This window comes from Notamacropus eugenii, chromosome 4, assembly GCF_028372415.1.
Source record: "Notamacropus eugenii isolate mMacEug1 chromosome 4, mMacEug1.pri_v2, whole genome shotgun sequence".
In the NCBI taxonomy this organism is placed as follows: Eukaryota; Metazoa; Chordata; class Mammalia; order Diprotodontia; family Macropodidae; genus Notamacropus; species Notamacropus eugenii.
Window position 1 is genome coordinate 293,656,770 of NC_092875.1, and position 144,179 is coordinate 293,800,948.

The 144,179-nt window shown below is 37.7% G+C and overlaps 2 protein-coding genes and 1 pseudogene across 4 annotated transcripts; 1 reads left to right on the top strand and 2 right to left on the bottom strand.

Moving 5' to 3' along the window:
* Positions 1–14,941: 14,941 nt before the first annotated feature.
* Positions 14,942–63,040, top strand: TERF1 (telomeric repeat binding factor 1). 3 transcript variants are annotated; one of them, XM_072604865.1, is made up of 11 exons: positions 14,957–15,419; positions 23,745–23,840; positions 27,239–27,360; positions 28,592–28,678; positions 33,760–33,909; positions 38,406–38,491; positions 40,761–40,814; positions 48,280–48,377; positions 49,294–49,430; positions 59,430–59,621; positions 62,597–63,040. In XM_072604865.1, the coding sequence occupies exons 1-10, from the start codon at positions 14,972–14,974 to the stop codon at positions 59,604–59,606; spliced, it is 1,455 nt and encodes a 484-aa protein (XP_072460966.1). In that variant the 5' UTR covers positions 14,957–14,971; the 3' UTR covers positions 59,607–59,621; positions 62,597–63,040. The 3 variants fall into 3 exon arrangements, with proteins under 3 accessions (XP_072460964.1, XP_072460966.1, XP_072460965.1); XM_072604864.1 differs by having other exon boundaries at positions 62,685–63,040; XM_072604863.1 differs by lacking the exons at positions 59,430–59,621; positions 62,597–63,040 and adding an exon at positions 53,003–53,588 and having other exon boundaries at positions 14,942–15,419.
* Positions 63,041–65,072: 2,032 nt separating this feature from the next.
* SBSPON (somatomedin B and thrombospondin type 1 domain containing) lies at positions 65,073–115,120 on the bottom strand. Its single transcript, XM_072604866.1, has 5 exons — positions 114,484–115,120; positions 98,371–98,565; positions 86,710–86,797; positions 83,601–83,777; positions 65,073–66,029 (listed from the first exon to the last, which is right to left on the bottom strand). Exons 1-5 carry the CDS (start codon positions 114,908–114,910, stop codon positions 65,912–65,914), a joined length of 1,005 nt encoding a protein of 334 aa, XP_072460967.1. The 5' UTR covers positions 114,911–115,120; the 3' UTR covers positions 65,073–65,911.
* On the bottom strand, positions 90,018–91,145 carry LOC140501344 (dysbindin pseudogene; annotated as a pseudogene).
* Positions 115,121–144,179: the final 29,059 nt, after the last annotated feature.

Consider the following 144,179-nt stretch of genomic DNA (forward strand, 5'->3'; position numbering starts at 1 on the left):
ATTTGTAGTCTGGAAAATGCCTGATTTGCTTACATTCCTAAGGTATAAGTGCAGAAGACCGAGTGCTTCTTTCACTTTTCCTTGTCACTTGAACTCCAAACCTTGACAGATAGTGCCATCTACTGGTTACATTAGGAGTGGTTAGTGATTTTTTTTTTTCCAAAGTAAATACTAGAATGAGTGGGGTGTTTTAAAATAAAGCTATATGGAGTATAATAGTCATAGATGTTCAATCACAGAGTTTAACAACATGTTAGGATTCACAACAGAATTTACTTACCTAACTTTAGTCAATAGTGTCTTTATAGGGATTCTTGGGGGGAGGGAGGGAGAGGAGGAAGGAGACAGAGAATGACCTGTAGCCTAGTACAAGGATACTGCACTATATCACATTGAGGAAACAATAAAAGTGTATCACAGGGGATGTCCACTTCTTCTATCAGGAAATAACACAAAGTCAAAACGAAGGCCTCATTCTATAACCTGACTGTTCCCTGTAAGTCTCCTCCATCACTCTCGCCATGATCCCCACATACATCTCATTACACAGAATTACAGAATTGGAATCTAGTCTAGTCTAACCCACATGCTAAATGAATACTTACTATAACATGCCTCATTGTTTTCCTCTGAGTCTTCTCTTCTCCATATAAAACATTTTTAGTTCTTTCAACCAATCCTCATCTGACATGAATTCAAGGATTCGTCATCCTGGTATCCTCCCCTAGAAGCTCACCAGCTTAGCAATTTTCCCTCTTAAACTGTAGGACTAAGACCTGAATGAAATATTTGAATGAGACTTGATGAGGGCAGAATATAATGGAGTTATCACTTGCTTATTCTTGGAATCTATACATCTCCTAATGTAGACTGATGTAGGATGTCATCATCATCGTCATTATCATTGTTGTTTGCCTGCTGCAACAAACTGGATTTATATTAAGTGTTCAGCCCATTTAAACCCCAGCATATTTTTCAAACTAACTACAGTCTAACCATAGTTCCTTCTATCAAGTAGTATGGCATGGTAACAATCTTCAAAAAGCTATTAAAGAACGTTTCCAAAAAGTTACTTTAAACTTCTTAAAAACATTTTGAAAATCCAAATAAATGTATCCAGATACTTCTCTTTCCATAATACAAATGCAATTTACTTCTGAAGACTCCTTCACTCTGCATTGTATATGCTTTGATATAGTTGAGGCTCCCCCAATTTACCAACAAGAATAACTAAAGTTCAATGTACTATGAGGGTTCAATCCATTCAAAACCCTGGCTCATGAGCCCCTATCAATATGTTTACCTTCACTGGTGAACTGAAGGACAAAATTAGTTCAAAGTAAAGACATTCAATGCAATAGCACAGGAAGAAAAATAGTAGCAAAGCATTTCCCCCATAAATCTGGGAATTTTGTTCCCACAAATAGATGCCATCAGTGGAACAGTGGTCATACAGGTCTTCGGTGGAAAAAAGCAAACATGTAAGGAATACATGTGGCTTGGCCACACATATGAAGAGATAATTCATTTCTCTCATGTTAGAGGGCCTTTGGTGTTGTCACACTGCTCTTGCCAGGACTGTTCTTTGCTCTACCACCACCAGGCATGTTGTCTTTGTTGATCCAATGAGTGCTGCTGGCATCTATCTACAAGTGGCAACTCCACTGGTCATTTGGCTATAGAGTTTTTTTCTGCTTCCAGTTTCTAGCCTCATCTAAAGTGAAGCTTCTGGCTTCATCTGGATTCCTATATGAAGTGTTACCTCCTCCTTATGAGAACAGTGGGCTCTTCCTTGTTGTTCAGTAGCTTTTCAGTCATGTCCAACTCTTCATGAGCTTTTTGGGGGTTTTGTGGCAAAGATACTGAGTGGTTTGCCATTTCCTTGTCCAGCTCAGGACAAGGATGTTGCAGATGAGGAACTGAGGCAAACAGGGTTAAATTAAGGGGTCACACAGCTAGTAAGGGTTTGATGTCAGATTTGAACTCAGGAATATGAGTCTTCCTAACTCCAGGCCCAACACTCTAACCACTGCACCACCTAGTTGTCCTTCCTTGGAATTTCGCCTTAAAACCTGTAGGCTTTTTTAATTGCTACAGCCCTTTTAGAAAACGTCTGTGTTTGAAATACTCTACTTTCAGACTCGTGAAATTCCTTTCCTAGGAGGGTTGAGGTGGGGCAGGGGGAGGAGAATGATCTTCCCAATCACTCAAGGAATGATCTGTCTTTTCCTTTCAGAGTCTTGAGTAGAACAGCCTTCTTATCTCAATAGGAGATTGCAAAGCTCTTTCCAACACCGAGCAGAACCACTCCCAAATACCTATCAGCACCCGGACCAAGTATAAAATCCTTTGTTTGGAATTCAAAGCCCTTCATGACCTGCCCCCACAGACACACACCTTTCCAGTATTCTTACATCTTAATCCCCCTCAGTGTATTCTTCAATCCAGTGACACCTCCTTACTGTTCCATGAACAAGGCATTTCAACTCTTGCTCCAGGCATTTTCTCTGGTTATTCCCCATGCTGGCAATACCCTTCCTCCTCATCTCAGCCTCATGGTTTCCTTCAAGTCCCAACTAAAATCCCGTCTTATACAGGAAGGCTTTTCCAACCCTTTTTAATTCTAGTGCCTTCCCTCTTTTAGTGATTTCCTGTTTATTCTATATATAGTTTATATAAATTGTTAGTCTGCTGAACACCTCCCCCATCACACATACCCCCATTAGACTATGAGTTCTTTGAGAGCAGGGACTGTTTTTCACATCTTTTTTATCCCCAAAGCTTAGCATAATACCTGGCATATAGTAGACTCTTAATAAATGACCCTTTTTTAACTCAATTTTATTTTTAATCCTGGTTTTTCTCCTTCCCCACTGAGAAAGTAAGAAAAATAAGTAAAGAGCAAGCAAAATAAATCCTGCATTAGCCATGTCTATATTATCTGCATTGATAGGAGTTTCTTCATTCAGAAGTTCCCTGTGTCAGTGAAATCAGAAGTCCAGTTCGTATCATTATTCCTCATATGTTATATTTACTTATCTGTGAACATGTTGCATCTCCCTAAAAGAGAATAAACTCCTGTGATATGCTTTATCTACAAGAGAAAGCTTTCTTATTCCTGAAGATAAAGTAAGATGCACCACATTTTTATATCTTCAGTGTCTAGTACAGTTCCTGAAACATTGTAAGTGCCCAATAAATGTCCGCTGAGTGACTGATGGTTGCTTATGATATGTTGTAGGGGATAATCTTGTTGAGGCATAGGAAGGAGTAGATGGCCTCTGTCGATCCTTATGAATTAATATTCATTAATTAATGTAATTTTAGGTGGATGGGAATAAATGAAGAGCTAATTGATCTCTACTACCTATCTCACTTCCTACTGTTTAGCATCAAATGGTTATCTAAATGAATGATTTTAAATCAATATCCATAATAGGAAAGGAAAATGAGAGCCCACACATAAATTAGGTTATTTAATCAAGTTAGATTTATTGTAGGACATTCTGGAAGGCTGAAATAAGAGATGCTGAAAGTCTTTTAGCTTGCATCTTAGGATTGCCTCCGCTAGTTTCTTGCAGTATCAAATCAGCTTCTAGAAATAAATATGGTTCTCTGCCCATCCTTTTTATATACAGTGGACCCCAACTCTGATGTGCAGTAAGGATGTTACCTTGATTTTTTAATTTTCAGGGATTCTAAGGCAGTAATGTGTAGAGAAGGAAGAAGCTATCTGCTACTTCTACTCCCACAAGCAGATCTATGATTTAGTTTCTTTGAGTGTTGTGATTGTTTAAAGAAAATATGGGAGTAGCCATAGGATTTGGATTCTCATTTCCATTATTTCTGCTCCAAGTCCTTTAATGAGAAGATGGAATTTCTTTTATTTACAAATCTAGAAGATATAATTTCTATAAACACTCTTGCATTTGGGATTGAAATGGACATATTTATGAAGTCATAATTTTTAGAAATGGGAAAATATTTTTCTCTCCCATGTAAGGTTACAAGAGGCATGTGGTATGTTTTGCTCCTGTAGGTTATGTATATTCAAATGAGTCTGTCTAGATGTGACTCACAGGGAGGCATCAGCAAAAATTTCTAGAGTCTCTCCTGCCCATTTTTCTCCAGTGGAGATTTTGATTCCTCCTAAAATGGAAATATGAGATTAGGGCCAGAGACTGGCCACTCCATTCTCCTCAGAGAAAGGTACCAGGCTAGATCTATATAAATCCAGTCCTTTGAATATTGGTCATTTGGGGGAATGATTTTTAGGTTCAAGCTGAGCTCCTATTCACTGTCCCTTAATGGAGAAGGAGCACCCCTAACTATATATCCTAGGCTTGAAAGGCTATTATCACAAAAGAAGATGTACCACACAACAAACCAATTTACCCAAGCTGATAGCAAACTGGTATCAGAGAAAATATACAAATAAGAATGTATAACAAACAATATACAGCGTGAATATACTCTCCTACTGGGAGTGAGACATATTAGCTCAACCAAAAGAATGAATCCCAAATATTACTCAAATTTCCCAAATTCTCCAGTGAAGCAAACTGGGGCCAGAAGCATAATCAGGGTTGCGGCTCCTCCACATGTCATCTTCTTCCGAGTCTTTGTCTCTCTTCAGAGATCTGAAGAATCTGGATTTGTACATCTTCTCTCTTGAAGGCTGGAAGCTAAAAAACCAGAATCTGCCTTCTCCCAATCTCTCATCAACTCCACTCCTCACACAGCTACAGAATATTGACTAACCAATCTCTACCAATAAAGAGAATTCCACATAAATGAACTTTGAACTATGAGTTACAGTGGGAGGAGAAAAAAAAAACCTGTATTGTTCATAATGTCTTATTTCAATTCTTCATTGTTGCAAAGAAGTAATCCGAGGTTTTCAAAATCTAGAACAGAATTAAAAGCTAGATGGTTTCACAATGCTAGAAAAGCTTGACTGTGGTCCAAGTTACAGTCTTCTTTCTGAGGATCAATGTTTAATAAGGAGAAAGGATCTTCATCAGTAGACTAATGACTTGGTGATACATTCTTTAGCCACAGCTACCCAAGACACAAGGAAAAATGCAAAATACCCCTCAGTACTGACTGGCCTCTTTCACCATCTGCAGTAATAATAGTAGTTACAATAACAAAGAAGTGGCAAAATTCTATGAAGAACTCATTACTCTCTCTAAACTAAATCAACATATACTTTTAAAAATTATTTTGTTTTCAGTTTTCTATAATTACTTCCACATATCTTAGATTTTTTTCTTCTCCCTCCCCAAGATGGCATGCAATATTATATAGGTTCTACACATACGTTCTTATTAAACACTTTTTTCACCTTAGTCATGTTGCATAGAAGAATTAAAATGAATGGGAGAAACCATAAAACAAAACAAAACAGAAAAACATAACACAAGAGAAAATGGTCTGCTTCATTCTGCAGTCCAATTCCATAGTTCTTTCTCTGGATGTGGAAGGCATTTTGCCTCAAGTCCATTGGGAATTTTTTAAGTCCTTGCATACTGTGAAGGACTAAGTCTACCAGAAAAATTCCTCACACACTGTGGTTGTTGCTATGTACAAAGTTCTCCTGGGTCTGCTCCTTTCACTCAGCATCAGTTCATATAAGTCCTTCCAAGTATCTCTGAAGTCTTCCTGTTCATCATTTCTTATAGCACAATAGCATCCCATTGCATCATATACCACAACTTGATCAGCCATTTCTCAGTTGATGGGCATCCACTTAATTTCCAGTTTTTGGCCACCACAAAGAGAGCTGCTATAGATATTTTTGTACATGTAAGACCCTTTCCCATTTCTATGATCTCTTTGGGATACAGTCCTAGAAGCGATATGACTGGGTCAAAGGGTATGCATATTTTTGTAGCCCTTTGGGCATAGTTCCAAATTGCTCTCCAGAATGGTTGGATCAGCTCACAGCTCCACCAACAATGAATTAGTGTTCCAACTCTCCCTCATCTTCTGCAACATTTATCATCTTCCTGTTTTGTCATGTTAGCCAATCTGATAGGTGTGATGTGGTACCTCAGAGTTGTTTTGATTTGCATCTCTCTAATCAATAGTGATTTAGAGCATTTTTTCATATGACTATAGATAGCTTCAATTTCTTCCTCTGAAAACTGCCTGTTCATATGCTTTGATCATCTATCAATTGAGGAATAACTTGTATTCTTGTAAATTTGACTCTGTTCACTATATATTTTAGAAATGAGGCCTTTATCATAGACACCAGTTGCTAAAATTCTTTCCCAGTTTTCTGCTTCCCTCCTAATCTTGGTTGCATTGGGTTTGTTTGTGCAAAAACTTTTCAATTTAATGTAATAAAATGTTGTCTTGTTTGGTCAAAAATTTCTCCATTCTCCATAGATCTGACAAATACACTATTTCTTGCTCCCCTAATTTATTTATGGTATCAATCTTTATAGCTAGATTGTGTGTCCATTTGGATTTTATTCTTGTGTACAGTGTCAGACATAGGTCTATGCCCAGTTTCCACCACACCATTATCCAATTTTCCCAGCAGTTTTTGTCAAACAGTGAGTTCTTATTCCAGAAGCTGGAGTCTTTGGGTTGATCAAGCAGTAGATTGCTTTATTTATTGACTACTGAGTCTTGAGTACCTAACCTATTTCACTGATCTACCCCTCTATTTCTCAGCCAGTACAAAGTGGTTTTGATGATTGCTGCTTTATAATACAATTTGAGATCTGGTAGGGCTAGTCCACTTTCCCTAGCATTTCTTTTCATTAGTTCCCTTGATATTCTGAACCATTTGTTCTTCCAGATGAATTTTGACATTATTTTTTCTAGCTCTAGAAAATAATTATCTGGTAGTTTGATTGGTATGGCACTGAATAAGTAAATTAACTCAGAATTGTCATTTTTGTTATATTAGTTCAGCCTACCCATGAACAACTGATGTTTTTCTACTTACTTAGATCTGACTTTATTTGTGCAAATAGTGTTTTGTAACTGTTCATATAGTGCCTGGGTTTGTTTTGGCAGGAAGACTTCCAGGTATTTTATAGTGTCTACCATAGCTTTATATGGGATTTCTCTTTCTATCTCTGGCTGTTGGACTTTGTTAGTAATATATAGAAATGCAGATGATTTATATGGGTTTATTTTGTAACCTGCAACTTTGCCAAAGTTGTTTATTATTTCAAGTAGTTTTTTACTTGACTCTCTGGGATTCTCTAAATATATCATCATATCACCTGCCAAGAGTGATAACTTAGTTTCTTCTTTGCCTGTTCTGATTCCTTCAATTTGTTGTTCTTCTCTTCTTGCTATAGCTAACATTTCTAGTACCATATCAAATAACAGAGGTGATAATGGACATCCATATTTCACCCCTGATTTTATTGGAAATGCTTCTAGCTTATCCTCATTTCATATAATACTTGATGATGGTTTTAGGTAGATACTGCTTATTATTTTATGGAAAGTTCCATTTATTCCTATGCTCTCCAGTGTTTTCAATAGAAATGGGTGTTGTATTTTGTCAAAAGCTTTTTCTGCATCTATTGAGATAATCATGTGGTTTCTGTTAGTTTTGTTGTGGATATGATCAATAATGCTGACAGTTTTTCTAATGTTGAACCAGCCCTGCATTCCTGGTATAAATCCTACCTGATCATAATGTATTATTCTCATGATAAGTTGCTGTATTCTTTTTGCTAATATCTTATTTAAAATTTTCGCATGTATATTCATTAGAGAAATTAGTCTTTAATTTTCTTTTTCTATTTTGGCTTTTCCTGGTTTAGGAATCAAAACCATATTTGCATCATAAAAAGAATTTAGTAGGACTCCTTCTTCACCAATTTTCCCAAATAGTCTATATAGTACTGGAATTAATTGTTCTTTAAATGTTTGATAGAATTCACTTGTAAATCCATCTGACCCTGGAGATTTTTTCCTAGGGAGTTCATTGATGGCTTGTTCAATTTCTTTTTCTGCGATGGGGTTATTTAAGTATTCAACTTCCTCTTCTGTTAATTTGGCTCCTGAAAGTTCAAATAGGTGACTTACAGACATTTAATCAGCAAGCTGATAGTCTCAGGAGTCGCTGCTGCAGTTACCTGAGGTTCTATGAGTCTATCTCATTCAGTTCCACTGAACTCTCATCCTGGGCTGATAATGTTTGAAATTCCACAGTGCTGCTGCTGTTTCAGATCTCCAGGGGCTTCCTGCTCGGCTTTGCTCTGTCAGGGTCAGCGCTGGTACAACCTGTGCACTGGGCGATGTGCCAACATATACTTCTTGATGTGTATCTGGCTACTGGATCCAGAGGGCTCTGGAAGAGAAAGTGAAGTTAGTGACTTGGCACAGCCCTCTCTCATTTAAATCCAATTCAGTTGCATCTCATGGTATTGCCTCCATGATGTTATGGTCCTTGTCAAGAACAAAGGACAAACAACAACAACAATACATTAGCACAAGGACAGGAACAAGTATGTAAAGTGAGAAATACATTAGAAAATATGGGTCAGGAAAAAGAAGTGAAAGAGGCCAGTTTGGTTGGTCAGATGTCATGAATACTTTCTTCCAGAACTAAATTAATAGGCACTAGACATTGTGAGCACCAATAATGTCACAAAAAAGAAGAAAGTGAGCATGTTTTAATACATGGGAAATGATGTATTACTGACGTGAGAGTCATTTCTGAAATATCTGTCCCTTAGTCAAAGCACTGACTTGTTAAAACAAACTTCAAAATCAGTACAAAGCTAAAAGAAAACAATAAAAATGAGGGGAAAGACATGATATGCATTTGAAAGAATTCAATGCTGCCCCATCTATTTTTAATAATATCTTTCCAATTACAATTTTTAATATTCTTTTTTTCAATTGGGAGTTCTAAATTCTCTTCCTCTTTCCTTCCTTTCACCCCTTCCCTGAGATGGTAAGCAATTTGATATAGGTTATAAATCTGCAATTATGCAAAACACTACCATATTAGTCATGTTATGAAAAAAACACAGACTAAAAAAAAAATCTCACCACAAAAAGTATAAAGAAAGTGAAAAACAATATACCCTGATCTGCATTCAGACTCTATCAGTTCTTTCCCTGGAGGTGGATTGCACTTTTCTTCAAGAGTACTTTAGAATTGTCTTAGATCATTGTACTGCTCAAAATAACTAAGTCATTCACAGTTGATAATCATACAGTAGTGCTGTCACTCTATACAATATTCTCCTGGTTCTGCTCACTTTGCATCAGTTCATATAAGTCTTTCCAGATTTTTCTGAAATCAGCCTGCTCTTCATTTCTTATAGCACAATAATATTCTATTACAATAATATGCCACAATTTGTTCAGGCATTCCCCTATTGATGGACATCTCCTCAATGTCCAGTTCTTTGCACCACAAAAAGAGCTGCTATAATTATTTTTGTACAAATAGGTCCTTTTCCTTTTTAAAAAAAATCTCTTTGGAATATAAACTTAGTAGTGATATTTCTGTATCAAAAGGTATGCGCAGTTTTATAGCCCTTTGGGTATAGTTCCAAATGGCTTTCCAGAACAATTTGATCAGTTCACAACTCCACCAGTGGTTCAGTGGTGCTCCAATTTTCCCACATCCCCTCCAACACTTATCATTTTCACTATCTGTCATACTAGACAATCTGATAAGTGTGAGGTGGTACCTCAGGGTTGTTTTAATTTGCATTTCTCTCATCAATAATGATTTAGAGCATTTTTATATGACTACAGATAGCTTTGATTTCTTCATCTGAAAACTGCCTATTCATACCTTTGACTATCAATTGGCGACTGAAATGTATGCTTATAAATTTTACTCAGATCTCTAAATATTTGAGCAGAGACACTAGCTATAAATTCCTCCCCACCCCCTCCCTTCCCCCAGCTTTCTGCTTTCCATCTATTCTTGGTTGGCTTAGTTTTGTTTATACAAAAACTTTTAAAATTTAATATAATCAAAATTGTCCATTTTATATTTTTTAATGCTCTCTATTTCTTGTTTGGTCATAAGTTCTTCCCTTAACCATAGATCTGACAGGTAAACTATTTCATGCTCCCTTAATTTGCTTATGGTATCACTCTTTATGTCTAGATCATGTCCCCATTTTAACCTTATCTTATTATACAGTATAAGATGTTGGTCTATTCCTAGTTTCTGCCCTACTATTCTCCAGCTTTCCCAGAAGTGTTGGTCAAATAGTGAGCTCTTGGGTGACCCCAAAATAGTGACCCAAAAGCTTGGGTCTTCAGGTTTATAAAACAATAATTTACTGTGGTCATTGACTACTGTGTGTTGTATACCTAATCTATTCCATCAATTCATCACTGTTTTGTGGTTGTTTTGGTGATTACTGCTTTGTAATACAGGTTGGGACGAGGTACTTCACATTTTTTTTCATTCATTCATGACATCCTTGACCTTTTTGCTCTTCCAGATGAATTTTGTTATTATTTTTTCTACCTCTATGAAATAATTTTTGGTAGTTTGATTGGTATGGCATTGAATAAGTAAATTAATTTAGGTAGAATTGTCATTTTTATTATATTGGCTTAGCCTACCCATGAACCATTGATATTTTTCAAATTGTTTAGCTCTGACTTTATTTCAGTGACAAGTGTTTAAGCCTGACTCATGTAAATAAATTATTGATAAAAATGGATAATAGATAGAAACAAGGTCATAGATACTGATTATTATCATTTGATGCAAAGTTTGCTTGATAAAAATTAAGTGCTATAGTAAGAAAGAGTAAGTGCCTAAGTCAGTAAGGGGCCTCTTTCAGTAAGGGGTCTCTTTCAGTCTTTCATCCTCAAATGAAAATTATCCAAGACTCCTTGAAGGACAGAACAATGGAAATAACCTTGCTTTATGATCCTCTTAACATTAATATATAGTGAGGCATAGAATAGGGAGCCACATGGAAGAGATATAGAGCAAAATCCAAATTGAAAAGATTCACCATGGATAATGGGTTCTGTCAGATCTTCCTGTTTGCAGATGGTATAGTGCTAGTTGCATCAGAGGCTTGTAGAGCCAAAGGATTATGGAAGACACATGTTACTATCTACACAAAATAAACCAAGTGGATGAGGTACAGTTTCACCATATCACCACTTCCCTCCAACACCATTCGATAATCTCCAGTGGCTCCCTATCACCTTCAGAATAAAATACAAAATCTTCTGTCTTCTAAAGTCCTTTATATACTGTACCTTTAATATCTTTCCAGTCCTCTGATGCCTTACTTTCTTCCACATACTGAGAAATTCAGTGACACTCACCTTCTTCTTGATCTTAGAATGGGCCACTCCATCTCCATCTCCAGTTTTCACTGATTATCTCACATTGCCTAAAACATTCTCCCCTTTTATCTTTTCCTTCTAGCTGACATTGGGATTCCCATAAATCTCCGTTTAAAGTCTCATTTGAAAGAAGCCTTCCCAGGCCTCCTTATACTTTGTGACTTCTTTCTCAGACGTATATGAGTTGTTTATTATGTCATCTCTCCCATTATATCATATCTCCTTGAGATGATAGGAGGAGGAGAAGATGGAGATAGAGGAGGTAAGAGAGGAGGAGGAGGAAGAGGAGGAGGAGAAGTAATCTATCTCCCTGAGATTAGAAACTGTTTTGTTGTTGTTTGGTTGGTTGGTTTATATTTGGGGGGGGGGGGGGCTCAATTTTCTTTGTATCCCTAGCAGTTAGCAAAGTACCTGGCACATTCTAGGTATTTAATCAATGCTAGCTGACTGACTATTGAAGGACACAGTCAGCAGTTTCACAGTTATGGGTAGCCAAGGATACTATGGTTGCCTTTATAGTTGAAGGGAACACCCAACTCAAGGGGCATTTGACATGTGCAAAGTAATTTAAAAATTAGCATAGATTCCCAAAACCCTGACAGAGTTCTTTTTATTTTAAAATTACTTCTACTTGCCAGAATCAGTTCAGGATACCTTTCCCAGTAAGAAAACAATGTTTCACTGGTAGGGGGTTTTAGTATCCATTAGAAATTCATGTAAGAAAGCATGATCTGATTTTGGAGAAAGTAAGGGAATAGAAATTTTAAAAGGAAAAAAACTAACAACCAAGTCATATGCACAATATTAGAGGGTAGATCTCATTTATCTATATAGCTAAGTATAAATATGTATATGCATGTATACTCTCCATTCAATCAACCTTCACTTGATAGGCATGCTTTTTGCCTTATCTTAAATTCCTGCAGTCTCTTTACCAAGATCTTATTCTCAAACCACCTCTACTCCACAGACTCCCTTTCTTGTCTCCTTCTAGCTCTGGCAATCGAGGAGTGAGGGGGGAAGGGGGTGGGGGTGGGGGTTGGGAAGTGTGTGTGTGTTGTGTTTGTCTTATCTAACAGGGATCCTGGGCTTTCTGCTTTCCTTTTCTTTCTTTTCTATTACTTTCTGCTTTCCTCTCATCTTTCCAGTACTCCTTAATCTATGGTTGGAATAGAAGAATATAATGTTAATTAGAATTTAAGTTCCGTGAGGGCAGAGCCAGTCTTGTTTGCTTTTAAGTGTATCCTCAGAGTTTGGTTCAATGCTTGAGAGAGAGTTAAGCGTTTAGTATCTATTTACATTCACAAAGGAAATGGGCTTGTACTAAATTTTTTTTGAATAACAAGTATCATTATATACATCCAAAGCTTGCACCTTCACTTCATTTACATTCACAAAGGAAGGCATTTTATAAATTCTGAATAACAAATATGACATGCATTAGAGGAAGGTCTTTTAGCTCACATAAACTAGACAATAGAATAGACTGTGGGTGTCAGTCACAATGTAACTGGTCTTGACTTTTCCAACTCTGAAATTGTCTGATTGTGTGATTCTAGATATGTAGCATCTACATATGATGAACTGTATGGAAAGCCAAACTAGATTTTCAGAACTTCCAAAAATCACCTTTTTGTATTTACTTTTTTAAAAAGCACCATTTGTTCCTCATTTGCCCTGTATCTTTTGCCTATTTAAATCCTAATCAGATCAAGTCTTACCTCTATCTGTGAACCCTTTGTTGACCATTCTATACCCTTATAACACCTATTATCTGATCACCTACTTAGAAACTTTATATTGCTTTTCATTTGTTACTTATTTAATCTTTTTATGAGTTTTTTCTCTCTATCTAAACTGGAAACTTTTATGATAGAAGTCATATGCTACATGAACTTCATTATATTACCCACATCTATCATAGTATTCTACATGGTTTCAATGTACAAAATTTTGATAGGAGGAATATAATCTCCCATCTTTCTAGATATTCATAACACTACCCCTTCCTGGTTCTCCTATCTACTTTTCTTCTCACTCCTCTTTCCTAGACCATGCAGGTCAAACTCACTAGTAATGACTATCTCCTGAGACTCAGTCCTGGGACTTCTCTTCTCTCTCTGTTGTTTCACTTGGCAACCTTATCAGCTCCCAAGGATTTAATTGTCATCACTATGCAGATGACTCTCAGATCTACTGGCCTTTCCTGACCTCCGGATCCAACTAGACTACTGGACATCTCAAACTGGATTGCCAAATTAAATTCAACATGTCCGAAACTGCTCATTATCTTTGCACCTAAACTTCCACTATTCCTAACTTCCCTAATATTTTAGAGAGACCTTTATCCCAGTCACCCAGGCCTGCAACCTAGGTGTCGTCCTCATTACTGAACCATTTTGATAAAGTTCTGACGATCTCCCTACCTCAAGTATTTTTCCACTGTAGACCATATTCAACTCAGCTACCAAAGTGATCCTCCTAAAATGAAGGTCTCATCATGTTACACCATTCAGTAAATTCTAATGGCCCCCTAGTACCTCCAAAATAAAATATAAGATCCTCTGTTTAGCTTTTAAAATCCTTCATAATCAGGCAGCTTCCTACTTTTGCAGTCTTCTTACACTTTACTCCCTTCCATGTACTTTGCAATACAGTGACAGTGGTCTCCTTGCTGTTCCTCAAACAAGACTCTTCATCTCCCAACTTGGAGAATTATCACCGACTATCATTCTTGGAATGCTTTCCCTCCTCATTTCTGCCTCCTGGTTTGCTTACTTACCTTTGAATCCCACCTTCTTCCTCCCTGCCTTGTATCCTTCCTCCCTTCTTCCTTCCTCCTTCCCCTCCTTCTTTCTCCTTCCTTCCTTCTTTCTTTCCTCTGTTCCCTCCTTCCTTCCTCCCTCCTTTCCTTTCTTCCCACCCTCTCTCTTTTATTTTTCCTTTCTTCATTCGTCCCTTCTCTTTCCTTCTTTTTTTTTGGGAGGGGGGGAGAGAGAGAGAATCAACTCAGTAGAACTCAATGGACCTATCCCTTCCTTCCTACCTGGTACCAGCTCCTGCACAAAATTTCTGTAGAACCTATCCCAGACTAGTGCTAGCTGTGTGATTCCAGTCAAGTCATTTAATTTCTCTGAGCATAGGTTTCTTCATCTGTAATATTTGTAAAATATTGTAAAATTTAGAGGTAATAATGACCTCTAAAGCACCTTTCTGGGAGAAATCCAGGATTCTTTATCTAGGGGTGCCCTGGGACAAAACTGCGGCCCCTTGTTACAATGTTACTTTTGTGTAGCTACATTGTGGTAACTCTTTGGACATAAAATGTTACGGTGGAATAGCGATGGAGTGTTTTATGAGTACTCTTTTCAAATAAAGTCCTGGAGCCAGCAAGGACAAAGGTATCCCGCACCTCCATCTGTCTGGCCCTGCAAGGCTGTCTATCCGGGTCAAGGTGTCACAGTCAATTATTAGCCAAGTCATTAAGACTGCAGACCCAGGCAGCGAGTATTCGGTTTTCAAGCTACAATTCTCGGGTTTGCGGGCATTGTTTACGTTCCGGCATCCCGCCCAAAAAAGATCAAGCTAGGACAGTTAAGTGGTCAAGTTTTCGTTTGCCGCAAAGACAGGGCGCACGTACGTCAGAATGACTGAAGCAAGCCTTCTCCAATCAGAGACCACCTTCGATCCACTTCCGGGTTTTGATTGGTCACGCCAAGGCTCCCAGCGGGCGGAAGATACCTATAAAAGGAAGTGCGCGGCGCTTCCTCCCGTCGACCTGTTCGCCGCCCTCAGGCTCTTCAAATTGCTGCGTAGGGAAGCAGGGACGGAACCGTTCCTTGGATGCGGGAGATTGGAAGGCGAAGCCATGGCGCCGAAGTCGCCGCAGGAACGGGCTGCTACCCAGGCCTTGAAGCGGCAGCTCAACCCTGTGGAGGAAGAGGAGGAAGTCGAGGCCGTGCCCTACACGGCGGATCCGGCGGCCGACTCGCTGGCCTGCGGATGGATGCTGGATTTCTTCTGCCTTAACCTCTGCCAGGCCTTCTGCGAAGACGACATCGAAGAATTCAACCGCAACCGCAACATTGCGGAGGGTGAGAGGGCCCGGGGGCGCGGGGCGCGGGGCGGGGGTCCCTGCGGCAAAGCCGGGTTCGGAGGTTTGCAGAATTGAGGGCGTGGCCCGGGGGGTGGGGCGGGAGGGGGAGGGAGGTGGCGGTGTCATGGATTTCCCCACCCCCCCGCCCCACTTTTCTGGGTGGGGTGCCTTTCCCCTACCTTGGGGCTCCCTGCGGCGTCCGTAGTAGCCCCCGTTTCCCGGGGTCTCTGGAGAAAGACCGCGCTGCACATTTTTGTCTTGGTGCCTTTAAGTACCGCTCCGGGCTGAGGCTTGTTGTAAACAGAAAAGCCCCTGCTGTGTGTCAGTGCGCTTTTATAAAGGAAACCAACCGATACTGACTTCTCTGCTGGCTCACAGCCTGATGAGAGAGACGCAATTCAGTGTGGACATATGTATCTACATATATGTGCAAGATAAAATTTATATATGGAATATAAATTGGAGCGAATTTAGCAAAGGGAAAGCCCTAGCATTAAGGGAATGACACCCCCCCCAAAAGACAGCCCTTATCTTATAGTGGCTCACATTCTAAAGAGAGACAAACTGCAAACGTGTACAAACGTATGTCTATATGGGCAAGATAAATTGCAGATAACTTCTCGGAGGTAAGGCGCTACTATTAAGAGAATGACACCCTACTCCACCCCTCCCAAATTAAAAAAAAAAAGCGTTGGTGTCTATGGGGAGGGGGGGAATACGGGCATGCAATTAAATATGCCGCCTAAGGGCTCTTCTTGAACCCTCCTACTTTTAGAGTGATTATCAATAGTAACTGTTGCTAGTTCTCTCCCACTCCGATGTCTTTTTTCTTGTCCTCCTTAAAGGGGCCATGCCCTGGCTACTTAGGCCTATTCAATGAATGGGTGTTGCCCCACCCTAAGGGAGTACCTGCAAAGACCTGGACCTAAAGGGCCCAATGTCTCCCAGTGCATCCTGGGTCAAAGGAGGACAAGTGAGGTTGGTGCCCTGCACAGCCCTCTCTCACTCAAAACAAAGTCAAGTACAAGTCATGTCATCATTTCTCTGATGACATGGTCTTCGCAAGGAGGTACGAAACAATATGTGCAAGATAAATGTATATATGCAATATAGAGAGAATTTAACACAGTGTTATCATTATTAAGGGGATAACAATCCCCCTCCCAAAAAAAGTCCTTTTCTTCTAGTGGCTCACTGTCTAATGGAGAAGACAACATGCATACTGCCTCTTTATGTGGAAGGTGTGTGTGTGTGTGTGTGTAAGTAATGTAAGTTGGAGAGAATTTAACAAAGGGATAGCAATAAGGGACTGGCATCCCCCCTCCAAAAAAACTCTCCTAGTGGCTTACAGCATACAAACAGATATATACAATTGTACATAAATACACACATACCCCAATATAAATGTGCATATATATATATATATATATATATATATATATATATATATATGCAAGATAAATTGACCATAACTTAACCAAAGGAAGGCACCGGCTTTAAGATAATAATTGTTGGCTGTTCTTACTGGAAATCGTGAAAGACTAAGGGAAATTTTATCTGAGAACTAGAGTAGGCTGGAGAGGCCAGTAATTCCAGGCATGGGTATAGCCAGTGAAATCTGCCAAGCAGGGCAAAGGAACATCTTGTTCTGGACACAATTTTAAGAGTATGTAGAGAGTGATAAGGTGTAAGAAAACTGGAAAGGCAGAAAGGGGAATTAAGCTGTTACTCTGTTGCAGGCACCTGCTGGCATTTTAATGGGGGAAGAGAACAAGGACAGTTTACAGGTTTTAGCTGTAAAGTCATATGGAAAGGTTTGATGTTCTTTGGGGTGCAGTGGCAAAGCAGATGCATGAGCATCTTCTCTGAAGTCATTTATACTTATAAAATCTTGGCAGTTTCAGATTTCAAGTGGTGTGAATAATTTGTATTCGTCCTGAACTTGAAATCCTTGTCACTTAGTCGTAGAAAGTTGCCTGGGACACCGAGACTTAAGCCTCTTGCCCATAATTACCTGGCTAATGTGAATCAAGAGAGGGACTTGATAGAAGTCTCTCTTCCTCACCCCCCACCCCACTCTAAGGCCACCCTTCTGCCAATACCTTTACATATTTAAAGTTGATTTTTTTTGACCCTCGTGTAAGACTTTATGTGTATCCCTGTTAGATTTCATTTTCATGGATTTCGGTCAAGTGCTCTAGCCTGGGCCTTCTTAACCTATGTCAGAGATTTTTTTTTAAATGTAATTTGATAATTGTATTTTAGTATATGTCATTTCCTTTGTAATCTTAATGCATTTTATTTTACATATTTAGGAACACTGTTTTGAGAATGAATCTGTAGTCTTATCTACACAGCCAGAGGTAGTAATCCATAAGCCAAATAAAATTAAGCTATGCTCTAGCTTTTCAAAATCTTGGATCTTTTCATCTGTCTCACAGTGTGACAAAGCCTCTGACGTTTGTCATCTGCAAAATTTTATTAGCATGTGTTTTCTTTATAACTTTATCCAAATCATTGCTACGTGTTGGATTCCTGGGGGATCTCTTACTAAATTAACATTGACCTTTGTTAGGATTGTTGATTTAAAGCTAAGAAGGACCTGAGAAGCCACCTAGACAAACACTCCCATTTTACTAAAGGTGAGGGAATTAAGGGCCACAGAAAATGAACTTTTGCTCAAGGTCATAAGTATTTAGGGGCAGACCTTGAATTTGAACTGAATTCTCTAAGTATAAATCCATCACTCTTTTCCCCGAAGCTGCTGTTTCATTAATGATTATTTTTTGCCGTTCAACCAATTTTGAATCCATCTAACTATATTACCACATCTTTACCATTAGGTAAATTGTACATTTCTCTGCCAGTTTAAAAATAAAATACCCTGTCAAAAAAGGAAATTTAGTTAGTCTGTTCTTTATGAAGCCAATCTGGTAATCATTGATTCCTTTTCAAGATTATCACTAATGATCACCTTAATGATCCATTATAGAATTTTTCTGGGATTGAAGTCAAGGTAACTTGTATAGTTTGTAGACTTTGAATATATGAATAATATTTGCCCCTTCTCCACTTCATACATTGAACAAGTATTGTTGTTTTAGTCACTCTGCTAATCACTGACTATGGCTCCACAATCATGTCTACCAGTTCTTTCCCCAAAATGTGGTCTTATCTGAGCCAGTTGATTTAAATTCATCAAGGATTACTAGTTGCTCACTTATCTCTGTACTTTTCTTAGCCATTTTTGTTCCTCCATTTCCAGTAATTTCTTCTTGGCAGAGAAAACATAGAAAATGAAAAAATAACTGCATTTTCGCTTACATTCTTATATCCTACTCAAGCTACTTTTTTCAAGTCTTCTCTTTTTTCCATGTTGCTTTAAAAACACTTACTATCATCCTTAGCTTTTTGACAGCATTCAGCCCATTCTGAGTTTTTAGTACTCTTGGCACTCACTCTTTTTATGAAATTGTGCCATATTCTTAAATTCTCTGTCATCTGCCCTTACTTTTGTTATTAATCTCATTCCAAGGGGATAAATGTCTGTCTGGTTATTCAGTTTTTCTTCAACTTTCATGCCATTTTCTCTGTTCTTTAATATGTTCTTTTGTCTTGTGAGGATCTTCAGCACTTTAATTTTTTTTCCTAACCTAGTAATTTGGTTATTTTTCATGAATACAGTAAATATACAGTAGTTAATGCTTCAGTAGAATTAGTCTAGAGTAGGTGACTTCAGATAGATTTGAATATAATTAAGTTTGAATTTGCTTTTCTAGTTATTTGTTTTATTTACATAAACCCTTTCATTGTTGATTCATCTATTCCATTAAATTTTAGTTTACTAAAATAATTACTTATTTAACTATGGGTGGCAACATGGAATAAAGGGTGATTTGGTAGACCTGCCTTCAAAGTTCTATCTCTGACACATAATGGCTTTGTTGTTATGGACAAGTCACTTAAACTTATTGTTCTCCAGGCAAATTTCTTTAGAATATAATTTGTAGAATAATATTTATTGATAAAGGGGATTTTCTTCGAGAAAGAATTCCCTATATCAAAGAAATCAATTGTCCAAGACCAAAAAAGGGATTAATTTGTGGCTAGTCACATCTTTTTTTTCCTTTTCTTTTGCTACATTTAAACCACAGTCTTTGCTATTCCACAACTAGATTATTACTATAAATCACTATATTTATACTTTCTCTTTTCCATTCTGCACACTGCTGACCAATTAATTTTCCGTAATACCAGTTAAATTCCAGCATTTATTAGGCTCCTATATGCAAGGTGGGGAAGCAATATGGTGTAAAGACTAAAAGCCTGATCTGGCATTTGAGACCTAGATTAAAATATTGGCTCTAATATATACTGGCTATGACCCTGAGCAAGCTATATAGTCTTCTCAGTGCCTAGACAATTCACCAAAGTGCATTCATATGGAGGGAATTTGGGGTTTGGATGAAATCACAAATAAAGATCCCCAAAATTGCAAAGCATAGAAAGACAAAACAAAATAGTCCTTGCTCTTAAGCTTACGTTTTACTGATTTCTTTACATCTCAGAAGATGTATTAGTTTCTTTTGCACAAAGAAAGGTATATGTACATTTTGTAGGCAGTCTTTTTCCATCCTTCCTCTCAAGCTTTTAATGACAACAGCAGCTAATATTTATCCAAAGCTTACTTTGTGCCAGGTACTGTGCTAAGGGCTTTACAATTATTATCTCATTTGTGTGCAGCTAGGTGGCCTAATGGATAGAGCTCTGTGCTTGGAGTCAAGAAGACTTTAAGTTCAAAACTGACCTTTAGACACTTCCTTGGCAGTTTTGCTGAAGTTGCAGATGACATGCAGAGGCCAGCAGATAACACAGAAAAAGTTTAGAAACTCTGAAATGTATGAATTATATGTATAGCAGTATGTAATATCAGCATATTTTATCTTTTGATGCCATAATAATTCAGACTACTTCACTGGTATGAAAGGAGGGCCAAAAAAATTTTACATGGATTTTCCATTGTTGTACCCCTTGATGTGGAAGGGATAATTATATATAAATGTTACCTTTTGTTATAATTCTCAGGTAGTTGTTATATTGTCCCCATTTTACAATGGAGGAAACAGGCAGTCAAAGGTTATGACTCTAGACCTGGTGCTCTCTCTACTGTACCATCTAGCTTCCCAGTTATACCCCTGTGTTACATCTACTTGCCAAACTGTTCTTCCTTTCTTTTGAACATTCATCTTCGTTCTTGCTTTTGCACTTGTTCTTTGTCTCCTCTGTCATAGCCTTCCCTCCCCTTGCCAACATACATATCCATATCTTACCTACATGAAAGACATTTGTCCATCTGAACACCTTTAGCAACAACTATGTGAACCACTTATTTTGGCATTCAGCATTATGCATCACTGTTTTGTATAGAAATAACCTACTGTAAAGGGGTACTGCTTGTCAACCTGATATTAATATTTAAGGGGTCTCCCCTTCCTAGGGACAAATATCTGAAACTTGACAAAACCCTTCCTGACATGTAATAATCACTACACACTTTAATGATTGATATGAGAATCAGATGATACTGCCAAAAGGATCCTAGAAAATATTACTAAGGTTTGAGGTGCCCTAAGCAAGAACTTAAAGAACTTAGGCACATAAGAGGTTTTCTTCACTGTTGCTGATTCAAAGCAGAGGTGTTAGAAAGAAAAGAGAACAACTGGTTTAGACAGCAGTGGTTAAGAACAGGATTTGGATCATCTTGAATGAAGCTTTGAGTGGCCCTCCAAAAATAGGATAGGCTAATAATAAGACCTAGTCACAAAAATGTCTTTGGAATCTTAAAAATCTAATCAAGAGATGAAAGGAGATGAGGGAGAAAACTACCTTACATATCTCTATGAAACTAGACATCATAAAAGAATAGCTAGCATATCTAATACAGAAGGAAGAATAGTTGTAGATATGTAACAGAATCCAATCCAATAAAGGAACCAGCAATAAAACCCACAACTGCAGTTGATACAGAAGTGTAACAAAGCTTAGATAATAAAGTGAAGTAACATAATGTAAAGAACTGGATTTGATTTCAGTAGTAGTATAGCTAAGACTTGGAGGGATAGGACCCATTACTGGAATATGCTGTGAAAGGTTCAAATTACAGAACCTCCTTATGAGAGAATCCAGAACCAGAGAAGTAGGGTGAATGTGGGGAATGTAATGAGATGAACATTTGGTGGTTGGGGTTTTCTCACTTGAAGGAGAAAAAGAAGAAATACTGTCCAAGGTATATGAGCCACTATTGTGGCTTTTGAGTAGAGATAAATACAAAATCAGTTTTAGAAGTAAACACTTGTTAGATATGTTGGGGGAGAAAGGGAAGGATAATGCAAGGGTTATGACCCTCTTTGACTGGAAGGACATGATATTAACAAAGGGGGGAGTTCCAAAAAAGACATGATATTTTGGGAAAGGATTCCCAAAAGGGATTTTGGGGAAAGGATTTTGGGAAAATTCTGTTTGGGTGACAGATAAAAGGTTAAGGAGGTGATGCAGGACTACACAGACGTGCGCGCGCGCGCACACACACACACACACACACACACACACACACACACACACACACACACACACACACACACACACACACACACACACACACACACACACATAGAGAGTTAGAAGTCATACCATAACCCAGAGGAAGCTGATGAAGACACCAAATGATAGTATAGAAAGGAGGCCCAGAATAGCCTTATGATATACCCAAAGTTTGTGACTGAGCCCTCACATTGCTAAGATGAGATCTGAGAGAGAGCGGTAAATAGGTATCAAAACCTAGAGAATAGAGTGAGTGTTGTCAAATGCTATGTAGAAGGTGGCAAGTCAGCATTTATATTAAGTACCTGTCATGAGCCATGCCATGTGTGGAAGTGCCCAGATAGAAAGGCAAAAACCAGTCCCTGCTCTCAAAGAGCTTACAGTCCAATGGGGGAGACAATGTGCAAATAACTATTTGTAAACAATATGGCATGTGTAAAGGTACAGGGTAAACTAGGGGTAGTCCAATAGGGAAGCCTCTTAAGATGGAGGATTGGGAAAGCCTTCTGGCAGAAGGTGGCACGTTAGCTGAGACTTGGAGGAAGCCAAGTGTAAGCTAGAAGTTGGAGATAATGTAGAGAGTGTTGTGGGCATAGGGAATAGCCAGTAAAAACGCTGAGTTGGAGGGTGGTTTCTTCTGTTCCAGGAATAGCAAGAAGCCAATAAATATAAGGCTTGAGGGAAGAGCATTGAATTTGACAGTTATTTGGTAACTTTTGAGAGCAATTTTTGTTTAATGAAGTCAGAGGTCAGATTGAAAAGGGTGAGAATTAAGAGGAGAGGAAATGGAGGCAATGAGTATAGATAACTTTTTCTAGGAGTCCGTAACAGAAGAGAGAGAGTGACAGCTTGTATAGATATATGGTGGGGTCTGGTAAGGGTTTTTTCAGGGTGGGAGAGCTTTAGGAGTACTTGTGGAGTACTGAAGATTAGAGAAGGAATGATTGTGGGGGGATCTAGAGAAGAATGTGGATCAAGATCGTATGTAGTGGGTTGATGAGGGCTACCTCCTAATCAGACCAGTAAAGGAGAGAATTGGAAGATAATGTCAACTGGGCCATTTAAGATGCAGGGAAGGGGGAAGAAGAGGAAATTCATGGGTAATGGTCTTTTATTTTTTTTTTCAGCAAAGTTTCATAGTTGAGAGTGGAGAAAAGAGTTGGAAGCCTGGGAGGTTTGAAGAGGTTGAAGGTTTGGAATAGGTATAATGAAGTAGGTTAGAATCAATTGAGGAGCAGTAGAAACACTTCCTTACTATAGTGAAGCTCCAGTGAATAGATAAGATTCTCTTTAGTTCTCTTTGGTGGTAGAAAAGGCTAATCGTTGGAGCTTGGCAAAAGATGAGTGGGAACAGAACAAGGGCCAAGGAATTGGAGAGTAGATAGTGAAAAATTTCATACTGGTTTTATATACTCACATAAGACTATTTTTCATCAAAATAGTAGTATCTGTAAACATAATTATAAACATAACTTTGTGAAATATATACTTGTCAAACTCTAACTGGAACTGGATTGTTTTATAGTGAAAGTATTAATATGCTACTCCAACTTTGCTTTAATTATTTTATCTGTACAAGTGGACAGAAAAATGCTAATGATTTATGATTTTTTAAAAATGCTTTTGTCTTTTTAAAAACAGTTTAACATTTTAAACATTTTTTTAAATAGTGACACTGCTGGATCACTTTTTCTATTTTAATCTAATTCACTTTTTGTTTCAGCCATTATTCATGGACTATCCAGGCTAACAGCACATCAGCTAAGAACTATATATGTGTGTCAGTTTTTAACAAGAATCGTGGAAGGAAAATCATTGGGTAATTATTTTTCAGTCCTTTATATAGTTACTTATGACGTCTCTTGAAAGTTATGTCAATTGCAATAGCAACCAAATGATTTTGAAAAATGATTTTGTCGATGTGTACTTGACATCCTACTAGTCATTTCACAAGTACCTTTCTTAGAATTTACAGAGTATATAAAATGACAGAGACCATAAATTTTGTGGTGTTTCCTCCTGATTCAAGTCCTATGACTTTCCTCTTTGTAGACTGCTATGAAACATCACTTAAACTTAGTGTCTATTCAATTAATTGATAAAATTGATATTTTCCTAATATGTTCTTAATATTTATATTTGCATTACTATAATAGTATAATTCTTCATTTTATAGTTTCTGATTATTTACTATGAAAATAGGGCTTTTAAAAAAGCATTTAATTCCTTTTCATTGCTTAGTTCAAACTTTTCACATGTACCACAATACCTTACATAAAGGCAACAGCCACGTTTATTAAAAAACGTTGAGGAGGATGAAGAAGAGATTTGGTGAAGAGTATGACAAGATTTTTCAAACTAAGTGCTCTAGAGTATGCCATGTTCATGTATGCACATGCATGCACACACATACACCACACTACATCCTTGATATTTGGTAACTTTACTGACAAAAAGCACACAGGAGAAAAGTTAGAAAATACATAACAATAGTTTAAAATAAAAGTGTGGCCTAATAGTGACTTGGAGCTTACTAAGAATAAGAAACCTCACATTAGTACATATTGAATATTTTTCTCAGGAAGAGAGTTGGAAGGTAGTGAATTACAAACATTGAAAACCACAAAAAATGAAATTGCCTATTAAAACACATTGTTTACTGATGTCACTTTCCATTGGTTGTCTATGGAATCAAAAAATCACTGGTTAGAGAGACTCTCAAACTTTACTCACAGCACAGTATTCTTTGACTTGAGGAATCCTGCAATGCTGAATGTTTAATTTGTCAACACAGTATTTTTTCTACTGTAGTTTCTGTTGACTTTCCCAAGCCAAGCTGGAAAGGTAGACAGCATCCCTCTAATAAAACAGTTTAGAATTTTGTCAGGAATTGAAGTCTAGCTCACCTTTCTATACTTTGTAAACTATGCATTTCTGAAAAACAGGTCTTTTGTCTTTGTTCGATCTTTAATACCTCTTCTAGATGCCGCAATTCACAGATTTAACTGATGGTACATAGGTAACCCAATAACATCTGTCAGTTCCTTCAGTATTTGTGAATACTATTCAAATGGGTTCTTTTCCCCTTCATTATTTAGCCATTCAACTCCTACTTGCTTTGTTTGTTCTGTCCTTTCCAGTGCAAAGGGCATTCTCTTCAGCAGCTGAAACAGAAATAAAATACAAATTGAACAGCTGTTCCTTCTGTATGTTGTTAGTTATCTTACCTGTTGTGGATAAGCAATCTTCTTACTTCTTGGATCCCCTCTTTTGTAGCATGCCTACAAAACTCTTTATTTATCTTTAGCCTTACTGGCCATTGCGAGTACATTCTGCACTTTAGCACGCCTAGCCTTTTCTGTTACAAGAATTATCCTGTTTGCCTATCCTTTCAAACTATGTCTCTTTGAATATGTCTGTGTCTCTTTGAAATTTGAGTTTGTTCATGAGTTCCCTGTGTATCTACATACGTTTCTTAGTCAATACAAATCCTCAGATATCATTGATAATATTGATTTCATTGTTCCCTCCAGGAATAATTACCTGTTCCTAGAGATTAAGATCACCATAAGACTGACTTTATAATCTGAAGGACTTCTTACTTTTTCCCCATATTTTGGAAATCATCCCAGGGAGTATTTCTGTCATTCTTTATCTTTACCATCTCTTTTCCAGTAATACATTTCCTTAGGACATTTTTGTTACATCTTTTACTATTTTTTTAAACATTTCCACATTAGTCATGTTGTAAAGAAGAATTAGAACCTAAGGGGAAAACAACAGAAACCAGAAAGAGAGAGAGACAGACAGACAGAAAAAAGCACACTTCGATCTGCATTCAGACTCCATAGTTCTTTCCCTGGATGTGGTTAGTTGTTATTGTGTACAATGTTCTCCTCTGCTCACTTCACTCAGCAGTAGTTCATTCAAGTCTTTCCAGGTTTTTCTGAAGTCCTAATCATTTCTTATGGAAAAATAATATTCCATTATATTCATATACCACAACTTGTTCAGCCATTCCCCAATTGATAAGTGTCCTCTCAGTTTCCAATTCTTGGCCACCACAGAAAGAGCTGCTATGGCAAAATGACAAACAGGACTAAGTGACTTGCCTGGGATCACACAGCTAGTAAGTATCTGGGGTCATATTTGAACTCAGGTCCTCCTGACTCCAGGGCCAGCGCTCTATCCAGTGCGTCACCTAGCTGCCTCTCTTTATTTCAATACTAATACATAACAACAGTGTTTTTATAGCACTCTAAGATTTGCAAAGCATGTTATCTCAATTGAGTTTCACCTTGAGCCCCACTTCCATTTTTTTCCCTCCATGAACAGTTGGCTGTCTGTCCCTGATGACCACATATGGTTTCCTGAAAGTGTCTTCACTTTTTCTTTTAGAAAGGCAACAAGCCTACTCTTGAATGATATCTAGCAGTGACTTGGTTGTGGCAGAATTAGAAACATCTCATCCTGAAATACAAGTCCATATTAGTATTCTCCCTGTTCTCCAGAGTGATTGTTATTGTTAGCTTTGTTTATGAGCTCTGTGGGTCTTTACACATCACTTCCTAAGCCACTTAAAGCTTATCTTGTCTGTCACACCCTTTCTCATTAACTAAGTTCTTTTTTTCTACCAATCTGTTTTGCTTACCAATTTAGTAATTTGTTTTTACTTACTTTTTCTGCATTCCTTTGTCATCTTACCATTTCCTTTTACTCTTCTTTATAGTTGTCTTTATGTTCTCATTTATTCTTTAATCCTTCTCTTCCTTTGTATTGAGCTCTTCTTACATCATCCTCTCCTTTGAATTATACTCAGGTTCTTCCAATTCACATTTTGAATTTACTCTGTATTTGTCTCAGATTTTTTTCTCTTCTTCTCCTGTCAGGGAAGCCAGAATTACACAGTATCAGAGGATTTGTAACACTACAGTATTTTTGTCAGTACAGCAAAAGATTTTTAAGACCATCCTTTGAGGTTTGTTGAAATTAGTTTATTGCATGAACTTATTACTACTTAACATAGTCTATTTCCCAAAACCTTTCACTAAGTAAAACAGATTTTCCCATCTAAAATTTTGATTTTAAAATGGAAGTTGTCAAAACAAATGATTTTACCATATTGGCATATTAAATAAGCTAGCAACAATAAGGTTGTGGTTGTTTTCTTGTTAAGTTCCAAAATTACCTATGTTCTTTAACGTTTTGTTTTTTAAGATGCACAGTTTGAAAGTGATGCACGACTTACTCCATTGGAATCAGCCTTGATGATCTGGGATAAAATCAGAAAGGAAAAAGAAATACTTCATGACCAAATCCATAATTTACTTGAAATTCAGGTCTGTATATTGTACCTAATGTCCTATGTTTTTTACATATTTAGTGAAAATAGATATACTGTTGTAATCTTTTTAAAAATTGCCATGAACATTTGAAATTTAACTTTAGAGCTCTCTGCCAAAGGCTAGACAGTTTCAATGACTTACTCTTCCTTAAAAGACATACAGTTTATTATTGGGGTCATTAAGCCTGCAAAAAGGAGGAAAACCTAATAACAAGTTTTTGGTTGGGAGTAGTAAATACTGAAAATGGAATATACTTCATTGTTTGCAACAAATCAAAAAGGTTATTATGCAAAGTAACAGCAATTCTAGGTACAAAATATTAAAGGCTGTAAATCTAAGATAAATCATTGTGCATACAATTATAGCACATAGACAAATGCTTCCTACTTCTGAAATACATAACAAAAACTAAAAAGTTTTTTTAACTGATTTCAAGTAGTGGTAAGTGCCATTTGTGAATGGGGAACAGTGAAACAAGACTTAAAGTGGAAAAAGGAAATAAAGCTTCTTGAAAGCTCCCAGAGTTGCAACAGTTCCTTTGTTTCTTTTTTTTTTTAAGTGCTTTTTGTTACTGGAATAGGTTAACCCTGCAAATAATTTTTGTACCATAAAAAATAGGGCAGTAATGGTGAGATAGTTGTATTCTTGTTACATCATTAGGTTCAGCTTTGGCTACAAAACAGTGAAATACTTCTATAGCTTACATGATATTCAGAAGTTGAATTTCTGTTAAAGATTCTAGTTTGTCTAACAAGAATTTTCTTTCATATGCCAGTTTTCTCAAATGCTGTTATGGTACTGAATGTATAAAGTAGGTTGACTTTAATATAGGAGAACAATCAGGGATTTTGTTTTTACTGGTCCTGGTAGGCAAAACAAGGGCTCCAGTGAGTTGAAGATATGTGAAGGCAGATTTAAATTCAATATAAGAAAAAACTTACTAAAAAATTTCTTGTTACTAAGAGTCTTCAAAGAGAAGCTGAGTAATCATTTGTATTATTGTAAATTTGATAGGTTCCAATGTCCAAACAGGAATTTAACCAAAGTAAAATTTTCAGGTGTTCTCAAGTCAGGTTTTTATCATTAAAAAAAATTGTTGCTTAGCTCAGTTTATAAAGCTATTATGTAAAATGTACATTTTTTCAAATACCATCTTAGGAAAGATCTTACTACTTTTAGAAAATTAAGCAGTGTGTTTACTACTGTCTTTTAACGTTGTTCTTAGGCTGTAGCAGTTTGCATGGAGAAAGCAAACTACAAAGAAGCAGAAGGAGTCTTTGAAAGAATATTTGGAGACACGGACAATGATAAGGTAACTATGTCAAATTGTTTATTGTTGAAGCACTGCATAGGATGGAATTTGAATTACTAAATTTTTTGGTAAATCAATGGATTTTTTTAATAGTGCTCCGTTGTCTGGATTCTGAATTTGGGGACTACATAGTATTCAGTTTTTGTTAATTCATTACATTCCTCTGGAATATCTAGAATTCTTAACTTGTCTTTGCAAATCTGAATCTCTTTATTTGGGGTCAGATACTTTGCCTGTGTAGAATTTATGTATTTTTTTTGAATGATGTTGACTTTTCCCACCTCCTTTCCCATATTTTTCTCTAGTTCAATATTTCTGTTTTTCAAATCTTTTGTTTTAAGAACTTGAATTCTTTCAGTTTATCCGTCATGTATTCAGTTTTCATTTTTTCTGTGTTTTTAAAAATCTTCATTGAAAACTGATTTCTTAATCTAAATTCACTCATAACTTTTATGATTTTGATTTCTCTTTTGTTCGGAGTGCTTTGGTTTCTTTTATCTTTTTCCAATTATCAAACATTTCGTTTCTCACCTTCCCTATGCAAACTGGACGTAAAACAAAAATGAAATAAAAAATGTGTATAGTCAAGCAAAAGAAATTTTTACATTGACTGTGTCCAAAAATGTATATTAAAAAATCCTGTATCCTGAATTCATCGCCTCTCTTTCAAAAGGCATGAATAAGGTGCTTCATCTTCCATTCTCTGGAATCATTGTTGTTCACTACATTGACAGAATTCTTAAATCTTTCAAATGTTTTTGTTTTCATTTTTACATTGTTATTATTGTATTAATTGTTCTTCTGATTTTACTCACTTCATTTTGTAACAGTTCATACAAGTGCTCCCACGTTTCTTTGAAATCATTTTCATTCTTTTATCCCAGTAATGTTAATTGCATTCATGTCCCATAATTTGTTCATCCATTCTCCTATTGAGGGGCAGTCCCCTAGTTTCCAGTTTTATTCTCTACAGAAAGAACCTTCATTGCTTGGGGAGACCCTCATTGAAAGTTCTAAGTATTCAAGTATTCTTATGTTAATTGTTGATGATTTTACTTTGTTTAGAGCATTTTCTTATAAATTCACTTGTAAATTACCTGGTGGATTTTCTTTGAGAGGGTAAATATTTGCAGATAAGTCAGATGATCTTTTAAGACTTTATGTGAGGTTGTATACACAGAATGAAGAAAATAAATTAGAAAATTGCTTAAATATATACTTTACCTTAGAGAGGTATATAGGAGATAGCTTACCTAATATTAACATACCCAGAGTTTTTTAAGAGAGCTATTTGGTTATTTGTATTAATGAATCAAGTCTTTTCTGTGAAAAGAAATACTATGATAGAGTAGCAAAAACAATGAAAGTCCTAAGACCTGTGTCTAATTCCTGAGGCTGCCACTTGTGAAGAAGGCTTGTAATTAAATTCTTCATAAGTACTTTGCAAAGAAAGGCAAAAACAGTTCCTTTCACACCAGGCACTTCCCATTATATTGGGGAAGTGGTTTGTCCTTCATTCTCAAAGAGGACCATGACAAAAAGGTCTTGCCATGACTTACAGGTGAATTGGATTTAAGTGAGGGAGGACTCTGCAAAGTCACCAGCCTTACTTTCTAGATCAGGATGACTGGAGATGGCCCCCTTTTTGGAGAACACAGGTTATATAAATAGGTAAAAGAATAAGGGCAACTAGGTGGCATAACTGGATAGAGTGCTAGACCTGGAGTCAGGAGGACTCATCTTCCTGAGTTCAAATCTGGCTTCATACTTATTAGCTGTGTAACCCTTGGCAAGTCATTTAACTCTGTTTGCCTTAGTTTCCTGATCTGTAAAATAAGCTGGAGAAGAAAATGGCAATCCACTCCAGTATCTTTGCCAAGAAAATCCCAAATAGGATCATAGAGAGTCAGACGCAACTGGCAAAAAAATGATACAACAATACCCAGAGTAAAGGATCAGAAGTTTAAAGCTGGAGGGACTTTGGGAAATGATAGAGTACAGCCCTTATTTTTCATATATAGAAACTTAGGCACAGAGAGGTTAAGTGACTTACCCAGGGTCACACAAACTAATAAATGTCTCTGGTGGGATTTAAATGCAGGTATTTTTGGAGGAGGGAACCTTCAGGTCCAGTGGCCTTTCCACTACAGATGGAAAGTAGCCATAAGAGAAGGCTTTCGAAGTTGAAGGAACCCAGGAAAGGTGAGATTTGAGCAGTCTTGAAAGGATGAAGGTGAGGAGGCAGAGCATTCCACTAGGCATGGGGGACAAGATTGCCAGCCAGTGTGTCTGGATCATAGAGGTCATGTAGGTTAGTAATGAATAAAAAGATTGGAAAGGTTAACAAGGTGAAGTTGGTAAAGAGCTTTAGAAGAAAGGAAGGCGAAAGGAAAGGATTAGTTAAGTGCCTGCTGTGTGCATGGGCAGTGCTGAGCACTTTTTACATATCTCATTTGATTCTCTGAACAACCTTGGGAAGTAAGTATTATTATTATTTTCATTTTTTAGTTGAAGAAACTTGAGGCCCACAAGTTAAGTGACTTCCCTAGGGTCACACAGCTAGTAAATGTCTAAGGCTAGATTTGAACTTCGGTCTTCCTGACTCTATGCCTGGTGTTCCATCCATTGTGCTACCTTATTGCCTCTGTGCCAAACAAAGGACTTTACATTTGGTCCTTTAGGTAACAGGAAACCACTGAAGTTGATAAGAGTTTGAGAGTAATATGTTCAGGTCTGTGCTGTAGGAAAATCACTTATTATAGTTTTTGGTTACTTGTGAAACAACCTTGTTTGTTAGCCAGTTAAGATTGTCTTAAAACCAGTAAGATAATTTAAGATGCTACTTGAGAGTACCATTTAATAACATTTATAATATCCTAAGATTTAGAATTTCTAGTCCAGCCAGCTTATTTTACAAATGAGAAAACAAACCCATAAAAACTATATGATTTGCCTGAAGTTATATAGGTAGTGAATTGCATATTTGGGATCTGAATTTTGAAGATTTGAAGGTCCTTTCATTCCATAACCATTGTTGTTTCAGTTACATCAAACTGCCTCTTCTCTGTCAACTAACTTCATGTTTAGGTTCATGAGGTAACAGAATAATAAAGACTTGCAACCATAGACTACTTCTGTGATATATAATTTAATTTAAATCTATTTGTGAAATCTAAATTTCCTGCCATTAAAACAATGCTTTTTATTTAAGTGGAAAACATAAATCTGCTCAGATAAAATCTGGAATTTTGTGTTCAGTTCTGATGCCATATTTTTGGGGAAGGATATTAACTGAATGTCACTGAGGAAGGTGACAAATTACCATAACGAAAGTCCTAGATCTGAGGATCATTTGAAGGAACTTAAAGAAGATAAGCCCTAGTGGGAGTGGTGGGAGGGAGGGTGTAGAATAACTGGCTGCTAGGACTTTCAGATGGGGATGGGTTAACTATTTATCCTGCTTGGCCACAGATGTTAGAATTGGACAATGTATAGAAATGGCAGGAAGGCAGATTTTTGGCTCAAGAAAAAGAAAAACTTAATTGCAACCGGAACTGTTCAAAAATGAGAATGTGCTGCCTCAGAAGGACGTAGCTTCCCCTTGTTTAATATATCTTCAAGCACAGGTTTCCTATAATTTCAGAGGTCGGAGTGAAAGGTAACAGTTGTTATTGCTCTAGAGTTAGCGGTGTATAAGTAGTTGGTAATGTGGTAAGCATAGAAGACCTTGCATGGGGCAGGCGATCACTTGGTGGCCAGAAGAAACGATACAAGGACACTCTCAAGGTCTCTCTCAAGAACTTTGGATTTGACTGTGCAACATGGAAGATGCTGGCACAGGACCGCTCAGCGTGGCATGCCCACATAAGAAAAGGTGCTGTGCTCTTTGAGTAAAGCAGAATTGAGACAGCACAAAGTAAATGCAGGATGTACAAATTGGGGATATTCACCCCAAATATTCATATGGACTATCTGTGCCCAACCTGTGGTAGAGCATTCCAAGCTCGTATTGGTCTGATCAGCCACAGTCGGACACACTGAAATTTCACTTTACAATGGTGATGTCATTTTGGTCCTCTTTGAAGACAAAGGACAACAACCAACGTGGTAAGCAGTACTGTTGCAGTTTTAAAAAGCTAGAGCACACACAGTCTGACTTAAAATATTGCCATCCAAGTGGGGTTTATTAAAGGTCATATGTAACATAGCTGACTTGTTCTTAAAGCGAAGGAGGAGAATTAACAGCATGGTGCCCCCCACACGCATTAGGTTTAGAGTAAGAGGATGTGGATGTTTAAAAATCTGTCTCTACCACAGAATAACTGTAAGACCATAGGCAATCCACTTTAGCTTTCTTGGTATCCATTTCCTGGTGTAAAATGAGGGATTGGACATAATGATCTTTTAAAAGATGATCCTTTATTTGAAGAGATTAGACTTATGAAAACATGGATAGTACAAGATGATATATACTAAGACTCCAATACTTCTGGCAACGAGAAGTCCTGTAATCCCTTCAGAGGGAGAGAGAGATTACTGAGGGCAGGGCAAGTGAAGAATTCTTCAGCAAAGGCCTTAAATAAGATGTCCTATATAGGATGGAGGCTGTTGGTGGGAATGAGAGGGTATTCCAGACAGATAATGTAAGTAAAATGTCAAGGTATATTTTGAGGATACAATAGCATAGTGAAATACCATAATGCAATGAGTTTTAATGTAAAATATGGGAAAGAATTTTATGAATTGTGCAGAGCAAAAAAGGAGAACCAGAACAAAGTATATACTAATTTTGACTATATGTAGGGAAAAAGAAATGGAGATGAATGGACAAAGAATCATGATGGAAACTGAGGGAGTAGAAAATAAGTTATGTCATTTGGGGGATGAATCTTATTTAAATGTGAAAAATTACAAAGTGATTTTAAATGACTGTATTTGTGTTCATTTCTATAATCCTCTTTTGACCTGGAAAATTAAGGTTTAAGTTGAACTGTATACATACCTATAAGACATTTATATTCTGAAAAATTTCAAATTAGTATATTTTATGAATTTCTACTCTTCTATTATCTTTTCTTTAGCCTCTAAAAGTGAAATTGTTGATGATAATCAATAAGAAAGATCCATACCATCCCTTTTTTCAACACTTCACTTATAAATGCATGATAGATAAAATCAAGATTTATGCTAATCAAGTGTTAATTGAAAAATCATCAAGCTTTCTAATGAAGGTATGTATGAAGTTTTAATGATACTCTTCAAATCATATTTTGTTGAATTGTGTTGATAGTTAATTAAAATAGAAAGACAAAGTTAAAAGCCTGATCTTTGTGAATAATTGAAAACCCAAATTTTACATTTTGATAAATGAAAATAGCAAGGCCAAGAGTAGTTACAAAAGAAAAATCTGGCAAGTCTAGCTGATTGATTTGTTTTGTACTCTAGCCAGAATAAATTTCAGTGCTATCTAATCCCCTTGCCTTTCAAGTGGTGATATAGATATTTTCTATCTATGCCTCATAATATTTTATGTACAAGTGTCATGTTAGGACTGTTGTGATTTTCACCAGTATTTGTAGCTCTTTAAAGTGATCTGTCTTTTTGGTTACCAAAAACTATGTTTAAGGAAATGAATATCTACTTTTACAAAGCTAGAGTGCACGTACAGATTCAGCATTTATAATGTTATAGCTGAAGTATTGCAGTTAGTTGGTTATAGATCAAGTTATTGAGCAGTCACTAAGTTGCAAGTTGTCTCTTAATCCTCAGTGTGGTTATTCCTTCCATCACTATAGATTTTGTCAACAACATTTGAGTAGTAACTTACTTTATTACAAGAGATAGCAGGAAAACATGCATGCTAGGTCTCCTCTTTACAGAGTACAAATGAGGCCAGCAATGCAGACAAAACCTTGGGTATTTAAGGGTTACAGCAAAACTGCATGATTTGCATGGAAAGAGAAAGGAGTCAGTCCCCTCCTCCTTGGAAACTACTAGACCATGAAAATAGGATGCTCTGCTTATCTGTAAGGGTCCCAACTGTACAGTTTATCAGTCTGGGTTAGACTGGCTAGAGCCATATTTATAGCTGACTCAGCTTCAAAGGAGCGCTGTTAGGAGTTCTTTTAGGATCGAGAGTTGCAAATTATGTCAGTTCAGGGGGACTTTATCATTGGCTCATTCTGAACCCCCTCTATAATTCTGAAAAATATGATATCTCAAGAAAATGGGTTAAATTTGCTTCAGGGCCACATTCATAATTGTAACCTATCTTTTCTCATGCTATGTGATTCTTGTTCATGTTCTTCATAGATTCCTCCAGAGGATCTACCTAGCTGTAACTTCCTTTTGTCTTTGGTTTCATTATCATTTGAATATCAGTATCATATATGAGTTCTTGAAAGAGTAAAGAGTATGTCAATTCATTGTTTATGACAAAGATCACAAATTTATAATTTAAATTAATTTTAATGGTGTAAAAATACATCCTCAGCAACTTCTTCCTTTTTTCCCCATCATACCTCTATTATTGCTGTTAAATAAGAAGAGCTAGCAGAGGACTGAGAACTATATTGAGTTTTCACATAATTTGTGTGGAACCTCAGTGCTCAGGCAGTTCAATCCAAACCTGAAAAAGAACTTTTTGTTTAAGGACCTCTAGTGTCAAGGAACCAATTACCCATTAATAGCTCTAATTGTTTTCTTTGAGCTCTAAAAAATGCTGATTCTTTTTTTAAGTGATAAATTTCCCCCAGTTAGATATAAAGACAATTGTTAACATTCATTTTTAAAAATTTTTGAATTCCAAATTTTCTCTCCCTGAGGCAATAATCAATTTGATACAGGTTATACCTGTTCAGTCATACAAAACATATTGCCATATTAGTCATATTGTTGAAGAAAACATAGATCAAATGGGGCGAAAAAGCATTAACAAATACAGAAAGTGAAAAATAGTATATTTTGATCTGCATTCAGACTCCATCAGTTCATTCTCTGGAGGTGGAGAGCATTTTTCGTTATGAGTCCTTTGGAATTGTCTTATTCTTATTGCTAAGAATGATAGCTCTAATTTTTAAGAAGCTTTTCCTAACCTACAGACTATATTTGAATCTTTGCAAGTCCCACTTATTCTACCTCATTCTGCCTTTTGGGGATATGTTGAACATATCTGGCCCAGAACTGAACACAATTACCCAGATATTGTCTTACCAGGATGGAATTTACATAGACTATTACTATCACCTTCTTGTACCTGGATTGGCTCTTCCTCTTTGAACGCTTGTCAAATTGATATTCTTGATTGCCACTGTTGATTTGTATTGAGTTTCTATTGTAGTTCACTATAAACCCAAGATTTTTTTTTTTTAGAAAAATTCTATCAATCCATGACGCCTCAGTCTTGTACTTGTGAAGTTGACTTTTTGAACCCATTCAACACTTTACATATACAAATACCTTTTAAAAAAATTTTTGTCTAATTTTTAAGTTATGAGCTTTATATACACACACGCACACATACATATAGACACACTCATCTTTAGCATTTCTACATACAACAGAAAGATGTGAAACCATGATTCCCTCTTGTGGACAACTTGCTTTTTAAGAAAAAAAAGTATGTAATAGATTGAAGGGATCATGGTGTGAGAGCTTGAAAAGGACCTCAGAGGCCATCATATCTGTTCCAAAACCCACGTATTACATATGATGAACTAAAGGCCAAGGAGCTTAAGCTTCTTGTGCAAGATCTCACAGATATTAATTAGAGGTAGAATTTGAAACCAAGCTTTCTAACTCCAGAATCAGTGGATTTCTCTATTGTAACATGCTGCCTTATGTTACTTTCAAAGCTTTACTACTTGTCTGTTTTCTTCTGAACTTCTTTGCTCTGAAATAATTAGTGACTACAACTCTTGAGTTAGGAAGTCCTAAATTCAAATTTGACCTCAGATACTTACTTGATGCGTAACCCTGGGCAAGTCACTTCATCTGTCTCCTTCAACTTCCTTCATCTGTAAAATGAGGATAATAGTACCTCTCAGGGCAGTTGTGAACAGAAAGTGGGATATTTATAAAGCATTTTGCAAACCTTATAGTGCTTTATGATTGCTTGCTATTATTGTTAAATGCTTCAGATTAGCTCCCCTCTACTCCTAAACCCTCCACCCTCAAAAAAAGAAAAACATGGTCCTTGTAACATAAGTCAAACAAATCCACATGTCCAAAAAAAACTATATTCTCATTATGTACCACAAATTTATCACCCCTCTTTCAAGTTCTGCTTGTCTATTGTATTTGTCAGAGTTCTTAAGTCTTTCAAAGTAGTTTTTCTTTCCAAATTTATTACCATATACATTGTTAGTTGAGTTCTGCCCACTTTAATCTGCATTAATTCAACCAAGTCATCCTTTCTTTGTCCCTTTTAAATTTCACACTGTCATGTTAGACCTGACTTTTCTGAAATTCAGATTTGGAAGAGACTTCAGTGGCTATGTGGTCAAACACATACCCCACCCTCAAAATCCGTAGTGCAACACTCTCCTTACTTGAAGCCTCCAGTGAAAGAGGGCAGTTCACTACCTCTTTTTTTTAAAATTTCATTAAATATTCCCCAATAACATGTAAAAGCAATTTTAACACTTTTTAAAGTTTTGATTCCTAAATTCTATCTTACCCTCCTTTCCTTCTCACCACTCCCTGGAGATGGTAAACAATCTGATATAGGTTATACCTTTGCAATCATGTAAAACATTTCAAGATTAGTCATTTTTGTGTAAGAAAATTCAAACCAAAAAAATGAAAGTGAAAACAATATGCTTCAGTCTATTCAGATGACATCAGTTCTTTCTCTGGAGGCAGATTGCATTTTTCATCATGAATCTTTTGGGATTGTCTTGCAGTCCACTACCCATGACGTAGGTCATTTCACTTGTGAATAGTTCTAATTGTTAGAAAGTTTTTCCTCTAGTATCAAACCTAGATTTCACTCTTTGTAATATCCATCATTTGCTTCCAGGTCTGCTTGCAATGACTAGGCATAAGTTTCATGGCTAGTCATTGATATGAAATTCATTACCTGTTAGTCTAATGGTGATAAACCTCTATATTGCTCCAGAAATGCTAATTAAATCTGTTGCTGAAACATCACAAGCAAATTCAACCTAAAATGATTCAGACTTTGTAATATCGCATCTATAAAATGGTGGTTAATTTGTTGATCCATTTCAAGCAAAAGGTGGTACATAATATGCATATATCAGCAAATTGGCTTGAGTTGCTCCTTTACTTTCTCTAGTGTTTTCTAGGTCATTATTACAGGTGTAGGAGAGCACAGAACTGAGATTTCTCGTTCTAGTTGGCTTTTGAGAGGGTTGAAATGTTACAACATTTATAAGATGACCCAATGTTTTATTGTACAGAGAAATTACCTGAACATCAAAGAAACAAAGGACTATCACAGAACCTGGAATAGACAGGACTCTAAATCTTCTATTCTAATCAAAACAGCATAACTTCTTTGAAGTTCCATTTGTTTCTTAAAAATGGTTTTTATGTGCAGTTGGGGGAAAGATTTTAAAATATATATGCATTTATTGAAGAAAAAGACATTTGATTTGTTAAAACTTAGTGAGTTAGGAAGCTTTATGACTTCAAAGAAAATTATCTTAGATTTATTTTTAATGTTCAATTTTATTTAACGTATTTCCAATTTATTTTTTTGTAGGCAGCATTAAAAGTAGTGAAAAGCACAAAAGATGAAGAAATTGTTGGTCCCTTTGTTGAAAGCACAAGCACTGAAACAGAAAATAGGTTTGTAAAGCCATTATTTGACATACTTAACATACAAAAATTATATTAAATTAAAAACAGAGATGAATTTATTTTAACCCTCTATCCACTCACCTATTTTTCCTTCTGACCAGCAATATGTATTTGCTGCAAGATGGCTTATTAGGGCAGGAAGTCTAATCTTTGGTGAGAGTTTTCACTCTGAAAAGGGAATTGGATCTTATAAGTCATCTAACCCTAGGCCAGCATAATACTTTCCAAAATTCAGGACACATCTAAAACAACATTCTTATGTATTCTAAACAAATTTACCAATTTTCATATTGATATGTTATCTTCTTTGCTCTATCAGTCATTCTTATTTGTCTTCATTTTCTCCTGGCCACTGTCTTTCATTTTTGCCTACATACCTCCTCAGATATCCTCATTAAAAACAAAAACCCCTTTTCTTTTATCTTGCAACTCCATCAAGTCCTTATCCAATTTCTTTTCTTCCTTTTTTTGCCACGATCTTAGACTACTCATGCTGCCTTTTATTCTTCAACACTTTATAACTCTTCATTATTCTTGATATCTGACTTGCTTCACCAACATTCTGCTGAAACTTTCCCAAAGGAAGTATAATGACTGTGTTATATGTCTTATTATTATTACTCCTTCTCCTTGATTTTTCTGCAGTGTTGACTCATAGACCATTCCTTCCTTCATATGGTGTCTCTCCATCATCTACTATGGTTACTTTCCGTTGCTATTTTCTTAGCTCCTGTTTTTCCTTCTGTTCCTTAAATATGTATATGTAAAAAGATCTCATTGGCACACTGTTTTCTCATCAATCTAAAGATGCACTGTAGGCACTAAGTCTTATAAAAAGCTTTATTGACTTTTTGACTTTTAATACAATCATTTCCTGATATGTATGTGCACAGACATGCAAAAACATAACTTCCCTTTCATAACAAAAAAAAGTTTCATAACAAAAAAAACTGACTTAAAGTCTTCTCATAGGGTGTATAACATTCCATGTCTGTCCTACTCCATTTCTGTTGGATGTATTTCATCATATGTTCTCTTGGAATCATTATGGTGAACTTTTCTGTAATCATGGGAGCAAAACCGATCATTATATCTTCACAAGAATTCAATATTCTATAGATCTTTTCATTTCCATCATTATATTCATTATGTATTCCTGCATTTCACAATTCATTTAAATTTTCTTGTGTTTTCTCTAAATTCCTCATCCATTATTTCTTAAAACATTGTGTTATTTTCTTAGGATTATGTGCTTTGATTTCTTCAATCATACCCCAATTCATAACTTCCTACTTGTCCTTTTTTTTCCTACGACAAAAATTGCTGCTATGAATGTTAGTATATATGTATATACATCCTTTTTGGATTTGATTTACTTGTAGAGTCTTTTTTTTACTATCAAACCGTCATGTACTTAGATTTTAACTTCGGATTTTTATATCTATCCCTATTCAATGTTATTTTTGATATTTTTAGCCTATCGCCCTTGTGTGTTGTTGAATATCAGTTCTGTTATGCTTGTTGTGTGTTCCTTGCAGCTTTGTTTCCCTGCAAATTTAATAAGCAATGTTATCTGTGCCTTCATTAAATTCAATTCAACAGCATTTAGTAAGTACTTATTATGTGCCAGGTATTTGCCAAGCACTATGTCTAGAAAGATTTCAAGAGCAAAACACAGCCCTTACCATTGTCAATCAGATAATCAAAAAGAGGTGAGTCATGAATTTTATACTGAGAGATGAACTTAATTTTAAGGGGGAAAGGAAAAGCCTTACATGTAAGAGAAAGCATAAATGAATGAGGAACAAAATATTAGCTATTAAGACCTGCTTGACATGGTGACGAGGTGTATATTAAAGAATAATTGAAAATAAGGTTGGCTAGATAACAGTGGGGCCCAATTTTAAATGATTTCAAAACTTAGGAACAAAGAATTGGATATAAAAGGGTAGGGACTTGAGTTTCAGGGAATATATAAACAAATGGTTGAATGAAAATATAACTGAGTTGTAAGAATTTCTATCTTTCATTGTACTTGGTTTACTCTTTTGAGGTGAGATTTGCTCATCAGTAAATCTAATAAGCTTTATTATAATGGGGCTTTTATCATGAATATTTTCTGTTAAGTGACACCAGCTGGCACACCAAGGTTGCATTCAGGAAGTTTGTGTTTCATTAGTTAAAATAATTACTATACAGATTGAATAGTACTTGTGAAAACTTTTTAATTTCTTGATTCTTTTTCTTTAAAAATTAGAGAAAAACAGGATGCACAATTGGAATCTCCTGCAGGTTCAACATCTGTAACCAGGTAAAATGAAATTACATTTTTCTGTTGTTTAATTTTAAAATCATTGAATGAACCAACCAGGTCTTGGTCCTACATTTAAATACAATAAGTAACCCTGATAGTGTGATTTTAAATAATAACAACTCTTGTTTGTTTAGGCTTAAAGCTTCTAAAACAGTTTGCACAATAACTGTGAGGTAGCTCGTATAAGTATTTGTTCTCAGTTTACAGATGAACAGATATATATATATATATATATATATATATATATATATATGAAACTATATAATTAGTAAATAGCCTACTCAGGATTTGCACTCAGGCTTCCTTAATCAAAGTCTTGTATTTTGTGTCTACTGTATCATATCTCCTCTCAATCAGAGAGGAAAGGCAAAACTAAAACTAAGAGAGCTAAGAGAATTAATATTATTTTAATAGGTTGTCATAATTTTTAAAACCTCATTGAATTGTGTCACCAGACTTGGTTATGGGAAGTCAATTGATGAAATTAGTTTGGTCATATTGTCAAATCGAGCCCTGCAATGGGCAGGACATTGAACTAGATATAATGTTAGCGTCCTTTTCAGCACTTTAGAATTCTAGGATTAAGACATTCCAGAATAAATCTGTTCAATTATCTATTTTCTATGCTCCCATTGATTCGTTTAGATACCTAGGGATAATCTCAAGATCAAATAAATTCAAGTTTTTAGCATTTGCTTTGCTATATATCTTCCTAGAAGGCAAAAATTGTTTCCAAAAAAGAGAAATGAAAACTCCCTAAATATATTCAGAAATAATTGAACAAATGGGGTATAAAATTAGACTTCCAATTCATTTACTTGGAGTTAAAGACACACAGTGTGAATGGAAATCTACTTCAAGGTACTTATCTGGTTTGAAATTTTCACCATTAGAATTAACTGATAATGTCCCCCCTACCATCACTGTTAGAATGCAATCATAAGCATAGTTTAATAATTATTTTAGATGGGGGCAAAGCCAAGATGATGGAATAAGAGGACAGTTCTGTAGAAGCTCTCCCCATAGCCCATACAATACCTATAAAAAATGACTAGACAAATTCCAGAGCAGCAGAAGCCACAAAATGATAGAGTGAAAGAGATTTCTAGCCCAAGGCAGCCTGGAACGCTGACAGGAAAGGTCTGTCGCACTGCGGTCCAGCTCTGCACAGACAGGACCAGAGTAGCAGAATCCCAGCTGCGGTACCCAGATTGCTCAACCCAGAAACGCCAAAGACAGCTTCAAAGGTCAGTGAGAAATCTCTTTCACCTGGGGGTAAAGGGAATGTGGTCTGGGCCCGCCACCAGCAGCAACTGCAGCAGCAGCGTCCATTTTTGGAGCCCTCAGCTTAAAGACCCTGGGGGAATTGAGCTGCTGATCTGCAGCTGGCCTATGCTCTGGAAAGGGAAAATGCAGATCCTGGGCAGAAAAGCTTTGGTAGCTCCCAGACCAGAGTGCAGGCTAGGGGAAGAGTAAACTCCTCTCCCTTGATTATGCCATCTTGGAGGAACTAAGAACTTATAGGTCCCCAGAGTGTGCCCTCTTCTTGACAAAGGACTCAAAAGTCAAGTAACTGGCTGGGAAAATGCCCAAAAAAGGGGAAAAAAAAAATAAGACTATAGAAGGTTATTTTCTTGGTGAACAGGTATTTTCTTCCATCCTTTCAGATGAGGAAGAACAATGCAAAATTATGTGACTGCTTGAAAGCCATGATCAAAAAAAAGAGCCTAGACATCATCTTTCATGAAATTATCTTTTTTTTTGATGTTTATTTATTTTTAGTTTTCAACATTGATTTCCACAAAATTTTGAGTTCCAAATTTTCTCCCCATCTCTCCCTTCCCCCCACTCCAAAATGTCATGCATTCTGATTACCCCTTCCCTCAATATGCCCTCCCTTCTATCACCCTACTCCCTTCCCTTATCCCCATCTTCTCTCTTCTCTTATAGGGCAAGATAAATTTCTGTACCCCATCACCTGTATTTCTTATTTCCCAGTAGTATGTAAAAACAATTCTCAACATTCATTCCTAAAACTTTGAGTTTCAACTTCTCTCTCTTTCTCCCTTCACACCCATCCCTGCTGAGAAAGAAAGCAATTCAATACAGGCTATATATGTGTAGTTTTGGAAACGACTTCCATAATAGTCCTGTTCTGTAAGATTAACTATATTTGCCTCCATCCTAAACTGCCCCCCCCCTTTATTCTATTCTCTTTTTTGACCTTGTCCCTCCCCTAAAGGGTTTACTTCTAATTGCTCCCTCCTCCCACTTGCCCTCCCTTCCATCATCCCCCCTACCCCATTTCTCCCCTACTTTCCTGTAGTGTAAGATAGATTTTCATACCAAATTGAGTGTGCATGTTATTCCTTCCTGAAGCCAAATGTGATGAGAGTAAGCTTCACTTTTCCCCTCACCTCCCGCCTTTTCCCCTCCATTGAAAAAACTTTTCCTTGCCTCTTTTATGAGAGCTAATTTTCCCCCTTCCATTTCTTCCTTTCTCCCACTATATTCCTCTTTCACCCCTTAATTTTATTTTTTTAGTTATCATCCCTTCCTATTCAACTCACTTGTGCTCACTGACTATGTGTGTATGTGTGTAACTACTCAAATACTGAGAAAAGTTTCAAGAGTTACAAAAATTATCTTTCCATGTAGGAATGTAAACAGTTCAACTTTAGTAAATCCCTTATGATTTCTCTTTCTTGTTTGCCTTTTCATGCTTCTCTTGATTCTTGTGTTTGAAAGTCAGATTTTCTTTCTGTTCAGCTCTGATCTTTTCATCAAGAATGCTTGAAAGTCTATTTCACTGAAAAACCATTTTTTTCCCCTGAATTGTTATACTCAGTTTTGCTGGATAGGTGATTCTTGGTTTTAATCCTAGTTCCTTTGGCTTCTGGAATATCATATTCCAAGCCTTTCAGTCTCTTAATGTAGAAGCTGCCAGATCCTGTGTTATGCTGATTGTATTTCCACAATACTTGAATTGTTTCATTCTAGCTGCTTGCAATATTTTCTCCTTGACCTGTGAACTCTGGAATTTGGCTACAATATTCTAGGAGTTTCTCTTTTTGGATCTCTTTCAGGTGGTGATCAGTTCTTTCAATATTTTTTTGCCCCCTGGTTCTAGAATATCAGCGCAGTTTTCCTTGATCATTTCATGAAAGATGATGTTGAGGCTCTCTTTTTGATCATGGCTTTCAGGTAGTCCCATAATTTTTAAATTGTCTCTCCTGGAACTATTTTCCAGGTCATTTGTTTGTCCAGTGAGGTATTTCACATTATCTTCTATTTTTTCATTCTTTTGGTTTTGTTTTGTAACTTCTTGGTTTCTCATAGCTTCCATCTGGTCCATTCTAATTTTTAAAGAACTATTTTCTTCAGTGAGCACTTGAAACTCCTTTTCCATTTGGCTAATTCTGCTTTTTAAAGCATTCTTCTCCTCATTGGCTTTTTAGAACTCTTTTGACAATTGAGTTAACCTATTTTTAAAGATGTTATTCAGCATTTTTTTGGGTCTCCTTTAGCAAGCTGTTGACTCGCTTTTCATGCTTACATCTCTCGCATTTCTCTTCCCAGTTTTTCCTCCATATCTCTTACTTGATTTTCAGAATCCTTTTTGAGCTCTTCCATAGCCTGAGACCATTGCATATTTATTTTGGAGGTTTTAGATGCAGAAGCCTTGCCTTTTGTCTTCATCTGATGATAAGCATTGTTCTTCCTCATCTGAAAGGATGGAAGAAAATACCTGTTCACCAAGAAAGTGACCTTCTGTAGTCTTATTTTTTCCTCTCTTTTTGGCATTTTCCCAGTCAGTTCCTTTACTTTTCAGTCCTTTGTCAAGAGGAGGGTATACTATGGGGACTGAAAGTTCTCAGTTCCTCCAAGGTGGCACAATCAAGGGAGAGGAGTTTATTCCTCTCCTAGCCTGGGATCTGTTCTAGGATCTACCAAAGCTTTTCTGCCCAGGATTTTCAAGTAGAATTCCCTTTCCAGAACATATGCCAGTCAGCACTCTTTCACATCCCAGGGCTGCCACTCAGGGCTGAAACCGAGATCAGCAGCTCAATTCCCCCAGGGACTTTAGACCTAGGGCTCCAAAAATGGATGCTGCTGCTGCAGCTGCCACTGCTGCCTCCTGGGGCCAGGGCTAGGGGAGGATCCTGCTCCCTTCTCACCCAGGTGAAAAAGCTTTCTCACTGACCTTTGAAGCTGTTTTTTTTTTTTTTTTTGATGTTTGTGGGTTGAGGGATCTGAGAACCACAGCTGTTGCTGGAGATTCCACCCCCAAGACCTGTTCTGGTCCTGTTCCTGTCAATGCTGTGCAGCCAACGCTGGGCTGGGCTCCATGGGCTACACTGCACTCCATGCCCCGTGCAATTGACCTTTCTTGTCAGCCTTGTAGGGTATCTTGGGCTAGAAATCTCTTTCACTCTGTCATTTTATGGCTTCTGCTGCTCAAGAATTTGTTTAGAGTCATTTTTTGAAGGTATTTTATGGGCTGTACGGGAAGAGCTAGATTAGAGTAGGTGCATCTTTCTACTCTGCTACCTTGGCTCTGCCCCTCTCCTTTTATGAAATTATCAAGGAAAACTGCCCTGATATTCTAGAACCAGAGGGTATAATAAATATTTAAAGAATCCACTCATCACCTCCTGAAAGAGATCCAAAAAGAGAAACTGTTAGGAATATTGTAGCCAAATTCCAGAGGCAAATGAGAGGAGGGAGCAATTAGAAGTAAACACTTTTGGCTAGGGACAAGGTCAAAAGAGAGAATAGAATAAATGAGGGGCAGGATTGAATGGAGGGAAATATAATTAGTCTTACACACCATGGCTGTTATGGAAGTCGTTTGCAAAACTACACATATATAGCTTATATTGTATTGCTTGTCTTTTCAGTGGGGATGGGTGTGGAGGGAGGAAGGGAGAGAAGTTGGAACTCAAAGTTTTAGAAATGAATGTTGAATTGTTTTTGCATGCAACTGGGAAATAAGAAATACAGGTAACGGGGTATAGAAATCTATCTTGCCCTACAAGAAAAGAGGGAAGATGGGGATAAGGGAAAGGAGGGGTGTGATAGAAGGGAGGGGGTAATCAGAATGCACATGTGTTTTCGGGTGGGGAAGGGGAGAGATGGGGGAGAATATTTGAAACTTAATATTCTGTGGAAATGGATGTTGAAAACTAAAATTAAACAAAACAAAAAAAATAATTTAGGTGCTTTTAAATAGAATCTGATTTTCTTGTAGAAGCAATAACAATAATGAATTAAGTTTCTTGGTTTTTTTTATAGAAATGGTGACAACCATTATATTTAATAAACTATAAATGCTATACCAAAATAGCATAAAGCTTCGTGAAATTATAAAGCTATTAAACATAGTGGCCAATAACTAGAATATTGTAAAACTTGCTGGTGATTTCCTCACCTCATCTAACCCATTCCACTCAGCCGTTAAATTGATCTTGTTACAATATGAGTTTAACCATGTCCACATACACCCCACCCCCACATTCAGTCAACTGCAGTAGTTCCCTGTTGCCTTCTGTTCCACAGTTTTGTGTAAAGTCTTCATAACCTGACCCCCTTCTACTTTTCTAGTCTTCATAAAGCTTAATCTTCTCGTCCCCCACACTCCCACCCCCACCTGAGATAATCTTCTGATCCAATGACACTGGCCTCCTTGCTGTTTTCTCGCATGATGCATTCTGCATCTTCATAGGCTGTCCCCTGTACCTGGAATTCTCTCTTAACTCATCTTTTCCCCATTGTTTTCTTCAAGTTCCCGCTAAACTCCTGTCTTCTATAAGAATCCTTTCTTTGTCCTCCTTGTCTTAGTGCCTTTCCCTCTGAGATTATCTTCAATTTATCCTGTATGTAATTTGTTTGTACGTAGTTGTTTGCATGTTGTCCTACATTAGTGTCTAAGCTTTTCGAGAGCAGGGACTGAGTAATGTCATTTCTTCTAGTAATTCAAAAAGTGCTTGGCACATAGTAGGTAATTGAATAGACACAATACAATTTCAGTCTTAAGTGCTTATCTTTTTAATAATCCTTGGTTTAATTTTTACTGTTATAATTAAGGAGTTGAAGAAATGAAACGTCTTTGTCAGGATTGTTGGAAGAACTTCTTGCAGTAGATTTTTACAAATATCTCTGAGATTTGGATAGCCTTAGGGTCACTTAATAGATTTTTTCAAGAATGATTCATTAAAGCCTTTCACTGTTTATTTTTCCTCATTACAGATTTTCCTTATTGCAATCATAAGCATCAGATCAAGTTGTTAGTGTTTCTGTTTCTTTTGTAGCAAAGTCTTTCAGCTTTCCTGAACTGTAAAGATCAACATATTCTTTGGCATTCGTACCTGGGACCCTGATACAATTAAAAAAAATCTGCCTCTGTAATGTGTGAAACAACACTTATTTACACCTGAGTTTTTCATGCTTTGTTCCTTCACTATAGTGTTGCTTTACATCAAGAAAGAAGTCTTAGAGTCTTTGCTTAAATATTAACAAATTCAAAAGATGCTACACTAATTTAGATCATAAATCTATATAATTCAGTTTTTCCATTTTAATCATGCATTTTGTCCATTGCATTTTAAAAATGGATTGTAACCATTACTTGTTGCTGTTGACGACTTTTAAATGAATATCGTCTTTCAAATTAGTCCTCTTAGAAGGCTATGTGTTTGTTCAAATTAGTATGCTACTGTTCGATACATTTTTGAAACTTCTCTTATTGCAAAATACAATTTACCACCCATACCTCAAAATCAGTCACATTACTCCATAACAGTTTTATACTTTGCTTTGATACAATACTTTTAATTCTTCCCCTATTTCCTCAGTGAGTTTTCTACTCCTTGCCTGTGTTTCAAGAGCTTCCAGAGTGGGGTTGTATTGGGGTTGGCCCAAGGGAGCCAAGCAGTGAAGGGTCCTATAGTGGAGTGGGGGAGAAGGAGGAGGAAATTGTGCCAATAGTCCAGAGTGACACCAGGGGTAGAGGAAGGCTTACTTGGACAACATCAGGAAGCAAACTAATAGAAATAATCTTTGAGCAAAGAAAATACTTGTCAACAGAAGAAGACTGCCTGAATGTTACTTGGAGTAAGTTTGTATTATAAATTTCTTGAATTAGCTGTTAATTTGAATATTTGAATTATCACAAATAAGTTTGTTGCAGTTACTAGAAAATATGAAGGTATTGGAAGACTCAGAGAACTTAGCTAGGAAGGGTTAGTGAGAAATGGAGGGAGGGGGACATGATAGCAACCATGGTCCGTGGTTTTGGCTCAACAGCAATCAGCAGATCCAAGGTAATGAATGTTTGTGTCAGTACCTTGAAATAGAGGAAGAGTGTCAAGTAAAAAAGATTTGATAAAGCCACTGACTCCATAATTTTACCTACCCCTTATACAGGAACCTTTCATAAGATTCAACATTTTATTTTATTTAGGTCTCATGGAAGTCTCTTATCTTTGTCACAAACTATACTTGAGAACTCACAACACCAAGATTTTGATGGAACAAGAATAAATATAAGGAGTCAAGGAAGTGAGTATTGTTTTCTAACATAATCATAGAATTTGAAAACTAGAAGAGACCTTGGAGATCATCTTATTCGCCAGCTCCTGTATTTTGCAGGAAAGGAAAATGTGACCCAAGTTGGCAGAATTTCCATTTAAAACCCAGGTTTCTTGACACCCAGTACTGTGCTTTTTCTCCACTCTGACATGATGCTTCCATTTTTTTCTGTCCTTTACCATTGAAATAATTTCCATTCACTTTAAACCTATAGGAGGTTATTAAACTTATTATTGTTTTTGCAAAGTGCTTTTTAAAACTTTCCTGTCTCTACTAAAGTCCTACCAGAGTGTTTTTGGGTTGGGTTTTTTTTTTTTATGGTGTGAAAATGACCTTGGGTTCTTCAAAGCTTTACCAGTAGAGCATAAGCTGTAGCAAGTCTTTCTCAGTGCAGTACTTTGAGTAAAAAATAGAGTGATGGATTAAGTAAGTTTGGAGAAGCCTAAAATACCAATAAGTTTTTTTTTGTTTTGTTTTGGTTTTTGTGGCCACAGCTAAGATGTAGAGGAATTGAGATTCTCAGCATTGGTAAAAGAAATTCTACACTGATAGATCTTACTGTCCTGTGTTCAAATATTATGTCCATTTTAAAAATGCAACAGCGGTGTCCTAAAGATAATTGATTAACTGATCCCCCCAGGATGGGGAGGAGGAAATTGGCTGGGATAATTTAATTTATGTGTTTGTGAAACTCTGAAATACCCTATCTCTTTAAAGCTTAAATATTTCTACCTTCTTTAGGCATTCTTGAAATAATTGAATAATTAGGAAAATAATAAGTAAATTTTGTGCTTTTGCACAATGGTGAGAAAAAATATAAATCTGGGAATTCATCTTTAATCATTAAATATCCATTTTTACTTAATAAGAATATTTCTTCTTTTAGGTAAAAGGATCATGCAAAGTCTTAAAAACAGTAGCGAAAGTACTAAAACACATATAATAACCACTATAAACAGTAACAAAAACAAGGCAAACAGTGAAACAAACACTCCTGAAGGACCTAGACGATGGAGAAAGAGGGTAGGTGTTTCTTAATTCAAATTAAATAAATATTTAAATAAGTATTTATTTATGGACAATATAAATAGGTAAGATAAAAAAATAATGCTTTCAAATACACACATCTCAATGTATGACCCTCAAAAAAACTGAGTAAAGTACCTTTTAAAACAGTCAGAGATAATTTATTAAGTGCTTTCAACATGCCAGGCATTATGCTAAGCTTTGGGATATACAAAGAAAGTCACAAGGCAGTCCCTGCTCTTAGGGACCTCACAGTCCCTAAGATAACATCTAGGTAAAAACTTGATATGTGGAAGAAGACACTAGCATTAATGGAGGAGCCGGGAATAGCTCCTACAGAAGATGGGATTTTAACTGGGACAAGAAGGGAGGACAAGAGACAGAAATGGAGGCCAGCCAGTAGAAATGAATGAAGTTGGGAAAAACGGTGTTGAGGAACAGCAAGGAGAGGACCATTGAGCATCATTAAATCCAAAGTACTTGAAGGTAAATAAAGTAGAAGACTTGGAAAAATAGAAAGGGGTCCAGGTTGGGAAAGGCTTTGAATACTAAGCAGAGGAATTCATACTGATCCTAGAGGTGACAGGGAACTACTGGAATTTACAGAATGGGGAGAAGAGATTGGAAGACGACTTTTGGAAGATTGAGCATGGAATAGAATAGAGAGAGCCTTGAGGCAGATGGAGTAGCAGGTTATTGTAATAATCCAGGTGTGAGTTGAAGAGGGCCTGTACCAGGGTGGTGGAAGGGTCAAAGGAGAGAAAAAATGTATAAAAGATGGTGATACAAAGGTTAAACTAATAGGCCTTGGCAAAGGATTGAATAAAATGACACCTAGATTGTAAAGCCTACCATTGACAGTAATAGGGAAGTCATGAAGAGAGAAAAGCTGGAGTGGGGGATGAGTTCAGTTTGAGGGACGCTGGGTTTAAGATGTCCTTGCGACATCCAATTCAAGATGTTCGAGTAGTCTGTTGGAAATGCCATTCTGAAGATACAAATAGAGATTAGGGCTGGGTGAGTAAATCTGAGACAGCATATATTGTACTTGATAAACTGAGTCCTATCTGAAATACTAAAATCAGTTTAGCATTGTTATAATAGCTTAAGCTTAACATTGATTCTCTGTGCTGATCACGAAATTAATCTAGTAGATGAAGGTGTCACAAGACTTCGATGATATAATTAGTGAGATGAATGAAAAGGAATAAGCATTTATATAACACCTAAAATGTGAAATAATACTTCATTTCATTCTTGCAAGAATCCTAGGAGGTGATAGGTGCTATCATTATCCCTATTTTACACTTGAGGAAACTTAGGCAGACAGAGGTTAAGTGACTTGCTGTGATGGCAAGCAAAATAGGATTTTTTGCTGTTTTTGTTTTAGTATAATCAAATGCAAGATTGAATCTTGCCTTTTATCAATCAAGAGTCTTTACTAGGAGTAAAGTACAGAATAAGAGTTTCTCTAGCTAGAAACAGTATATGTATTTGTATTGGTAATTATTTTAATGTGATTAAAGATCTTCCCCACCCATTAATTGGGCCTGCCCATTAAGGGGAGTTTGATTATGGAAGATCTGTGGGAAGGCCCACTGCCTTTTGTTAATGAAGCCCTGGTTCTCAAGGGTTGTGATGACCTCTGGCCCAAAAAAAAGGTAAACATATTCTGAGTTGAGGTTTTACTTTGGGGCTTATTGACTGGAAGTGTTTGGCCAGATGAGGACTCTGGGAAGCTGCCAAGGAGCCCCCCCGCCCCCCTAGCTTTGAAAACCCAAATGTCTGGTTTCTTTGTATTTTCTTTGAATTTCAGGGTGCTGACTCCCCTGAACTAGATGAATGATACATGTGCTTGATTAAAATGATTGTTAACCCCTTGAAAGTTGCTTTCCTTTTATGAATGCAGATCTGAGAACCTGAGGTCCCCCTGTATATGTCAGGGTGCTTACTGATACACTTGCCCCCAAAGTCAAACAGCTAGCAAGTATCTGTTAATGGGATTTCAATTCGGGTCTCCTGACTGATACTCTTGGCAGAGTAAGAGATAGTATTTAGGGCAGCTAGGTGGTGCAGTGGATACAGTGCCAGGACTGGAGTCAGGAGGACTCATTTTCCTGAATTCAAATCTAGCCTCAGATACTTACTAAGTGTGTGACCCTGGGCAAGTCACAACCCTCATTGCCTCAGTTTCCTCATCCTTATAAAATGAGCTGGAGGTGGAAATGGCAATTCGCTCCAGTATCTTTGCCAAGAAAACCCCAAAGGGGGTCAAAGTCAGACACAAGTAAGCAACAACTGCTATTGACTCCAGGTCCAGTACTCTTTTCACTGTGTCACCAGCTGTTTCAAATAATTGCTAGCATTTTATGTAATACTTTTTAGTCTGCACAGTGCTTTACAAACATGAGAATTTTATCCTCACAATACCCTTGGGAAGGTGGCTACTATTATTATCCCCATTTTGCAGATGGGAAATTGAGGCAGACAAAGGATATGTTACTTGCTGAGGGTCATATAGCTAATAAGCTGAGACTGAAGCTGAATTTGAACTCAGGTCTTCTTGACTCCAAGGACAGTACTCAACCCACTATACCACTTAGCCTCCTGGTTTGTTGTATTTGGTTATTCCAAAAGGTGTAAGAAGGAGCACATTTTAATGTGTGATTTATCCAAATTCATATGATGAACGAAACGTTTTCACAAAGTCCTACTTTTAGAAACTTAGACCTTTAAAATTAAATATTCACATGCCTCCACACAGAGAAAGAAACCAGTTTGGCTTAATAAATCCCTAAATTAGCACCAATAATATCAATCAGTTAACTACTAAGCAGCTGCCATGTGCCAGTCACTGTGCTAAGTGTTGGGGATATAAAGAAAGACAAAAGATGGCTCCTGCCCTTAAAGAATTCAATCTAATAGGAGACGACACATAAAAAGAAACATGGTGGAGGCAATAACAATCCATCTGTGCCTTCTTATCTTGTGTGATTAGTATTATCTGTAATAACCTTCCACAAATCTATCAAAGTTACTGCTAACCTTCCTTTAAGGATCTCTTCATATTTTATAGAACAATACCATTATAATAATTGGAATGCCCATCTGAACCTTTGTGCTCACTGTTGAACAGCTTACCTCACCTTGTGATCATAAATGTCTTTGATTCAATGCCTTTTAAGCTACTTTGAGAACACAAGATATAACACAGTAATGTACTTCAGCCTGTTTATCTCTACCACGTAACTTTTGGGTCACCAGCCTTTTTTTATTCTATGATCAGTCTATTCCATGATTCACAACCATATAGCATCACTTTTTTTAAAAGGTGGACTTTTGGAGGCAGGAAGCAAATTGAGTTCTTGAAAATGTTGAAATATTTCCCAAATGTTCAACCTGCTGCCTTATTTCTATTTGGTTCTGAGCACAAAGCATTATCCATCTGTGACAAGTATCCACGATATGGAATATTAATAGCCTAATTTAACAGTTAATAATAATCCATAATAATATATAATCCAATAATAATCTATAAACATTTGTTAAGCACCTACTCTGTGTTCCAGGCACTGCTGAATCCTCATGATACAAATTGGAAAAAAGCACTCCCTACCATCAAGGATCTTACAGTTTCACGGGTGAAGACAACATATAAGAGGAAACTAAAAAGCAGGAGGCAGGGTTGGGGAGATACTTGTCATCAGGGCATAGTGGAGTTCAACCATGTGGGACACGAGGAAATGCTTATTAAGCTCTATGCCATAATTTGAGAGAGAAGCATTCTTCAGCCATTCAGTCTTTTGCTTATTACTACACAAATTGCAAGTAGCTGTGGATCTCATTGAAGAAGTTTTGTAATTTTCTAGTGCTTGGTCAGCAAAATATTTTGAACAGAAAAAATCTGGAGAATTTTACCATATCTATTCCATTTGAACTTTGTACCATCTCTCTTCCAAGATAGTGGTAAAGACCCTTGGTGAAGATGTGTTTACATTTTCTACACTTTGTTTGCTGTTGATCAAAATATTCTTGAACAAAATTATCTTTTTGTTGCATTTTAAGGCCTCAATTTTGTTCTGCTGAACTAGTTTTTGGAGAAATAGTCGGTCAGAAAATAAAAAAAAACAGTGGGGTTTTATATGACTGCTAAAATGTAATCAACCAGAAAATCATTTATGAAGGCCTGCCTAACTCCTTATTTTCATGATGGGTACTCTCTTTGCATACACCGTAAAGGTTTTATAAGATTAAATAGCTGTTTGAGTGAGTAGAAAACTTCTAGGTCACCTTTTGAGAAGATGGCGACTTACTAACATCATCCATCAAAAGATGGAATCTTAACCTATTGAGTATGTTGAGAATTACTGCTTTCTCATTTTTCCTTCGGTCATGGCATTCTTTTGTTGAGGGTATTGTTTAGGAAACTTGGAATTATTTAAATACTCTCTTTAATCATAACTCTGTCTATTAGTTCTGGAGGACAAGCTTGTTGACCATATGTAGTTCACATCCCATTTTCCCTAGGAAAAAAAGACTTGATATTCAAGAAGACAGTACTACTCATAATTTTCCATCCTTCATTTCCTTAATGATTTGACTAATGAGATTTATACTCGAAAAGGAAATTCCTTTAGCTGCCTTTTCTTTCAGATCAACAAGAACATTGTATTTTACTGACCAAAATATCTTCTGTTCTCTTAGCCTCATCTTTATGTCATTAGTTTTATATCGATTAAATATCTCAAGTTATAAGTTTAGTCTTTCATCCATTTCTGATTGTTCATATTTCAACAGCTTATCATTTTTTAGGTTGAAGCTGATAGGATTCCACAGAGCCCTCTAATCTGATGTCAGTTTTGAAATTTTCTGTTATTAATTTATGTGACTATACACATACAATTTATTAAGAAATAACCAATGATCTTTCTTCACCTACTTAACTTTGGCAGTTTTGTTTCTGTATGCCATGTAGCCCTTTTCACATTCAGAACCTTCTGACATTAAAAAAATCACTTAGATAATTTTAATTGACCTTTTCATAGACAACTGGATATTTTCCAAGAATAATGTTATCATACTTCTACCAAAACTAGTGATTAGCTTCCTCTGTGCTGAAACTGTTTGACCTCAGTGCATCGTTCTGTCTTAGGCTAATCCAAATTATGGTTTGGTTGCCAATGTTGAGATTATTAGCTATTGTCTGAGAAGTTGCTTTTTCTTAAGTCATTATTGTCCCACTTTCAATTCCTTCTCCAGAATCTTTCAGTTTTGTCTTCATAGATTGTATAGTGAACTGTGATCTTATTTCCCTGTGCCAGGGCCTTGATAGTATATTTTAGAGAGCTTAAGAGAGCAATAATGTTTGGCCTGTGACTTGCCCCAATACTTTGGCATCGCGAGTCAATCTGTCCCCTTTCTTCTCAACAGAGCTTTTGTACTTAACAGTTCCTATGTAGAGTTTTGTTCTGACTCTTAAATAATCATGGTTTATGGATGTGACAGTTCTGAATAACTTGCCACACATATTTTAATTTTAATATTGTTCACTATTCTCCCTTGTGTCCACCTTTGTACTAAAAACAAGGACTTCATATAATCTCCCTACCTCATCCACAATACATTGTCATAAAATTACAACCATCATTGTCATTTTGTTTATGGTCATGTATGAGATGTTCAAAGTGAGATCACCAGCTTGTCTGCAAAATATTTCTTTATCAACTTCACTAATTCATTTATCTGAGGAAATTATCTGACCTATTCTTCTGTTACTACATATATTCTGATTTCATTTATAGCAAAAATAGTAAGTGTAGTTGCAGTTTAGTTCCTCTCAGCATATCAACTTGTTGAGTGTCAGCAGTTAAATGAATGTCTTTAACCATTTTGATTACTGTGTGATTCTTAACATCAGCTTCCTCCCTTCCATGATCCTCTCTGATTAAACTCAATACACTGGATTGAGAAGTAGTTTGCGTTCCCCCCCCATGGTTCAACATGTCTAAAGAATCCATCACCCCATGAATATCCTTCTGCTGGGAACCTTCCTATAGTTGGTCATGATAACTTTTAGTAGACTGTTCTCTTGCCAGGCTTGTGCTCAAAACTTCTTTTGCTTGGTAGATGTCAGGACTTGCTGTCTCCAAACAATCAGAAGTCTTGGGTATATTATTATAAATGTAATTTTAGAAAGATTTTTATACATAATTACAGCCTCTAGTAATTACCAGCATATAATTTTCTAATGCTGAAAGTAATGTTATGAACAAAATACAAAAATTTCTGATTCGTTTTGATATTAGAAATCTATAATAGTCTCTTACTGTCAAAATATTTAAACGCTGGAAAAATTATGCAAAGCCTGGCCTATTGTAATATAATACTTCTCACTATTCTAGTAATATTTTATTATGTAATGCTTTCTAAAACTTCTGTTACACTCTTAATAGTCATTATGCTGTAAAGTTTGGGCAAGTCAGTGCCTTTAAAGTTAAACTGGTTTTCCAGAACAAGGGTTTCTAGTTTGTTTAGAATGTGAAAACATATTTGTCATCTTCAAAACTGAATTGAAAAATATACTTTTAATGCAGTAATAGAAATCTAAAAACAAATTAGAATATTTGAAGAGATTACTCATAGTCCTTGATTTAATAGTGAGTCTTATTCCAAAACTATTTTAAGCCAGTTATTTGGGACACATTTTCTTTCTAGAAATATGTTAAGAATTGGAAATCAAAGGGATGCCCATCAATTGGGGAATGGCTAAACAAGCTGTGGTATACTACTGTGATGGATTATTATTATTCTGCTATAAGAACAAGCAGAATGACTTCAGAAAAACCTCTCGAGACTTATATGAACTGATGCATAGTGAAGTAAACAGAACTGGGAGAACTTGATACATGGAAACAGCAATATTGTTTGAAGCACTGTGAATGACTTCTCAGCAGTAAAATGATTCAAAGCAGTCTTAGTGGACTAATGATGATGCATGTTGTCTGTTTCCAGAGAAAGATCTGCTATTGATTGAATACATTCTGAAGTAATGCTGTTTTTCACTTTGTTTTTTCCTTATATTTGAGTCTTCTTGTACATATTGACTTATATGGAAATGTTTTATATATTTGCATATGTACAGCCTATATGTGATTACTATCTGAGAGAGGGAGGAAGGGAGGGATAGAATTTGGAACTCAGAACTTTAAATAAACATGTTTTTTAAAAATGGGGAGAACATAAAATAACTGCATAAGTTACAGAACAAAACAAAGAAATATAACCTGCACATCTATTTATATATGTTATACTACTCATCTTTTACAGAGTTTCAACTTTGCTATAAAAACATCTTTTCTTGCTGTACCTCTGGTGATGTGGTGAAAGGGTTTTCAGAGGTGATGGAATCCATGGATAGCTTTCAGTGAGTCCATGAATTTAGATGGGAAAAAATTATACTCTTCAATATAATTGGTTCCCTTTATAATTGGCCTCACCAGACTATCAAGAGAGATCCATTACAAAGAAAATTTAAGAATCCATACTCTAAAGCAACATTTCAAATGTACAAACAAAAAAATTGTGAAAAATGATTGAAGAAACTGGGTCTTCTTAGTGTAAAGAGAAGACTTACGAGGAATGTGAGTTGTCTTCATATACTTGTTAGAATCTCATGTGGTAGCAGTATTAATTCCAAAGGTCAGAAATAAAATAATTACTCAAAATAATACCCTTCCAGTAGTTTTTGCTGTAACAGGAATATATTAGTTGACAGTCTGTAGAATTCATCAAATTCATCATCTACTTATGAAATGTTTTTTCTTATGAAAGTTTTGCTTTAGTTGAATTTCAGAATAAAACTTTATGTGTTACTGCTATGTTTCCCAAAAACAAAAGGTCTAATTTCCTTGAGAAAATCTATGATTTCATCAAGGTAGGTACATTCTCTTAATGAATTTCGTTTCATCCTATATGGCATTTGTTTATGTTCCCATATGTCCATCACTGTGGGCACACCTATCATGTCATTGATATTTTCCTCATTCTCTTGATATTGCATGGAATACCCAGGCTATCTCTCAGTTACTCTTGCATTTGTCAAGTGATCAGTCCATCCTTTTTGCTTACATATCTTTCTGATGACATCCTTTGAATACTGCTGTTCTTGCACACTTCTTGATTGCTAAGTGCCGCCTATCACTCACTACCATATGACATCAACAGATTACTTGTTTTAAAAATGGGTCTTGTTTAGTTGAGATACATAACCCAGTCTGCTTTTCTCTTTTGTTTAGTTATGGGGTTCTGCTCATTGTTCAAGATATATCCTAATGGACAGGTTCTATGGGTAGTTCATTCATCTATTATAAACAACAGAAATTCCTTTCCACTTGTTTTTTCCAGTGTAGCTTAATGGCTATAATTCATGAGTGATTATTGATCTCTTTATGAGGTTTTGTTGTATTACAGGAATTGATGCAACCTGCACAATGTCATCCACAGATCTGAGCTTCTGAAGGACATAGCCATGTAGGGGATATTTCTTTGATTTTGGTGTTATGATATGATGCAGTTTTTCTGGAATGGTGGCAAACACCTTTCTCAGGCATAGGTCTTCTTGTTTTATGCCTTCCTTCATCTCACACGGTCATCAAGCAAGCAGTTAGGTCTGTTACATCTTTTCAGGAGTCGTAAGTGTGAGTGAGACAACATTTTGCTCTGTTGAATCAAATGGTTTTTTATAACCAACAAACAAGTCTATTAGGATATTGTGTTCTTTACACCTTCCATTCTTTTCTGTGTATAAAAGTCTGCTATATAATATCATTCACAGGAACACGCTTGTTTCTTTTTCATGCCTTTATGAATGCCATTGATTTATATGTAGTTTATTGTAATAAAAATTTTCAGGTAGGAAAATGGGTAAATGATTCAGTAATTATTAATATTTTCCTAGATACCTTTAAAATGTCAGATTTCTTTTTCTATGCCTCTGGAATCTTCCCCTCTTTCAGAAGCTATAAGAATTCTTCTCTCCTTACTGATTGGCTTCATCTAAAACAGTAAAGGGCTTTAAAGTAAGTACTCTTGTCTGTTGCTTACTGGCTCATTTGTTTAGAGCACCATTCTAATACGGTAATATTTTAGTCTCCATGTTAGCCAGCTAGCTTTTTTTTCCAGCACATAATCATAGGCTGTATTATATAGCACTGACTACCTGTTTTTTGCAGATATGTTTGGTGCTCCCAGGTCAAAATATATGTGAAGGGATTGTCATAAATCTGGACTTAATAAGTAAGAAAGCAAGTAAAAGATTATTCCATAATTCCTTTTCCTATCAAAGAAATAGCCTCCTAGCTGAAATGTGTATATTGGTCACCTTAGGGATGAATATTTTAGTAACTGATCACAAGGTAATTATATCTATCTGTGGAAAATAGTTTATCCTTTTAAAAATGCAATATACCAATATTTGATAAATTGCTTTTGGTAACATAATAATGAGATAAATAATAATTTGAGATAATAATAATGAAACAAAATTCTCATAGCAAAGAAAAATTTCTAGGTTTTCTTTGCTATGAGAATTATATCACATGTATTGGTGGAGGAAAGGAGGAAGAGGAGGAACTACTTGATTAACCATAGTGGAGAATGTGCCACTACTGGAAATAAGTATTAATTATTGAAATGAGTTCAATCCTTAGTTTTGATGAGTCTATAACCATAGTTTTTTGAGTTTTGTCTTTAAAGAATTTTGAAAACAGATCTCTGAATCTTTTCATATACTACTGCCATGGTCTTTGTTACAATTCTTCCAGCAGTAAGTACTCTGTTGGAAGAATTGTGGTTTCCATATATTTAATCAATAAATTTTATTTTAAATCACCAAAATAGTTGAAATTGGACAGTAGTGGTACAGTATAGAATCTAGGAATATACATAGTAAAGGATCATGAACAATAGTGTAAACTTATTTTCTCTTTTTGTCTAAAGACATGGAGTTGGGATGAAGACAATAAATTGAAATCAGGGGTGAAAAAATACGGAGAGGGACGTTGGCAGAAAATTCTCTCAACTTACACATTCTGCAATCGAACGAATGTTATGTTAAAGGACAGGTGGCGAACTTTGAAGAAGTTAGAATTAGTTTCTTCAGACAATGAGGCCTGAATGTGTTCCTAAAAGGTGGGTTAAATGAGGAAAAGCATCTGGATCATTTGGTTTGTTTTAGCAGTTGATGTTGCATTCTGAAATGTTTAAATGTTTTCATGGGATAGCACTGTTATTCCACTGTTCTGTGGAACAGTGTCAATGGACAGGCTTCTTAACACTGCCATTTTTGCACCATGCCACATACTTACTATCATTTTGCTCAGTTTAATATAGAAGAGTCTGGGGGGAACAATCTACCAAACAAAATTTGAATGTTTTGAGTCATTGAACAGTAATATTCTGCCAAGATACAGTTGCTTGACTTTATGGCTTCAGTGTGTCCCTTTCAAAGTCTCATTGATAAAATCGTAAATATACAGTGTTATTTCTATGCATGGTATGTTTTCATATAAGGAGGAAGGTTGAAGGTAATAAATTACATACCTAAGATAACAAAATATTGACTAATAAATTTTCTTATACAACAGCTTGGTTTTGACTTTGTTCTGACTTGTAATATGAAAACATACATCATAATTATCAAGTTCTGTGATTTTATTTAACATAGTACAGGAAAATATTAATTGTACTAGAAATGAACTCTGATAGATCAAATTAACAATTTTAATATCACTTAGGTGAAAATTGATTAGAATAACTCTTGGAATCATTACTGCCTGTTTTGTTCACCTCAAGTATTTTGTTCGTAATGTCTTGGTCAAGAAACACACAGAATGACTTAATTGTATACATGAGTACAACAAGTTAGTTGGACTAGCTAGAATGTTTTTCTTTGTTAAATCATTAAACCAGGAAAAAAATAACGTGAAATTTATTCATGGTAACTCTAGAATTGCCTTGCCAAGTATTAGAGATTGGAGTTTATAGACACATTGGAATAGTTGTGACTGTGTGTTTTCCATTTCCTGTTTAAAAATTCAGTCAGCCCTTTTGCTGTTAAAATTGTGTATTATTAAATGAAAAACTCCAATCCTCATATTGTTGCTAGGTATTTGAATGTGCACAAATTCCAAACTCTATTGCCTGACTGATGACTGACTCACTTCTTCACCCCCTTTGCTTCAGTCAGCTTACATTATAAAAACGTACAGCACAAGAGCCCTTAACCTTTTTTGTGTCTTGGGCCCCTTGAGCAGTTTAAAGCCTCTTGGCGTGTCAGAATGTTTTTCTATGCATAAAGCAACAAGCATTTATTAAGTGCTTGTGATATGTCCAGCACTGTGCTAAGCATATTTGGTAATACTAAATTCAACTTGAAAAGCTCTCAAGAAGCTTGCCTTTTAATGGTGGAAGACAATACACAAAAGGAAGCTGAAAATGGAACACACCCAAGAAGTTAGGACATTGTAACAAAAGTATTATAGTCAATGGTTTTTGGAGAAAGATGATTTAAGTTTGTGGCATGTGAAGTTTAAAGTACTACTAGGACTTCTTCATATAAATATGTGTGGGTGTGTAAAAAAAAAAGTTTGGGAAACAGTTTGAGACTACATAGGTAGATTTGTAATCATTTCCTTTAGAGGTAACAATTACAGCTATGTGAATGGATGAGCTTGATAAGGGAGTAGAGGGGCTCTATTTGATAACAGAGCCATATAAATACCCAGAAGGGACTCTCCATATGGCTGTCCCTTTGCCATCTTAAAAATTAAAAAGTACAGAATAATCTGTTCTGCCCTCACAAAACCTGCCCTGCCCCATCCACCATTTCTAAGATTCTAAGATTACCCTAAGCTTGCAACCTCAGTGTTACCTAGCTCTTTCATCTCTTTCCCCATACAGACTCTCTCACTTCAGTTCAATCAATGACCAAATCTTGTTTATTCTACCTGGAAAATAATTCATGTTCTCCTTTCATATTGCTTATATCACTGCCAAATTATGATGATAAACCCATTTCTTCCATTCTCTACCCTGTCCAATCTATCCTTAGAGTAGTACCAATAACATCAGTAGCAATAGTGAACACGTTGTAGTGCTTCAGAGTCTAAATAGCATTTTACTTTTGCCATTTGATCCTCACAACACTGCTGTGAGGCTAAGTGATTTACCTGGCTAGTAAGTGTTTTTGAGGTTGAATTTAAACTCAGGTCTCCCTGACTTTTAAGACTATCATGCCATACCTGCCTACCTCTGCCAGTTCGTAGTTATCTACACAAGTCAAACTGTATTGCTTCCCTATTCAATTCCTTCAGTTGCCCCATTTTCTCTGTAATATAAAATATATTCTACAACCTGGCATTAAGGACCAGTCTCTGCCATCTTATGTTTTCACCCTTATTTCATCCCTTCAAGGACTGTCTTCTAGATAAACTCAACTAGTAACTGTTCTTACCTCCATGTTTTTATGTACACCATCCCCCAACTATTAATAGCCTTTCTTCAGTATATCAGCCTGTTGGAAATCCCTATCTTCCTTCAAGATATAGCTCAGATGCAACTTTTTAAAAGAAACCTTCCCTCATTTCAGCTCCCCTTCAGAAAATAAGTGCTCTCCATTTTCTTGAAACACTTTAAAGTCTACCTTGCATCATGTTCGTTTGTGTACATGTCCCATCTCCTCTCTACACCCCAAATTGTCCTTAATCTCATTAAAGGCAGGGACTGTTTTCCCCCCTCTTTTGATTTCCTAGTTAATAAACTGCATACCCCTCAACCCAGCAGTGCCACTACAAAGGGACCAAAGAAATAGTGAAAAGGACCCACCCAAATGTGCAGAAATATTTATAGCCATTCTTTTTGTGGTGGCAAAGAATTGGAAATTGAAGGGATGCGTATTATTGGGAAATGACTAAAGTATATGAATGTGATGTAATACTATGGTGGTGTAAGAAATGATGAAGGGAGTGGTTTCAAAAAAACCTGAGAGGATTTATATGAAATGATACAAAGTAAAATGAACAAAACCAGGAGAACACTTTATATGATAAAGATACTAGAAAGATTTAGGAACTCTGATTTGTTGTTGATCCTCTGTTTTCTAACAGAGGATCTATGACATGAGGAAGTCTAGACTTGCAAATGAATTGAAGTGAGACGGAGCTGTGCAGTCATCAGCCTCACTCTCTCCTCCAGAGTCATCGGAGTACAGCAGCAAGAAATAGGTCAAGGCGACTGGCAGTGATCAGATGGAACTCTGATCAACACAACGACCAATCCCAGTTTCGAAGAACTCGTGATGAAATATGCTATCTACCTCCGGAGAGAGAAGTGATCAGTGCAGATTGAAGCATATTTCCTTTTTCTTCCTTGCTGTTTTTGGACATGAGTAATGTGGGGATTTATTTTCCATAACTACATATTTGTAATGATTTGGGTTTTTGCGGGGGGGGGGGGGGTTGGAGAGTTTTTTTCACTTGTCAGTATGTGGGGGTGGGAAGAAAGGGAAAGTTTGGAACTGCAAATAAAATAAAACTGAGCTTTTTAAAAAAGTGGAAGATGAGGTAAGAGTTCTTAGCCATAGGGCAAGGAAGTAGTACCATTTTATTATGCTCCTACACAAACAAATGCTATAGTTGATGAAGGGTCATTTCAGTTAGCTCAGGTTGCTAGGGGGTGATGTACAGTTAAAAAAAAATTACTTGGTCATCTAAGTGGCCCAGTAAATAAAACACTTGACCTGGAGTCAGGAAGATAGGAGTTCAAATGTGACTTCAGCCACTTTCTAGCTATGTGACCCTGGGCAAATCATTTAACCCCTGTTTGCCTCAATTTCTCATCTGTATAATGGGGACCCACTGAAGAAGAAAATGGCAAACAACTCCAGCATCTGTTAAGAAAACACTGAATAGGGTCACAGAAAGTCGGACGTGACTGAAAACAATTAAACAGTGACAACACAGAACATGAGTTTTGAGATAACCACTAAGCATAATGTAATTTTCTTCTTGATTTCTGTTTATATTGGCAGCTGAATGGCACAATGGAGAGAACGCTGGGCCTGGAGTCAGGAAAACCTGACCTGAGACCTCAGTTCAAATGCCACCTTGAACACTTACTAGTTGTGTAATTCTGGGCAGGTCACTTAACGTCTTTCCTCTTCAGTTTCTTCAGCTGTAAAATACCAACCACCTCACACAGTTGATTTGTTGATCAAATGAAATTATTTGTAGGCATTTCCCATAATACCTAGCCCATAGAATGCTCATAAGTGCTTATTCCCTTCCCATTATCACTTTATAGCATGATAGCAACTTCTGCCTTTTTCTTTTCTTTTTTTTTTTTTGATTAACCATGTGCATAGTAAATTTTGTTCTAGCCTCTCATTTTTAGTCAATACATGTTTTTGTCTTAGGGATGTGTTTCATGTAAGCAACAGATTGTAAGGTTTTGAATTTACTCCATTCTGTGACTTGCTTCCATTTTATTGCATTAATCCATTTGTATTTCAAATTATGTGATAAGTTTATATTTTCCTCTATTTGTTTCTGTTGTTTTTTTTTCCAAATCAAGTTGCTTTTTTTTCTCGTTTCTATGATAATTTTTGCTTAACCTAGGCAGCTCTCTTCTTACAGGTTCTCTTGCTCTCATCCTCAAACCCAACCCCTCCTATTTGTCAACCCTTTCCCTAGTTTTACTTGTTATTCTCCCCTTTTGTTATATAATTATTCCCTTTTTTCCCTTTCTTTTTCCTGTTCAGTTAAGTGGTTAATTCAAAATTACTCTCGTTTTCCTTACCTTTTTAGTCTTTTTTTCCTGTGCTTTTTTTTAAAAAAAATGTTTATTGATATCTTTTGTTTTTACGTTCTCTAAGTTTTTCCCAAGATCCTTCTCTTCCTTTCCCTCTCCACCAGTCATCTCATATAATAAGGGAAAAAATGAAAGGAGAAAAAATAGCAAATCCTAATTAATACATCTTAAAAATCCTGAAAATTATGCAGTGTTCCATGCCCAAGGACCTTACACTTCTGCAGAGGAGTGAGAGGGAACATCTTATATTTCCTTTTGAGGGCCAGGCTTTTTTTCTGTTATTTTGCAACATTCACTCTAAATTGTTTTGTGTTTTTTTTTTCCATTTACATTGGTATAGTCATATGTTATATGCAGCTTACTTCACTCTGCATCAGTTCATGTAAATATTTCCATTCTTTGTATTAAGTGCAGAGATAAGAATTCCCATCAGGGCAAGTAACTGGCAGAGTTTAAAACTTTAATATTCTGCCACCTTATTCTGTGGCCTTATGTCATTTAACCTCCTAATACTCATTTTTCCAGGCAGTATTTACTTCATTACATTCATATTATAGTGTAGGTCCTGTTTGAAGGAATTTTCTCTTTTTTAGCCCCAGCCACTCAACACATTGCCTGGCAAACAGTAGGTGTCTAATACATTCTTAACCGACCTGAGTAAAAGGAAGTAATAATTTACTTTGTTTTGGGATGACAGTAATAATAGTAATAGTGAATGGACTGTCAGCCCTCTGTAGTCTCAACTGTTTCTTATCCCAAAGAAAACCATGCACAGGAAACAAAAGTAGTATTTTTATTTCAGCTTTTAAACAGGATCTTTTCAATTTCTTAAAGATAAAGCGATCACATTGTTAAACAAGGTCCCATGGTTTAAAACTCTCCCTGTGGGAGTTTTGAGATTTTTTGAGGCACTTAATTCTTACAGTTGAAATGTTTCTTGGATGCTAATGAAAGTGAAATTCTATAACTGGCATAATTACTCCACTCCTAAGTTTCCTTCATGACTCAATATAAGAAGTAAATTCTGTTGCCCCTCAAATTAACATTGGATTGTTCTTGTCTATCAGAAACATTAGTGTCCATTTACTTTCTCCAGTAAAACTTTAGCAGATCAGTGTATGTTTTTATAAAGTGCTTATGAAAGATTAAATAAATCATTCTGTCTGAAAAGTTTTTGAGAATAAGGACCAATACAAAGTAGGAAATGTTCCTAACTATTTAGGAAACTTAAAGGAGATTTTTGACATGGAAAAAAAATCTTAATATGACTTAAAGTGTAAATATCCTTGTTGGTTGTGGGACAATAGCTTCAATGCAATATAAGTGTACATCATGTGTGTCTCATAGACTTCCCACCGAAGAGACCCCATAGAAGCGACCTTTGTATAGACAGATCTCAGATCCTCCAAACCACAGCAGTGATGTGGGATAGTCAACTATTTTGAGACTGGATTCTATGCACAAGTCTCTTCTTTATTCCTTTATTTTCTTGAAAGCATGACAATTAAATGTTTAGCACACACAGCAGATTTTTTTTTTTAAGATTTGTGAAATGTGTTAAATGTTCCTTATGATATTAAAAATATTCACAATTTTTTAAAACTCCTTAAACTCTAAATAAAAATGAAACTGTGCACAGCTGGACATGAGCAGTGGTCCACTCGCCGAACTTTTTTCCATGTTCCTTGGCATCGAGGATTACCAATAGCTTGCCAATGAAGAGTTTGATTTCTGAAACAATATTTTTTAAAATATGTCACTAAACCAGATAAAATTTGATGTTGATTATCTTAGTTGAGAGCTGACTTTTTAAACATTCACATAGAGATTTTATGCCTTGTGGTATAGCTAAGGAAAACATTTGTTCCAGGCTGATTTCTTCATACCTCTTAGCACGTTCTTTGATGACTACACTCTACCAAATCTGGCATTTGGGTACAGGAAATACAAATTAACACTAGCAGAAGCCTAAATAAAACATTATCTTATTTTAAGTTGATTTTGTTGGGGTTGTTTTCCTTGGGAGTGAGGGTGTTGGGACAGAGCTGAGGAGGGAGAAGATGATGGACCAATGAGTGTGGCCATACGTGGCAATATTCAATCTGGGACATCCCAGGACTTTGGGCCCCAGACTTCCTGGCACTCAGTTTAAAGTCATGACAAACAGCCCTGAAGAACCACCACTATAAATTTCAAAGACCCAGAACGGCCTAACTCTGAGAGATGATGTAGGAACTCCAGTGACCTAGGTTAAGTTCAAGCATAGCAGAAAGCAAAGCGTGTTCCTAGCACATGCTAATAATTAAGGCTAGAAATATGAATGAATTGAAGAAAATATAGATCACTACAAAGAATTACAATAAATGTCAAAATGCCTAAAGATACTCAAAAATCCAACCTAGAAAGAGTGCTTTGCTGACAACTGAAAGCAGAGACAGGAAGAAAATACCTGTAATGACTACATGAATATCTAGAAGAAATGAAACAAACATGGAATAAAAGTTTGAAGAAAAATTAACCAAATAAGGACTCCTTGATAATTAGAATTGACCAAGCAAAATCAATGACTCCATGAGACAGTAAGAAATAGTACAAATTAAAAGACTGAAAAAATAGTAGATCTGATATAAGAATAACTCAGCTGGAAATCTCATCAGATGATTTCAGAATTACTAGACTGCCTAAAAACTAGACTTTTAAAAATGAGCCTGGACATTGTATTTTAAGAAATCATAAATGACAAAATTATCCAGCTCTTATAACTAGAAGCCAAAGTGAAAACAGAAAAACTATTCCTATCACTTCCTTAAAGAATTCCCAAAAGGAAAAGTCAAGAATATCAGTCAAAATGTTTCCACATCAAAAAAAAAAAATACAGGAGGCAGAAAGAAAGGAGTTTCAGTTCAGAAAATCACAGGATCACAAAAGTAGTAGTGCCTGCTATACATAGTAGGAAATATTGAAATAAAACTGCCAAAGAGGTGGAACTAAGATGATGGAATAACAAGAAACAATACAGTAAACCACCACTACCCCCACAGAAACTCCAAAAGGATATAACTGCACCAGACCAAATTCTGATGGAGAAATCCACTGAGTGATTTTTCCAGTCCAGGTCTTCACAGATGTGGGGAACTTGCAGCCTCTAGGTCCTCAAGTACTCAAGAATCCAAACTTCCCAGAACAACTTTGTTGGATTCTTGAGTACTTGAGGACCTAGAGGCTGCAGGTTCCCCAACCCTGGTAGGGAAACAGAGTCTGCAGACATTGGAGAAGGTATCTGTCCAGAAGTTGTATACAGGAAGCATTCCTATAGTGGGAGAGCCTGTACACCAGGGCAAGAAGTCAGGTGCCAAGTAGCAGCTTTGTTCACTATAAGTGCCTGGTCACAGATCCAAAGTGGACTGAAGTAATCTTGCTTCTAAAAACCTGAAGCACAAAGCAAGCAGCAGTGGTACAGCTCAGATCACAGGAGCAGAGCAGCTTCTTAGTTCCAGCTTCTAGCCCAATCTGATGACTCCAAAAGAATAACCAGGGTAGTATTCCTAGACCAAACGGAAGCTTTCCATTCTGTTATTCTGAACCAGCAGAGCTTCCCAGATGGTTGAGTCAAGCAGCAGTCCATTATTACTCAGAATTAAATTTGAGTTAGGAACTTGAAGAACTTCAGTGGGAGATTTGTTGGTTAGTTATTATCCTTTCTTTTCAAAGAAGACCAAAATACCATCACTAAGTTAGAGTTAAGGTAGTGTGTCCAACTGATCAGACCAATATGAACTTGGAAACCTCCACCACAGGTCAAGCACAAAGAGTCCACTTGAACATTTGGAGTGAAGATGTCTCTAAATCTGCTCATCTCATGTTCTTTTGAACTACTGGAATTCTGTTTTCCTCAGAGCAGAGCACCTTCTTTGATGTAGTCTCACCATGTTGGGTGGTCCTTTGCCAGTGTTTCCCATGTCATGCAGTCGATGCTAGAGTTCTTCAAAGAGACCTTGAGAATGTCCTTGTAGCTCCTCTGAGCTCCACGAGAGTGCTTGCTTTGTGTGAGTTCTCTGTAAAATAGTCTTTTAGGCAAATATATGCTAATACCTCTTCACTTTCTTTCAGAGCAATGAATGCAAAACCATCAGCAAACAAAACTCAGGCACCAGCTCTTCCTCCACTTTGGTCTTGGCTTGTAGGCTTCCAAATTGAATAACTTAGCATCAGTGCGGTAGCTGACTTTGAGATCCTTTTCATCCTTGTTGAAGGTATCTGACAACGTTGCTGGAAACATCATGCTAAAAGGCATGGAAGCAAGCATACAGCCCTGCTTTACTCCACTGGTGATTGGGAAAGTGCGAGAACATTGTCCCACAGAACCTGGGCGAGCATGCCATTGTGAAACTGATACAGTACTGATGAACTTCTCAAAGCACCCAAATTTTACTGTAATTTTCCACAGTCCCTCATGGCTTTGGTCAGATCAATGAACACTGTATACAGACTTCTGTTTCTGACATTTCTTTTGGAGTTGTGGGGGAGCAAACACTATTATCAGCCATTCCTTAGCCTTTCCTGAGGCCACACTGGCTCTCAGGTAGATGACCATCTTCCAGGTGAAGAATCAGCCTATTAAGGAGGACTCTGGAAAGAATCTTGACAGCAGTTACTGAGAGACACCCCACCTCCCCTGTGATTGTCCCAGGATAACCTATTCCTTTTGCCTTTATAGGGATAGAAAATGGAGGCATCCTTGAACTCCTGGGGAATAATTTCTTCTTGCCATATAACTCGGAAAATTTTAGTTAGCTTTTGTATGAGTAGTGGACCCCCTGCCTTGTAAATCTCAACTGGATATGAACAGGTAATTTTCAGAGGAAGAAATTAAAGATATCTATGATCATACGAAAAACTGCTCTAAATCACTTTGGATTAGAGAGATGCAAATCAAAACAACTCTGAGGTATCGCATCACACCGATTAGATTGGCAAACATGACAGAACAGGAAAATGATAAATGTTGGAGAGGATGTGGGAGAGTTGGAACACTAATTCATTGTTGGTGGAGCAGTGAGCTCGTCCAACCATTCTGGAGTGCGGTTGGGAACTATTCCCAAAGGGCTACAAAAATGTGCATACCCAGCAATATCGCTTCTAAGACTGTATCCCCAAGAGATCATAAAAATGGGAAAGGGTCCCATATGTACAAAAGTAGTTATAGCAACACTCTTTGTAGTGGCCAAAAACTGAAAATCAAGGGGATGCCCATCAATGGGGGAATGGCTGAATAAATTATGGTATATGAATGTAATGGAATAATATTGCGCCATAAGAAATGATGAACAAGAAGACTTCAGAGAGACCTGGAAAGACATATATGATCTGATGCTGAGTGAAATGAGCAGAACCAGGAGAACTTCGTGCACAGCAACGACCACAGTGTGCAAGAGTTTTTTTATGGTAGACTTGGATCTTCATAGCAATGCAAGGACATCAAAAAAAAAAATTCCCAATGGTCTTCTAAGGCAAAATGCCTTCCACATTCAGAGAAAGAACTATGGAATTCAATCACAGAATGTACCAGATCATTTTTTGTTTTGTTTTGTTTTGTGTGTGTGCGTATTATGTTTTGGTTTGTTATATGATTTCTCCCATTTATTTTAGTTCTTTTTCACAGCATGACTATAGTGGAAATGTATTCAATAGGAATGTATGTGTAGATCCTATATAGAATTGTATGTCTGAGTTTTATGGTAGTGATTGTAGAACATTAAAAATAAATAAAATGAAAAAAATGTAAAAAATCTCAGCTGGAATGGAATCAGCATAAGGCACTTTGCCACAAAAGAAGAAGTGAATGGCATTCAAAACCTCTTCAGTTGAAAATCTGACTAAAGAGGGACTGACTTCAACTTGAGGTATACAATCTGTGGTTTCAGCACTGATGATGGTCTTCATGGCACTGCCATTCACTGTGATCACTCCAGAAAATCATGTATCCAGCTCTGACTTGGGTAAGCTGGCCTTCATTTATCAGCCTTGTTTCACTTAGGGCTGTTATTTGATACCTACTGAGTTCTGTCACAATAAGAGCTGTTCATCATTGAGGTCTACTAGACTACTTGTCCTTAAGTATGTACACATTCCATGTACCAATTAGCTTTGCAAAAGTGTGTGTGTATGTGTGTGTGTGTGTGTGTTTTGACCACAGGGTGAGATCCCCACCTGCCACAGCAAGCCAGCCAAGGTTGGGTGAGCACTCTCTATTCCAGAGTCATCAAAGTTTAGTGACAAGACAAAAGTCAAGACAACTAGTGATGGCCTAGGATGCAGTGGATGACTTTGGTGTCTTCAGTGTCTAACTATGCTCTTAGAGCTCCACAGCGCCTGCTTCAGCTGTCTTCATAGCCACTGGAAGAAACTCTTCTCTGCCCATTGCACCAGGGGTGAGTCTTCACATGCTTAATGTAGGCATCCCCTCCCTGACTCACTGACATGTTTGAGGCCTGTCAGTTACCCTCAACCTTGGTTTAGCCCAGTTGTTAAAATAGTTTACCAGGGTGTTGGAGCACACATGCTACAGCTTCTTGGAGCCACAGGTGAGAGTTGGGTTTATCATGTGAACCCTCACACCAGAAGTGCTAGTCTTACCTGAACATACATTACACCCAGATGGGGGATATTACTGGGAGTGAGGCTGGAGAGTCAGCAATCAGATTTTTCCATTGATCAGATCACTTGGGAAGCACTAAAAACTTGCAGGGCCCCAATCTCTCCTTGAGAGATCCTGAAATTATATCATACTCAAACCCCAAGAAAGCAGCAACCAAACCAGGTCATACTTTCCCTCCAGAAGTACAGAGCCCAGCCCTAACATCAAGTGCAAAGTCAGAAAGCAGGCTAGAAGGATGAACAAGAAGAAGAAGAATCCCATCATGAAAAGCTCTTATGGTGTCGGGGTTACTCGAGACAAAAACCCAGAAACAAGAATGACACCAGAACATACAAGCGGAGACTCAGAGGGGAAAAAAACTCAGCTTGGGCATAAATTTAACTAGAACTACTGGAAAAGATGAAGCAAAAGGATTTTTTTAAGTGCTAAAGTATCTTTATAAATGATAGCACTAGAGGAAGGAATAGAAAACAAAAGAGTTATGAAAGAAAAAAATGGAATTAACCATTTGGCACAAAGAGATACAAAACCTTGCCCAAGAAACAAACACCCTGAAAATAAGAATGAACCAAATAGGAATCAGTGACTCCCTGAGGCAACAAGAAATAGTAAAATAAAATCAAAAGACTGAAAAGCTAGAAGAAACTGTAAAGTGTCTCACAGTAAAAACAACTGACCTGGAAAACAAATTTGAGGAAAAAATTGAAGGATCACTGGACTACCTGACTGCCTTGCCCATAGTAAATAGTCTAGACATTATATTGGAAACCATCTTAAAGAAAGTTGACCAGATCCCTTAGAATCAATGAGTTTGTTCTTGAAGAGGACTAAAATGACATCACTAAGTTTGAATCCAGTTACAGCGTGTGTAACTGTGGCTGATAAAACCAATATGAACTCAGAAGGCTGTAGCACAGGTTGGGCACAAATAGTTCATGTGAACATTTGGGGTGGATTCTCTAAATTTGTGCATGTCACATTTCTTTTGAGCTACTGCAATTCTGCTTTGCTCTTAGAGCTCGTGTCTTCTTTCATGCAGGCATGCCATGCTGGGCACCCTTCACCGGTATCTCCTATGTCATGAAATCGATTCCAAAGTTCTTTAGAGACTTTGAAAGTGTCCTTGTATTGCTTCTTCTGACCACCATGTGAATGCCTACCTTGTGTGGGTTCTCTGTAAAATAGTCTTTTAGGCAAACATACATTTGGCATTTGAACTGTGTGGCCAGCCCATCAGAGTTGTGCTCTCCGAAGTGGATTTTGAATGCTCGACAATTTAGGACATGATCCTAAAGAGATGGGCTGAACACTTCCATAGTGTTCTCAACAGACCATCATCAATCGGTGTTGAAGCCACTGACTATACCTCAAGTTGAAGTCAATCCCTCACTAGCTGAAGTTTCGACTGAAGAAGAGATTTGGAATGCCATTCACCTCTTGTGTGATAAATCGCCTGCTGCGGATTCTATTCCAGCTGAGATCTACAAGGCAGGGGGTCCACTCTCATACAGAAGCTGGCTAAAATTTTCCCAGTTATATGGCAAGAGGAGATGATCCCCCAGGAGTTCAAAGATGCCTCCATTTTCCATCTCTATAAAGGCAAAGGAAAGAGGTTATCCTGGGACAATCACAACAGAGGTCTCTTAGTCACTGCTGTCAAGATTCTTGCCAGAGTACTCAATAGGCTGATCCTTCACCTGGAAGACAGTCATCTCCCTGAGAGCCAGTGTGGCCTCAGAAAGGGCCAATGAACAGTTGATGTGGTGTTTGCTGCCCGACAACTCCAGGAGAAATGGAGGAGCAGAACAGAGGTCTATACACAATGTTCTTCAGGCTGACCAATCCACTAGTCATATCTTGAAAGAAGTACTATAACTAAAATTCCCAAAAACAGCATAAGTAAAATCCAGAGCTTACAGGTCAAAGAAAAACTACTGCAAGTAATGAAAAAAATAATTCTTTCTGCTACCATGGAGCCATATTCATAGAGAATCACATACATTTGGCAGTCACCACTATAAAAGAACAGAGAGGTTGGGATACACCATTCCAGAAGGCAAGACCATAGGTTTATAGTTGAGAATAATTTACCCAGGAATACTGAATGTAAACCTAGAGGAAAAAAAAATGCTTAATGAAATAAATCACTTCCAAACATTCCTGATGAAAACAACAGAACTACATAGAAATTTCCAAGTTCAAACATGGATGAACAATCACAAGGGACTAAAAAAAGCAGTTTATGCTTCCATTTAAATATAAGAAGATATATGTGTCTTCTATGAACCCTATCAACATCAGGTACAGGAAATATAATTAGGTAAGGCCTGAGAATAGTTCTCTTATATCTTGAAGGTCTTAAGAAAATGGAAACAGAGGGGAAGGGAAAAGAAGGTTATGGAAAATTATCTCACCCATCAGGGTGGGCAAGTAGACAGAGGAGAAAGTGCAGCTGACACGAGCCTCACTCTCATCTGAACTGATAAACAGAGGGAGTAAGAATACAGACACACACACTTGGATATAGAAATACAGTTCACTCAACAGGAAAATAGGAGAGGAGAATTAGGGACAAGGAAAGAAGAGGAAGAATTAGAGGGAGAATATTTTAAGGGAGGAATTGTCAAATAAATTCTAAAGAAAAACAAAAATGTACCTCTTTTTGAAGTGGCAAAGAATGGAAATTCAGGAGGGTGCTCATAAATTAAGGAATGGCAGAAAAATTATGACACAGAAAATATGGCAAATGTGATGGAATACTACTGGAACCTATGAAATGATTAAGGGAGTGGCTTCAGAGGAAGCTGGGAAACTTATAGGAAATGAGGCAGAGTGAAGTGAAAAGAGCCAAAAGAACACATTAGATAACGATAATATAGCAAAGCTAAACAAATTTTGAAAGAATCAGAGACTCTGATCAACATGATTAACTAGGATTCCAGATGACTGTATGATTAAAAATGCTACCCTCCTCCTGATAGAGAAGTAAAGGACTCTGTGCAAAATGAGATTTTTTTTAACATGGCCACTGCAGAAATGGTTTGCTTGATTATACATATTTGTAATTGGTTGGAGACAGGGAGAGAAAGACAAGGAGAGAAGAAATACAATATTTCAAAAAGAAAAAATAACTTTACCATGAGAAGCAGCTCACCTGCAAATCCTAAAGGGGATGGGGGGGAGAGAGAGGGAACCTTTAATGGAACAGGATTTTCAAGCATTCCTGATAAAAAGGCTAGAGGTGAGTAAAAACTGTGAAATGAAAATACAAGAATCGAGAGAAACTTGGGTAAATTTATTGTAACAATTCAAAAGGGCTGTAAAATTATCAAAGGCTCCATAACATTCCAAAAGTGAGAGAATAAGCAACTTTTCCTCCAAAACTCTAATGTTTTCAAAGCATAATAACAGAGTTAGATAAAGAAAAGAGCGGACCTAGGGTGCACTGTTCTGAGGAGTTTAATAGGATAAAGAAAAGGGTAGGTAAAAAGGAATATAGTAGTGTAGAACTGAGAAAGAAGATGAAGTAAGTGGGGAAGAGCGGGCAGCAGAGGGATATCACTCTTACCTGAACCAGACAAAGTTGGATTGAACACATACACATAGTTAGGTATAGAAATGCACCAAACTCAAAGAGAAAGCAGGAGAAGATGACGGGACAAGGGATTTTAAAGGGGGAGAGAGAACAGCTACAAAGAAAATAAACTTCCTGATCCTGAAGGGATGATTAAAATGAAAAAAAAAAACAACTGGAAACTAAGAGGTCTCCTAACAATTTAGGGAATGGCTTAAAAAAATGTGGCATATGAATATAATGAATTTTTTCACTCTAATGATTGAAGACGATTTCAGAGAATCCTGAGAAGTAGGAGCTGATACATAATAAACAGAACTGGAGGAAAAATTTATATAATGACAGCATTGTAAGGAGAAACAACTCCGAAAGATTAAAGAACTCTGATTAAAGCAATGAGCAACCACATTTCTACTGATCCTGTGATCAAAGTACCAAGAGAGACAAAAATTTCGGACCTGGCCAGGGTATGAATTTGTTATGATCTACACAATTATTTTTTACCATGAGGTTTTTGGGGGGAGGGTGTGGTTAATGGAGATGGGGGTGGTCAGAGGGGAAAATGGCACAGCAATGGTGACTCTCCCTCTAAAAAAAGTGATATTGAAATATTTTTAAAATTAAAACAGAAGAAACTAGAGATAAGCTGGACAGTTCTGAAAGCAACATGTTTATGATTTTTAAAAAGCAAATGGTATGGAAAAGAGATTTATAGTTTTCTATGCAATTTTTCTTGTGTTCTACTTTGTATGTAGAAATGCCCTTTTTTTATGTTTATTAAATTCATAATAAAGTATTTTTTTTTAAAGAACAGATCATGGTAGATTAATCTTACCAGTGACATGAATAAGTACACAGGTGACACATAGGCTTGTCTAATGTCTAGATATGCAAAACTGAGGATAGCTAATACAATGACAGAATCAGAATTCAAAAATAATTAGCCAGAATAGTACATTGGACCAAATCTAAAAATAAAATTCAATAGTCTACCCCACATATCCAAATGTTTGAGTTGAAAAAAGTCTTGTTTGGGTTATAAAATATTCAGCTTCATAAGTAGTCATAGTCATAATAGTAAAATGATGATGATGAAGATGATGATGATGAGCATCATGGTATGATGGATAAAGCTGGCATCAGTGCCAAGACCAGGGTTCAAGTTCTGTTCTCTGACACATAGCAACTCTGTGACCTTTGGCAAATCACTTAACCATTCTAAACTCTTCACTTCATCTCACTACACATATTCAAACAGCTACCAAATCTTGTCATTTCCATCTCTACAGTATATTCCCCATCCTTCACCTTTTCTTAACTGACCTTGGCCACCCACTAGCTTTGGCCTTCAATATCTTTCATCTGTATTAATGCAATAGCCTCCTAGCCTAAAGTCTCTTCACACTCTGGATCCATTCTCCCTAGAACCAGTGAAATGACTTTGCTAAAGTTTAATTTTCATGGTGTTACTCCAGTGCCTTCCTATTGCCTCTAGGATGGAATATAAATTCTTAACATTTACAGCTCTTCATTACTTGGCTCTATTGAACCATCTCACCCATGACTTCCATTCCAGAAACACATTCTACACTCCAGTCATACTAGTCTACTTGGTGTTCCTTACACACAGCATTTCATTTCCTGTCTCCTTGCTTTCACTTTGGTTGTAATTCATATCAGGAACGCCCCCTCCCCTCCCTTCGACTCCCTGGGATGCCTGGTTTCCTTCCAGACTGGTAAGTTCAAGCTCCACCTTCTGCATGCACCTTTCTTGGTCATCCCACACTCCTCCAATCTTCACCACAAGTGCCTTCCTATACAAGGCACTTGTAGTTATCGTGTATCTATTTGGGTTTGCAAATACCAGCATATGTACATGTTGACTTAAATTAGAATGTAAGCTCTTTGAAGGTAGAGGCCATTTTGCTTTTCTCTTTTTATCCCCACTTTGTAGAATAATTCTTGTCAGATAGTAGGCACTTAAGAAATACCTGAATGATTGATCAAGTTATCTAACGAAGTGGGAAAGGATATCAAAGTGAATCTTATTACCTTGAAAAAAAAGTAACCCACAGGACATCAGCAATTGTGCATTATACTCAGTTACTCAGTCTTTCTCATTCCACATGTCTGATCAGTTGCCAGGTGTTATCATTTCTATCACCACCTTTCTCCCCTCCATATCATCTGGCCACCACCTTCATTCAGGCTCCTATAATTTTTTTTCCTGGACAACTGTAATAGCTTCTTTATTGGTTTCCCAGTCTCAACTTTCTTCCCACTTCAACCAATTCTTCACACAATTGACAAAGTGATTATCTAAAGGAGAGGTCTAGCCTCATCACTTCTTTACTCAGTTAAACCTTCACTTTTTAAATAAAGATCCACCTCCTCTTTCTCCCACTCTCCCCCATCGAAAAAGCAAGAAAAACAAAATCCCCTATTACAGAGTCAAGTAAAACAGTTTCCCTCTTTGGTCTTGTTTGAATAACAACAAATATGCATACATGTGTCTCAGTCAGCACTCTGAATTTATTACTTCTCTATCAGGAAGTGAGTAGTCTGTTTCATCATGAGTCCTCTGAAGTCATGGATAGTCACTGTGATCACAGTTTCTAAAAATTTCAAAGATGATTTTCTTTACAACATTTTTTTTAACAAAGATAAAAATATAAGAAATACCAAATTATATGAATTGCTGCACTGCATTTTTGAATATCCATAAGCAAAGAAAAGAGAATAAGGTGAAAGTTTTTATTTCAAAGTGAAAAATTATAATTTCATTTAAATATATGAATACAATAAAAAAAATTTGTCAGTTGACATACTTGGTATTTTTAGTATTAACTGCATAAGTTGTTCACCTGCTTCTGCTCCCTTTACTCAGCATCAATTCATAGAAGTCTTCCCAGATTTCTCTGAAACCACCCCTTCATCATTTCTTATAACATAATAGCATTTCATCACATTCATAAACCATAACTTGTTCAACCATTTCCCAACATCTAGGCACCCCTCGCAGTTTCTAGTTCTGCTATATATCCAATGTAAATTCCCCTGGTTTTTAAATGCCTTCACAACCTGGCCTCAATTCACCTTTCCAATTTGTTATATGTTATTCCCTATCTATACCCTATTGTCCAGTCAAACTACCTTTCATTCTGTTCCTCACACATAACACACTTGGTCCAAATTCCATGCCTTTGCCTTGGATGTCTCTCATGCCTGGAATACACTCCCTCCCCTCTTCTGCCTCTTTGAATCCCCCTGTTTCCTTTAAAATCCACCTCCAACATTACCATCTGCACAGATCTTTCTTGATCTTGAGTGATGGCAGCTAGGTGGCACAGTGCTGCACTTGGAGTCAAAAGATCCAAATTTGTATCACAACTGCAGTTTCCTCATTTATAAAGTGTGGGTATAATAATAGCACCTGCCATAGCAAACTGTTGTGAAGATATTAAATTGTAAAGTGCTACATAAATGCATATTATTATTCCCTCTACTGTAAATGTCCTCCCCACTAAGTTACTTTCTATATATTTAAATATGCATGTTATCTCCTCTTTGCTTTGAGGAGATGAGTTATTTTTTTTTATATTAATGGAACCAAGTGCCACCTTAAAGATTCTCCCCTAACAAAATGTCTCCCATTCAAGACTTCCTGAAAAATGCCACAACAGAGGTAACGTTGATGATTACTCGCCCCCCTCCATTACTAATGTTAAGTGAGGTATAAAACAGGGAAACGTGCTGACCCAAAGTTCCAGACACTGACATAGTGGATGCCCAGGGCATAAACCAAAAATGAAGAATTTTCTATAGATGGCAAAGCCCTCCATATACTCCTAGTTACAAATTACATTAAGATAGTTTCACTGAGTCCTTGTAACACTGCAGAGCTTTCTAAATGAAATCTATAAGCATTCAAGGGTTCAGCTCATTCATTCACATAGGAAAAACCAAATGGATGAAGAATGCCTATTGCTAATGCTATTACAGGCAGTTGGAGGGACAAGACATAGAAGTTGTTCATCGGAACGTATATTTTGTTGAAACATTGTAAATAAATGAGTTGTTCCAGAATTGAAGAGGAAAGGAGAAAATGTGTTGGATTGCCTTTAGAAATTTTAGCTTCCTAAAACAAGGTACAACATTCCTGAGTGAGAGGCAGTGTGGAACAATACATACATATTTCTGACATACTAGCTCTAGGACTGTGGGCAACTTTTCAGGGCCCCTGCCACATCCTCTCAGCATATACATTTCAGATGAATTGCTGATCTGCACTGGTGGTAAGAATTTTCATACTTTGAATTCCTTATGGCAAAGAAATAATAGATCAGGACCTCTGCCTCCTCTTCTCTCCCCCCATTTCCGCAAAATTCTTCCTGTGAGGTTGTACAACAATTTTTGATGAAACTATTCTTTTAGTCATTTTTCAGTCATGTATGACTGATTGTTCGTGAACCTTTTTTGGCACTTTCTTGGCAGAGATACTGGGGTGGTTTGCCATTTCCTTCTCTAGCTCACTTTACAGAAAAGGAACTAAGGCAAACAGGGTCAAGTGACTTATCCAGGGTCACACAGTTAGTAACTGTCTAAGGCTGGGTTTAAACTCAGGTCCTCTGACTCCAGGGCCTGTACTATGCCAAACTGCCTCAAATTGCCTACACAGCAAATACTTCTCAATCTGTAATGTAAAGTCTCCAATTATTCCCTTAACTTAATTAGAATGTATGAGACAGTCTATAAAGGTGAAGGGATTTGTTATTTCTCACAGGGTTCAATTACAGAGGGTCTGAGCTAACTGATCTCTTAGATTCCCTTTGGCATTACAATTTCATAATAAAACAGTGTGAGTAATGAAAAAACTAACAAAACCAGATTATTAAAAATATAAATTTTTAAAAGTCACTAGCTCCTCAGTTCTTTGGCCAGAAGCTAGGATATTTTATGAATAAAGGTCAAATTAAAATTTATTTAAAATTCATTTAAGTCCCAAATGCAAATGAGATATTCTGAAAAAATATTAAATCTAAATATAATATCTATTTGAAATAGATTCCCTGTTTATCTTTGTCCATTTTATGGGTTGCTTTAATATTTTTAATTTATATTAACTTATTAACTTATACTGAGACCTCTAGACCTAAGTGCCTAGTAAAACTTAATTCAAGTTATTCAATATAACAACAATGTAGAAATAATGACTGACTAAAAAGGACTTTAGAGAGGTTCACACCATGCTTTAAAAATGCTTTTTAATCCATTTTTTAAAGCCAGTTCTACCTGAGACTCTTAAAACCAGACTATAGCCTTGAAGTGAATTGGCTCATCCATCTGAAGCCAAGCGCTGATTCTGGCCTCTAAGCTTCTGATACAATTATCAGACGTAGATGTTGAGTAGAAAGTACTGAGCTAAATTGCCAGGCTGATAAAATGTTAGGCAGGTTCAGGTGTTTTTTGAACCACTGAACTACTGCCTTAAACTTATGTGGTAAGTTCAATGATTGTATCAAAGTTAGATAGCCTCATAGAGAAATATCTCACTGTTGGGCCCTCTGTGGATCTCCCTAGAAGCTGGCCTAATGGACTCATTCATCTTTGGCTACTCTAGTCTGGAAACTACCTGGATCCAGGATGAGTGCCATAATCCCATCCTAGTCTGGACCTAAAAAAATAAGATGCTTCCAGTTTTAAAGGCTCCAGGTGAGGCAGTGGCTATTTTCAAATTATCTTTTCTTCTCAAACCACCCACACCTACTGTTCCCTCCCTCTAAGCAGAGGAACTTTTATTTTACAGGAAAAAAAAAAAATAAGTCTCTCCATTATAAGCTCTCTCTCTTCCCCAGTACTAGACATCAAATCAACTCACTACCCAAATCCCGTTTTGCTTCAGTCTTGAAAAATGAGCCCTTCTTGCAAACAGCAATCTCTTTACTGATGCCCTTCATATCATCCCCTCCAATTTCCTCCAGGAGCTTGTCCCTTTGATGATTATAAATCCCTAATTTTCAACTTTTTGTCCAATGGCTTCTTTCTTGCTTCCTTCAAATATGTCCAACTCATACCATCCTTTAAAAACCTTAAATAGATTCAACTATACTTTCAAGCTATCGTCCTTTATTTTTCTCTTTCACAGCCAAATCCTTAGAGTCATCTACATTTGTTGCCTTCATTTCCTCACTTCCAATTCACTTCTCAGTTCCATTCTATGTGACTTCCAACCCTATCACTTTGCTGAGAAATACTCTCTTCAAAGTCACCAGTGGTGTCTTTATTCATAGATGTAATGATATATTTTTTCCTAGAATTCATCCCTGGGTTTTTTGTGACATGGCTCATGCTCACGCTCTCTCTGTCTCTCTCTGTCTCTCTGTCTCTCTCTGTCTCTCGCTCTCTCTCTGTGTGTCTATCTGTCTCTTGTCTCTCTATCTGTCTCTCTCTGTCTCTGTGTGTGTGTTACTCCTCTCTCTCTCTGTTTCAGTCTCAGTCTGTTTGTCTCTGCCACTCTCCCTCTGTCATCACCTTCCCTTTCACGATCTTATCAGCTCCTAAGGATTCAGCTATATCACTTTGTAGAAGACTGACAGATTTACATGTCAATCAATATTTATTTATTAAATTTATTAAATACTTATAATAGTGCCAGGAAGTGTAAAGCTATTGGGATACAAATAAAGGAGAAAAACAACCTGAGCTCTCATTATATGGGGACAAATTATTACATTATAATGGGGACAACAGGTAAATGAAAAATACATTCAGACTAAAAGAAAAATAATCAAAAGGAAGGTTAGAAGGAAAAGCGTTAGCAGTTGGAGTTGGAAAGGCCTTCAGCTAAAGATAGCTTTGTAACTGAGTCTAGGAGGAAGTGAGTCATAATAAAGGAAGGAAAGTATTCTTAAGCATAGGAGATAGCTTGTGAAAAGGTAGGGAGAACAGAGAAGTCCCCATTTTTTCTCCTAATCTTGAGTCCCACATCCCCAGCTACATGCTGGATATTTCCATTTGAAAGTCACATATACATCTCAAACTCAGCATCCCCAAAACAAAAGTCATCCCCGCTTCCTCACACCATACAATTTTGTCAGGGCTTTTTCTAGGAATTACCCTGGAATTTTCATTCTTTCTCACACCCTTTGTCCAATTCGTTCCAAAGTCTTGTTGGTCTCACTACCTCAATAACTTTCACACCTGACCTTTTTCTACTGATCTATAATCACTCTAAAATCATTTAAGTCAACCAATAAGCATTTATGAATGACCCAGAAAGTTATTGCAACATTCCAAGCATGAAGTGATGGTGGCCCGCACTAGGGCAGTAGTTGTGTAAGTGATGAGAAGGGGATGTGGACAGGAGATATTGTGAAGATAAAAACAAGAAGAATTGGCAAAAAAGAAAGTATATACAGGACAACTGCAAATGAGCTCACACTCTAATGCCAAAAAATAACATATGAAAGGAAGCTGGGAAGGGAGAAAGGAAAGACCCAGCACCTGGGTGGAGGAAAAAGTCTGGATTATCATTTTGGTGCTTAACTGGTATTTTTAATTAGTTGGCACTCTTAAGGTCAATGAATTAGATTTTAAGAAAAAAACTTAAGAGAGCCAACTAATTAAAAACTCCAGTAAAACACCAAAATAGTAATCTAGAAACTCAAAGAAAATATTAGTAAAATTAAAGTAGTGAAAAAATTGAAGCACATTGAATTAATAACTAAAACTTGGAGCTTTAAAAAAGTAGCAAATAGATATACATTTTAGTAAATCTGATTTTTAAAAATAAAGAAAATCAAATTACCACTGTCAAAAATTAAGAAAAAAAATTCACAACATATGAAGAGAAAAAATTACTAAAAATTATTTTGCCCAATTTATATGCCAATAAACCTGGCAATCTAAATGAAATGTACATTTAAAAAAATACAAAATGCCCAGATTAAAAGAAAAAGAATAAAGGACTTAAGCCAATCTCAGAAGATAAAAAAGATATTAAACAAGCTTTAAATGGCCTCCCAGAGAATGAAAGCCATTACCCAATTGATAAGTCATCAAAGGCTATGAACAAATGGATCTCAAGTGAAGAAACTCAGACTATAACCATATAAATAATGCTGCAATTAATTAAAAGAATTGCACAATAGAACTGCTCAGAGGTCCCACTTCATATCTATTAGATTTGCAAAACTGACAACAAAGGAAAATGACAAATGCTAGAGGGGTTGTGGGGAAACTGAGATGTTAATGAATTGTTAGTGGAGGTGAGAGCAGATCCAGCCATTCTGGAAAGCAACTGTGAATACCCTTTTGCCCAGAGATATAACTACTATATCTGTACCCAAAATGGATCAAAGGCAGAGAAAAAGGACCCACGTATACAAAAATATTTATAGTAGCACTTTTGTAGTGGCAAAGAGCTAGAAACCAAGGAGGTTCTCATTAACTAGGGAATGGCTGACCCAATTACAGTTATATGAATGTGATAGAATACTACTGTGTTTTAAGAAATAATGAAAGAGACAGTTCAGAAAAACCTGAGAAGATTTGTATGAATTGATCCAGAATGAAGTGAGCAAAACTAGAACAATATATATAACACTGTAAAGGTAAACCATTTTAAAAGACATAAGAACTCTGATCAATGAAATGATCGACCACAATTGTAGAGGACTCATAATGAAATGTGCTCTCCACCTCCTAAGAGGTAGTGAATTCAAGGTACTCACTGAGAAATATATTTTTTGCATGTAGCCAATGCAGGAATTTGTTTTGCTCCACCATGCATATTTTTACATGGGTTTTGCTATTTTGCTCTCTTTTTCAAGAGGGTGGGGTAGTGTGAAGGAGAGATGGGTTTTTATTCATTGAAGAAATAAAAATTTTAAAAACAGAGAAAGCAGGATCTCTGCAGTTATACACTATATTGGACTTGGTACATATTATATGTACTCACTAAGAAAGTAGAGCTCTCCTTCTCAAAAAGTTTATCATTATAAATAAGGCAGAAAAGTATTCTATCTTGTAACAAAGTACTTGCTTATATAAACTAATCTACCTCTCTTACCCATCAGAATCCAGGCCATCTCCAGAACAACGCAGATTCACAGTATTCATGGCTGGAGGTTGGCAATCTACACACACAGTATAACCCTCTCGAAGGTACTGCATCCAGCGGGTCAGGGGACGATTTTCCATAGCACAGTAATGAGTCAAGGATTCTGTCTTGAACTCCATACAATATCTACAGGGGAAAAAAGTTAAAGACAATTTCATAAGCTGTAATACAGGTATGACCAATAGGGAACCTTAAAGGATAGTGTTCTCCAAAATCAACGTGGTATAATGGAAAAAATCCTTAACTTGGCATCAGAAGCCATGGCTTGGGACCCAGCTTTGCACCTAACCATTCCACTCCTTGGAAGCATCCCAATAATTAGAATTTTTATTGTCAGACTAAAAAACAACTGGAAACGCAGCCCTAAAACCTTGTGCACTTAAGCTTTCTCATTCTCAGTTTCCTCATCCAAAAGAGAGACTGAGAGAGGATACCACCCCCAGCTCCCAGGACTATCTATCCCACAGGGTTGTTATGAGAAAAGTATTTTATTAAGTGTAAAATTGCTGTTTGCCTAATGACGTTGTGGAATGGTATCTTGACTTCCTCATGAATTGAAGTGAGGGAGAATTACACAAAGTTATCAGCCTCACTCTTTCTTCCAGAGTCATCAAAGTCCAGTTACAGGACAAAACTCAGGACAACTGGAGATGGCCTGGGATGCCGCATATGTTTTCAATGCTTGATTAACCTCTAAGTGCTCCACAGCACCTGCTTTAATGGCCTTCATGGCCACTGGAACAAATTGTTCTCATCCAAACATTTCGATGAGAGAAGTCTTCATGTGCTTGGGGTAAAACATCCCTAACTCACCAACAGATTTGAAGCCTCAACCTGGTTTAGCCTATCTGCCAGGACAGTTTTACTGGGGCATGTCTGCTGCCCATGCTACAGCTTCTTGAAGACACAGGTGAGAGTTGGGTAAAGGTGGGCACTAACAGTGGATGACTGGTATAAGAAAGATTCAGAGAGCTCTGGTGAGAGGGCTTACAAAGCCCTTTTCAGGGCTGCTCGTCCAAGTATAAAATTTTTACACGTATGCAATCTATAAGTACTGTCACAACATTTTTTTATCTTGGAAAATATAGTGAAATAAGCAGTTCTTTGGTGATATCTCCATTTTTGGATTGGTGACTTATTTGTTGGCTGATCTTTATCATCTTTTCTCTTCCTAATTCATGATTTTAATGCACTCCTACAAAGCAAAAAAAAAAATCTGATAGCTTATTTCCTGGACATAGTTCTTAAATCATGTGTAAGAAAGAGTGTTAGCTTCTCTTGTTTGCATTTTTTATTTAATTTTATTTTTTTCAATTATTGAACATTTCTTTTTTTATCCCTTTTATCCCTTATCACTCCTCCCCCCAAAACAAGAAAAACAAAACCCTTATAATACATCAGCAGAATCAGTGTTGCACACTTCTCAAAGAATTTTACAAAGTTAAACAAATTAAGGTTGAAAAAGGCAGTATGCTTTCAAGTTGTTTTGTGTTTTAGTAGACTAACAGATCTCAAATTTTTTCCTCAAAGAGCTTTTGCTGATGTGGCTTATGATCTGTCATTATTTATTATATTAGAAATTAAAACATCTTAGTATTATTAAGCTAATTTTGAACTTGTGGACCTCCTAAAAAGGTCTTGGGGTTCCCTATGATCCCTGGACACACTTGGAGCATTTCCATATTGAGGCAATGGAAAACAGGTTAATTCTAACACTCACGAGTGGATACAATGGAAGAGATTCTAACAACCTATGGATAGTTCTCAAAGGAGAACTTCCAAGCATAGATGAGGATTTTCAGAGTTGCCAAAAAAAAAAAAAAAAAAGTCTATCTAATATCTTAAGTCATGTTGATTTGAGATTTAAATGTTATTTATGGCTCTAATATAAAAATGAAGAAAAAATGTCCAATGATAATTACAGAAAATATCACTTTGACACTATTATTTCCTTACTGAGCTACAAAGAAAGACTCCTAAAAATAAAGAATTGTGATAGATGATTAAGGAAGATTGGATAACAATGTTTGATGTATCTATCCTATTCTGAAAAATCTTATCCACAGGCAGATTAATAAACTACATGATCTAATGGAAGGAATTTTTTCCCAACTCAATTGTCTTTCACATAGTGAGATATCCTTGTGGTAGAAAAGAAAGGATGCTAGAGTTAGAATGAGGAGATCCAGGCTCGAATTGTGGCTCTGACATATTAACTTTGTGACTATGGGCAAGTCATGTAATCTCTGTTAATCTCAGGTTCCTCATCTGTAAAATGAAGTAACAATACTTTTACACCTTGCCTCACATGGTTATTGTGGAGAAAGTAGGTATCACTATACAAATCTGATGTTTTTACAAGTACCATACATGCCATGTTTAAATGCACCTAGCAGAAGTTAGGCTGTTGTCTGTAGAACCTACCTAGACTATAAATATTGATAATAATTCAAGTGTGTATTGTGCTTTAAGGTTCACAAAGTGTGCTATTCATAACCATCCTGTTAGGCAGGTAGAGAAAATATTATTTACCATATTCTACAGATGAAGAAACTGAGGATGTGAGAATTTATTCATTTGCCCACAGTCATATAGCTAGTAAGTATGGAGCTCAGAATTCCTAGTACCAATTTCAGTTCTCTTTCCATAAAGTCCACTAATTCACAAAGTAATGTGATCATTACTTCCCATACCACCTCTCTGGGTCTCATTTTGTTCCTCCATAAAATGAAAGGGTTGGATTGGATGATCTAAGGTCCTCCAGTTCTAGGTATGTAATCTTGCAATTCCATTTTTATAGAAAACCTTTCTCCAAAGAACTCAGAATTCAAACCTAATTTACTCTTTATGGCATTCATAAAACCAGGAAGAACACATATATTTTCTACTCTATGGTAGCAGCAGATTAAATTCAGAAAGAATAAATGCACTATACAAGTCAATAAAAAAACAAATTCAATTATCCAACTTAGATTGTGTCTATGTGCACAAACAGGCTTAACTTTTTTTTATTACTGACCTGACTATTCAACCTTTAAATTTTAAATTAAAAAATTACCCAGCATCCCCTGTGTCTGTAGACCACTGTGGAGATACCACTTTTTTTCTCTCCTTGTTGTATGCAGAGGTAGTGATAAAAGCAGGAACTGCAAAAAAAAAAAAGGATTGTATTGAAATATACAGTCTAAAAAATAAAGCGCTTACACTACAGTACAATACTTTTCTAGCCCTTTAGCTTTATGACACATCTTAAAAAGTTATGTTTCCCATGACTCATCAAGCTAGTTATGAGAGGGTAAATGGAAATATCCCCTTAACCATAACTGAGAGAAGTTTGCATACATACTTTATGGGAAGAAAGGAAATGGGGCTTACATCTATGACTGCAGGATGGGATGACCTGTGTCTGTAGTCCATGTTACTGGGGACCATGAGGTTAGTGGATTGCTTGAGTTCAGGAGATCCAAGCTGCAGTAGAGTTAATGCAGACTTGGTGTGTGAACTAAGTCTAGCAGCAATGTGGCAAACCCCTGGATGAAAAAGTAGTGGGGAGAGAGAAAGTGAGATGCCTAACTAAGCAGAGGTAAATCAGCCCAGGTCAGAAAAAAATGGGGGTTAAGTTTTTCATGATGATTAGCATTGGTGGTTCATAAGTGGCCTCTATACTTCCAGTCTGGTAAAGATAGGGAAATCCAGCCTCAAAAATAAAATATATTAAAAAGGGAAAAGGAGAGGAGAAGAGGAAAACACAATGGCAAGTACAAAAAGAACTAAAGGGATATATTTAAAAAGAGATTGGTTGAGTTAATGAATACTTATTAAGGACTTATTATGTACCAGACACTGTACTAAGCTCTGGGTACAGAAATAAATGCAAAAATAGCCCATGCCTTCAAAGAGTTCACAATCTAATGAAAGAGATGACATGCAAACAACTATGTACAAAAAAGATATATGCAGGAGAAAACGGAGATAATCTCAGGGCAAGAGCGTTAGAATTAGGAGAGATCAAGAAAGGCTTCTTGCAGAAGGCAAAATATTAGCTAAATCTTGAAGGCAATAAGGAGCCACTGAAACTTACTAAATGAGTTGGTGGGAAAGGGGTGGGAAGGTCAAATGTGCTTTAGAAAGATCAGTGATAGCTGATGGTACAATAGACTGAAATGTGGAGACTTAGGGCAAGGATCTTCTAGTCATCTATTGTAATAGTCCAGGTGTTTTATGTAATGAGAGCCTGCTCCAAGTTTGTAACAGTCTCAGAGGAAAGAAGAGGGCATAAAGGAAAGAAAGATATTACAAAGGTAGAATCAACTAGATTGGATTTAGTGGGTGAGAGGGTGAGGAGTCAGGGATGACACCTAGGTTGACAGCCTCTCCTTCTCTCTCCTTTTTAATTTTTTTCCTTTCTTTTGAATCTATCCTGTCTCCTCTATACCTTCCTATAAGAGGTCTCATTTCTTCCCATCTTCTCTAGCAGACAGCCCCCTCCTTCCTTTACTCTCTCACACATATTATGTACATAGATACATATATGCAATCATGTCTAAATGTGTACACACACATATATGCCACAGCTCTAGTTGTCTAAAGCTGCTCTGGTACTGAGATTCTTTCTTTTTTCATTTCAGACTTGGTCTATAATAACAAACACACCTAAAGCATTCTGTGTTCCTAATTACTTCCCCATTTCTAGTTACTTGAATGATCATGTTTTCATTAGCTCAAGTGGGGGGGTGGGGGAATCATCTACTAGTAAATGCATAGATCATAATAAAAGTGGCCTGTGAACTTTTCAATCCATGTAACCTAGATTTATTTTTATATTTTTTAAAATAGTACAATGCCTTCTAATGAGTAGCTAATATGTTCCTACAAAAGTTTAAACAAATTGTTCTTAATTCAAAGTTTAGAAGCAAGTGAAACTCCTCACTTAGATTCGATTCAGCCCAGGACATGGTGACTATCCACAGGAAGGGGGCAGGCTATCCAAATTCAAGCCCTATCTACCCACCCTGCTATAATGAATGAGTAAGGGGATAAAAGAAAAGAAAATCCTCCCTTAGAGAAGAATCTGAGGTGACAAAATACACACCTAATAACTTTCTTAACCGAAAGAAAACTAGATATAAAACTTGACTCTACCTAGTCACTTGTGTGACTTAGGTAAGACATTTCACATCTATAGATATTGGTTTCTGCCTCTATAAAATGAGGGGTTTAGGCTAAATGATCCCCAAGATTTTCTTCAGCTCTGAAGCCTCCGTTCCTTTGACTCACCATCATTATTTTTCACCTCCATGTAATTGCAGAAGATGGAAACTGAGTAGCTATGATCTTGCCAACAGAGTCCCCTGAAAGTATGATTGTGCCCTTTCTCCTAAATCCATGGCCAACCAGATTAAAAACCACTATGATTTCTCCAAAGTGGTTTATTCAATGTCTCAGTCCCTGTGATTTTGTGGAAAGACAGGGCTTCCTGGGTATGGACAGTTCCACACTGATTACAATTATTGTAACTTTATCTTTTTTTTACTTAAAAAAAATAAGCTTGTAATTTTTTTTTTAGAAATCCTTTTCTCCTTCAGTACTATTTCATATTTCTCTGTGCTCATGACCATTACCATTCATAGATAATATATTTAATTATTTACTGAACAAGTTCTTCTTTGAGGGACCTCCAACAATCCATTACTACATGTATAATTTTGTAAAAACCTACACTTGTAAAAAATGTGTGGTATATATTTCACCTAAAAAATACAGTGAAATAAATTTATTCTGAAAAGTATTTAATGCCCTTTGAGCTAATGGAGAGATCTCAGGTCTTCACAAAAACTGAATATGTATAAAAAATAATTTGGAAGCAAAAAAATAAATAGAAATATGAGTTAATATCCATCTGGTAACTTTATAAAGCACAATATACAATAGGGGAAAAGATACAAGAATATTAAATGATTCAAAGGAATGGGAAGCATGTATATTAATACGAATTTTATGCCTCATGTTTATGATAGAAATCTACTTCATTTCATAAAGTGGAAAAATGGTCATTTGAACCAACTTTCAATTAAAATTTCAAATAAAGGCTTTAGGGTCCAACCTCAGTGATAATGGTCCTTTAATCAGACCATTATTTTTTCTTTTTTTTTTTATTTGCTGTACAAAGTTCAATAATGTTCAAAGTTCTCAAATTTTATTGTTAGAGAAAACTGTGCTGTCAGACAAATACCACTCATTGGCAATCTTATACAAGTGTAGTATCCCCATAAAACAATTGACTTCAGGAAGGTATCTGATCAAAACTTGATCTGTATTTGTTGAAATACTGTGTAGTCAAAGAACGAAGAGCAGGCTTCATGGAATTTAAGAGTCATTTTCATCACTGACATCTGACCTGGCCTTCATAGTAGCCAGAGAGAGCAGTGTCCACTTGGCCAGTCCACTCACCAGACTGAACAACAGGAGACTCTCCACTTTCACTATTCTCCTGGGTTGCAGAGTCAGTGCAGACTGAGAATAAGGAAGTCAGTTTGCTCTGAGATGCAGAATAGTTGGGAACCTCAAGGCTTATTTCATTCTGACAGGTACAAGAATCAGGCTCTAATCCAGGAGATATCATGCTGCCTTCTCCAGAGGTCAGAAAGACATCCAGGGCCTCTTGATCAGATATATCCATTAGGTCCATCTGTTCTAACATGTCTACATTTACTTCCATGGATGACATGCTGCCTATGTGCTCTCCTGGTTCAGCTATCTGCAGACAGCCTGTGGAAAAGTACTGCTCCATGTCCTGCTGGAAGGCTTCAAAGAATTTCTGGCATTCCTTTAGTTTCAGCTGTTGACTGTGTTCCTTATCTAGCACCTTCTGAGTGTGCTTTGCATCTAGCTCAGCTTTGAAGGCTTCAAGTTCCTTCCTTTTGTTTTTCTTGTAATTTTCCAGTTGTTAATTTATACTGTTCACATAAATCCTCCAAATGCAGTAAGTGGTTTTCTACCTCCTCAAAATTAGCCTCTAACTGAATCAAATTCACAGTCATGGGATTCTATCTCTGCTAACAATCCTGGAATCTGCTGGAGCTGTTCTTGTAACTCTATTAAACTTATTCTCTTTTTCTCCCAGTGTACTGACAGCATCACCACTTCAGTATCCACTAGCTCTCCAGAACTTTCACATTCCTTTGCTCTTTTATGAAGGGCAGCCCATGTATCTTCATATCTGCTGAGTAGCTCAAGTCTAGCAGAGAACTTTGGCAAATACTGAACAGTCCTTTTTTTGCTTTTAACTTTTGCTTCTCTTGACTTGTCACTTAAAGACTTCAGCTTGGAGGTGAATCCAGCTGTACACTCAACAGACTCTCTTTCAGGGTCTCCAGCATCCTCTCTTTCAGGATCTCAAGCATCTTTGCTGGTCCCATCTGTGCTGCGGTCTCTTCTTCTTCCTGCTCCCCTTCCCCTCAGTCTGGGGTGGCCCCTTACTTCACAACTGTCACCTGCATACACACATCCCCACACCCTGGTCCCACTCCCCTCATAGCCCCATGCTCTTGGCATGCCACCCTGCACTCTGGGGCCTTATTTTTTTTTCTGATAAAGATTTTATTTCATGTCCCTTTGAAATTGTAAATAAGTTCTTTTGAGAATCAATAAATAGAAAATTGATGACTTTACAAATAAAGAGTAATCATAGTGGATCATAGATTTAGAGTGGAAGGAAACTTAGAGGCCATTTTTGTACCCTCTCACCCTCACTCCCTAATTCACAGATGAGGAAACTTTAAATCAAAAATGTTAAATGACTTTTCCAAAGACACAAAGGCTGTGAGTTGCCCAGCAAGAATTTAAACACAGGTTCGCCTATCTCAAATCTAGCACTTTTCCCACTAGACTCTCATCCTTGAAAATAACTTGGGTGGAGAAATACATCCAGTTTTCATTTGCACTTGCCCCAACTGCTCTAATCTTAATCAAACTCTTATTTAACCTGCAGCTCTAAGTTATCAGAATCCACCATTACTGCTTCAGTATAAATGATGGAGGTTAACAGAGATGCCTTTAACAAACATGAACTTAATGTGTTTTAGAATGGGACAAGCAGAAATGAGGTCTGCAGGAAGAAGAGGAGAAGGAAGTCATGTGTGGTACAGGATCAAGATAGGTCTCCTTTTCTGTCCCACTTGAATTTATCCAGGGCTGTGAATAGTTGGCTTATAGTGACAATATAAAACAGGGGAAAAGGAGAAGAAGAATGAGTTCTTCAAGAAAATTGGATAGGCCTTTCTTTGAATGCAACCTCAGGGAATTAGCAAGCTAGAAGAGCTAATGAAATCAATAATAGGAAGTCAAAAAATCTGGGTTCTAGTGCTAGTTCTGCCATTAACTGACCTCATAAAATCAAATAAATCATTTCACCTTTGGTGGATTCAGTTACCTCATCTGCAAAATAAGATGTTTAAGTTGGGTAATTTCTAAGGTCCCATCCAACTCTAAAGCCTATGAATCTCTTAAGTTTCATGACATAATGGGGGGGAAATAGATATGTGATCAAAAGATCTGGGTTCAAATTCTCCTTATTTATTACCTATGTGACCTTAAGCTTAAACTCTTAATATGTGACTTCTCAGAACTTCATTTTTCTCACAAAAAAGGGGAGGTTGGATTACATAATGACAGAAACCCGTTCCAGGTCACTAGTCTATAAAGCCTTTCCCTGTCCCACCAGATTCAAGAATCTTCCCCAAAATTATCTTCTATCTATTCTGTGTGTATCTTAAATGAACCTAATTACCTACATCTTGTCTCCCTTATAAGAAGAGCTCCTTCTGAGCAGGGACTATTTTTGCCTTCTTTGCTTAGCATACTGCCTGGCACATAACAAACACTTAACTCATCCTTTTTGATTGGGTTATTGATCTATCCAACCAATAAAACTAGGTCCTAATTAGTGGGAATAATTAATTCCCCGAAGTGGTACATTATTGCAATTCCCACTGCATATTTCCATTGGGTTGGGATCAATGACCGTATTTTACATGATTGTAACTTCAAATAGTACAAATTTCAATGTGACCCCTTTGGTGGATTCATTATTCCTATTAAGTAGGACTGAGCTATTCTACTACAGAGCTTCTCCTTAGATCCAGGGATTGTTACTGTGGTTCTGCTCCAATTCACAGTATTGGAGTATTTCCAATAGCTTTAAAATTATCAAAGCAAAATTTAAAAGTAAATGTATGTATTTGTTGATGTGTCTAACGGCACTCTGAAGATTAGAGGAAGATCAAGAAATCAAAGAATTTTAAAGTTTCACAGTTTCATCTAAACCTATTTCTACCTAATTCTGTGCATATTTTGCATCTATCTAGGTATTTTCTCATGCTCCATGAGGGCAAGAACTGGCTTTTGCCTTTCTTTTTATCCCCAACAATTATAAGCACTTACTAAATGATTGTTGACTGATTGATCCTGGGGTCAACAAAATTTCAGAAGTTGGTTACCCACGTGAAGTCCTTTGCTCCTCCTGGGTGAGGAATGAAAGGGCACTGACATCCTGGTAGCTCTTGTTTACAGATTTTCAGGACACTTCCCTTGTGTCCTCAATGAATTCAGTACCTGGATCACAATCTTTCTCTCCTCCCCCACTCCTGACTTCCTACTAGGAGACTTCAACAAACACGTACTTCCTTAAACACTCTAACCTCATAGTCATTCAATTTCTTCATTTCCCATGACCTACTCCTCTACCCCACCCTAACCATACATGAAAATGTTCACAACTTTCTCTTGCCATCGCCCACAAATTTACCATTTCTAGTTTCATGAACTCTGAAATTCCCTGCTCACAACCTACTGGCTTTCCACATCTCTCTCCCTTCAACTACCAAAGCTTACTCTTCATGTACATCATGGTCTCCAGACTTTCAACCTCAGTCCCACTTCTCTCCCAGGCCATCATCCTGGCACTAGTCAAACTCTCCTCCTTTCCACATCATCACCTCTAAGTGAATGACACCAACTTTCCATTGTCCTCTTGAGTCCCTTGTCTCCTCATTCTATTATTTTTTACGTCCTGCCAAGATTCAGTCTTGGATCATTCCTACCATCTGCTGCCTTTACTCCTATGTATGGGCTTCTGAATGAAGGTGGAAAAAAATAAAGCAACCATTCTTAAGAAGTCCACAACAACCTATGTTAAATAACCTCAAATGGACTCTCAATGCTGCTAGGCAATTCTCCTTCATCTCTTGAATTAATCCACTAGCACACTCACACAACAGCTCTTCCAAACCTTTATATCCCTCTTGAAACTTTCCATGAATCAACCTCTTCCATCTTCTGAGCTGAGAACAGTGGCTCCTACTTTACTGAAGAAAAACACTGAGGCCTTTCCCTGAGAGCTCTCTCTTCCTACTATCTTGTACGCTGCCTGTTGGCAAACTCCTTGCAGGCACAGATTGTCTTTTGCCTCCTTTTGAATAACCAATGCTTAGCACAGTGCCTGGCACATAGTAGATGCTTAATAAATGCTTACAGGGCTGGCACATGGTTGATTGTTGTCCTTCGTTCTCGAAGAAGACCAAAATGTCATCACCATGATAAAGTCAAGTTTCACTGTGTCTGCTTGTGGCTGATAAGACCAATACAAGCTTGGAATGCTCTACTACAGATTGGGCACAGATAATCCGTGTGAACATTTGGGGTATAAGTGTGCATAGGTTCCATATGCCAAGATCAAGTGGAATTATCTTTGTAGATGTTTTTGTACATCTTGTACATTTTTTGTGTTCTGACCGCATAGTGGGATTCCCTGCCTGCCGCGGTAATCAGGCCAGGGTTGGTTAAGCAGACAATGTTTAGGGCACCTTTTCTAGCCCCCTTCCTCACACCAGGAGGTGAGCAGCGTGATCCTTAAAAGGCTGCTCCGACACCCAGGGGGCTGCCGAGTCCCACTGCTGCTTCCAGTAAGAAATGACCCTATGGTCTGAGTCACCTGTGTACAGGGTTGTGACTACAGCTCCCAGTATATCCACACTTGCTGCTGCATCACTTGCCTGTTGCCACAGGACTTAGAGGTATAATACTAAAATGGTATGGGTGATGTTTTTTGATTCGTGTGTAAATTGGATTTAAGTGAGGCAGAGTTATATGAAGTCATCAGTCTCACTTTCTCCTCCAGAGTCATCGTACTCCAGTGGCAGGACGGAATCAAGATGACTGGCAATGGCTCAAGATGCAGTGGATGACCTTGGAGTCTAAGCACTCCATATTGCTTGCTTCAGCTGCCTTCATGGCTATTGGAACAAATTGTTCTCATCCGCCCATTCTACCAGGGGAAGTCTTCACATGCTTGGGATAAACACTCCCTCACTCACCAATGAGCTTGAGACCTTTTGGTTACCCTCAAACTGGTTCAGTCCACTGCCAAAATGGTTTACCAGGGTGTGGTTGCTGTACATGCTACAGCTTCTTGGAGCCACAGGTGAGAGCCAGGTGGAACAGGTAGATGCCAAAGGTGGAAGCAGCCCTGAAAAGGGCTCAGCAGCCATCATACCAGAGGTACTGGTCCTCCCTGAACATACCCTACACCCCTGGCACATAGTAGATGCTTAAAAAATGCTTACTTACTGACTGATTCAAGACCCCTGCTTCCCTGAGGCCCTCTACCCACTAGGTAGTAAGAGATTGTGAAGGTAAGGAAATACATGAAGCATCTGGACTTGTTCCCTCCCCACAGGAGAGATCTCCATAGATGAAACCAGTTATATATTAATTTGGATGAACTAACTCCTCTTTTAAAATACAAACACCTCCTTAGAGAGTTAAGCCTATCCTTAGCAATAAAGGACTTCAATCAGATAACCAAATTGCACTTCTCCTATTTTAGGAAAACAAATGGAGAAAGGACATTTTAGTGAAAGGCAGACTGGGCAGGGTGCCATATTATGGCACTTTGGAGAACCAGACGACAATAACAAAAACTGGAATCTGAGGACCATAAGACAAGGAATGCTAAGAGGTATGAACAAAGTATAGGGGGAGAAAGGGGAGCACATAGGAGAGTTGGGACAAATTTTATCTGCCTAGCCAGCCCAAGTACTTTTTTTTTCCACTAAAAATTTTTTTCTGCTCGTTTGGCATGCATTTCACAGCATGCCCTGAAATAGTTGTACCTGACCTAGACGTGTGAGCATCACATGTGTTCTTAAAGGTGAAGGACTGCCCCTTCCTTCTTTCTCCTTCGAGCTGGTGGCAGTGTGTCTGATCCATGATCATGGAAAAAATCAAGGTCCTGGGAAGAAGAAGCTACTCAAACAGTTGGATGATTTAAAGATGGAACTTTCCCAATTGAGAGTGGCCAAGGTCACTGGAGGAGCTGCATCCAAGTTATCTAAGATCTGAGTAGTCCGAAAATCTATTGCCTGAGTCCTGACTGTCATCAACCAGACACAGAAAGAGAACCTCAGGAAATTCTATAAAGGCAAGAAATACAAGCCCCTGGACCTCTGGCTCAAGAAGACCCGTGCAATGCACCATAGGCTTAATAAGCATGAGAAAAGCCTGAAGACTGGGGCATAATTTGTCACGGTGTTCAATAAAAAGACAAATTGTTACTGACGGAAAAAAAAGTGAAGCACTGAAAAAGGTCATTTGACTTAAAGTCTGAAGACTCGATTCATTTCCCAGCAAGGCCACTTGCTAGATGTGCTACTTTGGGCAATCAATAAAGAAACATTTATTAAGAGCCTACTATGTTCCAGGAACTATCTTAAGTGCTGGGGATATAAAAAGAGGCAAAAACAATCCCTGCCCTCAAAGTACTCATGATCTAATGGGGCAGAAAACATGCAAGCAAATATGAACAAGAGTAAGCTATATCCAGGATAAATAGGAAATAATTAATAGAGAGAGAAGGCATTGGAACTAAGAAGGGTTAGAGAAGGCTTCCTATAGAAGGTGGAATTTTAGCTGGGACTTGAAGAGAATGAGGGAGGTCAGCAGTCAGAGTGGAGGAGGAAGAGCATTCTATGTATGGGAGACAACTAGAGAGAATGCCCAGAACCAAGAGATGGTGTGTCTTGTTAATGGAAGAGCAAAGAGGCCGGTGTCACTGGATCAGAGTACATAGTAGGAAATAAGGTATAATAACACTGGAGAAGTAGGAGGGGGTTAGGTTATCAAGGGCTTTGGGTGACAAATAGAATATTTTGTATTGGTTCCAGGCAATAGGGAGCTACTGAAGTTTATTAAGTAGGGAGTGACACGATTGAACCTAAACTTTAGGTGAATCACTTCAGTGACTGAATGGAGTATGAATTTGAGTGAGGGGACTTGAGGCAGGCCGACTCACCAACTGGTTATTGCAATAACGCAGACATGAGATGAGGAGGGCCTGCACTACAGTAAACGCAGTGTCAGAGGAAAGAACAGGGCATGTTGGAGAGATGTTGTAAAGCTGAAATGACAGGCCTTGACGGCACCTTGGATGGGTACAGGGAGGTGGTGTGGAGGGGGTGAACGAGTTCAGGATGACATCTAGGTTGGAGTCTAAGGGACTGGGAGGGGGATATTGCTCTCTACAGTATTAAGGAAGGTGGGGGGCAGGGAGGAGTGAGGTTAAGGGGAAAGATAATGAATTTCATTTTGAACACTTTACTTTATCAGTTTCCTACACTATAAAATGAGATTTGGTCACCTTTAAATGTACTGCCAGCACTAAATCTAGGATTCCTATGCTTTTCCTGTGCCCAGTGGTAAAGACAGCCATAACAGTGACAGTCTGTGGGTTCTTATTAAAGGATTTTATGAAACAAAAACTTTAACTGTCCAGTCCACTCTAGTAGCCAAAGGCTAGGAGGGACTGGCTTATTTTTTAAGTAAGAGAATGAAAAATATGTTTTAAAGGAATAAACTGATAGTTCCTAAAAGTCCATTTATCCTTTTCCCTTTTTAAAAGAGACACTTGTGTGCAAAAAACCACTAGCTATGAACCCTCAATTTTGAATATTCTCCCTTTTTTTGAGTAAATATTGTTTCTGGGTGCTAAGAATATAGACTACTTAATTATGAACTTGGTATTGTTACCCATATAATTAAAATAGAGATTTGTTATTTAGAGTATTTTTATACCATTTAAGGGAAAATTTCCCCTATTTATGTATGTTCAAAATGGAGCAAATGCTCCTATGAAAATGTAGCGCAGTGCCTGAAACATATCAGGCACTTTCATTATAAGTGTTCATTATAAGTGTTCATTTCTCATATGAAAAATTGCCATACTTTGTACTAAGTACTTTGTTATCGGCTTTAGTCCAACACACTATAGCTTATGATAACAGCACAAGCCATTTGGGGGCATCATTGTATCACTGTACGGAGTATGATATATTTTCCTTGTTACTGTGCATAAATGGATCAGAGAGCTTGAGGAAAGGTATCTGATAGACTATGTGAGAAAAGTTGGTGGGAAGAAAGGCATTTGTAATTGGTCAATCATTCTTTCAGTGTAGGAGTCTTATCATGGACTAATCTAGTGAAACCTATGGACTTTTTCTCAGAATTACATTTTTAGAATTCCTCCCATTTCCTCCTTTCTCCTCTCCACTTCCCAACCTTGGCCCAGGAGAGCTTTTTTCTTTTTCTAACAGCAATAAATAATCATTTTTATATGAAATAGTAAAGAGTACTGTTATAGGAAGATAACAACGCAAAACAGGAATACCGTATGAATGCCCACAATCCTGTCCATGGGAAGTTGTGTATTCCAGACATCCAGCTTTCTCTTCAAGGTGTGGGCAAGGCTCTCCACCATTCTGAGGTTCTTGCTGCACATACCGTCTCCGCACACGTGTTGCAGGTTTACACTGGTCTATACAACTGCTCCAGGGACTCCATTCTCCCACAATGCATGGGCGGGCTAAAAAGTAAAATGATAAACATTTACAGGGGTGAACTTCTCCAGTGGATCATGTTAGCACCTCATTGTCTTTTCTAATGTAGGATTTAAGTTCAACACCATCTAAATTTGTTTTTGGCTGATATCCACTTGAAAAGGTAGCATACGAGTCCTCAAATCATTTTCATTTATCTTGCCCTTACAGCTGTTCCCAGGAACTATGATTGTCTAATACTGCAACGGACATCAGATGATCACAATGTACCAGACAGACTTGATAAATCTGCTCTTTCCACTTATGATAGATGGTAAACCTACAGGGACCCTTCTCTCAAAACCCCAAAGTGGATTTTAGGGTTCATTTTTTAAAAAATGCTATTCTAGAGAAGGTCCAACCTTTACCTGTATGAAGCAGATCCAAGAAGACAGCGTAGAGTAGACCCATTCTAGAAGATTCGGTACCTATCACTAAGAACTAATAGAGATATGGAATACTAAAGCTGAAAGAACCTTAGAGATCATTTAGTATAATTGCCTCATTTTACATACGAATGAACTAAGAGTCAGAGATATTAAGAGAACCTCAGACTATAACCTTGACTTCTAGAAATGCCTTTCGATTTGGTCTGCCTAAGATAAGACAAGACCTTTCAAGGCAGCTGGAGATAGAAGACAAATTTCTAAGGGTAGCACAAGTTTTCCTAGAACTGATCTGGACACTGTGGAGACAAGGGGCCCTAGTGGGCAGAATGAGGCTAGCTACTCCCAGTTTCCCATGAATTGATTCTATTTCCCCATTCACTTGATTGGAACATATGAGGTCAAATATCATGTTCCTCTAAAAAGGCTGAGATGTCTGTTTAGCACATGTGAGATTAAGTCATTTTTAGATTGCCTCAAAAAGTCACACACCAGGATTTCAAGGTCAAATATCATTGATTTTTTTTTTCAAAATCCATTATGCCAATTTAATGATCAAGAAAAGATTTTTAAGAGATCCTGTTAGTTTTTAGATTTATTTCCCTTAGGAATTAGAATGAGATAAAGGATAATAATCATAACAATGACAGTAATGAATAATCACTAGTATTTCCATAGTGCTTTAAGGTTTGCAAAGCAAAGATTGCTGTTCCTATTTGTGAATGGCACATCATTACTGAACCTGCAGAGTTCATTCTTGTTTCTTGCCAACTGCAATCTAGCCATGCCTCTCCTGTGTTGGATTTAGGGAACTATCACTTTCACCTATATGAATCACTGCATCTGGGAAGTGAGTAGCTATATGACTGGATATTTTGGGAGATCATACATTATGTCTTTCATACATTCCCAGGAAAAACTACAGAGTTCTGTGTTGGTGTCAGGTTGGCAAAGAACTGCTTTAGTGTCCCTCAGCATGGAGTCACCAACGATCACTATTTGTCTCTTCCCTTACCAAATGACCTCTCTCACCTTCAAGGAACACTTCATTTTCCTGATAACCTGGAAAGTGAACAAATGCTCTTAAGTCCCTTTCTCTTCTCTTCTTCAAGGAAGGCCAACCTGAACTTTGAGCATAGATAGCAGGTACTTGCCCTGGCAGAAAGATAAGCAGCATCTACTTCAAAGAGCTCACTATAAAATTCTTCCTTTTCATCATATTTTCCCAGAATCAAGATCTTCAGTTCTTCTACTTTCTTGGAGCATCTACTTGGGGGTCCCTCAACATGAAAACTGTAACTCCCTTTACCTCATTAGTATCCTGAGGGGTACATTCAACTTCATCCTCTCCCCCCTTATTCTCCAGCTTAAATCCTTCAGGTTCAAAACTCTCCAGGTCTTCACCACACTTTCTCCTTTCCTTCAAGTCTTTCTCTCAACCTACCTTTCTTATTACATAAGTACATGAGATAAGCTCCTAGCTAAGATGAAAATGAGAATTGCTTTTAAAGTATATTTAAGATCCTGTTAACCTGAAAACTTTGTTAAAGAAAAGGCAACAAGCTAAATGCATACATTTTATGATTTAATTAATTAATTAATCAATTCCCTATTAAGACAACGGTAACATAATGCATTATGGAGCCAGAAATGTTCTGGCTACCCAGTGCAGAAATCTTCTGGCTTATATACATTTTGCTGTGAGAAAGGAACTCTCCTAGTTGAACAAATCATAAATTTAGTAAGACAGGACAATTAACAAAGCAATGTCGGTCAGGCCTTGGGATTCCAGGCTGGGTAAGCATATGTCTTGGTGATAAGGAAAGAAATCCCACCACTAGTAAGTGGGAGGCTTCCTGCCCTAAATAGATAACTGACATAGGAAAGGGTAAACAATGTTCAATAGAAATTACAACCTAAGATGCCTATTTTTCTTTACCATTAATATGCCATAACATAGTATATGTCTATAGATAATAAGATACAAAGAAAAGTCCCATTATTCATAACATAGTATGTATCTATAGATAATAAGATACAAAGGAAAGTCTCATTATTCAAGATATAGTGTCTTAGGTTAAAGGTCTCCTTAAGGAGTGTAGAGTTGGCCTTGGCTGGCTTTTGCTGACATAGGAAGAGGCACTCTCTGAGTTTACTTCAGAGAGAACAAAGAGATTATTCCAAAATTTTATATTAAACATTATCAATCCTAAACTTTAAAAATTTTGGTTCACCTTTAAATTTTTGTTTAGTTCATCCGGTTTGCTCCAAAGCCATTTTAGCCCCTGGATGAAAAGGTAATCTAAACTAAAAGTTACTGTTTTCTATCATTGTTACTGTTGCTTCAGGTTTGAACTTGGCGGAATGAGGCTTCCTGTTTTGCTTAAAATCCATGACTTTAAAAGACCCATCAAAGAGATTCAGAAAGTTTCTTGGACTTTGAAATACAATGTTTAGGAGATTTAACTGAGATACAAATTGAATATATTCATTTGAAAATAGTTACAAATAAAAAGGTAATCCCTAAAATATCAAACAGAAAGATTTATTTATATGTTTGTTCCCTTCCTGCACATAATAAAACACAATAATTTATTCTTGATTTATTTTTGTGTTTTTGATTATTTTGACTGCAATTTCTTTTGGCTAAGTAAGGACTAGTTTTTTGGGGGGAGAACTGGAGGGCAAGCATAGAAGTTCTAGATGGATTGATTGCTAAGTAAGAATCATACATAATTACAGCTACATGACAACAATCTCATTTTAAATCTAATGCATTACTGTTCAGTACTCTTCCCCTCTGATGCTTATCCCATTCAGTTTAACTCACATCTCTATAAATCCTTCTAAAGGTTCTCTTAAAATTCAGCATTCTTGGTATCCATTTCTTTTTTACTAATTTCTAATGAAACTTGACAAGACATTTTGTCTATTCCATGATATTCTGAATTGTCCTCACTACAAGTTAATTGCAATCACTCAGTTTCTGAAAACTCAGTTAAAATTTGATCCCTTTGGGTTATCCTAGGAGTTGGAGTACTTTGCTAATAGCCAGGGATTATAGATTCAGCATACCAGAAAGCAAGGTCACCAATTTGCATAAAAATTCATTTCAGCCAATATCAGCTAAGTGTGCAAGGCATTATGTTCAGCAATGGGAGTACAAAGGGTAAATGAGATGTGGTCCTGGCCTTGCTTCCAGCAGAGACTACATGAGAACTTACAATTTTCCAGGGGAATAGGATGGGTACACACACACGCGCGCACACACACACACACACACACACACACACACACACACACACACACACACACACACACATGAAAATAGGACGTAAGACAGAATGTGCTAAATACCAGATAATGATCCAAAGTTCTATGACACGCCTGAAATGAGAGCGATCACTTTCAGTAGAAGAAGCAGGAAAGGTTCCAGGGAGGAAGGAGCACCCCTGTGGGCCTTGCGGGAAACTCAGGAAAAAATAAAGGAAGAAATAAGGTTGCTGTTCACCATGGTTTTCACTTCAGAAAAGATGAAGAGGATTTAGGGCCCCTTAAAAGTATGAAGAATTTTAGTGACAAGTAAATTTTAATCAATCAACATTTAAAAAAAACTAAACTGTAAAGACTGAAAGCTGCCTGTTGAGAAAGTAATCTAGTCCAAGGCCTCACTTTACAGATGAGAAAACTAAGACCTAAAGATGTTAAGTGACTTACCCACGGGTGCACAGATATTAAGTAGCAGAGCTGGGATCTGAACTCAGATCCTTTCACCCTAAATCCAAGGCTCTTTCCAATATACCAAGAAGAATACAGGAAGGAAAGTACCAAAGGGCAGGAGAATTAGGAAAATAGAAGTAATTCCCTATCAGTAGATAATAAATGGTCTACATAAGGCAAAAACATGCTAAAAGGAAAACATTTATTAAACTGCTAAATGCAAATATTGCTAGGAACTAAACTAAATAGGACATTACCCATCCCTGCCCCTCATTGTTTTCTATCTCTAACTCAGTTCTATCTGCATCAGGGAAAACCCCTCAAATCAAGGCGTCCCAAGGCCAGAGCCTCCTGGTATTTTGAATGATTCTCGGAAACAATGATGCTCCTTCAGATATGCAGATCTCACTTTCTCACTTGCCAAAATTTCTCATTGTGTTCCTAAAGATCCTCCCAACAGGATCTCCCTATACACAGCACGCCTTCCTTTGGTAGCAGCACAAATAGGGAAACTAAAACTATCCCATCTGAAGGAATAGGACTTGGGTCTCCATCCTGCATCTGCCATTTTGTACTACTTGGCTGACCTTGGGCTAAGCCATTTAGTCTTGTAGGACCTCCATTTCATCATCTGTCAAACAAAGGGGTTGAACTAATTTAGAGGTATCAAACTTGCTTCCAACAAAGAGACCAGAACCAGAGTGGAAAATAATTGGGAGATGTTTAACAAAATAAGTAACAATATAAAACAACACAATGTTAAGTGGTGATTTTCTAAGTCCAAATCTCAGGGTTTCTATTAGACTTTGACACCCCTGATTGTATCATCTGTAAGATTCATTCTAGGTCTGGAACTCTTCTTCTTTTACTACTTCAGTGCTACCAACTTATTATAAGAGTTGTCCATCTGTGATCTCTTGTTCGCAATATGTGACCAGCCCAACTTCTTTTGCATCATTTCTTGAACCAAAAGCATTGTTAGGAAGATGGTTACAGAGTATTTTTACCCACTGTGTATCCTCCCATCCCCCTTTGTTCTGCTGTTCAGTCATTTTTCAATCATGTCCAACTCTTCATGACCCCATTTGGGGTTTTCTTGACAAAGATACTGGAGAAGTTTGCTGTGTCCTTCCCCAGCTCATTTTACAGATGAGGAAACTGGGACAGGGCTAAGTGACTTATCCAGGATCATACAGCTAGTGCCTGAGGCTAGATTTGAACTCAGCAAGATGAGTCTTCCTGACTCCAGGCCAGGCATTCAATCCACTGTGCCACCTACCTGCTTCATTCTCCTTTGGGTTATTTGTAAATTTAAGGATGTGAAGAAGCCACCTTGAACTGGGCTTTAAAAAGTCAACCGTTAAATTTTCAGGGTGAGTATTTATACCTCAGGAATCAGCAAATGCCACAAATCAGGACATGATTTATTGTTTTGTTGACTGTCTGAACTAATAAAGCGATGGCAAAAATGGTAATGATTTAGGTTAGACTTAAAAGTCTGTTATGAGTTTTTGGTGAAGAGATTGTTAAACATTTACCAGTACACCCTATTTTTAATTGACATTGTTCTAAATAATTTAAAGTAATTGAAAGCACTATGCAGTTCTCCAAATGGAGTGCAGGTGATTTCTCCTTCCTCTGTTACCTCCTCAAAAAGAATTTTCAATAAATTAGTCAGGCCTGATTTCCCTTTGAAGAAGGATGAGGCAGAATGAGGTAAGTGAAAAGAACACTGGTCAGAATTAGGTCTAGGTCAGTTCAGGTTTGACATTTAGTCAACGAGCAACCATGGACAAATCACTGAACTTCTCCATTCCTTGACTGTAAATGTGGATAACACATGTGTTGCCTGAGTCCAGATGTGTTCTGGAGCCAGCTCAAATAGCTCTAGAGAGTTGATTGTTGAATTTTTAGTGTGAACACTTATACCTAGTAAATCAGCAAATGCTACAAATAAGGGCCTGATTTATTGTTGATTTTCTAGACTTGGGGCAACGAGGTGGCACATTGTATAGAGTGGTGCAGTCAAGAAGACCTCAATTCAAATCCTGCCTCTGATGCGTACTAGCTGTGTGACTCTGGGCAAGTCGATCAGTCCTAATATGCTTCAGTTTCCTCTTCTGTAAAATGGGGATAATAGGAACACTCACCTCCCAGGGTTGTTGTGGGGATCAAATGAGGTGAAAATTGTAAGGTACTTAGTGTAGTGCCTCACACATGGTAAATGACAGATAAATGTTAGCTATTATTTCTTGAAATGATGGGGAAATGTTAATAATGTAGATTAAAAGTGTGTCTTGTGGTACATTTCCCTTCTCCTACCTCCCCAGAGCCGGCTGTTCAACATTTCTCAGTTTACTCCTCCTTGTAGCCTTGTTGTGAGGAAAATACTTTGTACAACAACATGCTAAAGAAATGTGATCTATCACCACTTCATTCTTCTGCCTCTCCCAGCTATAATCAGGAGCAAATGAACAATTTTCTGCCTTTTCTTTAGGTGGTACCTTGTTGGACCTGAAATGTGATAATCCACGCCATTGTGTTCCACATTCAGAGTTGCATGGTCACTCAGGTCACACCATAATGAGCCCTGCCTTCCCCACTGACTTCCTTAGCTTTGGTTCCACTGACTAAATAAGGTGGGCTATAAATAATAATGATGAGTTAGCACCAACACTTATTGTACAGAATGACTAAGAAAAATTACAAGCTGACATTATGAATTATTGTATAAATGCTGCATTCATTTAAAAGCCCAGACATGAAGGTGCCAGTTGGGTTCAGAGCAAGTCTCCCTCCCAACCCATGGTGCTAGAGGCTGACTGATGGCATTCTAACAAACTGCAAACTCAGATCAAAAAATATTTGTGGGATTTTTTTTTGAGATAGAGTTTTCAGAATTAAAGCAAGTTGCTTCATAAGAAAGGTTAATTTTTTTAAATGCCCCAAAGTTGCAAGTGACAACAAACATCTTAAATAACACACACACACATACACATACACCTGTCCATCTACTAGAAGGCAGACACACCTGTTTGAGGAGGCATTCAGGAGGAAAAGAGAAAAGCAAAGAGAACAAAAAAGCTCCAAGGAGCTTACTCTCTCTGGTGCTAGAACACCTGAATTATTATCTTCATTCTGGCATTTACTAGCTGCATGACCTTGAGTAAAACACTTCACTCACTAAGGCTCAATTTCCCCATCAGTAAAACAAGAACTTTGGATTATATCATCTTCCCAGGTTCCTGCCTAGCTAGAAACCCTTATTCCCTCCCTCAAATCTGACTCGGATCCTGTTTCTTTTTAATAGTAAGCTAGCTGTGTAGAATGAAATAATTGTACCCTTGGCTAGATCATAAGAAGAAAAGGAAGTAAACAAGCATTTATTAAGCACCTACTAAGTGACAAGCATAGTGCTAAGCACTTCACAAATAATATCTCATTTGGTCCTCATGACCCTGGGAAGTAGATGCTGCTATTATCCTATTTTACAGTTGAGCAAACTAAGGCAGAGAGAGGCTAGATTAGATACAGCTAGTAAGGGTTCCTTACTTGAATTCAAATCTTTCTGACTGCAGGCCACCTAACTGAATAGTCCAGCAAGATTTGAGTCCTCACTATATATTGAAAGCAAGTAATGTAGATCTAGACTCACAAATCCCCCAATCTCAGAGTTGGTAACTTTCTGAGACCATTTACCCCTCGATAAGAACTCCCCCTACTAAGCACTCTGCTGCTTAGTAGGTATTTAATAAATGCTGAATGAACTGAATTGTCAATTAAATCTGACTCTCTTGTGACTGCCACCTCTTACTCCTAGTTCTGCCCTGGAGGATGGACAAACCTAATCCCTCTTCCACCGGACAGCTTTTCCATATGCACCCGGTGCTCCTCATTTCCCTCTAACTTTCATCCAATTTTGATGCATATGATCTCAGGGACTTTATCAATCCACTCACCTCTCAATATGCTTCTTAGCCTCTCAATGTCCTCCCTAAAATATACCTCGCAGAACTGAATATAATACTCCAGATGAGATCTGACTAGGATAAAGTACAGTGGCATTTTTCTCTCTCTTATTCTAGATACTATACCTTTCTTCATGCAGCTAAAGATGGAATTTGTTTGGGACTGTTCCACAATTGACTCATATCGTGATTTCCATTCGCTAAAAACACCAGGTCTTTTTCAGACAAACCACTTTCTAACCCTACCTCTTCAATATTGAACTTCTAAAATTCATTTGTAAAAAGCCAGGTGTAAGACTATATTCCATTTCTCTCTATGAATTATCTTGTGCTTAGATTGTCTTATATCTTACTCCTATTGAAGTCTTTGTAGATCCTCTCTCATTTAACTCATGAGTTAGCTATTGCTTCTAATTTTGTGTCTTATGCAAATTCTGTAAATATACCATCCATGCCACCTTCTTCCCAGTCATTAATAAAAACACTGACAGCGTAGGACCAGGTAGAAATACCCGAGTTACTCTACTATAGGAATCTAGCTAAGCTGATAGGAATTAGTGACTGTGTTCAGCTATCCAACCATATTCAACTTCATCTAAGTATAGTCTAGTAACTTATATTTCTCCATTTTAACCACAAGGATAATATGAGAGACATTTTCAAATCCCTTGATAAAATCTTTATAAACCATAGCTATATCAATGACCTTATCATGACAACTACCTTGTCCATGAAGAAAATTAAGTTAGCCACCATCACCTGGTCTTGCTGAATTAACGCTATTTCTTTATGATCCCAGTTTCCTTTTCCTAGATAGCAATTCACCACATGCTAGAATTTTGTCAGAAACCAAAGGTGAAGCCCACTTGGTCTAAATCTCAAAGGCTTCACTGTTGTTTCTTTCCGAAAACTGGGACAACTGTTACCTCCTCCTGTCCTGCATCCCTTCCCTCATTATTCTTAATTGTTCAAATATCTATTGCTCAACAATCACACCCACTAGTCCTTTCAGTACCTTAGGATGTACTTCCCTGATGACAAAATATCAAGGGCAGTTAGGTGCCTTTACTATCTCCCTACTTATCTTGAGTTTCAACTCTTTATTAGCCATTATTTTTTTGTTCTGTCCTTTCTAGTTCAAAGATCATTCTCCCTGGCAGGATGCAAAATGGGCAGAAACAGCTCAACCTTCTTTCCACTGTCTATTGTTCATTAACATTCTCTCCTATCGTTTTTTTTTTTTTTTATCCTCTCTTGTCCCCAATGCAGCAATAAATAAATCTGCCCTGTTTTTGTCTTTAACTCTTCTAGGAGACTTCTTGGGGTAGTTAGGTAGTACAGTAAATAGAGCCTCAGGCATGGAATCAGGAAGACCTGCATTCAAATCCAACCTCAGACACCTACTAACTGTGTGACCCACTGTTTGCCTCAGTTTTCTCATCTGCAAAATGAGTTAGGAGAAGGAAATGGCAAACCACTCCATTATCTTTGCCAAGAAAATTCCAAATAGGTCACAAAGAGTTGGATACCACTCAATAGCAGTTCCTCCCCTTTAGTATCCCTGATACTTTGCCACATTTTTGTATTCATTTTCCATGCCCTACCTTTTGTACGTCTTCTCCATATGCCTTTTATAATTCTAAATTATTCATCACTGATGTTTTAAAACCAGTTTCCCTTTTCCTCTACATCAGACTTTTGCCTCTTTGAATCTTCTGAATTTCATTCTTGAAACCTCCAACCAATCCCCCTTGGGTTTACTACTCCTACACAGTTTTAATCCATGGGATCAAACTATTTTTTCTCTGAAAGCTTTGATGACTGATCTCCAAACATTTAGGGTAGATATCAGACCATGCTCAGATTTCCTTTCCTTCTGTTTCACAGATTTTAAGATGGAATGGCTATTTCCTCCCTCAAGGTACTGTCATTTCAACTTCCAGCAAGCAGTTCTTCCTCACTGATGAGACTCAAGGCAGAATAGCTACTTCTTTTTCCACCTCTTTTAATGGATAAAATTATCATTAAGGTGAGCCAAGAAGTCATTAGCTCTGCTTTTGGCAGAGAGAGACTTCCAGATGTACAGATAATTGAAGTCCCTTATCATTATTAGTATGTCATCCTCTTTTCCAGGCTTGTGATCCATTTCCCAAACTCCTCATCTATTTCCTTTCTGTCCAGGTGTGCTGTAGTATATTATACAATATTATTTACACATATTATCTAAAGCCATAATGAAAAAATATAAATCAATTCTCTGCAGTTACCATCTTCCTGATGACCACTGTTGGAAAAGTCACAGCAAGACTTTTAGCTGTGAACCCAGAGAATATGCTGAAAAGAAATTTTCTTAGATGTCTGTTTTCTCAGAAGAGAGTACAGACAATAAGGGAAGGGATGGTACAACCATGAGAAATTTGAAGAATACTTTTAAAAACCCAAGCTGTGTATAGATTTGCAGTTTCATCTGCAATCCTCTTTAAGTTATTTTTTTTCTATTTGGAAATGTTCATATTTATCAATAACTGTCAAGTTCAAGAAAAATTGTTTTAAAGTCTTCTTAAAGTCTACTCTTTTTTTTTTCTCTTCAAGTCAACAGAGCTTTCTGAAACTCTTGAAAATATGAAGAGAGAATGTTTAGGGATTCTGGATATGCTTAAGACAGAAATCCTAGAAAATACATATCCCTTTTCTGGCTTTAGTTTCCTCTTATCCACCACTAACAAGAATTTTCCCCTGCATACAGTTGTTCAGAATTTTTTCATTAAGAACTTGAGTTTATTTGAGTACTTCCAGATGGCAGGGTCATCTCCTCTATTACTTATCTCAAAGTTCTACACTGAAGTTGGGAATTGTGGGTTTGCTCTTTGTTCTAACTTCTTCACCTTCATAGACTTAAAATGAAGATTGTATGTTGACCATATGCAGACCGTGGGAGTTCTGTAACTAGAGTTTTATAAAGAATTGCTCTCTAAGAAGCCAAAAACAGCTTCCTTAACTGAATGCTTTCCCTCTTCACCTCTATTTCTTGGAATGCCTACCTCCTATCAAGACCTATTTCCTGTCCTGGGGGGCTGCTAGGTGGTGTAGTGGGATAGAGCACCAGTGCAGAAGTCAGGAGGACCTGAGTTCAAATCGCACCCTCAGATACTTGACACTAGCTAACTGTGTGACCTTGGGCAAGTCACTTAACCCAAATTGCCTCATGCTGGCTCATCTCCAGTCATCCTGATGAATATCTGGTCACTGGATTCAGATGGCTCTGAAGGAGAAATGAGGCTGGTGACCTGCACAGCCCTCCCTCACTCAAAACAAAGTCAAGTGCAAGTCATGTCATCATTTCTCTGATAGCATGGTCTTCTTCCGCAACGAAGGACAAACACACATTTCCAGTCCCATCTCCCACTAAGACTTGTCTGATCCCACCAGTTATCTGTGTTCCTCCCCCAAAAAAATATTTTTAATTTACACTGCATATATTTCACATTAAATTATCTGTGTGGATGTTATTTTCCTCAAATAGAATATTTTGGTTTTGTCTTTGTATCCCTAGCATCAAACATCCTACACAAATATTAATATTAGGCAAACTGAATTGAGCCCTAAAGCCCCTTACTCAAATGGTTTTTTATATTCTCTCTCTTTAACCTGAACATGACTCTCTCCACAAGGTAACCCAAAATTACTCCCCTTCCCCCTCAGCTTCAGCTGTCAAAATCCTCTTTCCTTTAATTCAGTCATGGTAGAATCTGATGGGTTAAATTGAAGATTAAGACTTTAACATATCATAGTTTGATACTTTGGCACACTGCTTTTTCTTCAGTTTGTTTCCCTAATTCCTCAGTAAACCTTTTAACCCTGACTTTGTCTTTGTTGGATTAAGGAAAGGAAAATTGACCAACACCCAATTCCAAAGAAAGCAGATTTCCTTGGAGAGATCAGGTTTAGGTTAGTGGAAACAGGAAGTAGAGAAAGAAGCAATATTCATGGAAGGGGGCTGAGAGTTGTACTCAGTCTCCTACTGGCATTTATTTATTCCCACAGGTCTTCTAGCTGCACAAAAGGGGTTGAATCCCTAGACAGAGGAAAAAATGGAGAACTGGTGCCAGATAATAGTACACAAACAAGGAGGATGTTGTAGTGGTAGAGAGCAGGACACAGAATCAAAACAATTTGGGTCCAAGTTCTTCTTCTAATATGGTGGATATGAAGATAATCACTTAACTTCGAGTACCATAAGCTGATCCCAAACTACTATAGGGGGAATTTCACCACAGGGTAAGCCCTTGGTTCAGGAAAGCCATTACAAAGGAGATGGCACTTGGACTGAGCTGTGAAGAACAGGTTGCTGGATTTGGGAGTCAGAAGCCCCAGATTGAACTTCTACCTTAAACACTCAGTAGCTATGGGATGCTGGGCAAGTCAATTAATCTCTACTTGCCTCAGTTCCTCATGTATTAAATGTGGGGCTTGGACAAGATGGTCTCTAAACTTGCTTCCAATTCTAAATTAATGATCCTATGAACCCTGAAAGGAGCTAAGAATTCTAAGAGAAAAGAATTCTGGACATGGACATCAGTGTGTGCTTAGGTACAGAAATCAGAGTTGAAATACTGAACTCAGCAAACAGATCATTGACTACTCTGGGAAACAGAGTGACTGAATTAGAACAGTAGGCATGTGAGTAGAAAGAAGGGCACAGACCCAAGAGATAGTATAAAGGTAGAACTGATGAAACTTGACAATTGATTGGACATGGAAAAGGAAGGATAGAGAAGAGTCAAGGATAATTCCAAGGTTTTAAGTCTGAATAACTGGAAAAATGGTGATTCACTCAAAAGAAATGGGGAAATTTGGAAGATGAATCAAGTGTAGGAATTGTTGAAGTTTGCATCGCAGTATCATATCACATCAATGACTCCTTCTACTCCTATTGACCCTCTTCAGAGAATAGTTAATTTCCAAAATAGTAAACTAGAATTTCATTTCTTCCCTTGCCAGTTATAACTTTACTCTTGTGTCTGCCTTACTGTTGAGAAGATCACTTATCAGAGGCAGCTAGATTGTGTGGTGGAGAGAGCACTGTATGTGTAGTCAGGAGGATCTGAACCCATACCAGGAGTTACGCTATGCTATTTAAATCAGATATTTCAGTATTCTACATTCTAACTAAAGTGAATTATTCTCCACCCCCATTTTTATTCTGAGCTCTCTCTCACATAATTCTAGGTGGGCCAATAGATTGAGCTCTGGGCTTGAAATCAGAAATCTGAGTCCAAATATGGCCTCAGGTACTTTCTAGCTGTCTGACCTTGGGCAAAACCTGTTTGCCTCAGTTTCCTCAACTGTAAAATGAGAGTAATAATAGCCCCTCCTCCCAGAGCTACTGTGAGGATCAAATGATATATTTGTCAAACTTTTATGACAGTGCCTGGCACTTATAATTATTTATTATTATAATTATTATTTTCTTATCAATTTGATCTTTAACCTCAATGAACATAAATGTTTTAACGTACAAATAGAAATAGTAAACAGGACTGCATGTGAAACTTTGAGCTTCCTTTAGAGTTTTTAAAAGTGTATACATTAAGTTTAACAAAGTAGTACAAAATTGCCCTGCTTGTGGGAGTCCCTCTCTGAGCTTCCTTCTGCTCTCTTCCTACTCTCCCTTCTTTGGGTCATTCTACATTTCTGGAACGTATTACTCCTTTTGGGATGAAATCCTTCTTTCCCTTAAGACTCAAGTCAAAGTACTTCCTCCAGGAAGGCCTTGAATTTCTCAGAGCACTGTGACTATACTTCTCCTTTGTAATTTACCTCAAGCTTTCTTGTGTCACAGCACTTGTGTATTTCTCTCTCTATTAGGCCATAAAGACTTTGAGAATAGAGCCTATATCCTCACAGGTTGTTGTATTCATCCTTCACTTTCAAAGAAGACCATGACATCAGAAATGATGACATGACTTGCACTTGACTTTGTTTTGAATGAGGGAGGTCTGTACAAGGTCACCAGCCTCACTTTCTCCTTCTGAACCATCTGGGTCCAGTGACCAGATATTTCTCAGGATGCCTGGAGAAGGCCCAGAATGCAATGAGAGACCTTGGCCTTTTTAGGCTGGCCTTTTCAGGTACTCACTTAGAGGGAGTTAAAGGCCATTGAATTAATAGGTCTCTTAAGGAAGTAGTGAGGGAATGGCCCTTTTAAGGAGAAAAAGAAAAAAATTAAATCAAGCTGGGAGGGAAACAGAAAGTGTTACTATTGATAATCACTGTAAGCCAGCCATTAAGTGGAGCTTGGGCAGGGATCTATTGTTGTCCAGTCTATGGGCTTCAGAGAGGAAGGAAAGAAGGAAGGAAGGAAGAAAGGAAGGAAGGAAGGAAGGAAGGAAGGAAGGAAGGAAGGAAGGAAGGAAGGAAGGAAGGAAGGAAGGAAGGAAGGAAGGAAGGAAGGAAGGAAGGGACATTTAGCCAGTAAACCCCAAGGAAGGGGAGGGGGAGACAGAAGGGAGAGTATGAGCTGGGTTACCCAGCTATCTGGGTCCGTACTCAGGCAGCTCGGTTTACTCACCAGGTGTTATAACCATATAACCTGGTTAAAACAGTGCTCTGTGCATAGTAGGCATGTTCAATGAATTACTTAATGAAATGGTGTAGATGTTGAGCCTGATTGTTGCCTCCTGGGGATGGGAGTGGCGGAGGAGAGTAGCATAGGAGCATCACTTTGTAATGAGGAAAACCTATGCCTCATCTCTACCAAACAGCCCACATTCATGTGTTGCATTGTAAAGTGTGTACTAGACCTGTGCAACCCAGAAAAGTGGTGTACCTCTTAGCAGGTTAATGATTTATAGAGCTAAGGGATAGAGCTAGGAGGGACCTCAGATCCTCATTTTCAGAGGAGGAACCAGAGATCCAGGGTCACACGGAGAGCAAGCGTTATCAATCATATTAAGACTGAATTCAGTGGGGATAGGATGGAAAGCTCTTTTAAATGTAGCACTTAAGGTATAACAAACTGGCTGTTACTATAAATTACAAGTAACATTTACTTAGCTCTTAGAGATACGTCCTGAAAGTATCTTTTTTTAGATGAGGAGCTGAGGCTTACAAAGTAACTCATCCAAGATATCACAGCACAATGTTAGAGGAAGAGCCGTTTCAGTCCGGACGCCTGCCTGAGTGTCCTAACTCCCATTCTAGCATCCTTCCCTTCACCATGCTGACTCCAGTACGGTCTAAGCCATAGCTGACCTCTAAGATTCCTTCCAGATACATATCTAAAAAGAGGAACTTTTATATCTGGAGAAAAGAACTTCCCACCCTCCGTATTTTACAGGCAGGTGCCTACTGGAAACATTTAAAGCAAGAAAATCTTCAGGAGAACGATGCAATGCCTACAAAAGCCATCCCTGGCATGATGAAGTACACTAGCAGAAGCATTTCTAGGTAGGCAGGAGATTTTGTAATCCTCGCCCCCTCCCCCAGTTCCCCCCCCCCTCAAGACCTCCAAACCATGACGCCAGAAAGTTCTACAGGCCTCCTGCTCCACCGAGCGGTCGCTAACTTTTCCCCAAGTGCTTGAGTGGAACTTGTCCAGGCTGGTGGGAAGCACTGGCCCGCTCCCTTCCGAGCCTGAGTCACATCCGAGAATTCTTCGGGCCTCCAAGAGAGGGCCCCGGGGCTGGCAGCTCTGCACGGCTCCGGGCACCGCGGCGGGCTGGCCAGCCCCGTGAGGTCAGGTGCAGGCACGCCGTGCCCACCCTGGAGAAGGCGCGGACTGCCCTCTCCCGCCGCCTCCTGCCCCAGTCCCGAGCCGCCAGCTCCCTACCTGGGCACGCCCTGGAGTAGTCGAAGCAGCAGTCCCCGGTGAGCCGGCACGCTTGGTCACAGTAGCACGTCCCGTAGACCCTGTCCAGCCTCCAGCCGCGGCCGAAGCAGGTGGGGTCCCGCCCAGGGCAGCACCGCCCCACCTCTGAGCAGCCCGCTTGGGCCCCGGCCCAAAGGCGCGCCAGTCCCCACAGTGCCATCCAAAGGGCGCCCGGGAGGGTCCGCATCGCCAAGGCTTCTCCCCGCCCGAAGGCAGCAGCGATGGCAACTGGGCGAAAGAGGCGACGCCGAGGACTCGACTTGGTCCCCAGGGAGAGCGAGCCGCCTCCTCTGAGAAGAGGGTGGAGGAGGCTGCCCCCAAACCGCCGGAGAGGCGAGGCGCGCCCCCCCGCCTGCCCCCGCCCTTCTCGGCCGCAGCCCCTCCCCATCTGCCGCTGCCCTGGCCGTTCGAACGAGCGCACCGCCGGAGCCTCCCGCACTTGGAGGGCTGAGCGGGGTTCTTCCTACCGCGGCACCCTGCCAGAGCGCTGGTCCGGCTAGAAAAGAGGGGCGCCAACTTGGTCCCTTTCCCTAATTCCGGCCCCTCTCGGGCAGCGGGCCCTTCGTCTCCCTCTCATCCTAACTTTCCTCCCCATTGCGAGGAAGGAGCAGAAAGCAGCTCCCCGCCGTGCCCTCCTTCCCCCCTTCTCTGTTCCCAGCTTGGGCTGCCCCTCATGGCAAGGAGCGCACTAAGCCGAGGGCAGCCGGGGGACAAGGAGCAGGTGGAGCGGCCACAGCCCAGTGAGTTCTGATGGGCGCTGTGTTGGGAGGGCCGAGGGGGGGGGCATCGGCGGTCCGCAGGCACTAGTGCCCCTGCCCCTTGGGCAAGGATCTCTACTCTGAGCCCTTAAAACGGCTCAGAAAGCCCTAGACTAATGGGGGCCGGGGGCGGGGACGGGTGAAGGTGGCGAGAATTCCCGCTGCGGATTATGAAATCAGGGGTTCGCTCCATCCCCCACTCACCAATGAGACCCACCTTGAAAAGGTTGTACTGAGAGCTGGAAGCAAAGAGAGGGGTGTGAGTGACGGGTGGGATGGGGTGGGAAACTTCCTTCAGACCACCAAGCAAAATGTGTTTGCTTGGGTGAAGAAACCAGAATGAATGACTTAGACTGAATGAATGCGTGAAGAAAAAAAAATGCCAGGCCCTCCTTATGACTAAAGTCGATTTCCAAGTAGATTCCCCACATCTCAAGAAGCTTTTTAAAAATAGCTGACGCTTGAATAGAAAGTATTTGGTGCTTTTTAGATCAACTTTCTCTCCCACAACCATCCAAATACACCTGTATTTCCCATCCCCTTCTCATGCTGATCAAAAAAGGTACCCTAGATCTGAAATTGTGCAAGATTCCATTCATTTAACTTCCTTCAATCGGCTGACCATATGGGTTCTTAAGTGAAATTGAACCCACAAAGTTTCTGGCTGCAAGGATGCTACCCAAAAGAAGCCTTTTTGCAGTAGTGTTCTTCACTTTTAAAGGAAAGCATCAACAAAATGCACCGAAATAAAGTATAATGGTGATTGCCTCACATTGTCAAATAAAAGTGACTCCCGGGACCATGCCAATCTAATCCAGCAATCATTTATGAAGGATATTATGTGTCAAGCACTATGCTGGTGCTGAAAATACAAAAATGAAATGAAAAATAATAGCATCTGCCTTCAAGGAACTTATAGTCTATTGGGTATGGGGAGAGGCACATGTAAATAAATTAAAATATACGTGATATGAAGAAGGAGAATTCTCTTCTTGCAAATCAGCAAGATAATGAAGTGGCTGCTTGACCCTTCAGGAATACTATCTGGTGAAGGGGAAGAGAGTGCCTCATGGGGACCCTCCTCCACTGATATATTGTATGGTACCCTAGGACAATTAGATTTGTCAGATCCAAAATTAGGAAACGTAGCTTGATATTCATATCTTATAGATATTATAGATGGAATAAGGCTTTTATAGGCTCCTTCAAAGCATATTTTCATTTTTTAAAATCAGAACTCTTCCAGAAAAATCCAGATATATGATCCCTTCACCTATAAACCCTGATGATAGATAAACTCGAGTTTGTGAAGTTTGAATTCAGTCAAAGGATGCACTTAAGGACCTAGATGGCCACCTGTGGCTTCAAGGCTGCAGGTTCCCCACCCCTGGTACAGTGGTTATGGTACTGGTCTCAGAGTCAGGAAGATAGGTTCAAATCCTGCCTCTGGGAATTACTAGTAGAGTAGGGGATCCAGCTTCAGAGACTTACTAGGAAAATGAGGTTATATACTCTGGGAAAGTCATATAACATCTCTGTGCCTCAGTTTCCTCATCTGTTGTGAAAATTGGGATGGGGCAAGCTCACTTGATGGCCTATAAGCTCTCTTCTAGCCTTGAATCCTGTGATTATTACTTTTTTCCCAGGTTTTTTCCCAGGTCCTTGACCCCCTGGATAATTTTTCCTTGTCTACTCCTTCAGTCTCCTTTTCCAGTTGATAAATTCTTCCCCTGGAACTTCCATTTGAGGAAATATCTACTTTAGCCATGCTCACTTCTCATCCAGCTCAGTCCTGACTCTACTTTTCCACCTTGTCCCACCCCCTTTTCTGCTTCCTTTTATATATTGTCTTCCAGCCTTAGAATGTAAGCTCCTAGAGATCAGGGCCTATCTTTTTGTTTGTATTAGTATTTCCCAGGGATAGCACAGTGTCTGGCATATGGTAAGCACTTACTAACTACTTTATTTCTATCTATTCTAATACCTTTATGGTTTTTCTTTAGGTAAATTTCTCTGATGATCTGTATGATTCAAATGAAGACCTCCAAAAAAAGTAATTGTTATTATTTAGTTCTCATTTCCCCTGATTTTCATAATACACTCCCAAATGGGAACCTTAATAACAACCTTAGACAATGTTGCATCCATGAGCCACTTTTTACCTGAGAGTAATGATGTACCCAATGCAGTTTTTCCTCCACATCTTCCAAGAGGTGACTTGCCCTACTGAACACCTTTAGGTAACTAAAATTCTCTAACTCTGTAGGAGTCTGGAAAAGCTCCAGAGGAAAATGAGACACTGGTGAATTTATTTCATGAATCATCTTCAACATAAGTATGGAAAACTATGTCAAAGGAGTGTTAAAATCAAGTGGAAAAAGATGAGCTAAGGTTTTCAGTAGATTTATTTTAATAGATTGGAATATACATACCATTTCATCACCACATAAACTGAGAGAAAGATGCACAGAGAGAAAATGCTCTGGCCAAATTCCCTATACTTAGCCTCAGAAAGTGTGCTGAGATCTAGAGGGTTCTGTCCAATTTCGACCCAGAAATGAATGAAAGGAAAACCACTGTTTTCCATTACATCTGAAATGTGGATGTTCTAAAACTTTTTAAAATTTTGAGCCAGCAGTAAAAGAAACTATTTTTTTTTTTACTTTTTTAAGAGTTCTATTTTTAAGAGACAAAATAAAAGAAAGCTTGTTTGGTAAGAAACAGTGGAGCTCATGTTAAACTCATGTTAAAGCTTGTACTCTATTGCAAACATCAAGATAAGCCTCTCCTAGTAGCCACTAGCAAAGAAGCTGTTTCTGCAGGAACAGGCAAAGTCAGCAGGACAACTGACATTTCAAACCATAGAGTTCACGTCCTTGCTGGAAACAGTATGCTGTTTAATATAACAATTAGACACTTTGTATTCTATGTTTTGAAGCAAATTGAAGACAAGAAGATTGAAGAAGAGAGGCTAATTCCAATGACTGAGTGGGTAAGGGAGTGTGACCTATTCCTTGAAAGAAACTCCTTGTAAAGGTTTGTTCCTTGGAAGCAGGGGCAGCTAGGTGGTGCAATGGATAGAGCACCAGTGCAGGACTCGGGAGGACCTGAGGTCAAATCTCACCTCAGACACTTGATGCTCACTAGCTGTGTGACCTTGGGCAAGTCACTTAACCCCATTTGCTTCATTCTGGGTCATCTCCAGTCATCTTGATGAATATCTGCTCACTGGATTCAGATGGCTGTGGAGGAGAAGTGAGGCTGGTGACCTGCACAGCCCTCCCTCATTCAAAAAAAAAAAACAAAGTCAAGCGCAAGTCATGTCATTATTTCTCTGATGGCAGTTGTCCTTGGAAGTAGTAAGAGATGAACAAGAGGAGTAGAGAGAAGGTACTAATGAGAAGGTAAATCCAAATCCCATAATCTTGATCTAATAAATGTTTACATTTGAATATTACTTTATAGTTTTCCAAGTAAGTTTTCATAGTTATCCCATGTGATAGTTGAAGGAAGCTATAGAGGCAATGTGGAGCTGAGGAATGAACCCTGACATAGAAGTTAAAAGAACTGGATTCTAGTATTGGCTTTGATACTTGTTCACGGTATGAGCTTGGACGAGTCATTTTCCCTCTCTGGGCCTGTTTCCTTATCTGTAAAATAGACTACATCAGAGGTGTCAAATTCTTCAGATCTCTTGCTGTAAAACTCCCAGTGCTGCCAAAGCAAATTAAAATGCTACCCTATCTCTAGCCTCCCACTTCTCAAATTGAAAGGATAAAAGGGAAAAAACCCTTGTAATAAATATATATAATCAAGCAAAACAAATGAGTACATGCCTCTGTACTGAAAATCATAGAAGGTTCTTTACTAAATGTTTGTTGAATTAAACTGTAGTATGACCCTTTACTTAATACCACTTACCACCACAGCTAGTACATTTTTGGAACTCTTTCCTAGAAGAGGCAGTATTCTACCCACCACAAGCCATGAGCTTATGGCTCCCTGGTGAGCTTGAGTCTAGGATGAGCCCAGCACATGTTGATCTTCTTTTCTATGCTACGATGCTTTATCCTATTCCTAGCCTTATTCCTATGCTACAGTGCTTCTTGAAAGGCAGCTGATATCTTGGCACAGAACAGTGGGTGTCTACTATCAGATCAGCTGTAGCAGCAATGATAGTAGCAACAGATTGGCAGTTTCATACCTGCAAAAAAGAGAGAAGTCGTATATGGTGAATAGGTTTTTTAAAACATGTATTTAGTTACATTAATGGAATACATATCCTTGACAAGTGAAATAAATTTAAACTGTTTTTTTTGGGTTGGGGGAGGAATCTATCCTACAACTTTTGAAGTCAGCAATGGAAACAAATATTCCCCTCTGTGAAAGTGTCAGAGACAATGCAAAACTAAGCTGAATTATGCGTCAGATTCATTTGGGTAACTCTTATAGCCTTATGTGAGATTGATGACTTTCAGAAGTGAGCTGACATTGTTTCCCTTAACAACCCTTTAGAAAAGAATAGGTTTTCCATGTAGCAGATTACTATGAAAATCCCTATGGAAGTTGTCCATCCTTAATAATCTGGGAATTAGATAAAGATTACTAAAAACATTGTGACTGTACACAGACCACACAGAGGGGTGTGACATGCATTCTGTGATTGAAAGGATCCTTCAACTACTACCTTTCCCAAAATGGTAGAACATCACCATAAAACTGAGAAATGATTTTTCAGTTTCAGTTTCATTGGTGGTATCGGCTAATGATTTAACAAATACAGCATTCTGTTTGTACTCTGAAACTGATTTCTAAAGATATAATTTACAAAGACCAATTTTAATTTTAAGAAATTAAAATTTTCCATGAAACATTTTGCCATGAGGGAAGAATTAGAAAAAAAAAACCCAACTCATTGGACAGAGTCAGGAGGCTAAAGCTATAGTAAATACTTGAAAGTTTTTTGACCTTCAACAAATTATTTGTGTGCTGTGGGCTTCAACGAACTCATCCATAAAATGAAGGGTTTAGATGATTGTGGGGATAATTTTATGAAGAAGAAGGGTTTAGCCTTGGTGAAAAGGACCACGTCTTCAGCAGAGCCTAGATTAAGGGAAAAGAGAATGAGTGGTGCTGTCAAGAAATTGTGAGTTGAAGAGGAAAGAGGTTATAGCAAATTGCCTCTATTTTCTCAGTAAAGTATGAAATGAGGTCTTTTGCTTTGGAGAAACCTCCAACTTTTCAATATGATACTAATAATTGTCATCTAGCATCAGCCTTCAATGGGGATGAAAGGGGAAAAACTATTGTATGAAGTAGACCATTTGTAATTCAGTCTAGAGCAAAGGATCAGCATATAGAAAAGGGCATGGGAAGAATTGAAATTTCAGACTTTCAAATGCAGTAGCAGTGGCTTGTTCAAGGTTCTTAGGATCTTCACACAATCATGGGATTTTATAGATGGAAGGCACTTCAGTGGTCAACTAGTCCACCTGAAATGGACTTTCCACTTTATTATTTCCATTGAGCTTCTGGTTGAAGACTTCCACTGAGGAAGAAATTATCACTTCTCTGGTAGCCAAATGAACTTGAACAAATAATTGTCATCAAGTCTAGTCTAGCAATGTCTAATGTTCCAATTCCCCTCCTGGCTTCTGCACCCTGCCCCTTTGTTTAAGGGTAAAAGTGGAAAGAGTGGGGCAGTACACTACAGATGCACTCAAAAAAGCCTTTTTAGTAGATGAATAGGACCAAACAGTTCCAGAAACTATTCTAGTTTTGTCTTTTTGTCATTGGGACCTAAGGAAAAGGGAGTGAACATATGATTTCACTGGTGTATGGAATTTCTGAATGAAGAGTCTCTACTAATCCAAACTGGCACCTTTTCTGCCAATTACAATCTCTAAGAGTTGACTGGTATCACTAATGATAAACAGTTTTGCCCAGGATTACAAAGCCAGTATAGAAAAGATTTGAACTCATGTCTTCTTGGCTTTGAATCCCTCTAAAGACAATGTCTTTTTGTTGCCTTTTCTCTCTGTTACCTATAAATCTGCAAAATGCAAGAGAAAAACAAGTGCACCCAGCAATGTCGCTACTAGGACTGTATCCCCAAGAGATCATAAAAATGGGAAAGGGTCCCACATGTACAAAAATATTTATAGCAGCACTCTTTGTAGTTGCCAAAAACTGGAAGTCAAGGGGATGCCCATCAATTGGGGAATGGCTGAATAAATTATGGTATATGAATGTAATGGAGTACTATTGTACCATAAGAAATGATGAACAAGACGACTTCAGAGAGGCCTGGAAGGACTTATATGATCTGATGCTGGGTGAAAGGAGCAGAACCAGGAGAACTTTGTGCACAGCAATGATCACAGTGTGCGAGAGTTTTTTCTGGTAGACTTGGAATTTCGTAATAACGCAAGAACTTATTTTTTAAAAAAAAATCCCAGTGGTGGTTTTCTAAGGCAAAATGCCTTCCACACTCAAAGAAAGAAATATGGAAGTCATTCGCAGAATGTAGCAGATCATGTTTGTGTGTGTGTGTGTGTTTTTGTGTATCATATTTTGATTTGTTATATGATTTCTTCCATTTATTTTAGTTCGACTACATAGCATTACTATAGTGAAAATGTACTCAATAGGAAAGTATATATAGAACCTATACAGAATTGTATGCGGTTGTAGAGAGGGAGGGAGGTAGTGGGGGGTAGGTGTGGGGGGATAAAATCTTAATTTTATGGCAGTGATTGTAAAGCATTAAAAAATAATAATAAAATAAAATTTTTTTTAAAAAAAGACAGAGAAAAACAAGTGCAGTATGAAGTTTCCTCAGACAACAGTTGCATCGGTTCTCTTTCTGTCTTTTACTTTAACCAGTCCAGGCTGCATACAATTAATTGAAAAGTGAATCCTCTTCCAGTAGTAAGCCATGTAAAATGTAAATGTGTGGTTTGGTGCTTGCCAAATTTCGTGCTTTCTGAGTTTTCTTCAAGAAAATAGTCATGATATATAGAGATGAGGTTTTCTGGATGGTCTACAGTCTTTCGAATGCTCTCATGATCCTGAACCACATTTTCCAGTTTTCACCATCTTCCTCTGTGTGCATTTTCATATTAAAATTATTGACTAGCAAGGACTTAATTTAAAAGATATTAAATTCTTCACATAAGTTCTCTACTTTATCCTCAGCAATGAATGTTAGCAGAAAAGCTGCAATTGTCTTCATGATAGTCTGCTTGTTATACTCAATGTGAACACTGCAATGTGAGATGACCAATGTGATGTGTGTAATCAGGAAGAATCAACCATCTCTCCCGTTAGCTTTGGTTAGAGTATATTCCATGGAGCATACCTGGAGCTTGGCCCCTTCTGATAACACATATCCTGGTATGCACATGTTGACCACATGTGCTGGCTCAGTGCTGAAATCCTTGGCACTTTAGAATGACCCAGCAAACTCTGAATTGTCCTTGTTCTTCAGTGATGGCAGTAAGGGGAGGTGGCTACTTAAGAGCAGATTGGCCACTAATTTAAGAGCTGCCCATTTAGTAGAACATGAAGGAGCGGCTTCATCTTCTAGAACTCACTCTCCTGATTGACTGAGCCAACGGGAAAAGGAAAGGTTCCCTGGATTATACCCATTACACCAAGTTTCCCATGAAATTCTATTTCTTGATGCCTTTGGTTATTTGATGAAACCCTCTCTTCCAAGTCCACTCTTTACCTAACAAGCTTTTATTCCATTTAACACCTTTATGTCTTCTGATTTCATTTCTAGCAAAAATGTTGATTTGGATGTGATTTACTTGTGCTGTAGTATGAGGCCTTGAATTAAAGTTTTGTAGATCATTGGATGAGGAAGGATTAAATTGATGTTCATTGATGATATCAGAACTGTACTATTACCGACCTCTGTCCCCACCACCACTGTTACTGTAGAAGAGCAAAGACACCACACCCCCTTAGCGTCACCTTGACTAAAATGCTGATCATCCAGTGGTCAAATTTCTGGCAATGAACCTTTGTGATTTATTGACCCTCAGCATATCATCAGGCCTATACACAAAGTCTGTCTTTTCAGCTTGGTAGAATCTGTTGCTGCCTTCAAGGATCCATGCCCCCATGAGCCAGCAGATGAAGACTTAGCTGAAGGATGTTTTCCAGCTCTCAAATTCTTTTGGTCTGCTTAGGATGCAGTAAATTACAGCAATACACAAGATGGATATTGCTTTACATTTTTCCCTTTAATCTTTATAGTTATTTGCAAGTAACATTATAATGTGGCGGAGACAGCTTTACCTGCCCAGGATTTGTAGAGACTGAAGATTTCCTCAGAGGGAAAAGGATTAGGGTGAAGTTTAGAGATTAAGATAAAAGTTGAAATCTAAACACACAAGTTCACCTTACATGGATGCATACAGAGTCATAAATCTTGGTCGCAAAATGGAATTCAGCCAACAAGGTACAGTAACTAAGTATATGTCTAACTTCCTCATAAAAAATCTACAATGGGTAAAGTTATGGATAGTGCCAAGACTGGTCTTTCACTGATGATAAAAATCTGGCCCTGTTGATCCTGACTGCAGTAGAATTAGAAGCAGTATTTTTTAAATGACATCTGGATGACATTTTAAAAAATCATGTAATTTGCTTTTTTTTTTTTTTTTTTTTTAGGGCAAAATGATGCTCTCTGATCCACAATATAGATCCTGATAGCACACTGTGTTTTGGGCTCTCTTCCTATGTGTGGAATTCCCATTGTGACCCAGGAAATTTCTCTGGGGGAGTATACAAAGCTCTATGAAGAACTATATTGCAGTCATGGAAGAAAGGGGCCTCCAAGGTGCAGGAATGTTCACATTCTGTTCAGTTCTAAGAAAGAAGTGGGAAGTGCATCTGCAGCTTTGCATGGGAGTTTTGGTGGGTGTGAATGTAGTTCTGTAGCAAGGCTCCATGGCTACGTATCTAAGATGACCTTGGCCTCAATGCAGGGAATGTACAAGGAAGCAAACACCCTCTCTTCCACTCCACCCCACCCCATACTTCCACATGCACACCCTCACATATGGGGCAAAACTGCTATTTGCTTGCATTATCAATGCCAACTTTGTGATCAACCACAAATGAATTTCTGTTCAAAGCAGGTACATTTTTTTGTTAAAAATCAAGTTAATCCTGAGATATAGGCCACAGTTAAGCCATTAAAGGAAAGAATTCAGATGCCCAGATGTCAGTTTTTCCATTCATAGAATTCCTTAAATTCTTACAAGTTTCTAATCCTAATTTTCTATTGAATTTATTACTTTGTTGTAGCCAGTTCCTATTTGTGTCTACTTGATTTCTTATCTAGATTTTAATTTTAATTTATGTTGAAATTTTAATATTTTAAGCTTATCTTCTCTAAAATAATAAATTCTCTCAGTTTCAGAACAGGTGCTAGCTTATTGATGGAAGGAATTTCTTCACTTGGGAGTTCTCTTTACCAGTGAGATCACAGGTGTGATTAAAAAAAGATTCAGCCTATTTCTGATGTTTCCTTGTTTTCATCAGATTTAAAATGAGAGAATCATTCTTATCCTTAAAAACTATGAAGTTTATGCATGATAGGGCAATGAAAGTTACACAGACACAGCCCTGAGCCCCAGGCAAGCTTGTAATCTGAGGTAGACAACTGACCCAGTGCCTATCCCAGTGCCTGGTACATAGTGGGAATTTAACGAATACTTGTTAGCAAAATAATTGACTTAAGTAGTGCTGAAAACTTCTAGGCCCTCAAGCCAAATCTTTCAATTATATACTATTCTAACATAACAAATTCAGAAACACTCTTGTTGTACCTCCTTTCATGGGCCCCCCAAGCACCGCAAACTCTGTATGCCTCTAAGTAAAGAGCTTATAAAAGATACTCCTCAAGTTATGATAGTACAGAACTGATCTGGGCCAATGGGTCTTCTTGCTCTTCATCACACATAACATTTCATTTCCTAACTCTGTGTCCTGTATGGAAAGGACACCTGAAGACATTTGTCTAGATCTCTATTTGGATCATTCGTTGTATTAAAGGGAATCACAGAAGAATTTTTATGTAAGAAATTTGTTTCTCACTTGGGGATGAGAGAGTAATTTCCAGTCAACCCCCAGGTCCCTAAAACCTCTCTCTCTCTCTCTCTCTCTCTCTCTCTCTCTCTCTCTCTCTCTCTCTCTCTCTCTCTCTCTCTCTCTCTCTCTCTCTTTCTCTCTCTCTCTTCACCTCCCCCAAACTTTCTTCATTTTTCTAATAAAATCATATATCCTTAAAATTTTGAAGCATGTTATAACCATCTTTTTTGGGGGTCTATTTGGGGGGAAGTTGATTTTATCAGTGTGGAGAACTCCATTTAGCAATTCAAATCAGAAACTACTCTTTAGCTTACAGTTTTCAAAGTTTTCTTAGGACACTGAAAAATTAAGCGACTTTTTCAGTCACAGTTAAGATGTATCAGAGGTAGAACTTGAATTCAGGCCTTCATGATACTGTCTCCAGTCTTCTAACTACTGTATCTTTCCTTATTTAATATTATTTAACAACATTAATTATTACAGGTTGATGTTCCATCCAAATTCCTTTGAGGATCCATAAAAAGAGAGAATGCCACTATACGTATGGGGAGGATATGTATGGTAGATAATGGTTCTTTTCATACGGTTCACTAAGTGCAGGGCAATACCCTATACCTTTTTGGTAAAGGGAAAGAGAAGGTAGAAGACCTGAATAGGAAGAGAGATAATTGGGTGATTTCTGAGTCTAAGTGTTAAGGCCGCATCTTGCTGTTGTTGTGTTCGTCCTTTCTTCTTGAAGAGGACCATACATCAAGATGATGACATGACTTGCAGTTGACTTTGATTTGAGTGAGGGAAGGTTGTGCAAGGTCACCAGCCTCACTTTCTTCTACTGAGCCATCTGGGTCCAGTGGCCTGATATTCATCAGGATGATTGGACATGGCCCAGGATGCAATGGGAGACCCTGGCCTTTTCAGGCTAAGGTCTTTCTGGGTAAAAGAGAAACAATTAGGGTGGAGACTTGTCCAGTCTATGAACTCCAGAGTGAATTGGGTTTAAGGCTTGATCTTTGAGCAAGAAATGTAGCTTTTGGGCATGGAGTGTACCTTCCCCTGGGTAGAACACCAGAAGAAGGAGAAGGAAAAGGAGGAGGAAAGCCTTATCTAATCAAACCAGAAAGACTATGGAGCAGGGGTGGAGTTTCAGAAGTATTTTAAATTATGAGAGAGTGACCACTTACTTACCAAGAACATTCTGGGGTTTGGATGAATATAAAGGGAGGGAAAAAATGGTTGGCATGGAATGACCAGATGAAAAGAGATTTGAGGGATCTTCCACTAACCCCAGGCTTCAATCTACTATGCCGTTGATTAGTTTGATTTTGTTGATGGCTTGGGTATGAAAAAAGGTGATGAATGCTGTCTTTGACCTCAGGTGACACATGCTTGCCCCTTTAGGGTTGAACGACTGTCTCATTTTGCTCCAAAAATTGCAATCTAAGCCTCATCAATTTAAGATACAGTTAGTGTAATCATCCAACCAATAAACTGCTGACACACTATTTCATCTGTCAAATGGACTTCCATTGTAAGCTTCACTGTAGCCAGTCATCCATTCAGGGTTTTAATATTCTCCTAGTAGCTAATTTCACATTATTTCCACTTAAATGGATTTCATCATTAAACTGGGGTTATATTATTTTAATATACACTTTGTACTTACAAGACTAAAGGCTTACCTGCTTTTATAACCAGGTTTACTAAATTATTCTTTTGGGAAAAAAAGCAACATGAATATGTTTTTACACATCTCCATATAACAGTAATTGTGTTCTTAGTCTGATTAAGAGAATACATACAATACAAAGAGCTATTGTGAAGGCATTAACAATTTTAAGTGAAATTATATTTTATTTGACATACCAGTTACAGACACTTAACTAATATTAATACAGATATGTGTGATGTATTCTTTATTCATTTACAGAAACTTATTCCTTTTTCTCCCTGGACATCAAACCCCGCCATACACCTATTGATTTTTCATATGTAAATGTTTCCCTTTGGTTCAGGGTTGGGGTTTTTTTGTCTTTTGTTTCAATGTTTGTTTTGTTTATTGAATTGCACAAATATTCCTGGACCTTTCCCAAAATCCCTGCAGTCTCTGGATGGGCCCACAGAATAGAATTGGGGAACCATTATGTTTGGGCAATAGAGGTCAATTTTGTAAATCATCAAAATCATTCGCATTCTCCTTCCTATTATCTTCAATGTATATTGACTGAATGATCTCATATTGGGCAAAATTGTGCAGGCCAGTGATCTGTGTTTAGGATTTCTTCATCCCTTTTTATGTCCTTCAGACTCTTTAGATCCCATTACTTCAGAGTAAGAACCACAAATACTGCTGCCCACAAACAGTGTCCCAGACACAGGGCTTTGTTCTCTCTTTTTCCCTCACCTTCAGACTTATCCGGCTTCTGCCTTGTTTCTAGGATCCTGTTCCCTGCTAAGGAATGAGTACACCATACACTAATTCAAACTAAGCTGGCAATAGCTGATTGCCATTTACTATTTTATCCAATAACAAATGACATCTCTATTTTGACATTTGCATCCTGTAATACTGCTGCCCTAAAAATGGCTCATTTAGACATTGAAGACACTGAAGGCAGATGAAGGGGAAGAGCAGGAGAAGCAGGCAGTGAGAGACTTTGCCAGAATCATTCCAGCTCTTTCCAAAATGTTGAGTCCAGCATCCCCTAAGTCACTTTAAGTTTAGGTAAGGTACTACTATAATTTCTTTCATGAAATGGAAAGAGGATTGTAATAGGTAGAACCTATCTCCATTCATAGTTGGATAATGGATCAGCAGCACCCACCCAGTACCATTGTTTACAAGCCCCTGCTGATGTAGTTTTACCAGACAGTCAGATGCATTAGCTCAAAGAAAGAGAATTTAGTCAAACAGCATAGCAAATAAAGTGTAACAAAAGATTTCTCCACGCATTTGTGAGGGATCCCCTCTTCCATAGGTTATCATACCACCAATGTGAAAGAATAAATGCAAAGGGAATATGAATGAAGGGGTACATGGGAAGAGTCCCCACGGCATATCCATATATACGGCCAAAGCAACTCATACCTCCTTCATGACAGATCTGCCAATGTCCTTCAGTGGAATCACAGGACTGCTTTCCCCTCTGCTGGGTGTCTTCCTTTTCTTTCCTTCACTTTGTTTCTGTTGGATGTCTCCAGTGGGAGCAAGATTGCCAAGCTTTTCTCTGCTGATATTTTCTGGGCTTCAGCTATTTAGCTTCTTCAGAAACATCAGCTACTCTCTTACTATCTATTGGCAGACAGTAGCTAAAAAGCCTTCCCCTGGAAGAGAACTTCAGCTGCGTTTGGGCATAGCCAAAGGCTACGAGCCAACAAAAGCTAGCAGAGTACCACAGGCTAAGATTAAATTTATTTTTTGGATAATCTTTCTCCTACTACAGACTCAAAGTCCTTGTTTCCAGATCAATAATTGACTTGAGGTTAAAAATTCTTTTTATCTTCTATTAAATTGCTTGTGAGTCTGCAGCTATAATCATAAGTCAATTGGTAGGGACTCACTTCATTCTCTTTTTCATTTTGCTTTATTTTTCAATGAACAAATATTCATTTTCCCTCTCACTCCTCAAATTGAAAAGAAATCCAAAACCCTTGTAGCAAATGTGCATAGTCAAGAAAAAGAAATTCTCACTTTGTCCATATGAAAAAAATGTATATCTCATTCCATATCTTGAATCTATCACTGTCAGGACATAGGTAGCATGGATCATCAATAGTCCTCTGGAATCGTGTTCAATCATTTGAATAGAGATCTTAAGTCTTTCAAAGATGTTTGTCTTTACAATATTATTGTTATAGTGTAAATCATTCTAGTTCTGCTCACTTCATCCTACACCAAGTCATACAATACTTCCAAGGTTTTTATGGATTCATCTTTTTGTCACTTCTTATAACAAAATAATATTCCATTATGTTCATATAACATAATTTGTTCAGTCATTCCCTAATTGAGGGATACACCCTAAGTTTTCAGTTCAGTTCTTTGCTAAAAGGAGAACTATAAGTATTTTTGTACATTCTTTTTCTTTTTCTTCTTTTTAAAAATCTCTTTTATGTATAGGTCTAGTAGTGGTAATGCTGGGTCAAAAGATATGCACAGTTTAGTAACTTTTGATGCATTGTTCCAAAGTGTTTTCAAAAATGACTAGACCAGCTCACAGCTCCATCAACAATGTATCTGTCTTCCTGAAGCCCCTCCAACATGTGTCATTTTCCTTTTTTCATCTTTGACAATCTGCTAGATAGGACAAAGAACATTGGAGTTGCTTTCATTTTCATTTAATCTAATAATTAGTGATTTGGAGCATTTTAAAAATATTACTTTTGATGGCTGAGTATCTTCCTTTGAAAACTGCTTGTTTATATCTTGCATCCATTTGTCAAAAGGGAAATGAATCTTATTCTTACAAATTTCAGTCAATTCCTTATATATCTTTGAAATAAGACCTTTCTCAGGAAAACTTGCTGCCAGACTTCCCCCCAGTTACTTGTTTTTCTTTCTAGCTGCATTGTTTTTGTTTGTGCACATTTAAAAAATTATGTAATCAAGATCATTCATTTTATCTTCTGACTCCCCTCACTCTCAAGAACCTCCCAGTTTGACATATGAATTAAATTTAATGACTCAAATGACAAATGGAAGTAGCAGGGACTTGAGACCTAATCCACAACTATATCTATCAGCCCTCATCCACACTTCTACCTTTATTATGCATATCTCCAAGCAATAAAATAACAGGCTGTGCTGTATTTAGTTAACACAACCTTTACTCATCTCCCTTCTTGCAAAATATAAATCAAACTGTATTTGATAGGTCCAAAACTTTATAAGAAAACTTGGAAGTAGATCAGTAATCAAGGAAGGGATAATATGGATTCCAGCTAGACTGGATTGTACTGGGATTACATTACTTGCACTTTTGTTTACACCTTTGGGAATATATTCTTGGCCATGATCTCCTTTGCTGTGGCCCTTTAAAGAAATGTCAAGGCTATTGCTTAGACAACAGTTATTTCTTTCTCTTCACTGTTGTTGTTTGCCTAAATTAGACATACTATCACACGACAACATTGTAGAAATTGTAGTTGAGTTACTGTAGGCAGATAATTGCAACACACAAGGGGAACTGAGGAGAAAAGCATTTACAATAAGGAGAAATTTGGTCTCCCAACAGAGGATTATTCTGCTCAATAGAAAAAAAAAACCAAACCACTTTGTTCCTGTTTCAAGCTTAAATTATAGCCACAGAATATTGAAGACTTGATGAAAGGATCATTCAGGTCAACTTCAAAGTAGAGTTGAGATGTATTATCTGTCATAGGAGAGCATTCCACACCTCCACCTCCACACTAGTAAACCCCACCCAAGGCCCTAACTTGCACAAACACACACAGTTCATTTTTGTTTGTTCTTGAAAGGGATTTAACTGATGGCATCAAGATGGGGAGACTTCAAACATTCTGTATTTCTGAACTTTACTTTCCCCCCACCCTCACTTCCTACATACTTCCTTATGAATATCTATTTACTCTTCAGCAATCCACCTATTTTAAAAACAAAGATAGTCAGAATTAGAAGTCTTTGAGACCAGAAGTTTTGTGCGCACAAGTGAAATGACCAAGTTGAGTATTCACAAGGGGCGTGATTCACTAAATCACTGCTAGTTTTGGAATTTTCTTCCCTAGGTCCCATTTGTTTCATTTTGTTTGGAAAATATAATCCTTCCCTGTGAGCTAACTTCATTCTAAAGTGAATGCTGAGATCATAAATATTTACTGTTAGAACAAATATATCAGGTCAGGAAATAGTAGTACAATCTTTTAACAATCCAATTTTAAAAAGTATTATGTTGTTCCCAGAAAAATCTTCAGAATTTTTTTGTAAGATATTTTTGTCCTGCAGGAAACTGATACTGGGATGCTGGTGAACTTAAAATGACTCCAGACAGGTAGAATTAAGGCAGTAATGAAATTATCCTCTAGAAAGGAAGTTAAACTCTGGAACCCAAAGCCCCAAAAATGATGTTCTTTACTCTTTGTTAACTTACAACAAGAAAGTAAGCACTCTCTCCCGAGTCCAGTACTATCTGTACTTGCCCACAGGGCACCTAACCTTAAGGAGCAGACCAACTAGGAACTACTCCTCACCCTAGAACACATATGGCTTCAAGTGGAATGACATTCCTTCTACCACTCTACTTACGTGATTAATCAGTCCTCTGCTGTTGCTTATCTGTGCATTCTTCTTCTCCCCAGCTGTTGCCCCTTTTTGACTATCGGATTATATCCTTTGTTTGTGTTAGCACTGAACTGAATAAAAAAGGTAAACATTTATGGTAGGTAAGTTCTGATTGTTATTGCTAGGTATAAAGCAGAAGCAAATAGACTTGCAGCAGTAAATTACATTGGACAGAGCTTGGATTTTCTCATTTGTGTACATACATTCTTTTATTATCAATTTTTCTGAATTATATCATCCTTCTGCTTTTTGATTTCTAACACTGTCTTTTGAAAACACCTGTCTCCCTCCCCCCTTCCTTCTGTTTCTGGGACCACGAGAGCCAAGTTTCTTGCTGACTTCTGATGCTCTCATCAGTTTGACAATGATTGGGTAATAAGATTTTGATACTTCAGTGTGCCCATGTTCTCTTTGAAGTGGGTACTCCCTGCCAAGTGTAGAGAGCAGTTTGTCCACCTCTTATCATCGTTTTTCATGCTTGTATTTATCTTTTCATATGTCCTCTAAAGAAAACCTATCTAGTTCACTGGAGCTCTCTTTTTGTTTTTTTGAGATGGATATAAGTCCATCATGATGTGACCATCTAGCTCCTTTTTCATTCATACCTGAAGCCTAATTATATATTCCATATATTCCTGTCTACAATTTAGATTCTTCTGAGACTGAGATATTACATGATCTGCAGCCAAATAGCTTCACCAGAAGAATATCCTAACAACTTCTAGGTTTGACATAAAGAAAAAGTTCCCCTAATTGGATCTGTCCAAAAGTAGAATGAGGTTTCCTAGGGAGGAAGTGGGCTTCCTATAATGGAACCCCTCAAATAGAGACTGGATGAACACTTGTCCAGGGCATTGTGGAGATGATTTCATGGAAAGGTTTTCTGTTCTGGAACAAATTGGATGAGATAAACTTGGTGGTCCTTCCAACTCCAAGAGCTTACCATTCACATGTATGTCATAATTTAGATAATGTGCATCACTCATCCTTGTGTCTTTTCTTCTGTAGATTGCTAACCAAATATTTTGAGTAACTGGAGATCTCCTTGAGGAGGTCCTGAAGTGTTCTGGGACTGGTAGGATCTGTTGCCTGAAAACAGGAGCATCTGGAAACATGCTCCCCTCCCCCAGATTTATAGAGAATTTCTCTTTTATTTGAACTTTGTTCAAGACATTGACTATGACACTGGAAAATAATTTTGGTGAGCATACGTTTGTCTTACACCTCGCTTGATGTCTACTATTGAACAAGGGCAACTAGGTGGTGCAGTGGATAGAGCACCAGTGCATGAGTCAGGAGGACCTGAGTTCAAATCTCAACTCAGACACTTGACAGTTGCTACCTGTGTGACCTTGGGAAAGTCACTTAACCCCAATTGCCTCATCCTGGGTCATCTCCAGTCATCCTGATGAATATCTGGTCATTGGGTTCAGATGACTCTGGAGGAGATGTAAGGCTGGTGACCTGCACAGCCCTCCCTCACTCAAAAAAAAATAAAGTCAAGTGCAAGTCATGTCATTTCTCTGATGGCATGGTCTTCTTCGGCAACGAAGGACAAACACACTATTGAACAAAAGTTTTTCAGGGATGATATATACACACATATCATATGTATGTATATTATGTTTGTATATATGCTAAAATCTTGTATGACCTTAATATATGTGTAATATTCTATAGAGTCAAATGCTTTAAAAAAAAAACAAATAATTGACATAGGAGGATCTGATCATCTCTCTGTGTCTCAGTGACTACAAAGATGCTGTCTACTATGGAAAATCATCTATAAAAATGCTGGGTGCCACAATAGAGTGCTGGACCTGGAATCAGGAAGATCAAAGTTCAAATCTGGCCTCAAACATTTACTACCAATGTAATCCTGGGCAAGTCACTTGACCTCTGTTTGCTTCAGTTTTCTTAGCTTACCTATCCTCCAGGGTTGTTGTAAGGATCAAATGAAATAATATGTGTAAAGCACTCAACATATCTGGCATATAGGAGGTGCTTAATAAATGCTTGTCCCTTCCTTTCATCAAGAATACTGTTAATGCATTCATTTTATTTTCATAGTGTCTAAAATATCTAAAGATGCCTGTTGATATCTTCCTGATCATCTTTTGTCCTGGTAATGTTTTCTACAATCTTTAGATTCCTTTAGAATTTTCCCCTATTTGAAATCTCTTTAAAATAGAGTGCTTTTAAAATTGTGTCACTTTCAGCATGGATTTCTATGTGATCTTAACTGAGTCCAGTCATTCTTCTAAATGCCGTCTTCTTTAGTGCCAGTGTCACTTCATACAGCACTGTGGGCACCAAGGTGATGTAATACAAATTTGGTGGTTCTACTGTCATTGGTGGTGAGAAAAGATTGCTGTAGAAATACTGGAACTTCTGCCCCCATTTTGTGTCTATTTGTTGTCCTTTCAGTTTCAATTACAACTACTCTTAGGATGATCTGTCTCACACAAAGTTTTGTGTAGACTCACTTTGTCTTCTTCTGCTTTCTGATATTTTGTGATCCATACTACTCAGCATCTTCCATCATTTTCTTCTCTAAAACTTTACAAAGAGTTTCCATCTTATGCTGGTGTTTTTATGCTTTGACTCTCATGTTTGGTAAGAAGATCAAGTATTTGCCAATCCTGATGGTTCCTGGGCTCTCTGGGCTTCTTTGTTGGGTTGAATATTTACTTCAGCTAAATTTCTCCAAGAAATGGTGACAATACTATGCTGCACTATTATGATTCATTTTCTTTGTATTAAGCATTGGGAATGCAAATATAAAAAGTGATACAGTTATAGCCATCTATTGGGGGCATGCACAGCTATACAATAATATAAGCTAGAAATTACAACAACTTACATACACACATATGATATACATATGCATAAATACATCTGTATGTTTATATGTGTATATTATATATAGATCTATATAAAGATACTTTTACGCCTTTATCCATAGATAGCTCTCTAGATCTATATATATATATGACATATCTATATACAATCATACATATATATTCATAGATAAATACATGAGTTTTTATCTCTTGTTTTCTTCTATCACTTTCTAACTTTTATTATCATATATCTATCTACATGTCATATGCCTCCTAATACATGGTTACCTCCTTGAGATCAAGAACTACATTATTATTTGTGGTTGCATCCCAAGTATGTGTAGCAAATAGTAAATGTGTAATAAACTTATAGTGCAGTATTATATTTATATGCACACAATACACATTTGCATGTAGATCTATATTTCTTACATGTGTGTATAAACATAATCACATGTGTTTACATATATGAACATATATGTATAGTATGCACACACATATATTTTAAGACTTTCAAAGTATTTTCCTCATACCTCTCATTTACCCTGAGAGGTAAGTATTGCAAGTACTGTTGTCGTTTCTGTTTTGTAGAGAAAGAGACTGAGATGGAGAAGTTAAATGACTTGCCCATGGCAGAGTAAATGTCAGAGTTAGTTTGAACTTGGGTCTTGGCTAACTCCCAACCTAGTAGTCTTTCAACTACTCTGTCTGCCTCTTGGCAAATCCAAAGTATTTTAGAAAAATTTGACAAGGAAAAGAAGATTTTTGTCTAAGGATGGTTGGATCAGGGAAGGAATGAGAATAGAAGTTTTTTGGTTTTTCTCTAAGCTAAATTTTGAAAGAAGAAAAATCTTATCACATGTAGAAGAAGCTGGAGTGTATTATAGGCACAGAGCCTGGCTTGTACAAGGGCAAAGAAGCTAGATTACAGTCATGAGATAGCACATCAAAGTTAAAAGCTACTACTTCAGTTTGACTATGGGAGTCAGAATTAATGTCTTTACTTTGATCTATTTCCACTATTCAGATCTATTTCACAATAATTTATCTCAGGTAAACTTCAGTAAGGAATGGTGATGTTCAGAGTCAATATCTTTTAACAATTTTCAATTTTTTTTAGAGTCAATGGGTCACTTAAATATGCCAGGATAGAGCTACCGTACTTGCATGTAGTATCTTCTCATCACTTTCCTTCAAATATCGTGTTAATTTTTACTTTTGCTCTAAGTAGGCGATGATCTCACTACAAACAAGAAGAAAGGAAGGAAGGAAGGAAGAAAGAAGGGAAGGAGGGAGGGAGGGAAAGAAATAAGTATTAAATAATGCCTACTGTGTGTCAGGAACTGTGCTAAGTGTTTAACAAATATTATCTTGTTTGATTATCACAACAACTCTGTGAGGTGGGCACTGTTATTATCCCTATTTTACAGTTGAAGAAAAAGGTTAATGACTTGCCCAGGTTCACGTAGTTAGTAGATATCTGAGGTTGAAAATTAACTTCCTGACTTCAGTCAGGAAAAAGAAGAAAAGGAGACAGAATGAAGGTGCTCTTCCAAAATTCCATTTATTATTATATTTTCTCTCATTCTGCAAAATATCCTGTGCAAAGGAAGAACAACTATGATACTGATGGTCTTGGGGATAATCTAACACTCCTCACCATGCTCACTCTTTCCTTTTTTCTTCCTTCTTGATCTTAAATGACTTTTCTTTTTTATCTTGCTTCCCACCACTTTTTAAACCTCTTTTCATTTTTCTGCAACTTTCCCTACGTCTTAGTCTTGATAGGGGCATCCGGCGTAGTTTTGCCCCATTGGTACCATGTAGGAGTTAAAAATATTGCTGATTTCTGGTGTATTAGGTAGCTTTTGTAAGACCTAAGTCTATTTTTCAAATGTTACATTCCATCTCTGGATTATTTCATGAGTGAAGCCTCTGCACCATAATTAATATCAAATAGTGAGACAAGTTCTCCAGTAATTACAAACTGGAACAAAGCCAGACAACTGGCATCAAAGTCAGACTTAACATAATTTGGCTTTGAGGGGATGGACAAATGATGGAAAGGAACAGTCACTGTTGTATTGTGAACCGAAATGAAGTAATTAAAGGCATACAAGAGAACATCCCCCATGACTGGAATGAGAAACTTGAAGCAACGTGACATTGTTCTTGTGCTTCTGGCACTGGACATCAGCAGAGAAAATTGTAGTGACATACAACAATGAGGGGCATGATGAAACTCAGTGGAAGCAAAACTGTCATGTCCGTGAGACACAGAGGAAACAGCCCCCCAGAAGTGAAAATCTATGCCTCTTGTTGGTAACCACACAATTTCTGAGCTAAAAAAGATCTTAGATTCTATCCAGTTCAGCTGCCTCATTTTGTTTGTTACCCATGTGGCCCAAGGCCCACTCTCATTCTCTCCAAGGGGGTCTGGTTTCACATGGACCCCAAATCCTTCCTGGGAGTCTGACATACACCCACACCCAGGGTGACACTTTAGGGGAATCTCTAAGACAAAGCTTAGGTATAGTTCATATCTAGGGTTTCTTCTCAAGTGAATAATAAGGCCTCCTCCTACAAAAGGACTCAGCGTACAACAGGAACATTCAGTATGACAGTTTTTTTAATAATTATCATTACTTCCCCCACCATAAAAACTGAGTGAAAAAGTACTTTTTAAGTGCTTACTATGAACTAGGCACCATGGTAAATGTCGGTGATACAAAAAAGGGCAACAAACACTCCCTGCTTTGAAGGAACTTACTTTCTAATGGAAAAGACAACATATAAATAACTAGATGCGTAAAAGATATATACAGAGTAGAATGAAGGTATTCCCAAGGAAAGCACTCTTTAGGAAAGGCCTCCTGCAGAATACATAGTTTGAACTGAGATCTGAAGAAAGATAGGACAGCTAAGAAGTAGAAGTGAGGAAACATAGAATTCCAGGTGTGGGGGATGGCCAGTGAAAAGACACGAAGATCCCAGATGGAATGTCATAGGCATAGAAGAGTGTGTGGTCCAAAGTCCCTAGATCATAGAGTGGATGAAGATTGTGTTTGTTCTACATTCTCAAAGAGGACCATGACATCATGATGATGACATGACTTGCAGTTGACTTTGATTTGAGTGAGGGAGGTCTGTGCAAGGTCACCAACCTCACTTTCTCCTCTAGAACCATCTAGGTCCAGTGGCTTGATATTCATAAGGATGACTGTAGATGGCCCAGGATGCAATGGGAGACCCTGACCCTTTTAGACTAAAGTCTTATCACATTCTCACTTTGACTGAGATACACCCATTCAATGAATAGGCCTGTTAATAAGTAGTTACTCAAGGGATAGCCCCTTTAAAAAAAAAAAAAAAGGTCAAACTGGGAGGGGAAGACCCTCAGGGTTCCTGGATAAACGAGAAACAGTTACTTTTTAGTATTTGCAAATACTAAATAGTATGCAGATGAGTGAAGAGGAAGAAGACTGAAAAGGTAGAAAGGGGGCAAGTTGTGAAAAAGCTTTCCAGGCCAAACTGAGGAATTCTAACTGATCCTGGAGGTAACCGTCAATCACTGCAGTTCATTGAGAAGGAAGGTGACATAGCCTCCATTTAGAAAAAAGCATTTTAGATTCCAAGGATTCACAGGAACCCATAAATTTATTTGGAAACATAAAATGCTCAAATAGCTTATTATACTTTTTACTTAGCCTCTGGGAACACTTTCTCAAACCTCTCTCAGGCTAACAGATCAGGATCTGCTGTAGACCACGAAATACTTTCTCCTCTCAGGGTTCTGGGAGTTACCTGGAGGCATTAGAGCTAATATCATTCACAAGCCTCTACCCGGGGTGTTCCTCCTAATCATTTGACTTGTCAACATCTCACCGTATCAATTGACCAAGTAACATCAAGTAGCTTTTATAAAGGAGTATTGACTGAAAAGATATATAGCAAGGGCTACAGTACAAAAAAATCAAACCAGGGAAATACTCCTTCTTCTAAATATCCATACGTTCCTTAAAGAGGATGGATTCAAAGTGGTTACTGCAAAATATTACCTCCTCCCTCCTCCAAATTGATTGGGAAGGTGGTTGGCAGGAATTTGGGGCTCTAGAAGTCTTCTTCTCAATTCATCAAATCTCCATTAAGTTCATTTATGGGTGTGGCATATAATAAATTTTACATGCTACTTTCAAAACTGTCTTCTTATCTATGCTTCCTTTGGGATTTCCTTCTATTCTCTCCTGTGCATTTTTAAAATAATAATATCTTTTTAGAAAAAAATATATTGATATCTTTTGGTTTCGGTTTTGTGAATTTTTTTTAAATGTTTCCATGGCCCTCTTTTTTTGTGATCACTATTCATAACTCCATTTTCTTGTCCCTATCTGGAAGGAAGGAAGGAGGGCAGGAAGGAGGGAAGGAGACAGGAACAGAGTGAAGGTGGAAGGAAAGAAAAAGGAAGGAGGAAGAAAAGTATGAAGAGAGGAATGGAGGGAGCAAGGAAGGGAGAGAAGAAGAAAAGGAAGGAGGGAGGAAGAAAGGAAGAAAGAAAGGAAAGTAGAGAGGAAGGGAGGGAGGGAAAGAGGGTAAAAAGAAAGAAAAAAGGAATAAAGCTATCAATGTCATCAAAATGATCGAAATCACTATAGATTAGAGAAATGCATATTAAAACAACTCTGAGATACCACCTCACAACTTTCAGGTAGGCTAACATGACAAAAGAGGAAAATGATAAATGCTGGATGGGATGTGGAAAAATAGTGCACTGTTGGGGTTGTGAACTGATCCAACCATTCTGGAGAGCAATTTGGAGCTATGATCAAGAGGCTATAAAACTGTGAATACTTTCTGATCCAGCAATAACTTTGCTATGTCTATACCCCAAACAGATCAAGGAAAAGCGGAAAGGACCCAATTTGTGCAAGAATATTTATAGTAGCTCTTTTTGTAGTGGCAAAGAACTGGAAATTGAAGGGATGGCCATCAGTTGTGGAATGGCTAAACAAGTTGCGGTATATGATTCTGAGGGAATAGTATTGCACTATAAGAAATGATGAGCAAGATGGTTTCTGAAAAACCTGGAAAGTCTCACATGAACTAATGCAAAGTAATGTGAGCAGAACGGAGAAAACACTGTACACAGTAACCACAGTATTACAATGATGGTCAACTGTGAAAGACTTGGCTACTGTGATCCAGATGATCCAAAACAACTGCAAAATGATCCATGATGAAAAATGCTACACAGCTCCAAAGAGAGTAGTGATGAACTCTGAGTACAGATTGAAGTATTCTTTTTTCACTTTAATTTTCTTGGGAGTTTTTTTTGAATATTTTCTTCTGCAACTTGGCTAATATGGAAATGTGTTTTGCATGACTTCACATGTATAATCAATATTATGTTGCTTGCCTTCTCAGGTGGTAGAGGAGGGACAAGAAGGAAAGAGAATTTAGAACTCAAAATTTTTATAGATGAATGTTCAAAAAATTTTAAATGTATTTGGGAAATATTTAATGAAAAAAATTAATTTAAAAATCACACTTGCAGCTTTCAGTTCTTCTCCAAAGCTTGGTGCCAGTATGCACTACTAGAGCCACATTCTTAAAATAACATGATGAAGATTGGAGTCAATGAATTTGACTGTCTGAGGCACTAGAAGGCCAGGGCTGCATTCACCTCAGGAAGAGTTGATATTTGTGGCCATCAGTCGTCACTTCATTGACCTCAACTACACGGTTTATATTTTTTTAATATGATTCAACCCATGGCAAATTCAAGAGCACTCCCAGGACTAAGAATGGAAAACTGGTGATCAAAAGTTATTACTATCTTTCAAGAGTGTGATTCTACCAATATTAAAAGAAGAGGTACTGGAACTAAGAATGTATAGTAGAGCCCACTGATTTTTTTACCACCTTGAGAAAGGCTGGTACTTACTTGAACAGTAGAGCTAAGCATTTCATCATCTCTTCCCCTTCCATTGATACTCTATATCTGTGATGGGAAGGAATCATCAGAAATAGGATAATTCGTTTAACATTGTCAGTAATGCTTCCTGCACTTCCAATTGTTCTCTCTCCTCTTTGGTCAAAGTCATCCATAAGAATTTTAGCATTACTGAAGGACACATGAATATAGTCCATGACATTACAGCTATCCAGAGAACAATAGATGGCTCTTCAAGAAAATTGTGCCAGGATGGGCATGGTACCATCTAAAATCATCCCTTATTCCACTGGTTCTGCTGAAGCTGTGAGAAAAGTCATACTTGAGCTAAATGGGAAGATCACAGGGAAGTCTTCTGTATTCCTATGACCAATGGGTCTATTGTGGATCAGATCTGCTGCCTGGAGAAAACTGCTAAACATTATATCTGCAAACATGAAACAAGTATCAGTGAGGCCCCTGAAGAACATCTTGGGTTACAGAAAATACCAGGTTTTATCTTATGACTTTAACAGTCACACCCTCTCTTCTAATTTTAATTCTAGCACTAGTATTACCCTCATTTACTATTTTATTGAGCTCTTTTCCTGCCATGAAAATGAATATAGTATTATCAGACATATAGTAGACCTCATGAACTACATGGTCTCCAAGGAGCAAAGTAGAAAGTCATGTATATTTTGGAGGAGTTCTGCCATTGAGAAGACCATATCCCAAATCCATTTCCCTTACCCTCACATAGTCTTACCCTAAGATACTCTGTAGTAGAGGGGGAAAGGAAAACCATAAAGTCTGATGTTCTGTACTATCAATAAGGTCACCACATTTAGTGCAAAAAAAATAATTATGACTTTATGGAGTCCCATGATTATTGAATTGTCCCTCCTTGACTGTTTTCTAGGTTAGTTGTTTTTATTAAGATATTTTGCATTTTATTCTACTTTTTCAAATTTTTAAAAATGTGTTCTAAAATTTCTTGCTATCCAAGAAAGGCGGCCTGAGCCTCCAATCCATGATGCCAGTAAGCCTGTGAGATGCTGGTATGAACTGCAAAAGGTGATCTCATGGGAAGGGTGGGAGAGCGGCTGTTCAGCCTGGGCTGAGGTAGGAGTCTCCTCACTCAATTTCCCCACTGACACCTGGCAGACTTTAAGCCTGACTGAATGCAAGTGGACAACCTAATCCTGCCTGGAACTGACATGAAGTTGGGGAGATCCCTGCAATGTCTTGGTGGCAATTTTCTATAGTCAAAAGATTTGTAAACTTAATACCAGATCTGTTAAATTATAGATTATTGGTAGGGAAACATTCGAGGTTAAGTCTAAACTTAAACTATAAGGCATAGGACTTTAGACCAGCAACAATAAGTTAGAGTCCCTTAATTCTTAGTAATACTGTGGAGACAATTAGGTCAAGAGCTTGTGAAGTTAGCAACATAAATATTATTTGTGTCTCAGTTGGTTAATGTTTTAAAAAAATATTCTTTTGTGGTCCGTTCTGTAAATGGTTTAAAAAGAAGTATCACCTGACCAAAAGTTTGAATTGTTTTACCTGTTATGAATTGTGTTAAAAATGAAAAATAAAATAAAATAAAAAAATAAAATGTCTTGCTATCTCATGGAGCCATTGATTTCTTTTCGGATTAATCTACTTTTCAGGGAGTTGATTTCTTGTGTTGTAGAATAAAGAGAAGAGCAACAATTGTTAAGATTTACATAGCAACTTAAGGAAAATGTTCATCAAGAATACATTACCCTATAAGACTGAGAGTAATCCTACAGAGGAAAAAACTTTTAATACAACAGAAAACTTTTAAGAATTCTTAATTTAAAAAATGAGACCTTAGCCTACACTTTGAAATGCAACCAGATTTTTAAAAATGGATGTTAAAAGATGGTTTTTATGTGCAATTGGGGAAAAGAAAAAAAATTTTAAAAAACAATGTAATTTAACTAAGATATCCATGGAGTTTTCGTTGCATCATATTGACATCATTCTTTGGTGTACAAGAAGATGAAAATTCTGAAAAGTTTACAACAGGAAAAAATTTCCAAAACCTTGTGGAATTCTGGCATGTAGGATTTGAGGTTAATTCTATGGTTTTATGAGTTTTCCATCTACTCTAAGATATTCTATAATCACATTGCTGTAATCACATTCCTTCCCTCATTCTTCTATAAAACTGGCAACAAAACAAAACAAAAGGAAGAAAAGAAATATAACCAGGGCAGTCAAGAGAAACTTTAAAATTTCTAAGTTTGAGCAATCTATGTATAGGAAATTAGAAGGAACTTCTGGTCTGCCTATATTGTAATAGGGTAGGAAATGACAATTGTCTCTTTAGAAACCCTCTGGCTTCTAAGGTCACAGAAGGAGGTAAGAAAGACAGATGGAGTGACCTGAGGTGGACTTGTTCTGTTTTGATAATTTTAAGAGAAGAAAGAAAAGAGAAGGGAAAATGAACACATTAGAAAAAAATGAGGAAGAATGGAGGTGGAATTTACTATTTCTCATAAAATAGGCTTTTAAAAAAAGAGCATATAGATGTGAAGGAAGTTTTAAGGGAAAGGGGACATTTCATTAACCTCACTCTTATGTGAACCACACAGATGAGTGTTTAAAGCCCTCTGTTGCCCTCTCCCTTCATATGCATATTACATGACTGTCTCAATGCGGCTTAAAGTAGGCAAGAATGACATCTCTAGCATCTCTGCCTTTACTCTTCTCCAAGGGAGGCTAATTCCTGCCAGGAGAAGAAGGAGGAAGGTTACCAGAGACTGACCACTCTGCTTTCCTCAGTGAGAAGGGGTACTGGGTGTACAGTATCAATCTGCTCCCTTAAATATTGTTATTCTAGGGGAAGTAACTTTAAGGTTTAAGCTAAACTCTTGATTGTTATTCATTAATGGAGAAAGGGAGGGGGAGTTCCCAAACTTTATATCTAAGACTTGATTCTCTTTCCACCAAACACCAGCTCCATAGGGGATTATCTGGTCACTGGATCCAGATGACTCAGGAGAAGGAAGTGAGACTGGTGCCCTTGCATAGACCTCCCTCACTCAAAACAAAGTCAAGTGCAAGTCACGTCATCATTTCTCTGATGTCATGGTCCTCTTTAGAAATGAAGGACAAACAAACAAGGTCCACAGGAATGCACAGAGCAAAAAACCCATTTATCCAACTTGATAGCAAAACAGAAATCAGAGAAAGTATACATATTAGAATATACACCATACAATACAGTTGAAGGAAGAAATGATACATCTCAACCCATCCAAGAAAGAGAGTTCCAGATCTCATCAAATGGAAAAAATTCCCAAAGTCTAATATAGCAAGTTGAAGATAAAGACATAATATAAACTGTCAGATCCTCTCAAGTCAGCTTTCTCCCTTCACCAGTATGAACAGTGGTTAGCATCATGCATCTTCTCTTAAAGCTGGTAGCAAAAAGAATCTTGGATTGTACTTTTCTCTCATTCTAGCCAACTCTACCCTGCCCTTTACACAAACATGGGACATTCATCTCCACCAATGAAGAAAGGTTTCCATAGCAATAGACTTTGGGATTCAGGCTACACACATAAAGAATTTGGTATAGAAATAAAGAAATAGAAATACATTAAGCTTAATGCAAAGAAATACACTAATCTCAGTAAGGAAATAGGCAAGGACAGGGAATGAATGATTAATAAAGTTTATATTAA

Coding starts and splice junctions, on each gene's coding strand:
- TERF1 (XM_072604863.1), top strand. CDS start 14,972: ATGACTGAAGCAAGCCTTCTCCAATCAGAGACCACCTTCGATCCACTT. Junction 28,679..33,759: donor GAGACACGGACAATGATAAG/GTAACTATGTCA, acceptor TCTTTTCTTTAG/CCTCTAAAAGTGAAATTGTT. Junction 38,492..40,760: donor AGCACTGAAACAGAAAATAG/GTTTGTAAAGCC, acceptor TTTAAAAATTAG/AGAAAAACAGGATGCACAAT.
- SBSPON (XM_072604866.1), bottom strand. CDS start 114,910: ATGGGGAGGGGCTGCGGCCGAGAAGGGCGGGGGCAGGCGGGGGGGCGC. Junction 86,798..98,370: donor GGATTGTGGGCATTCATACG/GTATTCCTGTTT, acceptor TTTTTTTTGCAG/TTCCTGCTTTTATCACTACC. Junction 83,778..86,709: donor ACAGACACAGGGGATGCTGG/GTAATTTTTTAA, acceptor TTTCCCCTGTAG/ATATTGTATGGAGTTCAAGA.